This window comes from Diuraphis noxia, unplaced genomic scaffold, assembly GCF_037042655.1.
Source record: "Diuraphis noxia isolate RWA-SAM2 unplaced genomic scaffold, SU_Dnox_SAM2 contig0004, whole genome shotgun sequence".
In the NCBI taxonomy this organism is placed as follows: domain Eukaryota; kingdom Metazoa; phylum Arthropoda; class Insecta; order Hemiptera; family Aphididae; genus Diuraphis; species Diuraphis noxia.
Window position 1 is genome coordinate 27,156,974 of NW_028301714.1, and position 144,179 is coordinate 27,301,152.

Below are 144,179 nucleotides of genomic sequence, written 5' to 3' on the forward strand. Positions count from 1 at the left end.
CAGCAGAACGACATCCATGACTTACCCGCTTTTTAATACTGAAAATAAAAAACTTAAAAATTGATAAAATTTTTTTTTGAAATATTCAATATAGTGCAGTGATATACACATTATGTATATCATGATATTTTATTAGATTATGTTTAGACTATATTTTAGATTTAAGATAATAAATTAAATAATATATTGTAGCATACTAACAATCAGTTTTATTTATAAAAATTATCAACATTGCAATGATAAACACATTATATATATCATCATATTTTATTAGACTATGATGTTTAGACTATACTTTAGATTTAGGACAATAAATTAAATAATATATCATAGCATAGCATACTAACAACCAGTTTTATTTATAAAAAGTATCAACATGTTAATAATATTTATACTTTCAATAGTTTAACCTTATTTTTAACTCGTTACAATAGCCAATTTGTAAATCTGATTTTAAGAAAAATGTATATGGTAAAAACACTTATTTAAGTCAAATGGCTGATTTTTAAAAAAATTTTTAAATATCAATATTTTCGTCAAGTAAATTACGATATAGTTTAAGTTAGAAACATTTTAATTTCAAAAAATATTTTATATGAACATTTTATAAGTTCATGCTAAAATCCAATTAGATTTAATTTAGATTTTAACAATATTAGGTAGTTTATAGGTAGCATAGGTGTAAACATTGGAGGGAAGTGTTTTAGACACTATAGTCAGGGCCTTGGGGCATGCAGTGTATACTTAGCAAGCCAATTATAAATTTAAATAATTAATAAACAATATGGTTTTATTATTTTCAAAAAAAATTAAATATTTTAAACAGTTTTTAAATAATATTAGTTTTGTGCATTTATTGGTTCTTTAAGTGATTTTTAAACTGTATTAGGTATTTTTAGATTTAAAATCCATCTTTTTTTTATAGTTTTATAGTTTCATCGAAAAATTGTAATGACGCAAAAAAAGAAAAGGGAAAAGAGAGAATATTGAATAAATATAAAAGTGACTCCTGTCAATAGAAAATAGCTATATTAAAATCGGATGTTAAGGTTATACACCTGCATTATTTCCTGTTCATATACGTAACTGTTGAAGAAAGATACCAAACGCAAATATCAAGAATTACGCGATTACCTTCTTCCAGGTGTTCGGAGGAATCTAGATATCGTGTGTTCGAGAATTCGATCAAATACACTGTTAATTGCTCGTAAAATATGACTATAATTACCTATATAATTGCAATCAACATAAAATATTATATTAAATGCCTTACTAGACTCACAGCTGCCTATTGGTCTATGTTGTAACAGTATTAGGTGACATAACGTATTATTATTACTCAAAATACTCGAATCTAAATACTTAAATACACTAGCTGATTATTTCTCATCCAGTTGTCGTTCGCAGGATTCAGTATTCAGTTTTTTTCTGAGGTGGCTGGTATTCATGCACTGTTTGAAGGTATGTCAAGGAAATGCTGACCAGAGGGAGGTAGGCGGCCTGATCAAAATGTTTCTTTATACGCATCCAAGAAGTAGATTTCTAATAGTTGGCAAAGGCCTTTTTTGATAATATCTTATCTCTGGTGGCATATAAGAAAGCCACATCACGCCCTACGCTTTATCATTGCAAGCAGAGTATCGTGTCTTATAACAATTATAAAACAGTACAACACATTCAAAAACAATGGTAAGTTAACAATTTGAGTCCTTTTTATTTTTAGAACAATACAATTAATACAAAAACTATTTTCAATAAGCCTGATTGTTAAATCGCACAAAACAAAATAGATTATTTACAACATAATATTAGTATATACGATTGATTTAAAGATTTAATTCTTAAAGTGTAGTAAATCTTAAAATTATGTTTTTAATTTTCTTATAATTATTTTTCTTCAGTTTTATACTTAATTTGTCAAAGCAGCGAGACATGTAAATTAATTTTCGTCGCAAGCAAATTTTAATTATTATTTTTTTACTCCATTTTTAGTTAAAAAGTTGAAAGCTGGTTGCTAAAAGTGAATCGTTGTTAATGTCCGTGGACATTAACATGTGTCACAATTTGAGTAATTATGCCAAAATTAAAAACTTCTATTTTTTTTGCAATAAAGTATATTTATTTGCTCATTAAATAAATTATGTAAAATGCGTGACCGAGTTAAATTACATTTATAATAAAATTGCTTGAATTAATGAAATTGTATGATGTATAATATTTGTATATATTTGTATAATATAAAAATGAATTTAAGTTTATGTATTTAGTCTTATACCAATAATCATTATTATTTGATTTAATGATAAAATAATTAGTTAATACTTCTGTATATGAAAAATATAATAATATAAATATTATTATAATTTGTAATTGCGTATATATTATTAGTGACGGAAAAAAAACTATAAAAAGTATTCAATTGTTTTGTTAACATTATAATCGTATTCGTTTGATAAATAATAGCTGAAAAATAATATTATGATATAATGCTTTTGTAATTCGTAGTATTTTGTACAGTGATATTAATATTAATTTGTTTATTTGCATTTATATCCATATTTTAATCCGTTTCCTCGTTAAATTTAGTGACATTTACATCATTTTCGTCGACCATTCAGAGTTTAATTGTTTTGTTACAGTTTACGACTAATGCGATTATCACCGTTATTTCATTATTCAATAAAATAATTCGATCCGTCGAACGGGCAGGTCAAATTAAACAAATTAAATGTTTAATACCATATTTTATAAATAATTTAATGATAAAAAATCACGGATTATTAAATAATTTACTATATAGTAGTATAATGTCCGTAGCAATAAATGGTTTTCAGATGTTTTTGAACTATATATATATATATATTTTTTTTATTTGAATTAAGCCTCGGCAACTATGGCCATTGGTAACAATGGGTTTAACTCTAAATTATTTACATGTTATATAAGTTACATATTAAATACTATTGATAAGGTTGGACTTATAATATAGGTTATTATTTGTTTTATGTTGTCTGGGTGTAGGGCTTTCTGGCAGGATGTTTGAGATTCTTGCTTACCGTCTATCCGTTTCGTATGAGAGGTATTCAGTTATGATGTGTTTGATTGAGAGATTGAATTATATTATAATATAGATAGATACTGTACTTGGGGCTCAATATAAATTCTAGATTATGTAAAGACCAAATTGGTGAATATCCGTATTCGAACTAATGGAACTAAAATACTGACTCTGAAACTTAATTCCCGTTTGTATACGCCCAGTAATGTTTGGTTAATAGGTTAGGTTAGGTCCTGAACTTACGACAACTCTCCAGTGCCCCGTCGTATTTTTTCAACATATTTCTACTTTGCATATAGATAATGATTTTAATATGAAAACTTTTGATGTAGAAGGACGTACTTTTTTTGTACTCGTTTTCATTAGCAACTTCAAAGTCTTCTCAATTCCGTCATAATAACGATCTTAAAACGATCCCTAACACTGCCAGGATATCCGCAGGGGTTAAAAAGTAAGACATGCTGTCGCGACCTGTTGCAAATATAATTATATTGAATTCTTTAAAATATAAATAGATAAAAAATTTAAATCTGAGAAAAATTTTAAACAAAGCTTTAAAAAAATGGACGAATTCTTAAGAGAGCGCAACACCCGTATTTGTTGTTTTAGTCTTACAAACGCGTAACATAGAAAATTTACGCTCAGCAGTTCACGTTTTGCTCCTTTAGCTTAGAAATTAGAGTGAATAGATCTATTATTAAACTTGATGGTAAGAACATTATCTGTGTTTTGCCGGAAATATTTTTACGATAATTCAGTTTTTAAGTGAGTTTTGAGTATTTTTATTTTACAATTTATTATACGCGCATAACTCATTTAAAAACTGAATTATCGTAAAAATACTTTCAATAAAACACAGATAATGTTCTTTCCAACAAGTTTCATAATAGATCTATATTCACTTTAATTTTTAAGCTAACGGAGTAAAACGTAAACTGCTGAACGTAAATTTGCTATATTATTATGTACGCGTTTGTAAGACTGGGACAACAAATTCGGGTATTGCACCTTCTTAATAAACCCTTTTCATGTCGATATCTACTCATCTTAGTATAGATTTAAACGATAATTGTGCATTTCTTGTATATAGATTATTGTTTATTCTATATAAAATAAATAATGTTATAATACGTAATCTGTATTATAGCAAAGCTCTACGGACCTTTTACCATGTAAATCGAAATTGTTCCAAATTTAATAATATTAATTTTCTTAAGACGTATTGGTCTTTTGTCAGGTCCATGCGTATTAGAATTTGCGTTAATAGTTTGGAATCTTAAACAAAATAACCTAATCAACAAACTTGGAGAAATTCAATAGAGTTTTTAAAGATGAAAGCATACGAATAAGGTTAAGCGGATGTCTTTCTATGTATCTTAACCGTAGAATTTGATTTAGAATCATTACTCATTGACTTATAGAAGGTTATATAACGATATTGATTTTATTCATAAATCAATAGATGGTAAAATATCCTGTCCATAATTCCTAAGGAGGTTATACTTTAAATTTCAACTTTCAATACAAGAAATAATCATCTTTTCTTAGTACCACAAACCACAGTGCTTGATAAATATGATTAGATATAATCCGGAGTCTCACTCTTTAGATGCTTTTAACTGAGTACTACTGAACTTTGATTTTCAGATTCTGAGAAGAGCGTGGAATGCATTGATTTTGCCATGATGTGTATTTTTTTGTGTGTCTGTCCTCATGTTTTGGGGCAGTAAAAGTGCTAAGATTTTCGACTTCAGTACCTCGTTCGATTAGAAAGTGAATCTAGTTATTACTTGGGGGGGGGGGGGGTCAAAAGTAAAATATTCTCAATATATTGCTAAATAATAATTGGGATAAACAAGGAAAAAATGGGAATTTTTACGCACAAATCGATTTTGGTTTTTGATGTAACTTTAAAACAAATGACTATAGATACATCAAATTTTCACCGAATGTTTATATAGGCATATGAAATTTTCGATCATTATTAGTTTTTTTTAAATTAATATCGATAAAAATGTATTTGATGGGTAGAAAATCTTGAAAATTTAATACAAGGCTCCTAAAATATTTTTACAATAGCAGTTGAAAAATAAAATAAATACATACTCACAATTTTTACAAGCATTCAAATTTTAATTTTGACAACATACGTAAAAATCACACAAATTTGCAAATTATTTTAAGGTATCGAAGTTCATACAAGTTTAATTGATACGAATTTTTCTTTTTAAATCCAAGATTTGAAAATTTTTAATAATCTATAATAATTATATCCTAGACAGATAAGCCGACTCCGCTCAGAATCGTTTTTCGTATGCAATGATATATCATTGGATTCAAATTTAATTCCATCCATTACAGTAACCCACTTGTAACCTACTGTACAGCAGAGCGACATCCACGACTTACCCGCTTTTTTTTTATTTACAAGTTAAATTTGTGACTGAGTGAGTTGGATACATAATACATCTGATTTGATTAATTTGGAATTCTTTTATAGGTACTTATGATGTGTGTGTGTTTTTTTTTTTGTGTCTGTGTACAGCATAACTAGTCAAAATAATGCTTCGATTTCAAACTTTGGGGTGGTTTCCGATGTAAAAGTGAATATCTTTGGTGCATTATAGAGGTCAAAAGTAAACATTATCCAACAGTTTTCAAAAAAATCGATTTTTTTATATGTTTGTAATTCAAAAACTAATCACTGTAAATGCTTGAAATTTTCACCAAATGTTAATGTTAGTGTTATATATATACAGTTTAATTTTCAAAAATTGTTGACTTTTTTGAGTTATTTATACTGAAATTTTCAATTTTTTGAGAATTTTTTTTTGAAGTGTCGGTAAAAAAATGTTGGACGACCAAAAAAACTTGAAAATTTAATACACGGTTCCTTATGAGTTGTTCATATAGTAGCTAAAAAAAATTAAAAATCGTAAGTCACAATTTTTTTTAATAAGCGTTTACAGTTCAAAATTTTACGAAATCTGTCGAAAACGCGAAAATTTGCAAGTAATTTTGAAGCTGAAAAATCATAAAAATTTTTGTGTTTATAACTAAGGATTAAGAATACAACACTAAGTTTTCCATAAGTTTTCCTTCAAGTAGCTATAGAGAAATCTCGAAGCGTCATTATAGGAAAAATGTTAAGTGCGTTTGAATTTTAAATTTTTACGAATTAGCGTAACGATAACGATTTATCTTGAAACGATTTTAAATATTTGTTATTATTCGAAAAGTATAAGTCGTAGATACTTGAAAAATTTTACCAGTTACAAGCATTTACAGTTCAAATTTTGACTAAATACATAAAAATTACGGCAATGTTCAAATTATCTTAGATCGAAATTCATAAAAGTTTTTCCTTTTATACCTAAGATTTGAAAATTTAATACAAGGCTCCTAAAATATTTTTATAATAGCAGTTGAAAAATAAAATAAATGTATTGTCACATTTTTTTTTTTACAAGCATTTAAATTTTAATTTTGACAACATACGTAAAAATCACGAAAATTCGCAAATTATTATAAGCTAGAAATTCATAAAAAATTTTCTTTTTAAATCTAAGATTTGAAAATTTAATACAAGATTCATTACAAATTTGTCAATCTTTATCACAAAAAAAATGTCAACTGGTAGTTCAAATTAAATTTTTATTAGCATTTGAATTTCAAATATTGACAGAAATTCGTCAAAACCATGAATATTTGCAAATTATTTTGTAGTTCAAAATTCATAATATTGTTTGTATTTATATCTAAGGTTATACAATTTAAAACCAAGTTTTCCATAAGTTTTGCTTAAAATAGCTACAGAGAAAATTTGAAGCTTCATTATAGGAAAAATGTTTTGAGCGTTTGAGTTTTAAATTTTTATGAAATCGCGTAATGATAACGATTTATCCTCAAACGAGTCAAACGAATTTAAATATTATTTGTTATACTTAAAAAATTATAAGTCGTAGATACTTGAAAATTTCACCAGATATTTAGATCGGAAATTGAAAATTTGTTCAATAATTGTACCACAGATTATAACACATATATATTAGACGAGATGATTATATTGTGATTACGAAATGTTTTCATGGATATTAGAGAAGAATTTGTTTCAAAATTTAATACAAAGTTCCTCATAAGTTATTCTTATAGTGATTAAAAAAATTATAAGAATACATAGGCACAATTTTTTTTATAAGCGTTTATAGTTCAAATTTTTACGAAATCTGTCGAAAATGCGAAAATTTGCAAGTAATTTTGAAGTTGAAAAATCATAAAAATTTTTTCGTTTATAACTAAGGATTAAAAATACAACATTAAGTTTTCCTCTAAGTAGCTATAGAGAAAACTCGAAGCATCATTATAGGAAAAATTTTAAGTGCGTTTGAATTTTAAATTTTTACGAAATAGCGTAACGATAACAATTTATCCTGAAACGATTTTAAATATTTGTTATTATTCAAAAAGTATAAGTCCTAGATACTTGAAAATTTTACCAGTTATTAGGATTGGCATTTTATTTACATGATTTAATTTTAAAAATATTTTGACTTTTTTTGAGATATTAATAGACAACTGAAATTTTCAATGTTTCTGAAAAAATTTTTTGAAGGGTTGATAAAATTTTTTCGGCCCTATCAAAATACTTGAAAATTAAATACAAAGTTCCTCATAAGTTATTCTTATAGTGATTAAAAAATTATAAAAATACGTAGGCACAATTTTTTTTTATTAGCATTTAAAGTTCAAATATTGACTAAATACGTAAAAATTACGAAAATTCGCAAATTATTTTAAGTTAGAAATTTATAGATAATTTTCTTTTTAAATCAAAGATTTGAAAATTTTTAATTATCTATAATATATCCTAGACTGACAAATCATCTCCGTTCTGAATCGTTTTTCGTATACAATGATACCTATCATTGCATTCAAATCTAACCTACCCTAGTCAGAGGTCTACCCCACCACCTAATGTACATCAGAGCGACATCCGCTTACCCGCTTTTTTTCTAAATGATAACGATATAATAAATATAGTATACAATATCCTAGACTGACAAACCGTCTCCCTTCGGAATCGTTTTTTGTATATACAATGATGTTAAACCATTGAACTAAAATTTAATACTATCCATTACAGTAACCTATTGTATAGTAGAGTGACCACTTACCCGCAGTTTCATTTTAAAGTTATCCTGGTAGCAGCGCACTGTGACTGTATTCGTCTAAACTTAGTGTTACAATATTTTGTTTGTTTGTTTTTTTTTTTTAATCAAATATTATACAATTATTAACAAACATTCGCAAAGATATATTATACAAAAGAATAGGTTATATATAATAATAGTATTATAGTAGTAATATTATCAATAAAAAAGGCGGTTTGTATGATAAAATTAATGAGAGATTTAAACGTTTTTCTGAACGGAAGGTTGGCTTGTCACTTAGATTAAAGTTAAATGGGCATATTTCACATCGTTTGCATGTTTTAGTTGGTCGAAAAAGTTGATTAATAGATTTTTTATTTAAGTTTTAACTGTAGAAAGCTTGAAGTCTGTGAAGGTCTCTAATATGTATTAAAATTGACATCACAAAATTATCATATAATTGGTTTGGTGATTAAAAGTGGGCGATTGAGAAAAAACATATCACACTAACATCCTCTTTAGGACAACATCGACTTTTGTGTGTAAAACAGTCGCACACTACTCGTGTATAATATCATTTGACAGTCTCAAAAATTGTATGTGTGGCTGTGCAATATCATTGTCACCTCTGCTGATATAAAAAATAATTGAAACATTTTCACGCATTATTGTTTGTTTGCATTAGATAACTTTCAAATGTTACCATTCACGCAACGTGATTATTGAAGAAGTAACGAGAAATTTAAAAATTTTTGATTCACTGATATTTTTTCGTCTTATCCAAAATATTTTTTTTAAATAAAGGCATTTTTAATCTACAAAGATTACTAAATACCTAGAAAAAAACTGATAACCATCCACTTTATAATTTCACTGATAGTTTATTTATTAGTCATTGCAAAGTTAAGGTATAAATCATTTTTATGATAAATTGCTTTTTATTATGTCTTAAATCTCAGTGATAACTATCATTATGGTATTAAACAGATAATGTAATATTAAAAGGTGTTCGTTGGATACTGTGAAAACCAGTCATCATAAACTATGAACAAAAACCGCAATCTTGGTAGTGCCATTATATTATAATCTTTTGTTCTAAGAAAAAACTTAAACTATTACAATATAGTTGATAAACTTTAAATTTATTTACACTATGTAGTATTGTAATGCCTAAAAGTTGTGGGCAACCTAATTAAAATAATTAACTCAATAGAAGTTAAATTAAGTGAACAGAGCAGTAGCGTTAAGTTTGGAGTTCATAAATTTAACTCATCAAATCTTAAGTTAACATGGTCAGAAATATTAACTTAACTCAGTTTAAAATAAGTTAAACATAATCTACTTTTTATTTAGTACATTATTGGTGCACTGGTCACATAGATAGTATTTTTTGCCTATCTATTATTTAATATTATTTTATCAAGAAACATAACAGAATTTATAATATTATAATGTATCACTATTATAGTAGATATGTATAGTATATGTATGTCTAAGAGATTTTAAATTTTAACTCGATAAAACATAACTATATAATATAGATGGATTATTGGAAACCAGTGAAAAAAGTTAAGTTATTTCAAGTTTCAACAGTAAGTTAGACCAAAGTTTTTAAGTAAATTATTCAGTTATAACTAGTGAAGTTTAAAAGTTAAAAACCCTCACTATAGTACGTTACTCAAAATTTTTCTGCTAAAAGGAAAATCTATAAATTATAAATATGTTTTTATTAATAATTAAACATATAACATCGAAAACTTTACAAAATTTAGTCTCGCAGAACAGGAAAAAAATTTATATCAATACTAAAAACATGTTCATAGTAAAATTTAACTTTAAAAGTTTAAACTATACCTTATTAAGGGTAACCATATTTGCTATATTATGTCGAAAAATTGTACCAACATATTTTTTTAGGTATAAATTGTATTGACAGTAGAATTTTTTGTTTACAATTTATAAAATAATATATTTTTACTTCGTGAAAAAATTGTTATAATTTACAGATCGTATTTTACAGTCATAAATTATTTGATATTTATATCCATTGTTATAAATTATACTTGTAATCGTAATCGTTTTCAAACGTTCGATTTACAGTGTTTAATAACGCGTTATTTGTCAACATAGGTATTAATCTTATTAGGTAATTACACTAATTTTACCATCACTGCAGTTGCACCTATACGTGGTGTGTTATATAATTTTACACATTTTAAAATCCTCACTAAATCGTTTAGATTGCACAAAACCTAAAGTTTTTATGCTGTGCCAGATGTCCTCCGCATTGACGGCTAGTCGGAAAACTTCCGTTTCAGAATTACTGTTGTTTTAAAAGTTGTGTTCTCTTTACGATCACGTTCCAAAGTCTTGACGTATATTTGTCATAAACAGTAAAACAATGCATTTGCTCTTTATAAACGACCGTTTTAAACTATTTTCTCGGACTGTAAAATGTTAAACTATAATATTAACGTATTCTGTGCAAACACCTATATAATACATACATACTTCTACTCTTCTTTAGATGACTCTAATTTTTAAGAAATTTAAATTTTAAAATTTTTCCTTTAGATTGCGTTCATATAAGGACTACCTTTGTTCCAAGTTGCACGTATTTTCCTATATGGAAAGTACCTAATAATTTTGATGATCAGTGGTGAGTGCGTGAATATCAGTCAGTGAGTCAGTATATCAGTAATTTGATTGACAATATGATAGTAAGTATTTTTTAAATGTATAATTCAATATAATTATGCTTTATAGCTGATCGCTAGATTATTAATTTAAGAACAATAAGTACTAACTTTTAAATTGGGTAATTTCATTTTGATGTATAGGTACTAGGTATTAAAATAACAATATATAGTATTATGTAAGCGTAATAACAAATTTAAGCGTCTGCCGAGTACTAGACTTGAATGTTTAACCCATAAATGAGTGAGAGATGGTGTTATCAGTTTTGTTATAGAAAATTAATATTAATATACATAATTATGATAGTAACTCTTGTGGGACTCGAGTGCGATTTTGAGAAAAAGGAGACTTTGAATCGTTTATTTTTATCTCAGGCATTTAGTTTAAGTGGAAAAATCTAATGCTAATTGATAATAGGCTTAGAAGATGTGTGGGGTATGCTAATTTGAAAATATTGTAATAAATACTATTAATTCAATAAAAAATTGTATTATTTAGGTGATTGTAAAACTTGTTCGAGTACCTATAATAAGTAACTGACTAAACTTTATGTCTATTTTATATTTTATGTGAAACTATATTATTAAAGATTATTAATTATTATCCTTAGTATATTATAACCTTTAATAGTTCTGAAACCTGAAGTTTGAATTTTGTTTTAGATTCATAAAAATAATCACCTGTTAGACAATGTATAGTAGAAAAGAGTGCCTTTCGTTTTAAATATTATGTTGTAATATACATATAATTAGTATTTTAAAGGTAAACAAAGACTAAAACAACAAACAACATAAATAAAAAATAAAATTACGTTTTTATTGTACTCCGCAAAATATTAGTCCACTTACCTTTTATTACTTCGATCTACTTGTATCGGTCTATCGGATTAAAAGCAATTGGTTAAATTTTATCAAAAAAAAAAAAAAAAAAAAATGATAGAAATGTAATTCTTGTATATATTTTTATTTAATATTTATAATCATATGGAATGAACTGTATTTCACCAACATTTTGACAGTATTTGGATTTTTAGGTACTTTTCTCTGTTATGATATTTCGTGTTAAATTATATTAATTTATCACAATAATTTATTGTTAATGCATTTACAGTACAAATCGATAATAGAAAGTATAAGACGATGCATTGTCGATGGTATCGAGTTTAAAATAATATAGAAGAAAATAGAAATAGGACCCACGTGTGTCATTATCACATCGTTACTTCGGTGGACGTCCAAAAGTCATTTTCGATGTGTCAGAACATTTTATGTTCAAACCGTCTATGTTTTCCCTAAAATCATCCGTCAAAGAATATTGGCTGTAGTCTATGGAAACATATTGTCATAATAATAATATTCGTAATCGCTTTGTTTTACACACGAAATGGTTTTTTTAAAATGTTAATTGCTTTTTTATCGAATCATAACCCTCTATTGCTTCAAAATCCAAACATTCCAAACCTTACTTAAACTAAAGATAATAATATTAATTTCTCATTCAAAATTCAATTTTTAAAAAATTTATATTATATTCTGCGTTGAAATATATTATATAAAATGAAAAATGGTAGTTAACTTAGAAAAGGTAACACAAACATATATATATATATATATTTTCAAAGGTGGTGAGTGTTGCAATTGCTTCAATAATTATGACATTACAAAAAAATACTTTCGTAAACGTTAAACTTTTTGAAGATAATACGAGGGTGTTCGCCGCCGTCTTTAATAGAATCACCGCCGCTTGTATATATTATATTATTATTTAAATAAAATAAAATATTCGGTGCGCGCAGCCGCCATAAATTACACCACCTACCTACTTGTATGTATATATATTGTTGTTCTTGTACCTGCCAAGAGACAAAAGACGAATTCACGGGTAAATAACGCAGAGCCGAAAACAAAGGCAGAGCATACTATGATAATAATGATGATAATAATAATATAATATCGTACTGCAAGTTTAGATAGCGTCTCGGCGCGAATTGCTGCTGAGATTCGCGGGCTGTTGTTATTTTACGTACCTATAATAGTATAAATATACATATATACATTTTATAAAATACAAATAAGTATTAAGTGTGACTAGTGTGTGCGCGAGCATTAAAATATAACGCGCCAAGCTTAAAAAAAATTATAATAAAGCGAAACGGTCTGAAACACCCATGAATATGCATTTTGTGGTTATTTTTTTCCTGACCTGATGCGCGCCGAAGAAACATAAACAAGATTATAATAATATAATCATAGTATACCTGTGTAATGTCAACTTTATACGTATAGAGATACCTGCCTCGGACTTTGACCACTTTTCCAAGAATTTTCCGTCGCGAAAATCAAATAATGACCGCGCTGCACACATACCATATACGATCGTGTACCGAATTTTCGCAAACTATAATATACTGCAGCACGTAAAGCTCAGCTTTGAACATTCGTTAATTTTAAATGATTGCTGGTTATTTCAAAAATAGTGCACCTATTTAAGTGTAGTAACAAAGTCTTCATCTTATCACATACCATCTTAAATCAATTATCATAGAAAGAAGTCATGTGGTGTAAGGGCTATTGATCCTAAGGATCAGAATTGAGATGTATGTCCTGTTGTATTCCTGCATACCTGCACAATCTATCCAACGTTGTGGATAGTGGTGATATAGGGAGTTGTGAACTTAACGGTGCCTATGAGGAAGAGTAGTTAGATACCACCTCAACAGTGTTCATGGAGGCCAATTCGAACATTTATAGAAATTTAAGGATTCCTAAAATATAATTATTAATTTATTATGTACCATTTTTCAATAAAAATTACTGTCATTCAAAATTGGTTCATTATTTTTGAAACACTCTGTATACTCAATGATATAAAATCAGAAAAAATTAGCAATACCTCTCATAATTAGCTCAATACTTTTATAGTGTGAGAGGCTATCCCCCCACTTCTCCCAGTTAAATATTCGAATACAATTTAAAATAATTTTTAAAAAAGTATTTGAATATATATTCCTGTAATTTTCACATTTTTAATTCATTGAAAAATACTTTTTTTTTAACTCAAAAAAAAGCTTATATTTTTGATAAAACGGGAACATTATAAATCATAATTTTTAGTTTTTCTCAAATTAAATATTTTTGACCAACGTTTATCTCCATTGATCCATTCGAAAACTTATAAAAATTAGCAGGGAAATAATATATATTCTAAAACTATTTGAATATATTTTGTAAAATGTATTTGAAGGCGTAATCGGAAATTGGAATACTTAATTACTGATTTATTCGAACGTGTTCTAAATACAAAATAAAATAACTTATTCTTTACAATTTATATATGCTTTTAATAGTTATAACACTTAAAAAATAATTTTTGATCCATATTTCAGTAATGTTTAGAAATGGTAATAGGTGCAACTTCAATAATACATTAATACAGATAGCTATTGTTCAATTGGTATTCCGTAAGACCGTAAACGAATACACAAAAAAGATGATTTTAAGTATATGTTCTAGGCCAGAAAAAAAAGAGATAGGGCACGCCAAAATGTCTGACTAATTGGTTGGGATTTCTCGCAGTTATGTCACCATGTGTCTGCGTATAATTAATAATATAACATGGACCGCAGTCGCAGGTGTTACTGACTGCTAAATATATGTTATGTAGAGGTGCGTAGCATCATCTTCAATTAACCGTTAGCGCTTATTGATTGGGCATGTTGAATTTTCTCGTAATTTTCTTCGGATTCTTGTTTTACTTCAATTAAAATATTATAATTTGGACACGAAAAAATAGTATAAAAAATGTGGTAAGGTTAATTATAATATAAATATATTATATGTCATAATATATACTAATATACTATATAGGCTATAGGTCGCTCGTTCATTATTTAGTATATGATATTGTACACGAGTAAAAATTAATCAAAATAATATACAACAAATTGCATTACTTTGTCAAGTTTGTTTAATATAATTTAAATTAGTTCAAGTTCAACTAAAATTAAAATAACATACATAAGTTAAATACATGTATTATTTTTGGTAATTATATTAGTGATCGATAATGTCATTACTTTTTTTGGCAAATTGTTATAAATATATACTGAATAAAGTTAAAAATAACTTAAAAAATGTTTAAAGTCAGAGTATTTCGTGAGAAACAATCCATTCGTACCGTTCTATTGTTTGAACAAGGCATATAGCTATAAAAGTTACAAGTCTCTCAAGTGCCTAAAATTATTAAATTTGCATTTTACTGATTTTTTGCCGAATCACACGCGCAAATTATGAAAAGCAAATACATGGTAAATTGTATTCAAGATGAGTCATTTAAAGGTGACAAGGTACCTCATATGTTTTATAAATATACAAAACATGTTACGATTAGGCCGTTTGGAGTGAATAAGCGAATTATATCTTTTATTTCCCCCTAGCAATTTAAACTTTATTTATTATTATCACCATGCAGTTAATTAAAAACATTAAAACCACATCTATAATATATATATTGATATCGGTAATACTTATGTCTATTATGTGGAGTTTCTCATGAGCAAAAAAATTTAACAGAAAATTTCTTCTTATCGTGGATCATATATTTATTTTTAAAATGATTTATTGACAGAATAAATCACCATTATCATTATTAATAAACTCATATAGTACCTATAGTACCCATTGTTTAAAATAATATATTCTATTGGTAATAAAAGATAAATCGATTTAAGCAAAGAAACCTCGAATTTGGTAGACAAACATTTGCAGAGTCCATGTCTAGGAATAATAAAATAAAATAAACATTGTATTGGAATATATTTAAGTGTAATTTAGTTTGAACTCTCGTTGAAAGAATTTGATTCATAAAAAATCTTAAGACAAAGAATTTCTCAAAAGTACAATCTAGCTCCTTTGGGTGACAGTGAAGAATTGTATTGTGCTTGACCTAGATAAGTTTTAATGGTTACAGCCAACACCACAAGGGTTTAAATATAATATATCCTCATTGTTTAGAATCGACTACTATTTAACCAGCCGAATACGAGTTTTAACAAGTCACTGAAAAAGTTTAGCTCTGTACTAAGTAAACTAAATTATACCTAATTAATAAAATTAATTATTACTTATATATACTATAATAAGGTTTTCATGTTTGAAAGTGCCGAACGTATACGAGTACACATAAATTATAAATATATATTAATAAATCAGTAATTCATCAATAATTTTTTTTAGCATATTATACTCGTAATCAAGTATTATTAACACTATACGTTTTATGAAAACTTTTAAGTTACTAGTTTTCATAACAAAGTTTATTTTTTCTCCTGGAAGATCATATTGTTGTTCAGTGGCACACACTGGGGGGTCAGGGGTGTCGACTGACACCTCAGTATTTGTGGATGACTGGGTGAGTGTGACTGGTTCTGGGTGAATTCGGATGTTATTTTGATAAATATTTGTTTAATTTAATATTAATTGTATAAAGAGTATAAATTCAGATTTTACTTGTGGGGTGGGTGGGTACCGCGAGATATATATTTTCGACACCCTTGTGAAAAATCTACTGTGCGCCACTGTTGTTGTTGATCATATTTTGATGCATCAACTACAATTTATATTTATTGTAATTTATTACTTTTTTTTAATTCTTCTCATCTTTAAAATTACTTATTATTATTTTACTGTATATGTTACCTAAATTAATTCATTGAAACTTACCTTTAGCTGAAAACGTAAATAAATATAATTAAAAAATAGTTGTATAAATTATTATTGTATAAAATAGATTGTAGTATATTGTAAGCAAATAATTATATCATTGACATTAGTTTAGGTTAAGAGACAGTACACTTAATATTATAATATAATAAATAGAATTACACGGTTTTTACTTTTTACTTTGTTTTCATTTTAATAATAATTAAAATAATAAACTGATAAAAAAGTAACCTAATAAGGAAAAAAACAAAAAAAAAATACATATGAACTAATAAGGTTTAAGTGAAGTTATAATTAGGTATAATTAAAAAATAATAGGTAGGTACCTAATTTAAAAAGCAAAAAATAAAAATGAAATATATTTAATTAACATCTAGAATAATTTAAACTAATGATGTAAATAGTTATTACATTACGTTTGATTCAAAATTAAACTTATATTATAATTACTATTGTTATGTTGTTATATATTAATATATTATTATATGTAATATTTACAATTTATTTGGAATCGAACGTGTAGATTCGCTTACAGCTATATATTTTATAATATACTCTATTGAAACAAAAAGAGACATATACAGCGTATAATTTCGTATGCAAATTAATAATAATATATAATATTGAAAGTATGAATAATTTATGTGGGGAGAGAGGTTGATATGAAAAATTGGAATAAGTAAGAACTAATAATGAAAACATTTAAACACTCAACGACAAGGATATGTACGAGTAAAATTAGCACCTGGAAAAGGTAGGTACCTACCGGTTTGGAAATTTGGAATATACACACAATATAATAAATATATTTTATTATATTAGTATGAGTAATAAGTATTACTGAGTTGATTTGAAGTTGAAGGGACCATTCAAAAATTTCGGGTTACCCAAAGATAATCCTTATAATAGGAATTCAAGGGACCAGAAAAGAGGTTCAGGGTATCGGCGATTTCGAGTTGACAAAGTTTAACTGTATTATAGTACAATATGATACAAGGTGTGATCCATTTAAATAATAGCTATATTGATTTTAGAAATCAATTTTCGTGTTTTTGAAAAAATATTGCTTTTAAATAGTTTGGTGTATTTCTATAACACTATAAACTTTTCCAAAAATTTTAATTTTAAACTTTATTTTTCAGTACCTAGTAACTTTTATAAAGTTTTTACTTATTTTAAATTCAAAACATTAATAAATATATTTTTTTAAAATTATTTAGCTTCCAATTGTTGATTATAGAGCAAAAATATATTTTGTAAAAAGTGAAGTTCCATATAATATGAATGACACTGTGTATTTTTATAATATACTAATATAGTCATACAGTCGTTAAAATATGTATCTATTATTGTTGTAATATTATTATATTATTATTGTTATAATTATTATGCAGTTTTACTCTTTTCAAGAAAATGTGTATGGTCGGGCTATGTGCACACAGACACACACACGTACATAGTGGTACGAAGACGTGGATCCAAATATGTCGCGGAAGAAGCGGTGTGGGGTAGTCTTGGTGAGGGGTGTGAAGTAGACCGACCACGGGGTGAGTATATATGAAAAAAAAATTAAGGGGTTTCGTTTTATACTTAGATGAGCAGCGGCTGCCGGCTTATACGAACACGAACTGCGCTCCTTTTTTACACATCGGACATGAATGCCCGTCCTGTTGTCCAGCCGACTCGAGACGAACCCATTTTCCGTGACAATGGGGCGCCGATAGTACGGTCCATCTCGTCGCCCGATCCATTGTCCCGTGTCCTGGGCACCGGAAACCCAGTGACTGGCGCATCACCTGTGTGTCACAGCGCACGCACACGCGTTCACCTGTGTGGGAAAACCGGAAACGAATAAAAATACTGGTATAAATAAAAAATAATAGAAAAAGATGGACGATGACGATGATAATGATAACATAACAACTATATCTGCCGCGATATCGGCGCAACAGACTATATATACGCGTTTTTCGATATTGATTATAATTTAGACTTCCTAACTGATGATTGATGATTATAATATATAATACTATGTAGGTACATATTATTATTAAATTATGCCCAGGTCCATTAAATTTTAGTTTATTAAAAATACGGCGAATTTAAACGAATAAACGTGCACATTGATTGGTCCGTAAAAGAGTATAAAACAAAAAATTAATTTAAACTTTTAACATAAATAATTTGTCGAATTTACTCGTTATATTACATAATATATTTACCTACAGAAAAATCAATATAAACAAAATCTACAAAACTTACAAAAACCATAAAATAATCTTGCTACGTAAATTAAAAAAAAAGATAATTATAACATATACCTAAAGATAAGTTTTATCTTACAAAGTTACCACCAGCTTTAACAAATTAATAATTAATATTAATATTTAATTTAAATTATTATTAATATAAGTATTATTACCAATGTTATAATATTAAGCTTAGGTTTATATTAAATAAAATGTGTATCAAATATCATGTAAAATTAAAATTGAATATCGAGGGCTTTTTTTGTTGTAAAAATACGTATACTGACATACCAGTTAAAACGCCGATATTTCTCATATTATTATCTATTTTGTTCAAAATTTTTTTTGTTTCTGACCACACTCATAACAATCACTCATAATATATCGGTACTGATAACTTTGATCATAATGTAATGATTTCCACGAAAAATGATTTATCCCAACAAATCTCCAAAGTCACATTGAAAGTATAGGAAATTGGTTAACCAATATTGGAGATTAAAAGTTAATCAAAATAAAACTGTTTAAAGATATTAAATTACCCTCAAACCCATGTCCTAATATTTATCTATATAGCATTCATATTCCGCATATTTTTTTTCTACAGTAAGTGTCTTTTAACAATTGATCAATGATTATAAAAGTTGGCTCACTATGTCATAACTAAAACAAATAATTTACCCGATACACTAAGTGTTATATATGACCAAACCTGTTTTTTTTTTTTTTTTTATAATAAATAATATATTGGTTGGACAAACTCATGTAGTGAACAGTTGTGAAATATTGTGAAAAGTAGTAAATTAATAAGATTCAAATTTCTCAAACTGAAGATTAACAAATGCATCCCTCCTTACTAGTTAAACTATATCCTATGCACATGCTAATTTAAAAACAAAAACAATAAGCAATGGAGCCAAATGATTTTATAAAAGATTTCACAACCGTTTTGGAACTAATACAAATCATCCCTAATCCAAAATCTACCTTCTGCCACGTAATCATTTACAATGTGGTGTAATGATATTCTATAAGATTTAAATAGGAAAATTAAATTACAATAAATGTAAATAGTTTAATCAATGGTTGACTCCTTTCATAAAAAAATGTTTATTTTATCATGTAATATTAATATTTACTATTATCATTTCAAATAATACAGATTATATATTACATGTGAAACAAAATCCCTATTATTATTATATTATTTACTCATGTCAAGTAATCGTGGGCCTCGTAACCATTAATTGTTATATAGTTTAAGCCTTTAAGGTCTTAAAGGTATACGTTTATACACAAATATGCTTAAAATTCCTCAAAGAAATAGTGTAAACTAATAATTTAAAGTATCAAACTGACGTACATTATATTAAAATGTAATTATATTAATTTGTGCAAGTAATGTATTATGATTATTATTATAATTGTTGCATATTTTAGATTTTTTTTTTAAAATTTCTGTTTAAGCATCAACAGCTATGGTTATTAGTTTACGCCTTACATAGATAAAAATATTAGTTAAATAATAATTAAAACATAGAATTTACTAGAATTTTATATTTAAATTTATGTTTTTGGTAATCTTTACATTTTTATTGTATTCTTCCGTGTCTTATACTTGAATAAGATAAGCTTTGCACAGTTAGTTTTGAAGTGTGTATATCAAGGTGTTTTTGTCAAGTAACAATGAAATATAGATCCTGCAGTATACAAAATATAATGTGAACAATCAGACGGAAAATTATGTCATTAACTTTAATTTCTTTAGTATATGAGACGCTAAAGACGTCTTCGGAAATGTTTGTCAAAGACAATTGAATGGAAAGGCTTAAATGAAAATTGATTTAATTAAGTTTATATAATTTAAACATATACATATTTACATAATACCAATGACTCTGAAGGATTTAAAACGTATAAAAATTGTTTATACGACATTAATAAAATAATAATATGCATAACAAATTGTTAGAATAAAAACTCATTAGAATTTAGTTTTATCATAAGTTTTTGCTTTTTTATTAATAATGTAGAGCATCACTACACTAATTAATAATATTAATGAAGGCAAGGTGAATTAAAAAGACTAATTGCATTTTTAATCGAACCGCTAATGCGAAGTCATTATATAATTTTTCATATTTTAACTGTAAAAGACTATAGTATAGGGAAATAAATTAGTACACGTTGTACATTTTACTAAATTTTTATTACTTACGAAGTCGTAGTATTTTTAATCAACATCCACAGTGGATTTTTTTTGTAATACGATAAAAACTATAATTTTGCCGTTTTTGAAGCTTCTTAATGGGAGTGGCAAATAAGTGTGAGATGTCTTAAAAATAATATTGACCGTAAGTGTCCATATATATATATACTGCGTTTTATTTTGAATTTTTCTTTCCATAGGCAGTTTCGGCGATAGACAGTAATAAAAAACCACTATCATAATGGAAGAAAGACATAAACTATATAATTTATTGCTTAAATGTTAAAGAACAGAAAGTTTTCAAAGGCGGGCATTATAACGTTATTAGTTGATTTTCATTGTATCAGAATTTTTAAACGACTCCAACGATGAAACGTTTTTAAATGCATATATTCAAGTACCTATAATCTATTTTTCTTTTAGACATTAGTATTTTACAGACTTCTTTCTACTTTTAATATTATTACTATATAGGTACTTATCTATTTATATTACGTACCTACATGTTATAATATTATCTATGACTTTATAGTCTATATCATTAAAAACTTAAAAGTCAGATTTCGTATTTATATAGGTATTTGTTTTATAATATTGAAATAGTAAAATCAATAAAACATAAAATTATTTTTTATACAATACATAATATGGTACCTATCATATTATCGAGTTTGATAAGTTTCAATTAAACAAATAACAAATAAGTTTATTCGTAGTTTACATTGCCCCCAATATATACATAAATATGTAATACATATCATATTAATTTTTTATGTATATTATTATGCAGATCATTTTTACCATAAAGTTGCATTTAAAAATATAGCGTACAGAATACATCAGTTATTTATTGTTTGGTGTTATTTATACAGACAATTAATATTACAATATTGTATAGTGCACACGCATATAATATTATGGACGGCTTGATATTATTGATAAATAATTAAATCGATTATTTGTTTGTCAATAAACAGTAGCTGCAAAATTGACTTCCCAGATAGAATTTAAAATAATAATAATAAATTAATAGCAATGACTATGGACGAACGATAATATTTTGGTCATTATCAAATTGGGGAGATGGCTGGTAAGGACCGTCCCGTGGGTGCCTCTGACGTGACACAGGCACTCACGGGCCATGGTTGTTTCCAGTGGTACCTCCATCGTATGGGCAGGGCCACCAGTCCACGTTGCTGGCAGTGTGCAGACGACTCGGACACCGCCGTACACACGTTATTCCAGTGCGTCTACTGGGAAGGATTTCGGGAAGCTCTAACCTCCCGGCTAGGTCGTCGTCCGAGCACCATCGACGTGCCCGACATAATCTGCGGTCCAGTGTTCGAGACTCTGTCGCTGGATCCAATCGAGAAGCAAGCGGTTCTTATAGAAGCCGAGGAAGTTTTTAAACTTTTTTATCGCATGGTGGAAAACATCCTTACTACGAAGGAGGATGAGGAACGGCGTCGTCAGGCCGCAGAAAGACCTCCGAATTCACCGAACTAATTAATAATTACGCATACCAATAGTTAAGTTTCTTAAAAATGTAGCCGAAGGCAAGTTCTCGATATTATTGTATAACATCCTATTGTAATAGCTAGCGAACGGGAGACTGGCCCGTCGCAGCTACTTAAATGTGTAATTGGTTATTTTTATCAATAAACGATGGGGGTTGGAGGAGAAGTATTGGCACCATGGTTCCTCCTCCGGTTCTCGATACTAACGAAAAAAAAAAATTTTCATTATCAAATCAGATCAACCTTGCTGCAGCTTAAATTAAGCGATAAATAGGATCCATTCTTTTTATACGTAAAAAATGTTTAGGTTATAATACGAGTATTATTAACTGGTATACCAATACGTGTGGTAATAATATATGATGGCACCCGCGAGCGCATGCGTAAACAGATTCGAATCCCATAAAATAAACACGGAATCGTTGTATGTGTTCTGTGGGGGGAGGTGTATGAAGGAAATGATCAAATATTTAGTTGCCGCGTATGAAAAACTAATTTTACGTAGTGCCGAGGTTCATATATTATATCATCGTGACAGGTTCTACAATGTATACCATAGTATTAAACGTAGGTACCGGAGATCGGCTGTACGCCTGCAATGTTATACTTGTACATTACATATTTCATATATATATATACTGCAGCAACATCCTACCTCAAGTTCATTTATTTTGTTCCACGAGTTCAGTCGTAAAGTAACAGCAAGAATTCGAGTGTAATTAGTGAGTTTTTATAGTATACTGTAGTGTCGAGCCTTACCTTCTCTAAGCAAAGAGTATTCGGACACTTTTCTGCAGGCCTTGGTCGCTTTCATCACCTCGAAAAGAACACAGTACCTGAAACACGCATATCGCAATGGTCATTATTATGGTTTTGAAATTTTATGGGGTTTATTTTCTTGAAATATTCCATTTTATGTGAAAAACTAAAATTTAAAAAAAAATGTGTATTTTATCCAATAGTTCATAAACTTAAAGCAAGGGAATATTTTTAAAAGTTAGTTTCTTGTATCGAATACCTAGTTACAAACAAATATAGTTAATACATAATAGCCGATTAATGATGGACTCAATTGATAATATTGATAAATTAACCGATGGTAACAATGTTAATTAACCATTAACATAGTAATAATCAGTGTTAAGACTTATCTAGATGAAAATTTCCTTATCTATTATCTTATCTTGATTAAAACCAACTGGTCGTCTATTTTTTTACCTTAGATGAAAACTTCAGTTATGTATACCAATTCAATTATATAATTTTTATGATATATATTTATAGTATAACATACATTTTTAAATTTTGTATTTGAAAACCATGATAATGAAATTTAATAGAAGATATTTAGTACTTTTAAATAGTATCAACAAAGCAACTACAAAATAATTATAAAATATAATAGGTTAATAGGTATCTTGATTTTCAGTATTCCATAACTTATTGTTGGCCACTTTATTATTTTTATTTCCCATTAATTATTTTAATGTAGGTCCGTGCCACGTGGTGATTTCTGAATGCGGTGGCAGAAAAACGATTTATATAATATAATTTTTTGTTAGAAAAATGATAGCGTATTTCTGTGTAAACCGTTTTAGAAGAATTAATTTATATATACGTAATATTAATAGTTTATTTAGTTTACATTAATAAAAACTAGGTACGCATAATTTTTTGTTTATCCCGTAAAATCACCAATGTAAACATTCAGGTCTGTTTCGTATATTGCCTGGCGTGTCACCTGCAGACGACGACATCAGCTATGCATATTGTATATATATATAATACGAGTATATTTATTATTATCCATGTCAATTTTATTAAAAATTTCTATATTATACTTCAGAGTTTATATTTAAGAATTTGATTATCAAAACACTATACAAATAAACTATGTGGCCACTGGCCAGTAACTGTCAATTGTCATAATGTTAAAACTAATCTCAAGATAATATTCAGTTTACATTATGTTGTTTTATTTTGCTAAGAAACATTATCTAAGCACCTACAAAAGTACAAACATACTTTATATATAAATATATATATATATATTTATTGAATTTTAGTAAAATCATTAGATAAAGAATTTATTAATGATGCAAGTAATATGTGTATCACAGTTTTTAATTTTTAAAGGAGAATATTAATTGTGTAGAAAAATATTGATAGATCGTTATTCCCATTGTTCCAATGACGTATTTAGAGACTTAGGGGTCCGAGGGGCATGACCAGCCCCTTAGACTGTGTAGTCAATAGTCATACACACAAGGCTATATATTAATATAATATTTAATCTAGTGCCCATATAGGAGACTTCTGGCTATGTCATTGTATAGTTTAAATCAAGTATAAAAAATACAAACAAATTCTTATCTATTTTTTATCTAGATACTTTTGGAATTTTTATCTATTAGCTTTATCTAATAATATTTTAGTTATCTACTCGCAACACTGGTAATATTATTAAACTTTGATTCATATCGATTATCGATATATTTTTTTTTTTTTTATTACTTTAAAGCCTCAACAACTAAGGTTATTAGCTTACATATTTTAAAATATTACTTATATATACAGGTACAATTTACAATACATTTTACAATATTACAATAAAATTATTCTTGGTAGGTATGTGTAATTAAAGTAGGGGAATATCTAGGAAAACATATGAAATTATATGAGGTTATAAAGTTTGGTTATTTTTAGGAAAGTTGATTATCGATATTATTTGTGTGTTATAATAATTATGTATCATCATCTATAATCAAATATACGTATCAAATAAAAATATTTTTCATAATTCAATTGAAATATTTATAGAAGATTGAAATTTTCAATTTTTAAATATTTGGAATTCAGACCTAAGTATTATTATTTTGTATGTACCTTGTATTCTATTTTATAATACTGTCAAAACATTTATGAAGGTACAGTGTTATTATTAGTTTTATATCATTGGCCCTAGGTGTGTATTTTAAGCGAACTTGATTTCAGATCTTTTCAGTCGTATTATACTGATGGTGTAAATCATTTAATATTATAAAATCACTTAATATTCATACGCGTTGTAGGTACATAAATAATAATAATACATCAGATTTACAAAAAAAATTCTTTTGAATAAAAACATAATATATAGAACTAAGAAAATTACATTTAGCCATTTAGCATGATACCAATTGCCAATTTGAAAAAAAAAAAAAAAAAAATGTGAAATTTAAAAGTTTCAAAATTGTAGAAATATACAAGGCATCAAAAATCCAATTCTATAACTACTGCAAATGACAAAACAAAAATTGAAACCGAAATGTCTGCTTAAGATGTCATTGCAAATAATCATTAGGTAGCGAATGTGATAAAATCATCATCCGTTGCATTGTATACTTATATCACAATTTATGTATAAAACCATATAATTTTGCTTTCCCGGAGTATTATGTCATACAGAATGATACCGGTATATATAATAATATATATGAACCATTATCGTAACTATACTATAATACGGAATATAATATGTCAATAAATTTCACATTCATAGGTTTCCAGCTTGATCCTCGACTTTCAAAAATTATTATGATAATGATATTCATTGGCGGTGGAAGATATATTATTATATGCACACGCACGTGTACACATACCGACATAATATTACAGATACCTAATAATCTAGTGAAGTTGTTGACATTATATGTAAATATTATTACTTATTACGGTATTGACTATCGACGCACTTTGAACCAGTTAATATCATTCAAGTGTGCATATAATAGTATTGAGTATTATTTTACTTTTATGAACAAGTACAATAATAATACCTATAGACTGTATTAATATAATAATGTGCTATATTTTTTTTTTAGAAACAATGTTTCTTTTTATATTATTAACCACCGTAAAAATTACAGCTATTTTGTGTTTATTAACAAAATGTTAACGAATTGTAAAATGATATTAAAGATTTTGAATTATTTTATTATTACATCAATTTATTGATTAAAATCAATTATATTTAGATAATTTTTTGTTTATTGGTGTATTTGTTTTAGTTTCCCTATTAGTGTTGGATTTAAGGGGAAGGGCGAGTGCCATTTAAGTATCTATTATTTTATTAACTACCTAATGTATTCACTACGTACTATTTACTTTCCATTTAATGAAATGAATAATTCTATTATAGTAGGTATATTATAATATTATAATAATAATAGATTATGTACCCTGGAGATAATTATTATAAAATCATGTTTTGCGTATTGATTCGACGTTGCTAATATAACAACTTTCGTTATGTTTATTAAAATTTAAAAATTTAGAAGGAATGCATTTTGTATTATTAACGTTTTTGTATTTATACTTAATTACATTATATTAAATCTTGATTTATCGTGATCATATTATTTCTCTTGAAACAATTAATATCGATAAACATTGTAATAATAACAACATAAAGTACTATATATTTACATTTTTAGTGTGTATATATTGTTATGTATACAACGCCATCTTATATAAAATTAAATTGATGCTAATTTAAATATATACGCTATACAATTTCAAAAATGTTATTTATAAAATTGATAAAATAATAATCTCAAATTGATGGTATGTTATATTACAACAAAATAAATTAATAACCTAACTTTGATAGCAGACATTTTTCTCTTTTCATTTTGAAGTATTTCCCATCCAGCGTCCGCTATTATTATTATTAATCTTAATAAGTTCTAATATTTATTAAAACAGATAGATATTTTTAATTTTCAGTGTCTTAAAAAGCTGGTTAAAGCTGTCCAAAAAAATAGTTATTTATTTATTAATAACTCCCGAAGGATTCTGTAAGTTTGCTATCAAAACTGTAAATAAAGAATTCTATAGTTTTTAATTTCAAAGTTCCAAAGAGTATCTGCAATAATGTGATATCTAACACAATATACAATATACTATTTAGTATTTTAGTATGTGAATTGTGAGTTATATATTCATATGTATATATTTTTTAAATTTTTCCAAAGTAAAGAGCTGATACCCTTCCATTCATTAAGTAGGTAATATTGTGCATTCCTTCTTATGTATAGTCTTACATGTGGTGCATAGGTACTCAAAAATTCATTAAAACAAAAACTTTTTTACTTTTGCTTATAATTATCATGCTATATCTAATTTTTTCGTTTTAATTTTTAATGTTGTTTTAAATTTTTTTCTAAAATATATTTTATGCGTTTTGTTTTTAAATTTAACATAACTTTTTTTTAAAATTTACTTACTTATTATAATGTACTGTAATTTAAATAAATACATTAATATTTACAGTAACTTAAATTATTTTATAACAAACTATAAGTCAGAGTTTTTTTTTTTTTTTTTTTAAATACGCCTTAACTGCCAGGGTTATTGGCATTTCAAAATACATATTATACCTAGTTTACTTAATTTTTACAAAATAATAAATTGTAAATAGGTGAAAAATTTATACAATAAGTTTTAAGAGAAATATGTTTACAATTTGTGTGATATTCTAAGTTTTGCTATTGCTAATTAGAGTTGTTATTTTGACTTAAAATGCTTTAAAAAAAATGATAAAAAAGTTTGTTTTTTTTTATTAGCTTTTATTTTAACTATTACAGCTCGACAATTATTAGAATGACATATAAGATAAGAGTTCTATAAAATACAATATTAAAATATGTATAAAGATTTAATCATATGAGGAAAAAAAATAAATAATAACAAAGAAAAAAGTATTAAAAAGTAAAGTAAGTAAAGAAATCATATTATGAAACCAGCCTCCAAAATAAAATTAATAATTATATTTGTTACTATTTCCGAATTGGAGTTGAGGATAGAGGAAAGATTGAGTGGAACATTGATGGAATTAAGAGAATTATAAAAAGTTATAATAAAATTAAAGAGTTGTTAACTTTTATTTGCAATCTCTATATGTAGGTATACCTACCTTACATCTTTTTGTCTATAAACTATTATTTGTTTGTTTTATTGTTTATCATTTTATATTTATTTTTAATTATTCATTTAAATATTAATCCTTTAAAATTTCAGCAGTACAAATTTAATTTTATCAAGTATTAACCATCGTTAGATATTAGATATTGTGAAAATTTATGTCCGTAAAATATTAAATTCAAAGTATTATACGCTGTCAATATTCTTAGTATCTATATTAATTATGTAATTAAAAAAAATATATTCCATAAAAGTTTTTTATATTTTTTATTTTTAAGTACATATAATAGTTTTATCACCAAATTATAATTGTATGGTTTAGTTAAGAAAATTTAAAATATACTATAGTGCGTATTAAATATTAATACAATTAACGATCAAAATATTTTTAAAATGATGTTTAAACACTATAATAAAGTATAGTTGTTTGATATGCCTATAGTTGAGCGAGTACTCGACTCGAATCAATTAATTTATTTTTGTACTTGACTTTTGAACTCAACTTGACTGGAAAAATAATAGCTTGACTTGGCATAAAAAAAAACAATACTTATCCAACTTTAGTAATGTTTAAGTGTTAAGACGTGCAAACGACGCGTTTAATAGTTTCACTTGCTTCTTGCTAGTTACCGGCAATATAAAAATCATAAATCCAACAATGTACTCCTCAAACATGAAATGTATGCTTATATTTTTAACTGTCTAATGTATATGGTGTACAATATAACAGAAATCTGCTGAATGTATTTAATATATTTTAAAAACCGAATTTCACAACAATCGAACACTACGTATATAAACAGCACACATGACTAAATAGGATATATAATTGACCCAATCGTTTTATGAATGAGATGCAGCAAAAATTATAATTTATCACTATCTTGCAGTCTGCAGCACTGAAATAAGAGAATACCCAATTTACAGAATTTTTTCTTCATAATATTTATTCACGTAAGGATTTAGTTTAGATAGTATATAGTTACACTTATTTTATATCCTATAATTTATTCAAGTATTTTTCTAAGTATAATTATTATGTTTGAGCTCAGAATTTGTATAGGTATATTTTTATGTATAACAGTTTATTACAAGAAATGCAGCTATTACAGTCTAAGTGATAATTACAATAATAATCTAAAATGAAAAAAATCTATTAATAAATCATGACTTAAATGTACATTTATTATACACTTTTCTATCGTAAAAATACGGTATTATTATAAAATATGATGTGCAGACGCACATACTTAATATAATATTTTTTTAAATAGGAATATCTATCTTAGAGTACACCTTTACGAAAATATAATACGATTTATGTGAGTTTAGTACGGAAAAAATTACAGTAAGTAGCTACTTTATGAAACTGGATTTTTACAGCCGACAATTTTATAGTTATCTATAGCTTAGATATACATATAATATTATATGGTTTATGTGGTGCTGAGCTCCTGAATTTAAAAAAAATGTAGCTCGATGTTTACAATTTGAATAAATTTAAGTATTTTTTCCGAGGTGTCAACTTATATTATTCTGTTTAAATATATTATTTTCCACTGAGAATTTTATTATATGTCAACAAATTAATCATACGCTTTTTAAGACTTAAAATAAAAATAATTTTAAGCTTTGTGAATAATAATAAAATATTAATAATAGTTATATAATATGTATTTCTATTTGTATTACGTGGTAGTGGAATACAACGATTAACTTTAGCAAGGGCTGTGATACAGTATACCATATCAAATACTATGCCATTGAGTCCCTTATCTTATGTTTATTGAGAAATCAATTTAAGATCTAATCATCAAAAAATAAAAATTATAAGAAATTAAATACGTGTGAAAATTAACTGTTAAAATAGTATGAAATATAAACAATAATCACTAAAAATTATGTAATGCATTTATATTTTACATAATACAATTATTCTGATTTTCATTATTTATTTGTTCACTTGCGCAGTTAAAATATCTCGTTAAATTTTTTGAAAATTTCACTTTGAACTAAGTATATAGGTACCTTTTATGAATGTAGCTCAGTACATCCAAATATTTTATGCTATAAAGCTGAAGATACTCGTATATAAGTTTCATATAAGAGAGTCGCGTATACCACAAATTCCAATTTGTCGTTTCTTTTATGAATTTTTTTTCTATTTCATAAGAAACCTTTGCAGAACTTTCTATATATTATGTGAAGCTTATATAGAACATGTTTTACTCTGTGTTCCGTACATACAAAACCACATGTTTTGAACAAGAAATCTTTGCACATAATGTTGACATTACGTCAGAGTACTTTTTGTTAAGCTCGGTTTAAAAGAGGCCAGCTCAAAAAACACCCACATACATCTATGTCATATAATATGTATATATATGTACATTATATACATATTTTATTTTTTATCGCCTACTTAGCTTTAATACACATCACTCACTGTAACTGTATACTAAATTATATATAGGTATAAGTACCCATATTAATTCTATGCATTGACTTGGACACAAAAGCCCAGATATGAAAACAGCTTTTACCAACTGTCGGCCTTTATAACAAGTATCTATTGAAAAGGTCATTGACGCTTGTAATTTTCATGTGCACACATCAGATATTGCACAACACACATAATACAACATAATAATAATATGTATACCGACATACAAAGGTTGGCGCTTCAATTGCCGATGAGTACTTATATTAATTAAAGGCGTCGGAAACACATCATCTTCTTCCGAGGTTTTAATGAATTCTTTGCATTGAAAAATCGTAAATATAATATATAAAGTATATAGATTATAGGTATATAATATGAGAATTATGAGATACATGGGTAGGTACTGCAGATGATATTGCTTTAGAGTGACGCTATATATTATATGAAACGATACTCAGAGATTTGTAGCATATACGAGTATACCTATATACTATATAATATATTATCATGATGTTGTGTTGCTCCACAAGTTTTAATTGAAAACACGATTTTTCAAACACGAAGAAATGATGTTTCAAAAGGGCACAACAAAGTGCAAACATCACAAAGTTTTAAAAATTATAATGATGATAATAGTATTCCAAAAATACGATTGAGTAAAAATGTATAAAACAAACGTATACTGTAATGTAACTACGTTTATTAAATTTGTTTCCGAATAATTTTAGAGACCGAGAGGTAATAGGTACCACTAAAAAAAACTGCTGACAAGGGCTCACAAGGAAAATACAGGCCGCAGCGAGTGTACACTGTTGTAAAGCTACTCGTATGTGTACGTGCAGATTTGAAAACAGACAATTTTAGATTACTGTTTTAATCATGTATATATTAAATTTGTAGTGATGTATATACATATAATCATGATATTGCGTTTGTGATTATGTTTGCGAGGTTGAATCTAAAACACGAATTTTCAGATATGGAAAAATAATATTTCGAAAACTCATCACAAAATGCAAATAATGAAAAATATCATATTGTTCAAGCAGAGAGAAGTGTCTGCTCTATTTTATTTATTCTTCAAGAAGATAATAGCCCCACTGAACATATTCGAATGGGGGCCCATGAGCTTATATTTTATACACAGGTATAATATGTCAAGATAGGTTTCACTGTAGTAATAATAATGATTATATTACAAAAAAAGGTGGTGGAATCGTAGGAAAAAAAATATTATCTTGTTATACAGCCATAATATTTACTACAATTTTATCCGAATATATTTAGACAAGCTTCTAAAACCCAAATTGCATACGAGGGCCCACGAAAAAACACAGGTCTCAGACTGCACCAGAACATAGTAGATGCACTGGCAGATTTTAACATAGACGCGTTTAACAGCAAACAGTTAACGGTTTATCGTTTACATAATATAATTAGCATAATATAGGTATTGTGTTCTAGTATTAACACCTAGGTATAGGTATATTGTTGTACGTAGTCGATATAATATTAATTTATAATATAATATATATTAATATGTATCATATCATAACGCACTGTGTTTACGAAGTCCGATATTACATTGTCGACATGGTCAACAAGGGTAACAATCATATCAAAAACACATAGTTACGACACTCGGGTGGCGGAGGAGAGAAGTAGTTAATTTGCATACAGACAATTAATTAGACGTATATACTATTATGATGTAATCAATCAAATGGTTTCTGGGCCTAATATACATAATATATATACACCCTATTCCAATATATTGATTATAGATTTAGACGGATATGCGTGGTCATTTACAATGTCACACCAACTGACTGTCTAATTTATTTCACGAGTATCATTATATATTGTACGCCGTTTGAGATACATTTTCCTTTAAGCTAAAATCATTTTAATCACTCTCGCGGCGAATCATTGTTACATTGATTATATTTACAATTTAAATTCATAATTCTAATACTTAAACTTGAACAACTAGTAATACGAGTAGCGACCTACAACATACGAGTAGATAATCATTAATAACTGAATAATTTTGTGTATAAATAATAGTTTAAAATATTTATAAGACTGAAAATATTAGCCAGTATAGGTCGTAATCACAATACAAATAAAAGGGAAAAAAAGCGGGTAAGTCGTGGATGTCGCTCTGTTGTACAGTAGGTTACAAGTGGGTTACTGTAATGGATGGAATTAAATTTGAATCCAATGATATTATATCATTGTAAACGAAAAACGATTTTGAGCGGAGACGATTTATCTGCCTAGGATATATTATAGATTATTAAAAATTTTCTAATCTTAGATTTAAGAAGAAAAATTTTTATGAATTTCTAGCTTATAATAATTTGTAAATTTGTGTGATTTTTACATATGTTGTCAAAATTAAAATTTGAATGCTTGTAAAAAAAAATTGTGACTATGTATTTCTTTTATTTTTCAGCTGCTATTGTAAAAATATGTTAGGAGCTTTGTATTAAATTTTCAAGATTTTCTACCCAACAAATACATTTTTATGGATATTAATTTAAAAAAAACTAATAATGATCGAAAATTGCATATTATGCCTATAAATAATTCAATTTAAGTCGATTTTTTTTTGAAAATTTCACTATGGATAGAATATACTCATATAAACATTCGGTAAAGTACATCAAAAACCAAAATAGATTTTGTCGAAAACTGATTGTGCGTAAAATTTCCAGTTTTTCTCTTAATTTTTTATTTGTTTATCCCAATTATTAAGGAAATTGGGAATTTTTTATTTTTGACCTCCCAAAGTACTAACTAGATTCACTTTCTGATCGAACGAGGTACTGAAGTCAAAAACTGAAGCACTTTTACTGCCCCCAAACGTGATGACAGATACAAAAAAAAACACATCATGGTAAAATCAATACATTTCTCGCTCCGCTCAGAATCTAAGATAATATAGATGATCAATAATAAGTCAAAAATACTTATTACGGGTTAGTCTACGCGGTGATGTAGTGTAAATTATATAATATGCAAACTATATTTTATTATATTCTACAAGCATATTAAACATCTTCTACTATTTTTTTTAGCTGATACGTATGTAAACCAATCAGCCATTTTTTAAATACTAATGAATTTGACCTAATTTTAGGAAACAAACATATCTGAGAACAAAATAATACGTGATTTGAGTATACCTAGGTGGCTGGATTCATAATTTCATACCAAATTTATGAATTCCAATTATAATTTGTTAAAATCACTGGAAAAATGTTATTACTTTATTTAAGATTTAATTTACAAATATTCTCTATCATTTACTTATGTAAAATTAATTTAACGTAATAACAACAATATATTTTGAGCAATTGTTTTGAGCCTCTCATTTGCATCGATACAATTTAAACAAAATAATAATAAACAATTTATATTAATCAAATTATTCAAATATTAATAATTAGATTATAAGTCCATGACGCATTACATGAGATATTTACAGTAAATTAGTTGTATCGACTTGTCTACCATATTTATTGACTTACGATATTTTATTTAAATAATTAAATTTTTTCCAAGTTAAATTTGTGTAATTTACGTATATTTATCATAATTTACACAATAAATAAATATACGAAGTTGCAGATATAGTTCTTATATTTTTCATTTGTTATGTACGTGATCCTATATAACCCTTAATTCCAATATTTAAATATAATAACTATGATTTCCAGTAAAAGCTTATGTAAAAAGTAATAATAATAATAATAATAATAAGATAATCTATAAAGACAATGTCAACTTTTATATTGTATAACTATCATTTTGTAATTATAGGCTAATAATCCTAGTAATTGAAGCCTTTATGTTAATAAAAAAAAAAAAAAAAAAAAGTAATAATATATTTCTATTCAATAGACATAATTCTTCATAAATGATCAATGATCATATATAGTTTATGTTCACGAACCTTTTTTCATAAAGTTCTATGCTAAATGAATTGAAATTATTATACAAAAATAAAGGTAGATACCTGTATAAAACGTACTAATAATAAATAATTAATAAACTATATATATTGAATCAACTATACCATTAGATTTGCAGATGCTAAATTTATTAGGTAAGACAAGACAAAGATTTTTTTGTGTTTAACGAAAAGTAGCTGGTGTACACTCTTGTAGATCTAATTATTTTTATGTCAGAAACTCCAATGTTCTAAGACGTCTACTATTCGTAGTCTTCTTTCAGCAGTTCAAGGATCTGATATTTTTAGTTGTATCATGCATAACAATAATTAACAGATCATGAGTATATGTATGAATAGTGTTAGAGTATAGGGATGTCTTACGCCTTTGATTAGCAATTTCACGACAAAGGTATGCTCGAAATTTGAATATTAATTACCCCAGGTTTTGTTACAATTATCCCACTTGACTGGCCACACTATCTATATTATTAAGTAGCTTTACACACCCTCGTATCTCTTTAATTATGCATTCATTGAGCTTATACACACACACACACACAAAAATATGGCTACCTATAAATGTGTAATGTGTATACAACGCATATACATAGACATTTTGCAGACTTAACAGAATCGTCCTCAGTAAGGCCCTCGCTTATGGCCTGAACCACCAAAATTAAATATCTTTCCCTCCGCTCACGTTTGTGTTTCGGTTATCTTTTTAATTTATGTCAACTGATAACGTTAAAAATAATTGAACACTTACTCCTTTGAATCTAAATCGACTGGTTCTTTTGACAAGCGGTACTTTAAATTGTGACGTATATCTTGGGACTCATTACTCAAACGGTTGGATGCCAAAGATGCAGGCAGCAACATGGCGGTTTCTGAAAAAAAAAAGTAAATTGCTATAACGTTCATGATTGTATTATGCTGCATATATTTCTATTACTCAATTATACTCCAGCGACTTGAGTTTAGAGGATATGAATTAAATATGTAATATTTTAAAAATAACAAATAATATAATTTTAAATTTATATTATTAAGACGTATTATATGTCATTAAAATGATATAAAATAAATATTAAACATAAAATAACTCATAATATTAAACTAAGTATAATATATATAATTAATATTAAATTCAATACATACCTTAAATTTTATAGTTTTAACAAAATGATTAACTTGATTAACGATGATTATTTACAAAAGTTAAATTAAATTAAATTAATTCCAGCTAACTTGTAATAATTAATATGTTCCTACATAAGACATAAATTACATGGGTATAATTTATTAAATTTAATTATTTATAGAATTCCGGAGATTCGATTATGTTAATTTACATAATAAATAACCATACAATAACATGTATTATTAGTTACCTATTGCTTAAACATCTACGTTTGATGGTTATAATTTTAATTATATAGTTAGGTATGTTCATAAAGTAAAATAATTTAATATAATAAATAATTATATAAGGTATTTGGTTCTTATATAATATATGTATATATTAATATACAGTAATTAAGAGTATCTTTGAAAATGTGTAATTTTTCTAATTTTTTTTTTATATAATATGTATTAATTTAGTATCAAAGTTTCGACAAAAGCTTTTTTGTATCACGAAAAGAAAAATAAATATGAAAAATCTAACTGGTGATGTGACATATTAGAAAATTAATAAAATTAATAATTGAAACCTTTTGAATTTGAATTATATAATAAAAAATGGGACGTGTCTTTCAAGACATCAAATGTAATACAATAGCAATAAGTTGGTTATTAAATTATTATAATATTTAGGACTTAGGTCATATTATACGATTATATAAAATTGACATTGCATGATATTTGGAGATTAAGAAAAATCATATGAATCCTCAAATTATAATAATTTTGATAACAAATGTAAGAAATACACATTGTCTCACGTCACCCTTTATTCACATTGCTATTACTTTTTATCATAGCATTAGATATTTATATATAATATATACGTATGATTGGAAAATTTAATTTTGCATGAAATACGAGTTTTGCGTTAGATTTACTTAATTTTTTTAGTTTAAAATGTTTATTAATATCAATCCATTTTTTATACATAGAAACATACACGTAAAATGTATAATTCACAGTATATTCACAACTACCATTCATGTAGCTGTTAAAACTATTTAATTTTTCAGCTATGAGTATGTAAATGACTATATTTTTTGCTTAGAAACGCGATAAAAACAAACATAGTAAAATATTGTAATTCAGAGACAATAATTCAAATTTTTTTTAATTTCTTAACCACTGCAAGTTGTTATATCCTTTCAAAACATATAGTATTATATTACTTATACTCTGTAACCAATCATTACTATACTCATGACTAAATAAATAGGTATGACACAACTTTGTGATATGCATATCAACTTTGCCTCGTTTATCACGAGGTTCTCCGCTTCTATTATATTCTATTAACATTGCCGACCAATGAAATGTGGAGAACTACGAGCAATTGTTTTGTATATAGAATAGTGGGGATATGCGCAAACCGGACGAAAACAGTTTTTTTGTAATCATCCCTGTATAATATATTAGTAATTACTATACCGTTGCACAGAAATATACTATTAATTATTTATTATAGTCATTTATAATGTAACAGTATAATAAAGTACATTATATTATTTTCCATAGTCACCTATTTCACAGATTATCACTGAATCGCAGTTTTTCGTTACTTAGGCAAAGTTAACGTTTAATTAATGGACATTGACCGTTCGATTTTCGCTGATCTCTAGGATCTCAACGGTTCATAGTTTCTAAATTATCTAAATCTCTTTCATCTTATTATTTACAGCGAAATAGTTTACTAGAGTCAAATCTATGGGCTTTCATCACAAGTTTTAGTGAAGTAGATATGATGCAGTGTAATGTCTTTGAGAAAGGTGTAAGTAAGGAAATTCTGGATGTTATACTGATGATCTTATTGGCCAATGTATTTCCTTGTGATAAAAAAAAAGTTGTTATACAAATATGAGTATGGTTTTTTCTTTAATAAGACTCCCATTTTAAATTTAATTCAATTATATTTTACAAAGTTGCCAGTCAGTCAATGTAAAGTTAAAGCGAATTGCGAACAATGCACTGTACGTATAACATATAATATATACATATGTAAAATGATACTCAAAATAATGACAACAATAAATTATAACAATAGAACACGTGCATTAAATAAGTAAATGTAGGATATTAAATATATAATGTGTACCTACAGTGTACATAATACACAACAAAACCAACCTGAAAAACAATCGATGCACTGATGTCTACAATTTTTAACAATGAGTAATTGCAATATTTTTTCGCAATTGTTTCTTTTTTATCTTTTGTTTGTATTTAAAGTGCTTGTAAATAATGAGTCTCGAATGTTTGCTGGATTAAAATATTTTCATGCCAACAGTCAGACAACAATAAATTAAACCGTTGCTGGCCACGGACCGTTATCTCCAAAAATGAACAACACTAAGGAAATATTACTAGGGGATGCATTTTATTTTTCATTTGATATGGTACATAAATATTTGTTGTGGTTAAAATATAGTACACCAAGACAGTGCTAGAAAATTGTATTTATTATTATGGAACTCAGTTAGGGTACGGTTGCAGCTTGTTAAGATGTGACATTTTGGAATTATGCAAAACACAATGGATGTGAATTTTTGTTAGTATGAAAATGTATTAAAAATTATGGCCACAATAGTGTAAAGATTTATGTTTTTATCAAATTATTATTTAAAAGGCACATCAGAAGCATGAAATAAGTCATACCAAATAGAGCGTGTAACTACGTTCTAACATGATTTAGAATTGGTGTTTAATCTGATTTTGTTTCATTTAAAGCTAATTTTGAAAATGTATCATATTATATGATTATGATTGACAATTTTTATCGTATAATATTCATTGAAAAAAGCCTTAAAGTATAGGTATACATTTTTTATAATTGTATTATTTTTTTGTTGTGTTATACAAAATATATTGCGAAGGATTTTATACGTATATAAATATGCAATAAATTGCTATTTTTTCAAATATGTATAGTTATCATAGAAATAAAATTGTAGATTAGTTTTCAATTATATGATATTATTCAATAACAATAGCTATGTGCGATACTTTTTTGTAATTTTATGTACGTTTACTAAAAAAAACATATTTAATCCATATTTTTTTAATCTTTAATTTTTATTCATAAATTGATAGGACGTATTGTATAAAATAGTTGCTACAGCCCATTATTCAAAATCGTTAATTAAAATGTATTTTAAATGCCAATCTTTCAGTTTTAAAAAATAAACTTTTATGGTTATGAACTAGTATTTTTAAATAGCTATTTATGAAAGATATTAAGTGTAAAAATAATCACTATATATAACGCTGACGGTCATACATTAATTTATTTTATTAACATCACAATGAAACTCTCATTGTTAGCTTATTGTATTATATTGCATTATATTTTTGTTTGTAACAAACAATGCACTTTAAATACTTTATATATTTTTTTATCAATCGTTCAAAAAAGGTTAGCACATTTAATTAACAGAACTATTTGGAATTTATAATGTTTGGATTAAAAGTAAAGACCATTTTATTTACACCTAATAATAAATAATTTCAACTCTAAAATTAGAAACAAAAATAAATGGTTACTTGAGTCTTGTGATATTTTTGAAACAACATCTCAAGAAGATTAAAGCGTCATTTTGAACATTAACAATGTTGACCATTATCATTGGATCAATTTTTGTCAAAAACAATTTTCGTAATAAAATATGAAAGGAAATGTATATATTAACAGTATCCTGTTAAAATTTACTTATAAATGTAATTTAATATATTTGGATAAAACCTAAGGTTTAATGTTTACATGTAGGTCATACACACGATACTCATTACTCATATTATAATGTTAAGGTATAACACGGCAACGAAAGTATGCAATTTTATAGCATCGAAAGCTGCTTGACGTCGACGAGTATAATCGAGAAACAGCCGGGGGCTCGTAGTCAATACATTTTAAATAATAAAAACAGTAATATTCTTAAAATAAAGAAATATTCAATGGCTAACGCTAACTCCATATCATTACTATCCAATCATTTAAACTAATTAAAAGACAGTTTTATTATAACCAGCATTATCTTTTGAGATTCTTAAACACGAATATGTACGATATTAATTTAAATAAATTGCTATTGCATGAATATTTTTTTATAGATAATTTAGATGTTTCAAATTTAAAAAAAAAAAAAAAATAGTTGTTTAGTCACCTTTTAGTGCGCTTCCAGGATAATTGGGGCATCTGGTTCCCATGCACGCCCTTTTCTGCACCATCGAAGGACAATGTTTGCCACCATTTTCTGGTGTTTTCATCACTTGTCTTTTTCTTGTCATCATGCCACTTCCACATTCCGTGTCACATTCACTCCATGGTTCCCACTCTGACATCACACAATCAACCACTGGAAAATACAAAAAAAATTTATTACATTTTTAAAATTATAATCGTATACAAGCATTTTTCGTTTTACTTTAAATATTATGTGTTATACAATATACATAATTATTATACATAGTATCATTAGTATAATTTGTCATTTAAATAACTTTGTTGTATGTTAACCGTTCAAGTAATAAAATACATAAATCGGAGATAGAGTTGGCCATTAAAAGTATATTTAATTTGTGTGTCGAAATCTTTAAAAATAATGAACATTGTTGGGTTGTATAGCGCGTGTTACTAATAAGATTTAGGATATATCCTGAAGAAGAACTAAAAGAGCTTGTTAAAAAAAAATAATATTGTTATTTAGTATTTACGCATCGTTAAGCATCAAAGCTTTCAAGTTAAATAAATAAAGTATAAATAAAATAAATAAACTTTAAATTGGATGTGTTTAGTGATAAGTAAATAATTTAACATAAAGTTTGCCTAAAAATACATTGCCAAATTAATAGAATGTGACAGAACATATAGGGTACTAAAAATTAATTATAAAGTATACAGAACTAAATACTAGCAATGTTCATATGAATGCCATTATATTTAAAAGTAATACATATTTTGTAGTAATTTAATAAAGTATAAAATATTGCATTTTTAATTATTGTAACTTAAAAGTAAATAATATAATGTGTAATGGTGCAGGTTATTTACAATAATATAAATATATACAGAGTGTCCCGCGAGGATTTACCCATTGCGATATCTCATGAAATAATGGAGATATCAAAATTATGGTTTTATAATAAGATTCATAGGGATAAGAACTACAATTATTTCATTTTTAATTTATTTTAATGTTGTTGTAAACAATTTTAAAAATATATTTTTTTATTTAATTATTTCCAAAAAAATTAATGATAGCCATTTTATAGAGTTTATTTTTCTGAAAATATTGACGTTTCAAAATTATATTTTCATTAATTTCCTGATTTTTGATACTTTTTCTAGTTTTGAAGACATAAAATATGATTATAAATTTATAACTGTTAGGAAGTAGGAACACGGAAAGTATTAGGCCGGCATGTTTGATAACATTATGGTGTTAAATAATTTGCAATTTTTCTCAAAACTAAAATAAATATTAAAAATCAGAATGTTAATGAAAATAAAATATTGAAACGTCAATATTTTCAGAAAAATAAACTCTACAAAATGGCTATCTTTAACTTTTTTGGAAGTAATTAAATATAAAAATATTTTTTTATTTTTTTACCAAAACATTAAAATAAATTAAAATATGAATTAATTGTAGTTCTTATCCCTGTGAGTCTTATTATAAAACCAGAATTTCGATATCACCATTATTTCGGGAGATATCGCAATGGGTAAATCCTCACAGGACACCTGTATACCTATAATGGAATTTTTAAAGCAAATTAATAGTTTAATATAAACTATTATAAATATTTAAATTAATTTTTAAATTATTTATTAAATTATTAATTTCCTGTTTAATATTTTTGTTATGATATGATAATGTATTCAATTAAATTTCAGGATCTCCCATTGAGACATTGAGTAATTTATTAATTATTATTTATAACTTACCGATGCCAATGATAATATAAAAGCAATATAGTTTTTGGAAATATAATAAGTAATAATGGATTCTTAACAATATGAATTTATATTATTAAAAAATTAAATTAATTTAATTTTTTTTTTCTAACTGTAGTACGTACTTATTTTTTTTTTTTAAACACCATGTAACGAACAATCAAAATTATTATTATTAAATTAATTAACTATTTACTATTTATGAATTATTATCTTATTTTATTATTACACATTATGAAATTGCATATGGTCTTAATTGGCCGAGACCAAAAAAGAAGAAGTTTATTTTTGTTCCCATCAGAATTAGGTACCTATAATTAAGTATCTATTAAAATAATAATGAGCATTGGTATTTCTATTTTTGTTATTTACCTACCTATACCTATTAAAATGTGGAACTTATTATAAATTTAATTTTTTAAATTCTCCATAGCTCTAGTTTAGTCAATTTTGGGTTTAGGACACAAATTGATACATCAAAATGGCTTGAAAAAAATCGATAAACCCGAATATGATATTCAAATTACAGGTTGCCATTAAAAAAAATGTAAGTTTTATTGCGCATGCGCAAGATACATGAGTTAAAAAAATTGTAAGTCATAGAAATTTATGATCCATTAGTCTAGATCAATTGTCCCGCAAACAGAATTGAAAAATATTTTCATGGTAATGAGTGGTAAAGTGGCCCCTGTTTTTTGGGACACACAGTATAGTATAGTTATCTACTACCGATTGAAACAAACGATTTGTCGTAAGGCTTTAGGACTAAATAATGTATTCTATTGAGTATAACCATATTAATATTTAAGTACTCGTACCTGACTACATATATATATACACACTGGAGTTCGAGCTCAGCACCTAATACTTACATAATCGTAACACAAGTTGGAAATGGAATGAAAATCTGATATATATAGACTTAAACTTATAGTATAATCAATTCAACACGGTATCGCATATTTATATACATTATATATAGCATAGAAATTATCATATCAAATTAATTCATAACGACCGGCTGCATGGGTAGGTGTAAGTACTTATATAAAACCGTCAGCGCAGATGATGAAAACTTTTTCCTTTTTTACTTTTCTGTCTTCGTTTTCCCTATTTTTTATTCTCGTTATTTCACTGCATTATGCTTATTCTACCATCTAACACTCAAACACTCCAGAACTTTATTTTAATTTTTTTCTATGAGAAAATAATAAATAATGAAAATAAATAATCTCTTAACGTACCATAATATGCCACTATGGTGGCTTTAGGATCCGTTAATCAATCCAACATTTTTAAAATATTCCAAATAACATTAAACTATACACTAAAATATTGCTCATTTGAATTTCTTGTTTCACAACTTTAAAAGTATATCAGTAAAAATCGATACAAATATCCATATTTTTTTCCTCAATTTGTTTCAAAAGTAAAAAGCAAAGTTTTTGTGTTATTACACGCTTTGTAATAATATTCTATGGCAGTGGATGTGCTGCTGTGTATTTGCTTTATGTTAAATTCTTATTTCTTATTATTTGATATGATATGATATGATTGAAACTTGTCTAATGCTTTAAAGCAAAGTTATACTCAAGTTATATGATTATAAGTTGAGTTATAAAATATTAAACTCTCTTAAAATAAATAAAACCGATGAAATTTATTGAAAACTTTTTGGAAACAAGGTTCAAAATTATGCAATGAGGTTAAAAATCGAACCTCATATTATACTCTTGTTTGTTAAGTGATTGTTTTACAAATCAGATATCGATTATTTCAAGTAAAAATATTAAAATTTGATTGATTTATACATTCGTAAATAAAAATATTGGTAAAAATAAATACAAAACTCATAAGACTAGTCTCATGACGTATTGTTATATAAATGTATGTTAGATTCTGAGCGAAACGATAAAATATATTGGTTGTATAATGATGTGTATTTATTTTATTTTTTTTGTGCCAGTTTACACAATAATAGTAGTCGAAATAATGTTTCAATCATTTTCAACTTGAGTATCTTTTCTGTTAAGAAACTGAATCTAGTTGATACATTCGGTAAGTCCAAATTTAATGTTTCTAGTAGTTTTCAAAAGTACCGAGGTAAAAAATTTCTAAAGAAAAATAGAAATTTTCGATAAAATTGATTTTAGTTTTAGTGTGACTCTTAAACGAATAACTATAGATATTTAAAATGTATATAAAATGTTTTTTTTATAATTTCCTATGGAAGACAAAATTTGTCTTGTTTTGAGTTATTTACTGACATTTTTTCTGTAATGAATGTAAATTCAATTTTTTTCATTTTATAGGCACTCAAGATTCAAATATTGTCAACATTTATCAAACTGGAAAAATGTAAAATTTTGTAGTTAAAATTTATAAACCCCAGCACCAGAACATTTTAGGTTTTCCAGTCTATATGTCTATGGTTATCATCGGGTGCTTCCTGGTACATCACCAATAATTCAGTTCATAAAGGAATTTGTATTCCAACCTTAAATTATCTTGCTACGTTTACCTATAAAAAAAACACAAACAATTTCAGTTCTCACACAATTCCAATTATCACTCACCTCTCATCCAATAAAATTCTAGGTAACCCACCCAGGTATCTTTAAAAAAAATGGTGTAGGAACCCACTGATTCTTTAAAAACTTTGTCACGGGGATATCGTCAATGGGTGACATCCTCTTTACGCCAATCCCCTTTCAATGAACTCATTGTATAACTATGTAAATACAGATTGTAAATATAAATAATAAGACAATTAAATGTACAAAAAAATATGATAAAGGAATATAATATCTAAGTTGATTGATCAATATATGTTCAAGTAAAAACGGATTAACTACAATTAAATTGCTTTACTTTAATAAGAAATATAAAAATATTTAATAAGATTTAAAATTTATTTCTTCTTTAATAATATCACTGATTTACATACAATAATTTAAAATAAATAACTTTATTGTTATAAATGTATGTCGTTTAATAAGAAGCGCCTTTTATAAAAACTCGAGTTCAATTATAAAGAAATAGTTGTTTTTTAATTCAGATTTGTTATGTTTTAAATATAACATCATAAAACAAAACAGTTGTTAGTTACTCTACATCTCCATCTATACGATTAGATCAGAACAATACACGTTGATACATAAATTTGTCATGGAAAATAATTCATGTTAGGAATCAAAATTTGAACTAGTAATTTTTTTTCAAAAGACCCCCTCTTTCTGCACGAATGTCAGAAATATATTGTCTTTTAGAAGTTTCCATCCAAACTGTAACTTTTAAATTGCGTAAATCAAGTGAGGTTAGAACCAATATAATGTCAAAAATAAAGTTCTGCAATATTTCCAGTTGGAAATAATTGTAGTTATACGTTGATTAACAATAAAACTCAATTTTTATGAAAATGAAAATAACATGACTTATTGGCGGTTTCCTTTCGTATACGATTCTATTTTTATTGCCAGTCTTAAATTTCAGTTTCCATTACAACTGCTGTATCAAATTTTAAAATAACATTTGTATGTTTGCACATTTGTCTATAATATAGAACACGAATACGAATGATATCCAAAGACACGCTGACACCGAAATGAGTTCGAATAAAAACATCTCAAATAAATGTATTGTCAGCCTAAAATTTCAACTATAAAGTCGTTCTCAGGGTTTTGAAAAATGAGGCACTTAAGAATGTAAAAATGCAATATTTTTACTAGAATATTTCAATATTATTTTTGTCACGTGAAAAATATATTGTGTAACTTTGCAAACAAGGGAAAATAACAAATAACCAAACTATAAGGACTCAAAACTCAAAATCGTAAATTTTTATATATGTGTATAAATGTATTATATATATTTGCACAGACATACACTCATTAGTAATAAATTATAATGTATAAATTAAAAACTATAATTTTTGAAAGTTTGAATTTACAACTTATATGGGTATTGTTATTTGGTTAATCGTTATGTTATATACTTTAGGCATTTAAATAATTTGCGTATGCCACCTATTAGTAAATAATACCTACTAAATATCTAAATCGAATGATTTCATAGTTTTTAAGATGTAAGTTATTTTTATAAAATAATTAAATTCATTTAAATATTAAGTACGAACTATTCAATTTTTATCAATAACTTGAATAACCATATGTAATTTACAAATATTATCGTATAGTTTTAATAATATTCATGTGTAATTTGTTGAATAAGTCTCGTATTGATTATTCACAATCGTTAAAATAGTCGAAGTGTTTATGATTCACTAATTAGTAATAAAATTACTTTAATTATAACCTACGTGACGTTATGAATGTTAATACAAAGACTACGTATGTTGTAGGCAACATCTAATAAATAAAACAATGGGAGAATAAATGATTTTCAAAGGATAGGACTTTACCTTTTATTAAAAATGAACGTTGAGCTAAATATTATATAAGTTTTTTTTTTTATTGATCTGAAATATACATCGACAACTAGGCCAGTAGTACACGAATTGTTTTTTGATTACATTGTTAGTATTTTAGTATTTACATGATTACATTAAATTATATAAGTTTATTAAGTATACGAAGTATAATATTAGGGTACCTGAATTATATACTGAACTAACTATTTACTAGGGTCAATAAAGAAACTAAATGACAATAATACTTGTTGGAACTTGGTAAATATTGAAATAAATGTAAAACACGTTTAGTTCAATACCCTCATATTACAAAATATATAAAATATATTTTTACACACTGTTAGTGTATCTATACACTCATATACACAGGTTAATCCAATGTGCAGAAGTGTAGTATTATTTTTACAACAGTAGTAATTTATTGAGGATAACTATACATTGAAAAGTTAAACATTTTCCTCAGAATTTAATTCTATAAATTGTTAAGACCACAGTTAAGGTAGGTATTTCAAAATAGAATAAAAAAAGGCAAATAAAAATATTTTTAAATATTTATAAAAATAATCAATCTAAAAATGTACTCGTAATACCTAATTCTGTAAAGTAGGCACTTGCAACTGTGTAAAATGTACCATATTTAATCAGGAACGCGTTTTAAATATTTCGTACATTACATCAGGACTAAATAAATAGACATGATCACAACTTTGTGATACGATACGTATGACCAAACCATCCTTGCCTCGTCTATTGCGTAGTTTTCCCATTGAAATGTAGAAAACTATCTACCTGTGTGTAGAATAGTGAGAGAATGCACCAAATAGGTGAAAACTGTTTTTTTTTTTTTAATAATAACTATTTATTTGACCATGCATTAATTATGGTTTATAAATAGTGATCCTAGGTATCTACAAACATTTTCGATGTTTTACTTCTAACATATTAAATAAAAGCTTTTCTACTTGGGTACCTATAATTTAATGACAACTTAATGTACAATTACGATAACATATCGATGAAGATACACACACAAAAGTCCTCTATTAATGGCATGATATTTTATACAAAAGAAAATTAATATTATTTTGATAGAAAATCTAGTTTAAAGCATAATATGTTATTAAGTTATAAAAGTCAAACATATAGATTTAGCAGTTGCACAGTGAATGTTTCTTTACAGAATTGTAGGCCGCACACGTACAATAATCATTTCAAGATAATAGCATCTAACGATTATAGGATTATACTGAACCAACTTAAAATTTTTTTTATTCGGGACAAAATTAACTGAAAAGCAACAATTCACCTTACGAAACAAGCGCAGGATAAAGTTTTAATATATTTCGTACGAGTTGTAATCCCGAGGCCCAGAATCAAAAGTTTGCCTTAAAAAATACACTTTAAACCTTTTTGTTATAGCCGATATCGCCTGTTGCATTTATATTACGCGTTTAGAGTCGGATGTTGTAAATCTGAAACAAAAAGACTCATAAAAACTACTCTTTTGTCTTTTAAATAAATGTTTATTTTTAATTTGTAAGGAGTGTATACAATTTTTAAAAACTACGCATTAATGTATTGGATGTGATTCTGTTATGTATATTATAAATATATTTTCTTTTGAAGATCGCCTTACATTAAAAAAAGACTATTGTGACTTATCTACATTCTACTTAGTGGATTATGAATTCTAACAAAGAGATGAACTTCTTTGAAATTGTCCGCGATCTACCGGTCGATCGTATTCGATCAGTTGACCACTCCTGAAATAAATTAATGTAAATAATCAAAAGTACTAAGTACTATTGTTATTATTATAATTAATTACTTTTATTTCAAAAACTATAGTGGTTATAATTAATTATCTATATTATATTATTATACAGATGCTTCGATGTATAACCGTCAATAAATATAATCCGTTTTATATGACAATAATCTCAGATGAAGTTTATTTGTGTAAATTATTTTTTAAGAAGAGTTAATTAATCAAACAACATGAAAAAAAGTTTAACGTGATTCTGTGGCCATTAATTAGACCTTTAAGAGTGCTGGGAAAAGCTCGTTCATCCATAGAAAAAAAAGGCCACTGCAGGATAATTTATTTATTTTTTAATCCCTCGAACTTTAATTAGTCTGTTAATGTATCGATATATTTTCACGGTCCACGAAACAAAATAATACTCAGTATAATGATAGTTAATATAATTATTTACTTAGTTATATTAAGTTTAATCTAATTATCATTTTACTGTTAACGTCTACTAAAAATACTTGTAACATAATGATAATAATATAATATAGTAATGTACCTATATATATACGTTAAAGCTTTTTAATTACTTATTATACATTATTTACAGAAAATTGTATTAGTAAATACAATGTGAAAAATTATATGATCATGATATTAAAATATTCAATACTCAATTGTTTATATAAAATATTTTATTGCTGGGTTATATTATGTGACCGTTTTATTAAGCAAGCTGCCCACTAAGAGGGTTGCCAAGAGGCACAGTAGGTATATGGAATAAAAATATTAATATACATGGGTATTTGAAAGTAATTTTTTTTTACCAATAAAAAATTACCCTTAGCGTCATTGGATTACAAGGGTTATTACTTACATCAACAAATTTATACCTAAAGTGTTTATATTTTATTTTGAACATAACTTCCAGAACCTAACCTTTGTAATGAACTTGAATGTGGTTGAGAGCATAGATCTGTTGTGGCCGATTTGAAAATAATATATTTTTTGTAAAAACTATTATAAATAATAGAACTTTCTGTATGATAAAGAGATAATAATTATCATTCAGAATAGTATGTAAATACTATTTAAATAATAACAAAATAAAACCAACAAATATGTATATATTACACAAATATATATAAATTTAAACAAAACACGTAAACTGGTTTCAATCCTAAGGGTACACAAAAAAAGTTTTAAACAAAAAGTATAATATGGTTTAAACGTGGTATGCATTTCTAAATAAAATAATGTTTATTTATTGCAATAGTTCAAAGGTATTCTTCAGTATTGTATTGTACTTAAAAAAAACGTCCTACTAAAGTTGGAAGTTGGAACATTACCAAAAATAAAATAAAAAACCGTTGTAAGAAATCGTATCAGCCAATAAAAAATACAAGTATAACAGTGGCACTAACCTTAACGTTGGTTAACGTTATATTTTATACTTTTTAAACACGTTTTATTTGATGTATTTTCCTTTTGGAAAATGTTCAAAATTGGATTTCTAAAACGAAAATACGTCACAATATGAATAAAAAATTAAACTTTAAGCTATTTTCAATTGAAAATTGTATTTTTTATAAAAAAATATATTTAAAATGCACATCTACATGATGGGACTTTCTATAAGAAAATATTCGTGTTTATTTTGAAATTTTACATAGTTAATCAGTAGAGATTTTTAAAAGTATTTATTATTATTTAATTTTATTACAAATTACAAATCACAGTACAGTTTTTAATGATTGTAGTTGTTCACAAACATACAGTAACATAGGCAATTAATCAATTTATTTGAATATTTGATCCTATATAAAAAACTTTAAAATTAGTGTCATTTAAACTTTGTTATTTATTTTATATTGCAAAATAATGATAATAACAAAAAAAATTCTATCTAATCTATTTAATCTTATTTTGCATTGTGTTAAATCTATATCGTATTATGTAACAACTTCTTAATACTTAATTTGATTTTTTTTTTAATAATTTGATATTACTCTGAAGATTCAAAAATAAGTTCGTTGGTCTCGTATTTATTTTTAAAAAATCAATCAATAATTTTTTTTTTTATTATTATGTTTAATTCAATCTGTTTCAAAGGAGAACAATAAGAATAATTGATGATAGAAGCTAAGATAAAAATAAAAATAATAATATATACAATAGCAGATTTGGTGGATTGCAGAGGCCTCCCAATGGAGGTACTACGACAATAATAAAAAAAATAAAAAATAAATTTTTTTTAAATTGTCTGAGTATAAAAACTGTTGGACTTTTGTAGGTATTTCATATCATATTTTATTTGCTACCTATATAAATTATCATCATTATTGTTAAGGACTATTATAATACAATGACACAATAAGTTTTAGTGCAAGAGTTAAATAAATAACTTATAAGTTATTAGGTAGGTACTTTTTATTCAGTTTTAGAAGCATAAACATCTAAAAAATAAACATGTGTAAAATATATAGAAATTAAATCATTAAAACAATATTGCAAGCACTCATACATTTACATTTTACTTATAAAATACAACATTTTATAAATTACAAATGTAAGTTTTTCAAATAATACTGGAAAATCATGTTATCTAATCGTATTTTTGTACATTGATGTATACATATGTATTTATGAATTTAATGTTAATTCATGAAATAGTTTTCTGAAAATTGAATAATATCCAATTATACGTCATATTATATGTAAAATATAACAAATAAATAACAACTAAACTAAACTTTAAATGAATAAAATTATACTGTACGAAATCTACGTGGGGATAAAGAATCTTGTTTTCATTTTTAACTCGTTCATTTAAACTTTTAATTTATATAATACCAAGTACTATGTACATTGTACAGTCTGTTGAGTTGAGTATTAATAATTTATGAATTTTAAGGTATTGTGTTAATTATTATTTATTTTAGTTTTAAATAATAAATTACATTTTCTATTTAACAACTTTAAGTTGAAGACTTTAAGTGAATCTAGTAAAAATAGAAGAATATTTAAAAAATTATGTTATGGAAAGATGAAGTAAAAAAATAGGAACAAACATTTTCAACAAATATGTGTACGTAATTGTAGGCACTTATAATGTAACTATTAATATGCAGTTATAATTACACACCTACATGGTAGAAAAAAAGGATAGTGTAATCAAGTCGGTCAAGTAGTAGGCAGACAGGTAGGAAATGTTTAAATGTATGAAAAAATTAAATAATAACAATGAAACAATTTTGACAATAATATTAGCTACAAATTTCATAAGTTTGTTTTAAAATTACACATGGTATAAATAAATAAATAAATACATGTTGTGCCTATGTTTGAAATTTATCAATAAAAGATAGTACGAAATTAGAAAAATAATTTATTTTTTATTAATTAATTAATTTAAAAAAAAAAAAATTGGTTTCGTTATTATGTTTGAACTCAATAAATTTTATTTTAGAAAAATGGAGATTAAGAATAAAATAAAATAATATTACTTAACTAGTTTATGGCATTTAAAAAATTAATAACACTCAATGTCTAGAAAGAGTAATTACTCAATCACTAATTAAGTTGAGCTGCAAAATTCTATAATATCACAACATCAAATATATCTAAATTAATTATAAAACTATAGGTTTTTATAGTCTATAATATTTATCATTTATCTGTTATAAATAATTTTTCATTTGCTGTCTATGCCACGTTTTACATATTTTACATCTGATAAATGTGATTGTGTAAATATCTCAGCTCTTTAAATTTATCATTGAGATCGCTGAAATATGCAAAATGTTTTTTCATGTGGAAAGAGCTTATAACTCATAAAGTATAAAAATGAGGACGTTCGTTTGTTTTTGTTTCTTACATTTATAAAAATAATTAATATATTTTTGACTATCACACAAATGATAATGCAAACACTTAGCTCTTCAAATACTTGTATAATATCATTGTACTTAAAAGAATTAAAATAACGATATACTCCAGTCATAGATTTTTAAGAAAAAATTTTAAGCTTGGATGCTATTATATTTAAACGAATCGCTGACAGAAAAAGCCATATTATTACTTATTGTGATTTGTGATATATTTTCAGAACATTCCTAACCTCTACTTTACGTGTCTCTCGTATTATTGTTTTAAATCGAGTTCGTTCTATTCAAATACTTATAACAGAAGTATGTAATTTATTAAACGTACACGCCTATAATATAAATCATTTATACTTTCAATATTATTTTTTCCACTTTTAACGCAAATACCAACATTCTAAGTATAGCCTATAATCTAATCTATACCTATATAGAATGATTTCAGCATAGTTTTTAACTAAACGGAAAACTAAAATACGATAGAAAGATTTCTATAATTTGTCAAGCGAATGATTAAGTTGAAAATATAATGTATATAAAAAACATATTATTGCAATATGAATTTTATTTTTTATTTTATATCCCCGACTTATCGTATTTTTTCAACGATTGATATTTTTACTTGCCAAATGTTATTTGTTTTTAGAAAAATCGGTGAAATCCCATAGTGAATCGAATGTATAGTATCTATGGCTCTTGACTCTCGAATCTTGGAAACTGGTATATATTATTACCTAACCTAACCTATCGTTTAGCCAGTCATAATAGATTACTTTTAAATTATTTTGATATATAAATGACCATAAGCTAAAATAACCTCTGAGCAATTGTAGGTATAGCATACAAAATTGAAGTTTTTAAGGGTTTTACTTATTATTTTAAATGGGTAATAAATTAGAATTGTTTTATTGGTTTTGAGATCGTTAAAAATATAATTTAATTTTTAATAAACACAAATTCATGTTAATCCAATATTTTTAAATTGATATTAGGATATATAAAATAAACGGTTTAAACTAGTTGTGTTTAGTTAAAATATGGTTTGGGTTTAACCAAAGCCTACCAAGTCATTGTTCAAGATTCGGTGAGAATTGTAAAGTGATCATAATGTAGGAGGTATACCTACCTAATTTGTGTTTTTATTGCTGTTTAATAATGTATATAATATATTAATACTGTTGATTTCGCAGTTAGTAACGGATGATTAATTAAATCAGTTAAATAGCAATACAACTATGAAAATGACATAGTTGAAATGAATTCAATACGCTTTATATTTTATTGGAGAATTAAAATCCATTAGGTAGGTTTAATTTGTTTATGAAAAATGTATGTGTAGAATCGATGTTTCAATAACGACAAATTTTAGATGATTTTCCGTGGACTGCATCTATAGAGTTCTTCCTAATGACCAATTATTTTTGAACAAATCATTAATTATTATTTAATACTAGTTTTGTCACTTTATAGTTTATAGTCATAAAATCATCAATTTAAATCTATACATTTATAACATACGATATCAATGTAATAATGTACGATATTGATCATTTTATATATAGATATTTTACTATTTAGGATAATGAAAATAACATATACATATAACTTATATTTAAATTTTTGAAGTGTGTCTTTAATCAGCTAACCTTTACAGCTGAACTCTCGATGGTAAGCAAAAATAATATGTAATACCTAGTAAAACATGTGCTAACTATTTGTTGATAAGTTTAAAAAAATGTGATCATTATAGCACTAGTGATAGTATAATAAAAAAAATAAGTAAAGGAAGTTGTTTCATTAAAAAAAAAAACTTTAAATAACACGTGAAAAAATATTGACATGTGTTTTTAAAATCCATTAAATAGAAGTCATATATTTTTTTATAAATAACCCTGTCAGAATGACGTTAAATAATTTTTATAACTTTAGGCAAAATTTAAATAAAATGTTTTCGAGTAAATAGTAGGTACGCCAGTATTTCCAACAGTTTTTTAACCTCTCATTTTATCACTAAATAATATTTTCATAATTTATGCTGTAAAACTTTGTGTTGATTTAAAGAAACGAAAAGAAAATGTTTAATCAAGTTAAACGCTGAATGTCTACTTAAAAAGTGAATCATTAAGATATAATTTTCATTTCGATGGTCCCGGTAAATATTCCATAGTAATAAATGTATAATTATATACATGCAATATGTTCTAAACATGCACAAAGCATTTCAGAAATAAGAGAGGGGAAAGTTATTTCTAATTATAATATCGTGTGAACTACGTGCTAACAGTGAAAACTTTTACATGTGACTTATTGAAACGTTGAAGGAGATAATGATTTAAACACGTATAAATTTAGCTATTTGTGGTTATATTGAAAGAATATTTTGTAAACTAAAGTTATTAATTGCTAAATATTTGAAATTTGAAAGATTACAATTTAAAAAAAAATAATACATTGGTTTTGCCTCAATATTTCAGTTTGTTGTACAGTAGAACGTCACCATCAGTCTCGGGACCAGAGCTTTGACGGGTAATCAAAAAGATGGTTAAGCGAGCAACAAGTATTTTTTTAAACATACATACATATACATATTATTATTTATTATTATTTTAATATTTATGACGTACATATTAATATAATTAAGTACTGTAACTTATTACTATTTTTTAATTTATTACACATTTTTATCATTTACAATAAATACATATATTTAAAAAAAATTATATATATATATATATATATATATATATATATGTACCTATCGCTTATCTAGTAGATATTGCCGGAAAGTTTCGGATAAACCTACTCATCCACAAGACGATAAGATTTGACTGCAACGCACAAGTAGTTCGTGCAAGTGTGATGCCTGACGGTTAACTGAGAAAGACAGTTAATCGGTGTACGGATAATCGAGGTTTTACCGTAATTATAATATTTTTTAACACGATAATTTTGAATATCAGTAAGAAAAATTTTACTTATTTAACCGACAAAAGTACAAACTAGATCAAATTATCTGCCAGATATATCCATTAAATGTATCATAGAAGCATTTTTATAATATAATAGTGTCTTCAGTTAAAAAAAAATCCAATACATTGCCAAAAAATTTAAAGTAAAATGTTTAATCATAAATAGTTTACTTGTAATTTTTGTAATTTAAATATTGGCTTGAGAAAAAAATATGAACCTTAAAAAATACGCCAATATTTATACACATCATGTAAACTAATTTTATTTCATGAGTCAACTTTAACTTAGAAGTATACAACAAAGTAATACATGTGTAAAATACGAATAAAATATAACACACTTTTTTGTTTTTGTTATTAATGAGGTATTTTTATAATTTTAACTTACATAATTTGCAGTATAACTAAGCATAATTTAAGGTATTCACCGTACAGCGTACACGCTTATATAATATAATTATTTATTTTGTATAAGTAAGTATATTCATTATGTGTCAATAAGTGAGGTTGTGATTAATACCATTCCATAGGGGTCTAGTAGGAGATTTTGCCGGTTACAAGTGTAAGAACTGTTTCATTCTAATTTTTTTTTTTTTGAATGAAACTAACATCTCTGTAAAAAAGATTCGTGAGTGTTTAACGAAAGAAGCCAACAGTATATATCCATTGTACATTTTGTGGCCTGGAACAAGATAATATTATTCCCGGTTTTCGTGTCACCCAGGATCATTAGGCTCGGGGATAAATTGTAGACGCTGCTGACATTCAGTTTTGTTATAAGAGATTTTTTACATTTCCTTCTTTTTAACCTATCCAACGGGCACGGGTAAACGCGTATCCGGTTGTTTAATACCGAAGGGTTGAAAATAACTAGCCGACAGTCATGCTTATTTTTTGTTCTTCGAATAACATTACCTTATTATTATTTTATTTATATTGCGAGATAACATAGTCGTACAACAGTTATATATTTTATAATATTATCATTGTCCAATTTACATGCACATTTATGTACCTATATAGATGGATAAATAGATAGCATGCATGTATAATATACGTTATATGGCAATATATATATATATATAGTATATTATAATGGAATATAAAACGCATAAAATAATAATGTATATATATAGAGAGAGATATTTATACACGTGAGGTAGGATAGAAGTTGTCGTGACACGTCGAGGGGAGGACGGTAGTGTTATTCGGGTCGTGAGTCGTGACTGATTACGACCTTGTTGTTGGAGAGACAGAGATGGTCGGTGGTGTTGGAAAGAGAAAAAAAACAAAAACTCGATAGAATTCCTTTACCTTTTCAGAAGCTCTGTCTCTAAAGCCGGTTCAAAGAACTCCATCGGAGGTATCCTATTTCGTCACACTCGTTCATACATATGATACATACACACAACATGTTGTACCAACGTGGAGCGATACTGCCCAGTAAGAAATAGGTAATTGTAACAAATAATTTAAGTAAAATTCAATATTTTTATTTCAATTTAACGTATGAAATTTTATGTTCCTGTAATATACCTAATATAATTATAAAAAGTATTGGCATTAAATTCATATTTCAAGACTATAATCCAATTTATACGAAATCTTATTCTATATAATTTATAAAACGAGGTGTATGAATATATAGCTGGTAGGTATGTACTTAATTTGTATGTTTCTATAACATTCTCTATTATATGATATTTTTTGCCATTGAAAACAATTGTCAATTAATAGATTAATAACATAATATAATACAAGTTGTAACATTTATTCGAACATATTATTATATTGATTTTAATATTAATAAATATTATGTATCTATTACGTAAGGATATTAAAGAATAATGACATTGTAATAGTTTATAGTTAGGTAGTTACACAACTTATGGTTAAACCATATTCAGTTTTAAATTGATTCATTTATGTATACACAAGTTAGTTTTTAAAAAAATACAAAAATAAACTTTAAAATTTTTAATTTAAAATAAATCTTTCTTAGTAAAAATTTATATTTCCTCCATATTTTGAGTACAAATAAAGTTTTGAATAGCATGTCAAAGTTTTAACGTTAGTAAAAGTTTTCAGTTAATTTATACCTACCATTTTAAAATTTGACAAATTTGTTGTTTTTCGTATCTCAACGAATACTGAACAAATATTATTACAATAAATAATAAATGTTATTATATTATTAACTTAAAGTATAATTAACTACAATTATGTCATACTTACACAATTATACCTACCATATTCGTAAATGTACTTATTTTACCTATGAACTCGTTTAATGCATATTATTATACTTACAATATAACATATAAGTATTACATTTTCATTAAGGATTAGCAAGGATTTTTAGCAACATATCCATGCCACACATACACAAACACGTGTTACAACCCTACCCACTTAAAAACCTACATACAAATATACAAAAATAACCCCTACCGTACCACCCCACACCCAATGACCTATGTTGCCGCAGGTTCTCCTTACAAAAAAAAAAAAAATAATAATAATTAAGGATTAGAACTTCGGTTAAAATAAAAAAAAATTTTCATTTAATTATTAAATTTAAAATATCTCAGCATATTACATGCTATTACTAGTTTTCTTAAATTTAACAATACAATTAATAATAACAAATCGTTTATAAAATATACATTTATTAACGTATTATATAAAGTTTTTAATCTTGTTTTAATTTAAGTATGATTCATAAGTTTGTTTTTTTCTTTTTCTTAACAGCTTCCAATGTCTTCATTGAAGTCTTATAAAATTAACAACTTATTGATTACCCACCTGATATTATCTAAAATCTTAAATTACAAAACAAAAACTTTTATTGTTTAATATATTGCATTTTTGTTTGCTTGCTCGCCTAACCCAACTTTCAAACTTTATAAAATATGTACATATACATAGATTATACTTTATCATCAAATTGATATATAATATTTAACATCTGAATAAACTTCATAATAATACTCTATTACTGTTTTTGGGGTTAATTTTGACCAAAGAAAGACATTTTTGAAACACTTGATAAACTGAAGATAAACATTGAAAACAATACAATTTACCTGTGCATAGCAGTTGTTCGTGCATGGTGAGTATATTGCACAATATTATTATAAAAAAAAAATTACATAAAACATCATCGAGTAGACAGTGTGTTTCTTTATTAACAATAAATTAGTATTAGTTATCTAAGCGTGAAAACGGTACAATGGTACAATTTTACAATATATTATGCTGTGTTTTAAAAATATAAGTTGCTTAAAAATTCAGCTTTTTACAAAAATTGTAATTTTAGATTCTGAGCGGAGCAATGAATGTATTGATTTTACCATGATGTGTGTGTTTTTTTTTTGTGTCTGTCATCACGTTTTGGAGTAGTAAAAGTGCTTCGATTTTTGACTTCAGTACCTCGTTCAATCAGAAAGTGAATCTAGTTAGTACTTTGGGAGGTCAAAAGTAAAAAATTCCAAATTTTCTTATGACTGGGATAAACAAATAAAAAATTAAGAGAAAAAGCTGGAAATTCACAAAATCTTTTCTTTTTAAATCTAAAATTTGATTAATAATCTATAATATATCCTAGACAAATCGTCTCCGCTCAGAATCGTTTTTCGTATACAATGATATAATATCATTGGGTTCAAATTTAATTCCATCCATTACAGTAACCCACTTGTAACCTATACTGTACAGCAGAGCGACATCCACGACTTACCCGCTTTTTTTCATATTATAAAGAAATAAATCTACAAAATAGATATTTTTGAATTTTTAAGAAGTTATTTTATAAAAGTATTTTCGGAAATTTTACTTACATCATAGTTAAGGGATGGCAATTAGTCATGTATTATAAAAATAAAAAATAAATTGTATTAAAAGATCTGTTTTATATTTTAAACTAGAGCTGCTAAATTTTCAATCAATTAACATACCTACTTTATAATATTTTATATACTGCATATTATACTGTATGACAGTATTTATTTTTTTTTTTTTTTATCAAAAATTCATTAATTGAATGTCATTTGTCATTTCCGTCAAATTCTACAATTACTATTATGTATGCGGATATATAAATGAGGACTACTAAAGATAATATATTATAGGTATATAATATGAATTGGGTACGTCAGTGTTGTGCTATTATACTAGATATGTTATTAAAATATATAAAGTATTATACATACCAGAATAACTTGCGGAGAATTTAATTTACAACTCTTCAGGCCCAGGTTATATAAATATAAACCAGAAAGGTAGTTAATATAATATCTCAACGAAACTAAATGTCATAGCTATAGGTATCAAAAACATTAAATTAAATTAAAAATGTAATAAAATGCCCTTTCCAATACCTGTAACATATCATTAAAAAAATGTTGGCAATCAAAATTTAGTTTTTCAACTATTATGACCGGAAGCTTAAATTGTATTAAAATAAAAATCTAATACAAAAATATAAATTCTATTCACAAAACTTTTTGACATTAGTCTATACGATTTACTTCCTAAACTAAATGTTGATTACACTTTTATTGATAATATAATATTTTATTGGGAATGTCATTTAACTTGGTTTTTATTTGATATCAATTATTTTATGGTTATAGTATTTATTTTCATCAGCTGTTTTTTCTACATGGCGCTATGGTTAAGTGTACAAGTAAAGATACACGAGTGGCTGTTGAAAAAACATCTAAACTGAACATTATGAGAGTATCAAATATTGCATTACACACAAACATATTAAGTCGACGTAGGTACATTCCAAATTTCCAAGTAAACATTAAGTTAGCAGAGGGAGGTATGTGTAAATGTACTCATAAATTATTATATACCTATTTTTATATTATACGCCTACTCACTAATAAAATAAGATAAAATAATATAAATATACGTATTCTACCAATCCCGTAGTAGTAATGCATAATTAATTTAAAATTACTAACGAACGAGAATATTTTTTTATGTATATCGACAATACTATTTGATATGTTTTTTACCTAATTCACATTATGTAGCCATTTGGTATACGAGTATCGCGTATAAATAGTTCGATTAACGAAAAAAACGCAATTCAGTTTTTATTTTCTAATTAATTAAAATAAGAAATTTGCCAGGAAGGTTGAGATTTACCGATGTTTAAGATAACCTAAACTGAACTAGCTAAAATAATAGTATACTATACCTCGTTTACGAACGAGAAACTACCACCTATATCGTAAATGTCGATTCGTCTCGGGTGGCGTTCGTATTTAATTGAGTGGAGAGGAATGAGGATGGAAAATAAAACAGCCACCCGTGTGTATATATATATATATATAATATTATGTGTGTGTGCAGCCCGAAGGTACCTTATATATATACACACGAGTGGGTGGGTGGGTCGTAGGTGTCCGAGGAAGAACCATTCTGCTGGATGGGGTGCGTGTCGGTGGTTGTGGGAGCGACGCGATTTACGATAGGGGTACACCGTGATGAATGGAAAGACGATGAGGGGGGGGAGGATATACGAGAGACCGGGGGAACCTTTAAATTGCCACCGATCTGTCTAAAGTGCCAAACCCTTATTAAGTTTCCGCTACTCGTATATACACGATCGTCCACTGCAGCTGCCGCTACCACCACGCACAGCAGTAGTATATATGTATATATATATATATTGTGTAATACATTAGGACCATGCGCGCACGCTTTTTTCTCCATAACACTACCGTGGTCATCCTCTTTTTCGGTCATTCTGCTTCATTAACGCGTGAACAATCGATCTGTCACCAAACATTCCAATTTTTTTCTCTTCTCTCACACACTCTTGCCACCCCCGTCGTTCCTCCTTCTCGTCGCCATCATCATCAGCACCATCGTCATCGCCGGGTAGCTGAAAAACTACTACCACACTGTCATCGTCGTAATCTTCTTCGTATTTCTGCGTTCATTTCTTTCCTCTTGATCGCCTCCACAAATCGCAATGCATTAGTCGTGAAATCCGACAAAATTGAATATTGATGTTTAAAAGAAAAAAAACGTGGGTATAATATAAAGGTACAACCTGTGTGTGATAATCATCAATCGTTCGGTGCTTCCAAACGACGTGAAAAACATCAGGAGATAGAAAAAAAATGATGCTGCAGCCAAATAGGACTTTATAATATTATTTCTTTCGACTATAGTGTGTGCAAATTAAATTCCAATATAGGATTTTTATACACAGATCTACCTATGTATCCGTCATTTTACGTTAAGGATTTTTTTTTTTTACAGCTTAATGAATTTTATCTACAATAAATATTTCAAAAATCAAGAACTCTGGTAGACATTATAGGTATACTACGATTTTGTTAACATAAGCATCGTGCATAACGCAATCGTCATTCAATAATTAAACTAATACTGTTATAATTTTTAATGTAAATGAAAAATATTTTAATAAAATATATATAGAAATACAGTAATGATACTGTTATAATCGAGTTAATATAATAATTCTTCCTAAATAATGAAGACTGTCAACCAATGACCTTCACTGCCGAGGCTTATTTCTAATAATAACAAAAAAAAAAATCGTGTTAATAAGTAATCTTAACAAATTAGAAGTTTTTATACAATTTAAAAGTTTAATAAAGATATGTTATTGGGCTGGGTACAATTATTTTTAAATTTTCACAAGGCCGATTTTCTTAATGCTTTGTTTATTGCCAAACAAATGCAAATCAACAATAAACACAAAAAATTAAATTAAATTTGTAACAAAATGTAACATGCTACTACTCTACTAGAATTTTTTCCATTGTGCACTATACCTAAAAACATATTTATGATTCTTTAATTTTTCTCGCAGAGAAAAAAGTACCAATTAGAATACTAAATTTGATATACCCTGGTATATTTTTAAATTTATATATTGCTAAAATTTAAAATCGTTATAAAATATTAACAGAAATGTTTATCAGGGGCGTCATTTCAGGTTTTTTTCGGGTGTGCGAAATTTCAAGCAGGCCATTTTGAAATTTCACCAGGCCATATAAAAATAGATATACATACGTATATGTATATTATCCTGCATTCAATTATTTCCATATAGACCGGTTATTACAATTTGATTTTAATCATATAAATAATTGTGCATTCGTGGCTCGTGCATTATTTTAGACTTCAGCAAGGCGCAGGCCAATTATTGTAACATTCTAAATGTAAGGAGTGCAACCGCACACCCTGCCGCCACCCCCCCCCCCCTCCCATCCTAAATGACGCCCCTGATGTTTATACATACTATGCAGCTATTATTTTTAAACGTTTTGCATATTTTTCAATAATTTATATCAATATAAAAAATTTTTTGCATTTCATTAAAGTTATTAATTTTTAACGAAATTACATTATTCAAATTTAAACAAAAAATACAAAAGTAATTAGTATAGTTTTCTTTTGAACATTTTTAAACTGGCATCAAAATTGCAACTCGTATAAATTGTAAATCCATTGTTATTATTTCTCTAAAGAATAATTCAAACCGCTTTAAATTATTTCTGTCAATTTTGTGAAAATAAAAAAGATGCGATTCCCGTTTCCACCAAAAATAACGCAATATATATAATAGCAATGACATTTGTAAATAAATATGAAGACCCTTAGTACAACTATAATATATATATATAGCGAGTTGATGTTGATAATCTTCGATTATGGAAGGAAGCATTAACTGTAACATAGTTTATTTATGATTCGCACACAATAATTAACTGGCATATGTTAAATTCATAAATTTCGGTACACCAACTGTTTTGTTTGTTAAACAGTTAATAATGTTTTTAAAATAAAATTTATCGTAAGCAATAGATTGTTTTAAATATGTTTTTGATCATACGTCAAAAAATATGTATCTCGGTTGAGATGTTTCATAAAAAATTGTACGGCCAATATTTTGGAAAAAGAAAAGGTAATACTTGAAACGAAAGGTATGATTTCTAATTTCTATATACGAGTAGAATAACTATATTTATTTAATTATATATGAAAAATTACATACATTTATTCTGTATTATAGGTGAGTTATAGGTGATTAGTAGACTGTAGAGAATTTTTCAGTCAAAAATATAGATCAGCAAAAATAGCAATGACATGTAAGCGGAAAGTTGTCGAAGATGCTTATCAAAGACATAGAAAAATAATACTAGATGAGATTTAATTATTAAACTTTTGTAAAATTGGTCCAAATCATTGGAACAACCGTTTTTCTGGGAAAATTAATGTTTTTGGAGTTTCATCAACAACGACAACAAATTATATACTCGTATCTCAGCATTACAAAAATGTGTATACTCGTAAAATTTGCAGTGCTGTAAGTTTAGTTGATATTTTTACTTCTAATAATATAGCATTTGTATTAGTGAATGATGCGATTTATAATATAATAATATTTTCCAACAATACCAAATTAAAAAGGTTATGTAAATCCGAAATAATTTATGTTGACTGCACATTTTCATATTGTACTTCATTATTTACCCAATTATTCATAATACATGGGTTAGTTAATGTATATTATATACCCTTGTTTTTCGTTTATTAAAAAAAAAAGATTGAATCATAAATAAGGAAGCCTTATTTCAAGTAGGTATACCTTAACAATAGTTAAAAAATGTTTGAAGCTAAATTTAATATTCAAACCATAGTCAATTTATTTTGAAATAGCTATTCACCAAGCATTATGATTAAATATGGCCATCCGTAATAATAGTGGGTTACTGATTTCATTTGATTCATAGTTGGTATCGAAAAATATAAGATTTAGACTTAACCTTAGAGTATAAAGAAATTACTAGTTAAAAGAGAATGTTGGTTTAAAATTGTTGGACCCTTCGGAAGTATCGGATTGTTTTTCATTTGATTTTAAGTCAGAAATCCCTGATGATAGCAAATATGGTAAGTTCGTCGATTATATCCTGTAACATTTTTCACAAAATATTAAGATTTCATATACAATGATATTAAAAAGAACAACCAACAATAATTGTGAATCACTCTACTTTCATTTCAATGAACAATTTTATAAGAAGTACCCATCATATTTTCATTTAAAAAAAAAAAAGAGATAATACAGACGGGTAGTTAAACAAATATTATCAGTGCTAATAATAATATAAAATAAACTCTAAAAAGCAAAAAAAAAAAAAATTAAATAACTTAAAAACTACCGAAGACGCAATTATAAAAAAAAATTAAATGAAATTAGTAGGTAGGTACACTTTTATTAAAACTGTATCTTTAATAATATTATATATTATATCACATTTAACATTATAATATTATAATTTATATTTATTGTGATATTTTAAAAACTATATAAACTATGAAGTCTATATTTAGATACATATGATGAATGATGATATTACGCTATTATATAATATTTATAAACTCTAACTTAAAGGTGCCTATATTCGACTAAGGTATTATTATTATTTATCATATAGGTACTTGTAATATAATTTATATTATACAGTATAGTTATTATTTATATTATGATTTGAAGTATCGAAATATTTAAATATAATGGATATGTGATATGCAATTATATAATGATAAGAGTATTTTTAATTTATAAATGATTCCCAAATAATAATTGGCGGAAACGTCTTTTCACATATGTAAATAAATTTTGGTAGAATCGTGCCTTTTCCGATTTTGGCGGAAAATGGCTATGCGTAAATCGTGGAATTGTATTTTTAGCGAAAACAAGCCATAAAGATACCTACTTTTCAAATCCCAATAATTTCTATCTAGAAAATTCACAACAGAAACCATTCAATGTAAAATTAATTTCCAAATCTGTACTTCATCAGCAGGATAATATTTATAATCCAATAAATTAATGCTGGAATATATAAATTTAAAAGGGAATTTTCATCAACCAATTACTTTTGTTTTGTTTAAAATCTCGCATTTACCGGATGGCGATGGCTTTCGTGGTCAAAGAGATTTAGGTCTAATGAACACATAGGCATCTGGCATAAACGCATTTTCTCTTTAGTTGTTTTTAATGTTTTAACCCTATTTGGAATCAATTAAACCGTTCCGGTTATCCGAGATACCATTACAGATTTAATATCGAAAATTTCTAACTACAGATTTTTTTTTTGATCACAGGAATTATAATGTGTAATAGAAGATATAGCTTAAAAATGATTCATAAATGTTTCTATATAGGTACCTAAATAATTTGTTGGGTGTTTATAAGTACTCTCAATGAATGTCGTGTATCATTAAGAAGTAAAATATACATAGTACTGAATAAACAGTAGATATAGGTATAGGTACTAATATTTTCTATACTATTATACCATGCAACCCGTGAACACAGAAAAGTACCTTAGTAGTTCGAGGTTAATTAGCTAAGTAACAGACTGCGTAGGGATTATTTTATCCGACAAAGAAAAGAAAACCAAGATTTAATTTATTTTTTTTAAGATCTGATTTTGTTTAATGTGCCTGTATCTTTTTTCCAGTATTAACTCTAGTTTATATTTTTCTACAATAGTAACATATTATTATATTTATTAAGCCATCTAAATCAATGAGATATGTTCATAAATAGTGATAGAGGCGATCGCATATCTATTATCTAGGTGTATAATATGGCTGCTCATATATTTTTGTATCTACTTGCTTCACTGGCGCACTAATCACTACAGGCCCTGTCGTATTGAAATACTACATTTCATTATTAAAAACTATTCTATAATTAATATTTGATCAATCTGTTATTAGTCATTATCATTTCATATAAGATTAATAAATAAAATAAAATATTATGATAAATTGTTTTGTGATATTGTGTAGATGTATTTCAGTCTTAAAATATAATAAGGTTTAAAATATGTTTTATTCATTTTATAAACAGTCAAAGTAAATTTATTTTATAATATGAAAGTTATGATATATAAATTGTTGAAATTATTAGTTAAAAGCATTCGAAACTTTTTATTCAAATGTTATAGGAAATTTTGTTTGGACACTCTCATCTAAAATCTTATCAGTTAGTGATGGTTAAATAAATAAAAAATAGTTTTAGGATTATTTTAAAATAAATAAAATTATTGTGAATAAATTTACTTTAGTCGATTGTTTGTTATTGCATGCAACTATAAAACAAAAAAGATGAATTCTCACTAAAAGAGTCTCATAAAATAATAAGTTTATGTATTTACTAAGGTGGAAATAAAGTGGTCAATTATTTATGCACTTATGTAAAATTTACATCCTGTAACAAAATTTTTTTCCAGTAAAGTTAACTTTACCTACCCTTAGACACTTTCAGATTGTATTAAACTATATGCATTTTGAAGTTAAACATAAAAACTTTTAACAAATATTTTTTTTTCCATTACCAAAGTAGTGCAATTTAAGTTTGATTAAGAGAGTATGAGTACAGTTATGTAATTTATATTATACTTCACATTTAAATAATTGGAATAGCTTATCTAACATTCTCGATGAATTTATTAATTTAAAATTTTTTACTTAGATCTATTATAGTATTATATTACGGCTACTATAAATGCAACAAAACTGTATGAACAAGTAGAGATATGACCACCAGACCGCTGTGGCACCATTGATATACTTAGAATAATCTCTATGAGGGGTTTTTTTAACTCAATAAATATCCAACCATCCGATTTGCACGTGGCAACAGCTAGCTTTTTGGCTGCAAATTTCTAAGCTCGAACGGATCTGTGTGTGAAGTCCATTGAATTAGAAATTGTTGTACTGCACGTTACGTGAATATTTTACCAATGTTTTCTTGGATTTTATGTACACTACCTTACAGTATGAGCAAATTCAATAAATTCTAAATAATGGTCCTGGAGAATCGAATATATATGAATAGCCGTCTATTTCTATATAACATGTAAATATCTGTTGTAATTGACTATGTTCGTCTTACCTTGACACGCCAGTTCACCGCCCTCGGTAAAATGAAGGGGGACGCGTTTCGACGGACCCGATGTAATGAAGCTCTAATACGCATAAAAATATCGTCGCACTATACACATTACACAAACAGTCTTGTAAGAGATTCTTTTTGAAAATATTCTAGTGCAAATGCTATATTATTTCAAAAAGTATTTTAAAGTGTTTTAAATTTGAATAAGTATACCTACTCAGGAAAAAAAGTGTTTGAGTAAAAATACAAATTCTTTAAAAAGTATTAATAGATATTTTCAAATACTTTCAAATTGATTATAAAATGTTTTTTTACTTTGTAACTGGACCGATTTGAATGCCTAATGTTAATTTTAATGTGCATTTTACATCGTATGATATGACGAAACTTTAAAATACCTACTCAACGGTTTTCTCTGTCAAAGTATTCGATTTTCGGTTGAGAATGGTTCATAGTAGAAAAAAAATAAATATTATATTCATTAAGTTCATCTAGGACCTTGGCTGACGCTACGGGTAATGGGTTGCCAAAATAAACTTAAAAATCAGTGTAGACACTAGCAATAATGTAATATAAAAATAAGTAATAACCAATTTTTAGTCATTTAATACTAATTAATAACTAATAGTAGGTATAAATAATAAATATCATGATGAAATCAATAAATTTTATGTTAATTTGTTATAATAAATATATTTTAAGTTGCTTATAAAATTTAAAAATCATTATTCATGTTAACATTGAAGTTGATGTTACTTTACATATTAGGATCGTTTATTAAATACGATAGAATTAGTAATAATAACTAATAAGTAGCTGTTGAACCACTAATTTTGTGAAATCGTACCAATGACCAATGGCCAAGATTAAGTGGAAAAGTTATATTATAACAAAATTAATAATTAATAATATAAAATTCTTAATTTTTATTTTATGTAATTAAAATAGAAAATATATAAACTAAAAATAATTATTAAAGTATTTGATTTTTAATACAGGTGCCTGTCTATTGGTACCTACTTAAAATTTTTTTTTTATACATTTACTTAAATACTTTTACTTAAGTATACTTTACAACACTTGTGCACAACACATAATATAAGTATGCACTCACTCGTGAGTTAAACGGTATGACGGACGTGAATAAATCAAGAAAATGATTTTTAACGACTAAAAGTTAATATTTTCAAAAACTCTAGTGTCTTCAGAAATAATGAATGTTCTTACGTTAAGCGGTTCACATGTCAGAATAAAACCTAGTCGGGATATTATATAAAGATATTCCAAAACATTAGTACATATTTATAGGTAAATTATTAATATATTATAAATTTCAGTATTGGATATTTTTTAAATTTATTAGATCTGATCTCAAAAAAAATTGTAAAAATTTAAACAATTATAATATTTATATAGGTACATATTATATGTTATATAAAACAATAAACATTAATATAAAAAAGGTGGAAAAATAGGTACCGGGCGTAGTGCTCTACTATACATGAATAGAATTGAATTCAATGATAAACCATCACATACAAAAAAAAGATTACATTGTCTTCTCCCTCACAAAATCCATTTATAAATTATCAGATTGAATGATTCGAAAAAATTTTTATAAAACTTAAAAATATTGTATGGCTATAAAGTATAAATAGCGTAACTTTATAGCTAACATTTTTTTTGTCAAATGAAGAATCTTCTAATAAATTGTTTAATGTAAGCTTTGAGAAAAGAAAATTTTTTATGAATAACTTACTGAAAAAAATTCAAAATTCGAAAAATATTTCATGAGTCATGGCTTTAAATAGTTCAAAAATAGACAAAATCGTTTAATAAATATTTGTTGAAAATTTCAAATGTCTATTGTTATTACTTTTTGAGTTGTGCCAAAAAAACAAAATCGATTTCCTCCATTTTTAGTTTTTGTTTTTTCCCGATGTTTTCGAAAGCTACTGGGAATTTTCAATTTTGCGTACGTATGAACGTGACAATTATTAGATTCACTTTCTATCAGAAAAGATGCTGATGTCAAAAATCGTTGAATTTTTATTATCCCAAATGTTGATGATAGAAAGAAAAACACTGCAGAAAAAACAATACATTTATTGCTCTCCGAATCTAAAAATTAAACGTCTTAGTTCATTTTATCAAATTATTAAATACCTAGGGTGGTATAATAAGGACATTGGAGAGAAAAATAAATCCAGCTAATACATAGTTGGAGAATCTTGTCATTCGGTAGTTATATAAATATCATTGTTGTCAATATGTTCATGTACATGGTTTATAATAGGTTACGGGTGGGGTTGGATTAAATTAAATGTAAACAATTTTTCAATGAGAACTTAGAGCTTTTCTATACACATAATATAATTGTATACTAATTTTATCAAGATAAAGAGTTGTGATATCTGAAACTACAGTACTGATTTCGTTTATAGTTATATCAGTAGATACCATGAATTGGAGGATGTTTTTAGCTCTTTTTTCAACGCTTATAGGTTGCCACGATTATAAGAAGGCACACACATTCAATTAATGTTGGCTCTCAAATAATTGTTTGCTTATATTATTAAGAGCTGCCATTGCGGGTTACAGAAATAACGTTTAAAAAATAAATGGTATAGACTAGCAGACTCAAAGATAATGCCAAGCGTTGCTAAGAAAAAACATTTAAATGTACGACAAAAGTCGATGTCCTTATATTTATGCACTCAAAATCCGATTTCAATTAAAGTTTCAGAGATTTTTATAAAGATATTAGGAATGTTTAAAGAGTAGTTTGAACCATGTTTGAAAATATACCAAGTGCTATCCATAGGCCAATTTTGCTCATCTTAGTTGAATAAGTTCACTAGGCAGTAGGCAAGGTTCTACATTGATACTGGAAGCTGATTGGTACTTTGGTACTTACTATAAAACCAAGATATACCGACATTATAGCGCCATATTTTATGTTTGTTCGTTTTTTTCCTGACCAAGTCGTGTGTCCAATTAGTGTATTATAAAATATAAAATACGAATACTTTTCTCGAGATCTCTCTCTATCTCTCTGTCTCTGTCTCTGTCTCTCTCTCTCAGTTTCTTATAATATAACAATATTATCGTATTGTATATGAATTCTTAAGTCCGTCACTTCTATAATGCGTTTCAAAAAAACACAAGTCAACCTAACCCATTCAAACTATAACACTTTATAGCAAATGAAACTACGATGTAATAAATTGGGTACCAACTAAATATAAATATAGTATTCAGTACCATTTTAGTACACATAAAGAACTCGATTTTACGCGGTATATACGTTTACGCGTGAGTTTAATAATATACACACGTTTACTATCGTAATGACATTATATAGAGTTAAGAACCAGTCGCACATGTGCGCATTTCCCGGTATGGCAGAAGTATACCGAACGACAGGAGGAAAAACATCGTCAAGACGGCTGCAGTATAGAATATCGCCGGAGTCGTGTGAACTTTCGGGTGGAGGCAGCGGCGGTGGCGTTCCGATGACGACCATCGCCACCGACGACGACACCAGCCCACCAAATACGCAAAACCATAAAAACGTTTGACTACATTGCGAAGAATTTTACGGTTCGAATTACTATTTACCGCTCGTATAATAATATGCAGCGGATACGCGGTGCAGGGCGCTTGTGACGTCGTTGATTCGGACGCATAAGCACTTTTCAACCGCACGTGCGGTGGGTATAATATTGAGGAGATTTTACGACACAGCAATAACGTGCGAAAAAAAATGTTTAAAGAGAATACTGCGTGAAAAGACGGATAGGTATATTGCCGCCGCAGCCGTATTTATTCCCACTATAATATTATACGAACCCCTACAGTTGGTACCAATGGTTATAGTCTTACTAAACATATTCTCGAGCTTTGTACATATATTATATATTATCATGTTATAATAAACATATGATATATTTTATTTTTTTATAGGTCTTGAGTCCGGCAACGAAGGCCATTAGTCATTGAAGAGATTACAGTAGGGGTTGATACGGTTCGTACGGTAGGTTGGCATCACAATTGTCATGTGTGTATGTTTGGCAATAGGTTATTGCCACTAAGAACCCGGGTCACCCATCGGGAACTAGTGACAGCGAGTGGAGCGTACTCTCAATCACATAGCACAACATAGGTAGCCCGAGGTACTTATTACATAAGTTATAGCCGGGTAGGTCTGCGCATCTTCAAGTATAATATATAATGTCATTTTTTTTTTAGATAAGATGAGATGTTCCTAGCCTTGTTCTATTGATATTTACAATGGTACATTTTTAACAATTTGAACACGATTATTAATTTATATAGAAATTTAAATAGTAAGATGAATTTGCTATCTACCATGTACATTAGTGATCACTAAATAATGTCATTTAAAATTATTATGTGTTTTATTATTTCGTTTCATAGACAGTATAATATGTATCTATTTTATAATATTTAACGAATTAACAAACTGTCATGTGTCTTAACCGAACCTAATACCTATACTCTATAGTCTAATAACGTGAATTCCGTTTTTGAATTTTTAAATATAAAATCAATTATACGTTTATACCTAGTACACTAGTAACAACTATATCTATTCATTAATCATTACGTATTGAGTAAACAGTAGGTTTAAGTAAAGGTGTACTGTTTTTAATCAGTTTAATAAGGATTTTTATTAGGATTGATAAAATCAGCTACATAACTACTTTTACTCAGTTTAACCAAACCAAGGAAACTTTATTTTTACAAATGTTTCAACTGTTTCATGTTTGAAAATTAATTCGTTTCATTTCATTCCATTTCCATCAATTCGCAAGTATATTACACTTTTGAAAAACTTTTGACACCACAAACTCCTTAATTATATTAACTATTATTATTTAAAGTTTACCATTGTTAACAGAACAAATATTAGGAATTGTCGTCAAACATGCTTAAATACAGTCTCTAGAGAGAGCATTTTCGCAACAATGGATTCGAATACGATCACCTTTACTGATACATTTGACTGAACTTGAACAATATGAAAAAAATAATATTTTTACCAAAGTTGAGATAAAAACCATTTTGTGACAAACTACATTTTATTATTTTTTTAGCTCGGCTTATTTTCACTAAGTTATCGATACGTCACGCATTACAATTTACAACGTATCACGTATCGAAATATTTTTTTATAATTTGATTAATTATGTAAACAAACAATTTTTATTACACTGCTACAAATAAAATATTATATAAAATATTATAAAACTATGGAAATTTTAGTTTTAATTTTTTACTTCTTAGACTCTTACATATCATATAAATATAGATAAAAATATTATTATATTAGATAATAAAAGAAAGAAATATATTTTAAGCGATGTTTGAGCTGTTTTCTTGGAATTGTATATTTTGTGATAGACGTAGTTTTAATTTAAGTTTGGAGGTTTTTCAACCGATTTTAAAATGAAGAGCGTTTAACATAATGTATTAGATAAGATTAGCTCGATTAAAGTTCACGATTAATATAATTGTCATTCGTAATCGTTTTGCCTGTACACAAAAAGAGGTGAGTCTAACGCTGTGGCTCAGCCGGACCGGGTTCGATCCTCGACATTCAGGCGGCATTTTTCTCCGGGCAAGTCACGGTGTCCGGAGAACAAGTGCCGCCATCCCCCACTGTGGGGCATGGCAGAAACCTACGGGTGCACCAATAAAAATTCTGCCAAAACTCACACACGTGTAACACACCTTACCGTTCCATAAACCTACAGTACTACCCCCTTCCCAATGGCCTAAGTTGCCGCGGGATAATTGATTAAAAAAAAAAAAAAAAAGAGGTGATATTATTGTAAATTATATTTATATTTTATATTTCTGATCACATTAACCGAAAACCTGAACACTGTATATGCGACGAAAAATGCACTTATAACGGCTGTTTGTGTTCCGTTCCTGGCATTTTTGATCACTTTAAGCGGCCGATTCTTATAACCAGTGAACACTATAAGCCGCCGACCACTGTATTATAGTCTTTACTCTGACACGTTTTTCGTATACAATGATTTTGTATAATTGAATTCAAATTGAACACTTTCATTACAGTGACTCTCTAAATACCTTAAGTATCTCTACCTACAGCAGAGAGTTATCCACTTATCCGATTTTTATACATAAAATGTAAATATTATGCATGTCAGTCATCCCGCATATATATGCAGTTTGAATTAATAATTTTATGGTTTTCTATAAACAAATTATTGTATGACATTTCTATTGCATGTTTTCATAACTATACTACGTCGAATTAACAATCGGTATAGTTTAAATTTACATATTATTGATTGCAGAGGGTGGTTGACAATAGCTTGTATAGGTACGTATTTTTTTATCCATCAATAACAATAATTTGAACCCAAAATACAATATTTTGTATTGTTTCCAGATTCAAACTTATTTTTATACTGATCAAAATTAAATAAATTCATTCGATGTAAAATTATAACACAATTTTACTGTGGCAGATTCTTATTGTTTTACTATTCATATTTCATAACATAATAAAATATATCTGATAGAAATACGTGTAATATCTATATTATTACTAAAATAATATCATTTTAACCTTAAAATAAAAAAAACAGAGAATTCACTCTGTTGTATAGGCTAGCTGTAGTGAAGTATCTAAGAGGTTGTTTGAGGGTTATGAAACTTCCTTTGAATTGTGACATATCAAATTAATACAACATGAATTAAACTTTAAAGAAATATTTATTTAATTTAATAATTTATTATTATCATTATCTATTGATTATAACAGTCATAATGTATACATATTTTCATAAATTAAAATCAAAGTTATAGTTGGTATGTATATATTTTATAATATTTATAATTGACATCCTTTTCACATACTTCAAGCTACATCACTGATAAGCTGTATTGTAGGTTTTGAGCGTCATTTGTTCATTATTGGGTAGGTAACACTAATAACTATATTAGTGATAATGAAATAGGTACTTAATCAATTATTATAACTTTATAACTATAAAAATAAAAATTAAGCTAATTTATTAATAAAACAATATTTGGTTAAAATATTCTGTGAATATATTTTATTTTTAATAAATAAAAGTATGTAGGTATAGGATAGGAGGTAATCGTCGTACATTGTGGTAATTTAATGAAAACGTATAATATGGTACGTATATAATATTTATTTTGTTTAATTTTCTTCAACAAATAATATTTAAAAAATATTAATATTTGGTCATTATTCAAAAATTATAATGTTGTTGTACCGAGTTCTTTAGTAATATTATTCATGCATTTCAAGGTTATTGAAAATCATTTTTTTTTTTTATATATTAGTTGAATCTTTTTAAAAAACCATACTGTATTATACAGGTAAATCATATTTTACTAAATTTAATACCTTAATGTGTTCCTCGTTGTATTATGTTCATATTGCTGTTTTACAATATACATTTTTATACTTAAGTAAGTATTTGTTTAAAATATTCTTGTATTTTCTGTAGTGATAATTTATTAAATGAATGATGTGTATACAATTAAAATAAGTTTAAGTAAATATTATTTCTTACTAATATTGGTAGGTATCCTACGCATCAAAATTTAAAATTTAAGTAGGTATATAATTAATATTAAGGAAAATATATATGATATTTTTAATAAATATAAAAATATAATATAATTCTTAAGTTATAATGTGAATGTTTACTTTTATTCTTAAACGATTAATTTTTTTTTTTTTTGAAAGGTGTTACATAATAATAAAGGAAAGGTTTAATAACTATAACAATAAATGCCTAAATTATATGAGTATAATAATAATAATAATAAGGTTGTGTTTTTTTTTAAATGATTAAATAAGTTTGTCCAGTCCTGCCTCCTGGAGAAACACGAATATGTAAACGATTAAATTCTAATTAGGTTTGATTTAACTCAGTGGCATATTTAAAACGTAATCGCACCACCAACACTTTTTAGAGGCTAAACATTTTAATATTTTTTTCAATATTAAATTATTTATTATTATAAAATAATAATAATAAATTTATAATTATATACACTAAATAGTATAGGGATTTAGCTTTAAGTACCCAAAATTAATGGATTAATGTGATAAAAAATTGTCCGAAATCCTTTATGGCAGTATTTGAATGTAAATTTAAATCTAAAAAAATAAAACCACTAAGACACAAAATAGATGAAACAATTGAATTTCAAAATTATCTCATTTATTCTATAAAACAATCATAAACACTACACTATAAATTATTATATAAATAGGTAATATTTAAATTTGTTATGGCATATTAAAATTACATTTAATAGGTTTATGTATTGTGGTAAAAACATGTAGGTCATATAGGTAATATAGGTATATCTATAATATAACTATTTTATGAGGTTGATAGTAAATTTTTTTTTTGCTAGAATATTTCATAGTATTACCTACATTTTTTAATTAATCCCGATGTCATGCACCCAATTCATTTTTTAAATTTAAAAAAAGTAATACGTGATGATGTTTTGGAATTTGTGGTTTATATGCTGTACAATTAACATTTAAATATTTATACATTTATAAAATAAAAATGTTACTTATGTAATTATCTAATATATCATTGTTCAATACGAGAATAGTGTGCTTATCAATAATAATTTGGAAGTCGGAAGTTGTCCACAGTTCGTGATAAGTACCTATATAAGAAAATACTCGTATATTTTTTTACCTATTAAAATTATGTATTATACTATATAAATTAACAAACACACAAATTAAAAGATACCTATAATAAATATATTTTATTTAGTATTCTGTTCATTATTTTTGTCAAGTATCGTAGTCAACTATATTTCTTAAATACTTCGAAATCAATTGTGTCAGAATATATACAAATTTTAATCTACATAAGCGAAAAAAAGTATTAAGACAAAAATATTTACTCGTTTTTAAACACTACAACTGAACAAATGTTGGTGGTCTCTAGGGCTGATCCATCGTTTAAAAGTACCTATGTGCTGACGACCGTAAGTAAAATCATAAGTAATATTATGCATGATGTCTATTAAAGCAGTGTCTACCCTTGTACACCCGACATGCGACACGATGTGGGCTCATTTCCCAGTCACTCGCTTTACTCAGATTACACTCTCTGATACAGAATTATGTCAAGTCTTGGGTGTACACAGTTCATATTTAATGCATTATCATCGTGTAAGAATTTTAAGATACCATTGTTGGATCGGTTTAAATAACCGTAAAAAGACACCATATTTTACCACGTTACTATTCGGTATATAAGTAGGTAGATATACCGAACTAGATACCAGGTTTAAATGCTTGTTTGTTTATATTATACATTTAATATTCAGTATTTATTTATTGTAATACAACTACTAAACTTCAGTTAGAACGTTGAAGTAAAGTAGTATGATACAGTTGTAGATAAATATACATAAGCTTAAAGGTTACGTATTATGATATAAAAATTCAAAAATACTTGTTCTCCGAGAAGTACCTACAGGTTTCGAGCATGCAACTGGCTTGTATGTTATGACTCATGAGTGTGAGAGTAGGGAAACTGAAATGAAGCTGGTTATAAATAAAGTTAGTGGTAACTCTAAAATATAGACTTTTTAAGAAGATTTAGAAGATCCAAAGACAAATATGTTTAAAAGAAAATTATCAAACTAACAGAGAGTTTGAATTTGTTTGACATATTATAAAAAATATTAAACATGAACACACACTGTGTGTAATACTGGAGATTCGCCAAAAATAACCTAACCTATGTGCATTCATACCAATTCTGTTTTTTTTAAACTTTTAACTACATATTCTTAAAGTTTACGAATTATAGTATTTGATAAATATACTTTTATGTTGCAATTTCAAGGAACGTCCTCAAGTTTTTGGTACAAAATTTATATTTTTAAAATTAAAGCTTACATTTTTAGCCTAAATTGTTAAGCAGATTTTTTACGTCGATTAATGTAAATTGGAATTTGAACAAGTAATTAAACTAACTTTGTTTACAAAGGAAAATAGTTCATTATAAGTTTAGAAGATATTATAGTGGTTAAGATGATTTTTTAAGTTTGTTAAGATGACTATATTAATCAATACTGATCTATTAAAAATTTTATAATTTACATAAAATGTTTTAGTTTAATAGAGTATAATAACCAAAGAACTTGACTAAATATTACCTACCAATAACAGTTTTTATATTTTATGTAATGACTAATATTCTTAACGAAAACATTTTAATGAATCTATACACGTTTAGGTTTTAATTAACATAACTACATATTCAAATATAAGAATTAATTGAATAAACACATTATCAAAGGGATGAACATGATTTACTATTGCCATATATATAAATATATATATAATGAACCTAACATATACATATTATAGGCTGGCATAAGGGCCGCAGCGTGTTAATAGCTGAACACGAAATCCCTATGGTCAACTCAAAATATTATGATTTATATCGGACCAATGTGACCTTTTTTGGTAAAAAATGATTTACTGAGTGTGATTCCGTAGAGAAACAAGCTGGGATTACCAATATATTATGTACCTATATGCGTATTATAATCGGGTAATAATATTTCTATTTTTGACTTGTTTTTACCTCAAAAGGCATATACTCGAAGAAGAACGACAGAGCCTCATTATTTATAAGCGATGTAGGTAATAAAATAATATTCGTGTATGTTATATATGTATTATATATACTAACCTAGACATTTCGTTACGTTGTGATTGTTTAATCTATTTAACAAAAAATAAATCTAAGGTAAAATAATGTGATGAATAAATAGTATTTTATACATTGTACGTGATATTTAAATAATATATAAAAATAAATATTTAAAAAAAATTTACCTCATCACATTCACATAATTCATAAATCATATTATGATTATTCTATACATATAACCTCCACAGTTAAATTTATAGACAATTATATATCTATGATGTATCATAGAGTTATGGTTTATAAATTAAATACTTCTACCAAAGCAATTCAAAATATGACAATGGTAGGTATTTACAATTTTAAAAGTGAACATACAAGGTTAAGAAAATAAATGGAAATAAATCAGGTATTAACTTTTTAGTTTTATATAGAATGTTTTTTTTTTTTATTGTTCTTATAAACATCGGCGACAAAGGCCATTAATTACAGTTATTTATAAATACATTATTTTTTTTAGATTTAAATTTTATTATACAGGTTTGTTTTGCTTAGGAATTTTATAGAATGTTTGTAGCATTTGAAAGATACTGCTTATTTTTCTAAAATGTAGTTTTTGGCAAGGTGGACCTTTGTTTTAAATACGATAAACACGGTTACATAAGTCAAGTTGGAGATAATACAGAGGTTATTTTAAATCCGCTTCGGTCAATGTTTACACCACTATTACGCCATTGGTAAAACATATTCAAGTATATAAATTGGTGGTTGAAATATCAAAACGAAATCCAAAGGTTTATTTTGTTAGTTTTCAAATCCTTTACAGAATGTGAATTCGTTAACAACGTTTCTAAACTTTTTTGACGCATCATCACAGTATTCTAGGTTTTCGGCAAGACGACAATTTTTTACAATGAAAAGACTCACTTTACATCATTTCACATAGTTTAAAAGTTAAATCTATCATTTAATAATATACACTTTTTTTTATTAAAAAAGATTTAATAAAATTGGCGTGAAAAAAAATAGGTTTTTTGGTAAACTAGAGAGCACTAAATTAATACTGTATACATTGCGAGTTTTATGTTGTCTTAAATTAATTATGTAAAGTAGGTACTCAATACGCGTTTATACAAAATAACAATGTCATTAAATAATGAGACTATATAAGTTTTGGACTGTCGTTCAACGTAAACAAATAAAGGATCAATGAAGGTGAACAAATATATACAGAAAAATAATGAGAATTAAAATAGAAATTTATAAATATTTATAAAACCATATATAATATTATACCAACAAATCACACATATAGCTTTTGGAGTTTTTGGAAAAAAACTTTGAACTTTAGCTATACAAATTAAAAAGTTTAAAGTATAAATCTACTTATTATTATACTTTTTTTTTAAGTTTATTAATGTTTCAACAACACAGATATTTAGCCTACTTTAATCAAAAGTTAAACAAGAAAAAGAATATTATATACAATATACATTACATTTTAGTATGAATTTTACTACATTATTATTATTATTGTTTACAATGGATAGTTTGAGAAGAATATACTGATTGCAGCTGTGTTCTTTTCTTTGAAGGCTTGATAGAGTGAAATAGGATTTTTAAGAATAATATTATTATACTATATATAGTATATACAATATACTTTGATAAATATAAAATAATTTTCGTAGTTTGGAAAAGAAAATCTATTTTTAATATTTTTCTGAGAGCAACTTACAAAGTTATATGGACTCTTATGTTATATTTTTAATTTTTTGACCAAGCATACATTTATGATTAACACTTAAATAAATAAAAATTCTAAAATTTAAAATGTCTTAATATAGTCCAAAAAAGTTAAAATATGTTAAAACCATAATGTGTTTTAAAATGGTAATATAATATTTGAAATATTTGAAGTTATTTGATTTGGAATTATAGAATAATAACAAAATCAATTTGGTCAAAACTGAATTTTCGAAAAAATTATCATTTACCCTATTATCTAGAATTTTGTTTGACCTAGGTTTTATATTAACTATAAATAATGATATAAATAGAGAAGACTGAAGCATTTCAATGCACCAAAAGACGATATTATAAAGAAGAAGGTACAAAAAAAATACTCATTGTATAAAATTAAAAATATACATACTGTTACATTCTAATTCATTGTAATAAAAATTTTTACTTCTTTCCATATTTTCTTAGATCTTAGTGGATTTATAATAAATCTAAAAAAACCTTAAATTACTTAGTGAATTTAGTACTTTATTAATATAGGAGAAATGTTAGTAATTCATTTATTCAAGAGTGAAAAATTATATCATCTTCCACTAAAAATTATATAATCACATATTTTACATACCTACCTACTTTTAATATTCGTTAATTAATTAAATATTGCAGCGAAAATAAATAATTTTTACTAAATCAATAATTTGCGGTGATACAATAAAAAGTACTATATATTTACCTATACATTATACAAATAATGAAAAACGCGTATACATTTTTGCATCATTCTATATTATATTTTATTATATTTTTGAGATCAGCCGTTACTTATCGCATTTATATATCAATTTAATTCCGTTTTTTCTTTCGGGAAACTTCTTCTATAGAAGATGCGATCTACCTATCTATACAATGTGTACAGTTATCTAAAGGTATACTTTTTCTATGCGTAAGCACAAATATTTGTGTACGAATTTACTTAAATACATGTAGGTACTAATATGCCAATATTGTTTTCTGCAGTCAGCAATATTACGTAACGTTTATATAATATTTCATCCCTAACGGTGGTGAAATTATTATTTTCCGACAGAATCAAAAAACGTGTGTCTAAAGCATTCAACGTGACTCGTTGTTTAATTTTTAAATTTTTTTATTGAACCCTCTATATGCTTGTCACGTTCACGAATCACCATGTCCGAGAATGTAAATATAATAATGCATACACCTCCCATCATTTTTTGAAAGGTCTCCACCACATATGAATGCATTATATATTACATTATATAGTATAGGTATATACAATGTGTATACATATTTCGGGGTGGAAAAATTAGTGTTTCATTCTGTCAAAAAAAAAAAAAAAGTATAATGATAAAGAAAAAATCCCGAAAACAATAGGAAAGTACCATTACTATTAAAACCCACCAAGTTGGTACAATGGTTGGAACAATACTATATACATGATACGGGTGGGTGGAAAATAATGGTACAAAGTGTTTGGGCATTGTGCAGAAACAATGATGACTGATGTCGATTAGAGTATAGTGTGGTCGTCTCGTCTGCACCGCAATGATTTCAGTTGTAAAGAGAGTGATCGAAGACCACAAATAATAATTATTGTGTGTGTACAATTATTGAACCGTATGGAGTTTGCGTATTCATTGCAGAGAGTGCAGCAGACAGTTCCAGTGAACATATTGTATGGGTAATATAAGGAAATTTGAGATGAAAGTACCCCGATAGAGATGTTGAATATTGGTCCATTGAAAACCAATAGAAATAATTCTACTAATGAAAAATTCACCGTTTGGACCATCGACAACTACTATACAGAGGAAACAATATTTTTGGTTTGTGGATTTACACACGTCCAACGAAGTACAACTTTTGACAAAAACATTTTTTTTCTCTTTTAAGTCATTGTAGATTATCGAGACATCGCATTGATATGAACTTTATATAGTACATCATGTAGCTATCCCGTCACAACCAATAATTATCCGAAACCATTATTGAAACAGACGTTTTAAAAATATACGAATTATAATAATATTATATTATGTTGTATGTACTTACCTATAATCGTAAGCGTGAGAACAGACTTTTTAAGAGGGGAAGCTGGTATTTTTAAAAACACCTAGCTAACTCATTATAAAAAATTACTTCCCGTAAACTCTTAATATTAATAACTCGTCTCAGTATGAATCATTATGCAAATATGAATCTCAATTTTAAAAATAATTAACTACTTTTAGGTACTATAATACTTTTTTTGGGATATTTTTTTTTAGATATTATATATTTTAATTTGAAAATTCATATTATGATTTCATTTTAACTATTAACATCATAGAAACCTATAACAATAATATAACCATATATAAAATAATAAATGATTACAAGAAATGCCAATCCAATTAATCTAATTTTTTTTTTTTTTATTACAGTACCTATTATGAAAGAATATAATAAATAGAATATAATGCTCTGTGGTTAAACCCATAATTCCCACAAAAATGATAGACTTTGTCTTCAACAATTATTTATATCTGTGTATTGGTCCATGATAATATTATTATAAAATATAATTAATATTTGATATTATCTTAATTCCCAATATTTTTATAAGAAAGAATAAAAATGTTTTTGTGACAATCACTAAGATGATCTTAAAAAGATCATGGTCAAAACAATTACAGATAAAAACTATGATCGAGCTCACTTTGCCACACCCCCCAGAATTATTCCTATGCCTATGCCTTTTATAATAATATGTGTATTATATAATTCTGTGATCGTGTGTGATTGTAAATCAAGTAGGTATATGATGTGATAAATGATGTAAATATTTATGTTATTCAAATCAGTATCTCAGTATATTTATTAAATCAATCATCGTTTGATCTCTCAGAGATATTTTATTTTTAAATTTTAATAAATAGGTACCTTTTTTGTTTTATTTTTGTTTAAATCTCAAGTCATAACTTCATAATTATTTTTGAAATTTTGGTATTGACACACCATATCGTAATTCATTCCACATTTAACATTATACATTCTGTTATTTTTTTTATAAATATTTGATATTATATAAGTGACTGTTTAACCGTTATTATTTATAAGCACTATATAGTTTATTATATAACTAACATTTCTAAATACCATATCCTCTGTGTTCTTATTTTTAAAAGGTGTATGTATATCATTAAGTTTTTATTTAAAAAAATAATAATTTATACAATTCTAATTAATAAACATTAAACATTAAACCATAATAATATAGTATTTAGTATTTACCAAAGTTATTAATTAATATTATGATAAAATACATTGTTGAATAATGCTTGAAAAACTGAAAATATATTGTCATAAAACAATCTGTATAATTATTGTTAACTGCTTACATATTTATATTTTTTAATTAGTTATATATTGTCTACGTGAGCAAATACAACAAGTTGTAATATTACACTGATATTATTAAAACAAATAGTTATGAAACTTTTTATAAAAACAAGATGTGATTATATTTTATTTAACATTAAGTATATTTTAGCAAACAAAAATGCTTAGATTAAAACAGGATCAAGACAATAATTGTAATGTAGTTATCTTGTGGTTTGCTTCAAAACTTTTACAACTCAAATTTTATTTTGAAATCAAATTAAGCGTTTATCATCCATGGAAAGTGGCAATTTTTATTTGTGGATACAAATCAAGACTTTTTAATTCTTTGCACTGGATAGTGGTTATATTCATTGAACGATATAATTTTATCTTTAGCAAAATAATAATAATCACGAGAGCTACGAGTAATTATCGTAATTCTTAAGTTACTGTTAACATAATGAAATGGTAACTTTTGGTAATATTTTATTTCACCCGTATGCTTAGGTATTAGGTATCAAAACATAAATATTTCTCGCTAATAATATAAATATGAAATAAATTGCTAAATTAAAATGGCGTCTTCGTCATTGTTTTTAACAGATATCATATAATAATGTACGAAATTCCCTGTCAGCACACATACAAACGTAAGTATAAACCCAAAAAACTAATAATTATTACTCAATATTTATTGATATTTAATCGTTGATGACTGGAAAACTGCATTTATAATTTTGGAGAAAATAATATACTTCATAGTATCGTTTATTGTTTTTCAAATGAAATTAATTAATTATGTATTAAAACGTGATTTGTCTTTATATTATGTTTATAAATAACCCCCTCCCTCCTTAATTATCTTCAACCTAGTAAGAGTATAAATAAAAAAATTGAATTATGTTTCAAATTTTAATATAATAGAATTATTTGTGAATTAGAATCACCAAAACAGAAATAAAAAAAAATCTGAAAATAAAAAAAACTTGATAGATCATCAATTTAAGTGCTTCTGAACCCTCGACGATTAATTATCAATAAATCCACACCTACTTGAATTTGACATGATAAATTACGGGGTTCTATTTGCTACTGTTTGGAGATATGATAGTATAAAATATAAATATAATATAACTAATATATTTGGGTTATTAAAACAAATAAGTAATCGATATGACGATAATGATAACATTAAATATATACCTATACAATAAGTAATAGGGAAAATCTACCTCTCACCAACAAATTGAGAAATGTGAAATTATTCATTAAGAAATTAAAAAGCACAAAAAAAGAAAGGAAGTAACCGTCACTCTAGCCGAAATATGCCATTCTTGCCTAACTCATACTTATTTCATTAAAAAAGAACCTTCACCAATGTGTGATATTTGCAACGAAATATTAACAATTGAACACATTTTCATCACCTGCCCCAAATATACCGAAGCATGCAAGATACTTAAAAATCCTGTTTCAAATGAAAACACAGCTGCAATCAGTACATTTTTTTAAATATTAACTCAAACTATCCATGGAATAATGTTGTGAAATTCATATCAAAATGTAATGTATATATATATATTCTTTTTCTTATTTAACTTTTGATCAAATATAGGCTAAACACTTTTGTTGTTGAAGCCCTAATAATTTTTTTTTTTAAATGAGTAATTAAAAAAAATTGTGGCAATTAATAGTTTGATGTGTGAAAAACAATATTTTTGTGTAATTTTTATTATTTAGTTCATAAAAAAAAATATATGGGGCAAAATATTATAACAATTTATTAGTCGTGTGCTATATAGCTTAAGATCTCTGATTAATCTTATGAGTAGGTACCCATAAATTACAATACTCACGTATCGTAAGCGCCCCGCGTGTACATTGCATGCGATTCACTTCCGGAAAGTCGATCAGCAAATATATACCATTCACGACCTATGTGCCGTATGGTTTGTATATTCATTTGTATTATCTATTATATGCTTTAATGCATTGTACGTCGTTTATTCTAGTTGTATGCTGTGCATATTGTGCTAGAATTGTTTAAATTTCCAAACAAAATAATTTGTTCACCATTCTCACTTCTCGCAGTAAAAATCTTATCTCGTGTAATGATAGTTAATTCGGAAGATTTCTGTAGCAGGTACCGGAGCGGATAACTTAAATTTTAAACATAGCTATCCGCACACGCATCATAATATATAGAACACATGCGCGTTTCCGTCGTAACGCATATTTATATATGTACCCACCTAAATTTATTTGTTAATTTATGCCGAATGCAATGCGAGGGTGAGAGAATATAACGTAAAATATGAATTGGAAATTGCAATAAAATGAGACGGGTAGACAACTAAAGTTAATCCACAAGTTTACACACAACAGTTCATAAACAGAACCTAAATATAATTTATGTACAGCCGAGAAATGGCCATGAGGGTCGTGGTAACATTGCAGGCAAAGACGTGCATGCGGCCAATCAGGGGTTCATTAGAATTATAATTTGGGATGCGTGGAAGGTGGAATATAATAATGTAGAAAAGGCGGAAGTCAAGGTTCGGAAATGGATTCAATTGTCTTACCATAGAATGTATACAATATGTACATATTGAAGTACAGGCGGTACTGTATAGTTTGGACGAACGGACGGACAGACATTGCTGCGCAATATATGATTGGTATGACGACCGATGAAATTCGCGCAAAAATGGTGAATCTTTTATACGATATTAAGGGAGAAATCAACCGTAATTTAAAGTTAACGCGTTGAAGGCGGTTGTACTGTGTATATATGATATTATATAAGTACACAATACCCATCCCCGTCCCGCTCGACCGCGTTGTTCTGTACTAATGAATAGGCCGCGGCGCCGATCCAAAGCGCCGTTCAACGAAAACTAATGTCCCACAGTGACAGTGGTGGCGAAGGCGGTGGGGTGAGAGTGTACGTATATATATATATATATATATAATACCTCCGTCGTCCGGCCACCGAGCCAAAAGCTTTTGCCACCCCTCAAAACGCCATTACTGCAACTCAAAATGGTATTACTATATTGGCGTACACAAACGTTGCGGCGTCTGAACCTTCTAATCTAATTTTGAACGATTTTTAAAGACGAAACGTTCGAGTGTAGGTAGCTGAAATGTATATAAAATATATATTATATATAAATAAATAATATATAAGCGATCGTTTACGATTTCGAACTTTTCAATGAAAACATTTATAATTTTTGTATGTACAATTTAAACAATATAATAATATACCTAATAATATGTTGTTATATGCATTCAAAATTATAATTAAACAGATTATTTAAAACTTGCACATCTTTACATTATTGATTTTTAAATGATATTTTTACTATAAATATTTTATGTAACTATATTATAAATTTAAATATTTATACTCGTAAATACACATGTTTTAATTACGATTACTCATCGATGTTTACTGAGAATGAAAAATATATACAAGATAACTACAGTAAAACACACGTAATAAATATACAAAAAATATCTAAAAGATCATGTTAACATAAATATAAAATATTTAGGTATTTTTTTATTTTTATATAACTTTTTATTTATTTTTTCCCCTCTGTTTGATTTATTTATATTTGTAATTATATAAATACTATTCTATAATGTTTTGTTAAAGGGCTTATATGTGTCCGTTGATGATTATTATAAATAAATAGACTCACTGAAATACCGAAGAAATATTTTCAATTACCTAAAAAAATAAAATTGAAAATCATGTCATGAGAAACTAAACGATTAATCCCAGATAACCGTTTTATTTAATAACATATATTATATTATTTTTATCAAGATAAGATTTTTATTTACAACACTGGCAGCATTGGCTATAATTTGAACATGGAAGTGCAGCAATATGTAATAATAATAATAATGATATTGACATATTTTTACCCGATTATTATCTTTACATTTTGAAATTACATGAAATATATCTTACAGTTGGGTGCACCTGCAGGTTTATTTAATTTTAAATAATATTATGTTATATATATATATATATAATATAAATCATTGGTAACCTTCCTTATTCTTATACGCCGTATAATATACGGTATTGGAACATTTTTTCATTGTTATAATCACCCCTCGCAGTTGGAATTTAACAAATGGGTGGTATTCATTGCAATTAAATATAAGGGTGGGTAGCATGCACATCATTTCCATGAGCTCCGCAGTAGCCGAAAATTAGAAATCGGCGCCACAAGTTTTGCGTTACATATTTTCGTTACGTTTAAGGTTAAATGATAAAATGCACAATAATAATGGTGCGCGTTTTCAATATCGTATACGTACAGAAGTCGGTACAATAATATAATACGAAGAGGTTATAATGGTATTGTGTTGATGCGGTTTTTTACACGAATTACAGATGTCATGCGGTAGATAATAACGGACGAGTAGAATATGAATCTCTGACATCACGATATAAATATATTTTATTTATACGTTGCACACCAGCGGTGTAGCCACGGGAGGTAAAGGTTCCATATCCCCGTGAGCTTATTTTATAATTGAACCAATTATAAATGAAAAAAAAAGCCACCCGACTATATCATTCATCCTGCAGTATTATGCGTCATATTAGTACATTACATAATATTATAGTACCAAATATTAATTATACTGCGAGAGGTAGGATTTATACGATTATTATTCATATCTTTCAAGATGTATACATAACATATAATATAAATTTGTTAAAAAAAAACTACAAAACATTATCAAAGAACATTTTATTTTATAGACGATGCCAAGACGTGATGGAGAGTGAATACTTTCGGTTTTAAATCTGATGAGTTTAACTGAAGCGACCTCTTTTGTATGCGCATATATCCTGTTATATTATTACATAATTATTATGTATATATATTTTTTATAAATACTATTATATATAACCATTACACTCGTATTATAGCGGTTACAATAATACCCATACACACATATTCAGGGTACCACGGAGACAATAAAATCCCGGGATAACCATATTATATTTGATTAAATACATTCCAACAAGTATATTTAACTGTGCCGTCGAGACAATGAAGTCTGAGAATGTACCAACACGTAAGCTAGTCCATTATAATATATAAGCATGATATTGTAATAATATAATAATATATTTTGTATGCGGACAATACGATACGGTTTCTTAGACAAAATACAAATATATAGTACAATAATATTTACTAATGAGTAATATGTGTTCGTATGTGTGTAATAACTAGGTATTAGGTAATAATACTCTTCATATTAATTTAAATAATATTATAATGTATTTCTAATATGTATTGTAGTCTTGACGTTTAGGAAATTAAAGTTTTCACACGCAAATGTCTCGTGTCTGTTATGATATGAGTGAACTAGTGAAGAATATTATAAATTTATAATATGTATAGGTAAGTATATAACATAGTATCTTTAAACATATTATATACAGTATATATTAAATGATATTATATAGCCAGTGAGTCACACAGATAAGTGCAATACAAGTAAAGAAAAAAGTAATAAATAGTCCATAATATCGTATAAGGATGTCAATACGTCATTGGACATTACACACTACATATTTATTTAATATATATGATATAGTAATACTGAATATAGAATTATACGAGTCAAGACGTATTTATTTTTTTTGAATTAAATATTATAAATTTTTTTATTTTTTTTTAAATATATTTTTAATCGCCACGGCCCACAGGAATAAGTAACGTTAAAACAGTCCGTTTTGTAAAATACCAAATCATGGAACTTGAGATCGAAAAAATAATAGGTATCGAGTATTGAACAACTGCATGAGTTGTAGACATCCCCATTTTCTGATTTATAGCACAATTTTATACATACATTCGAATACGATGTGTATATATAGTCATCCGGTAGGAGTTGTGACGTCCACACTCAAAGACGATTTATATCAACCTACGAAAATAATACGAAAACTTTTCACTATGCATAGTCGATAAGTTTTCAACACGAATATAACATAACATAATTATTTTATGCACACACTTCATAATAATATACACACATGATACATGCATAAAGGTAATATATTACGATGTATTATATATATCACGACATGGTGTTATACTGTCATCGTCTGTAAATAGATGTTTCTCGAGGCAAACGACCTGATTTAAATGGAATGGGTAGAACCAATTCCAATCTATAGTGAACAGTTAAGATAGGTGCAGTTATATACGGAGTGATTCACCAAGCATTAACAACCTCCTTTTCTTCTTCAGTCATGTAGCAATTCAAAATCTGATTCTTGAAAATTTAAAATATATTTAAAGACCATATTTTAAGAATCTTAATATTTTGTTGGAGGTACTACTCCAGGAATATCCTGTAAAGTTACAAAACGAAAACCCCCTGTTTATAATACTGTATACAGTCAATTACTTAGCGGATAATTCTTTTAAAAATTTCAATATATCAAAATCTAAATTCAAACAAGCAGTATCTGTGTTATTAAATATTGTGCCCTATAAAGCTATAAGATATAGTAGCTCCATTGAGTGGGTTTGGAAGATATGTGGAGACATTTTAGATATGTGGTAATTTATCAATATTTGTAATTTATAAAAATGAGTATAATATAGATACTAGATCCGATATTATGTACATAAATTTTATGTTTTCGTAGAAAACCATTTTAATAACCGAACAACTATTTAATATTAAACTATCCATAAAATAATTAAAATAAACAGAAGTTTATACCACCACAGGATACGCCTTGTCGTAGTATTTGAGTTTATACATTATTTTATAATTTTATATAGGATACCGTAAATGGTATAAGCCACTATAAGGTGAATTTTTGGTTGACCATAAAACTGTTGTGGAAACCCAAGACCTATGGAGATTTTGGCAGCATTTAAATACCAATTATAATAGTATCAAAAGCCACGGAGAAAAATGTATAGATACGCTTCAAAAGAAGAACGACAATCAGTAAATCCAAACGAGCTTTTATCGCTTATCTGCGGAATACAAAGGATGCCAATCATACATATCGTAAGCACATTAATATATATATATATATTTAACCTAATAAATATAAATATTATCTCGTGTACTTGATACTTTTTTTCCGAAAACATATCTATGTTTACAACAAAAAAGTTATTGTGTTGGTGCGATGTTATATCATCAAGAAAGACAAAATTCTGCATTTAAGTTAAATCCATAACACATGCATATTAAGAAAAAAAAATGTTTAAGCATAAATAATATTCTGTGTTAAAAATATATCTTTGGACTTCCTATATACGTTTCATATTGTTAACACTGTATTGCCTGTATTGGTTGTTTTTAATAAATATAATCGAAAAATTATAGTTTCAATTAATTGTCATTTAATTCAAGTGGGTTTTATTTATTTATAATATAATACATACAGTTATGACTAGTAACCGAACACTCGAGCTCTCCGAAGAGCTATATATATATATATATATATATATATAATATAAATATGTAGCCAGTGCGTCTGGGAAGTTTGAAAACACTTGATTTGAAGTGTGGAACATGATAATAAGGGTGATGAGTGATGAGTGATGACATGTACTAACCTATAACGATTTAAGATTAATTAACGATTCATTTCAAACATATATACATCTTATATAGGTACTTCTTTAAGAGTCACCTTCTCAACATATAACTTATAAGTGTAAAAGGTTTCCAGACAATATATTTCTTTAAAAACACTGTGGCTGTATAAAATAAAATAAATTATACTATGAGTTTACGTTCAGTACTTTTATAATAATATCGTAGGCGAGACGATAGAATATTTCTATATGTGTATATTATAATATAATGTATACCTCGATGACGTATACGTACATACGATGCGCTGTTTTTCAGAATAGCGAATGTAAACTTTTTAAATATTGAAAGTGTGTTGACAGCACACAATCGCAGAGCAACGGTAAACTATTAGAAAAATAGTCACTGCGGTTTTGAGTGGGCAAGGATTTGCCATGTTTGCACGCGCAAAGTCCTCGCCAACTGGAAAATTTGCGCGTTTCGGCAGAAAACAATTATTAAACGTCACAGTCGCTGCCATGGCCCTGGAATTTGTGCGTTCCTAAATAACAAATATAAACTAAACTAAAATGTCACTACGAGTTTTCCAAAACTAGAAATGGGTTAGCACCGCGTGTATGTAATTAATGGATGGCTGCTCTCATCAATGTTTATATAATATATTATGAAAATATTATGTATTTATTATTATCACAGTTGACTGACGTGATTAATGTCTACATATGTAGGCATATGTATTTTACTCAGAACACGTATTATACTAACTACTTAGATGTAGATAGTATAACGCAAATAACGAAAGAAAAAATAGTAATCAACTGCAGTGACCCTCCAAAGATGAGAGCTCCTAATTATTTTTTCTATACAAGGGAAATCGAGGAATCCTATTTATATATTTTTGGATTAAAATATCTGGTGGCATGTTATTAAAGATTGATTTTTAGTAGCGACGTAAAATTTCAGAAATTCGATAATCAAGACATTTCTTTGAGAATGTAATTAAAAACTACAATTTATTTTTTAATAAAGCTTACCGTTTTACTCAAGATATTTACAAATTAGAAATATTAATTTAATTCTTAATTATATTTCATAACATTAAATATACTATGCTGTACATATTTGATTAATTTAAATATTTTGCTTTTAAACATCATTAATAAGTATAGAGGTAATGATAATAAATTATAATGTTGGCGCGAGGTGTAGTAAATAATTTGAGTTTCTTTGGTGGTACATACAAAGCGTTACGCAACGTCGGTTTGAAAAAAAAGTCGTATTCGGCCCAAAAAGATAAATGTTAAATAATAAATATATCGGTTAGGAAAAATATCGAAAAAATCAATTAAATTAGATTATGTTTAAAGTAAACAAAATTATTATGCAATCATATTACAACATAGCCGAAAATGTACTTAAAATATTAAAATATGCGTTATAAATTGTACCTACGTATGATAAATCGTGTATTATTTGATTCTATAGTATTGTGCTGTACAATATTATTATTATAACGAGTGAGCGTTGGCGGCAGCGGCTTAGGGTGTCGGCGAATGGTTTTAATACAATTTACCCCGAGCAACATGTGTCGCGGGCGCCCACCCGCCTACCCACCTATCATTCGCCAACCCACCCACGACGCAGCAGTGACTATGTGTGTATATATTATATACGTAATACAACGGCCGAAATAACACGACATGGAAGCTCCAAAGTTCGAACGGCGTGAACGAATGACGGACGCGCAACGGTCTCTCTCGCATCATATTATTATTGTGATACGATTTCTGAAATAATAACAATAACGATAATTGTTATTAAATTTTACGGTTGAAAAATTAATTACGATAATAATAATTTATTTAGAGTTTACGCTGCAAACAATATTCGAACAGTAGTAGTAATAATAATAATAATTGTTGCGTACGGACGAGGGGCGGAGGGTGAGTGTGCGCTTTAAAGTCCGTCGAACAGTTTTCCGTGGCGCGTTATTAATAGCCACCCGAGGCGGATCTCACGTTATTAATTCGTCGTCTCGTTCTCTCGTCATCGGCGTGGCGCGTTCAATTTATCGCATCGCCCTCACCAGGTCGGTCGGGTGTGTTTACGCGCGTCACTCGAAACCTCAGAAATTTATCTGCTGAAAAATATTATGCTTATAAATACTTACAATTTTACAAACAATTAAATACTTGGAACCAAATATAGTATCTTAAAGATTTAAAAACGTCCAAATGTTCTGATAAAAAAAAGTAGGATAATAATATTATGCTGGACTTAAAATTATGTAAAATAAATATTTTCAAAAACGTTAATAGTTTTTGAAATGATGATTAAGTTCACGACAAGAAAAAATCATCCTATATAAACCTATATAATCTATATATTATATTCTGCAACCGCCGACGGAAACGTTTCGTATCACCACTCTCCCTCGCCCCTCCCAACATAATATAAAGATCGCATCCGACAGAGCTCGATCGGCACGTGCGGTATATTATAATATTATTATACGCGAGCTGATACAGCTTATGTACCTATATTATAAAGTATTAGACCGGCCAAGTATACCGCGTTTCTCGTAATGTATACAAAACCGCGTTATTATAATAAATGGTTTTTTTTTTTATAATGTATTATATTACATAACGTCAATCGCGAGTCGTGAGATTCCATTTTGTTATTACTCAGTCATTTTACATTTATTTTTTGGTTAGGTATATCACGTGTACCAATTTTCTTTTTTTTCTTTATCGACAACCTCAATTATATTAAACTAAATTAATAAAATTTAATTTCGATTTTCTAGTCATTTTTATAAATAAATCAATTGCAGCTTACGTCTCATAATTCATTGGTTTTTCATAAGCCAATATTTTAATTTTCTGATCGAAATATAAAATAAAATAATTACATAATATTGCTCTATAAAAAATCGTCGGCCGAGGGCTTACCCTAAGCTGACGACGGTATCACCACCAATTTATGCTTCTGAATCAGAGTTGTACATGAAAGCGTCTAACAAAAATGGTAAAGGCAACTTTCCTACGAATTTGCGCTATATAATATATTATAAGCTACTAATCCTCTTGTAAAAACTATACTGGTCAATATTATTATAATAATAGATTAAAAACTGTTACAATATTTATGCATAGTTATTCATAAATTATTATATTTGGATTCAGAGTATGAAATTCAAAATACATATGAATTGCAAAAAAAAAAAATACGAATCCTGATAATAAATCGATCTGATCTTAAAGTAAATCGTTTCTTCGTATTAAATTTTGAATTTTCTAAACATATATAAAAAAAACAAAATGCACTGATAAAATAATTGTATTCTGCAGAGTGTCATGTGTAAAGAAATACAATCGCATCTATTGTATATATTACATTATTATTATATTTACTAACTCGTAAGTCGTAATACTCGACGTATTTCCCTGCGGTATATTGCGCATAAATAGGTATATACGCATAGTGAGTACTTTTATACGTTTATGTACCTAGTCACATAGATATATAATAATAATAATATATAAACACACGCAAAATAGTGTATTACTTAGGTATATAATATATATATTTAGTTACAGCGGCCGTCCAGCGCAGTAAAAATTGTCAAACTCTCCCGATACGGATGCGAAATCTGTCACATTTTTAATGCACGTTTTTTATACGTTTCTGGCGGCGTACCCTGCGGAAATTTCCAATTTATTTTATCTCTCGTCGTCGTCTCCCCTTCTTTAAACTCGAAAATCCGTACGCCTCCGTAGCTTTCGACTACCTATATAATATATTGTATATGTTTAGTACATGTATATAGACAATATATGTATATACAAAAGCGCGCACGCCTCGCTATACCACCGAATCCATTTATATATTTATTACTACAGTGGTCGCCTATAGTGAGATCACTTATAGTGATCACATTCGTTCAAGAGTTCTTTGATCACTATAAGCGGACAGCACTATAATAGCGGCGACTCGAAAAACAGGTAGAAAATAACGTAAAAATATTCAAATATTTAAATTATATTTATCTATTATTATTTATTTTTATTTTTTATACTATACAATATACAGAACACTGAACGACGGACGAAAACAAACTGCGAATAAAGTGTAAAATATCGGAGCTTGTGAGAACAAAAACGGTTTCAAACATGTATGAATATACGATATTATGAAGTATCGCTCATTACGTGGGTTACATTAGATAAGATTAGCTCGATTAAAGTTCACGATTAAAATAATTGTCATTCGTAATCGTTTTGCCTGTACTTGTCTTTATATTTCTGATCACAATAACCGAAAACCTGAACACTGTATGCGACGAAAAATGCACTTATAACGGCTGTTTGTTCCGTTCCTGGCATTTTTTTATCACTATAAGCGGCGACCACTGTATATAAATATAGTATATTTCCTTCTGAACCTACTTATTTTTCACCACACGATGTACAGGTATTTCGCGAAATTATGTAAATTTTAATCATAATACAAAAACAAACCTATTTTTAGACCTGTACCGTAAACAGTTCCTTAAATCACAAGCGTATCGTTTACCAAACACACCGCCCATAAAATATTATAATCATGTTAAAACAATATTATATACCATCCAATGATGGAAGAAATAATAATAAGGGATTATCTTTAGGTTTTATATAAAACATAATTTATTAAGCTTTTGTTGTACAGCTGGCTAGGCGCGATAACAACAAAATATATTACAATGACACGTGAGCTTAAGGTAGTTGTAAAAAAACAATAATTATTACCATAATATTAATATTTACTTAAATATTATAAAACATTATATTAATTACTATTATATTAAGCCTATTATACTATATTATAACAAATTATTTTAATTCTAAAATACCTGAGGAGAAATTGAGGACAGCACCACACAGGTGGTTATAATAGATTTAATATATTATATATATAATATTATTTCATTAAAAATAAGAATGATCTAATTTGTAGTTATGATGATTTTACCGCAAAAACTTATCTCATAAGAATATTTGTCTGTATCCAATATATTATAATATCTAATTTATATTTAAAGATTAAATCAATATATACTCTAAACACTAGAAGATTTGAGACCAAGAAATAGGCAGGTATGAATTTGTAATTTTTGAAACTTTATTAAGAATAAAAAAGCCCGTAAAAACATTTAGTATAGAAGCCTCCAATATTTGATATGACAGTCTGACTATATAGGCAATAATTTATGTACAAGAGGAGTTACCGCAAACATCATGCTCATCACAGTTATTTAAAATTTGGTTTTTGAAACCATTAAATATACTTAAAGGCTATATTTTCAATTTTTTTAAATATTTTTTGTACTGTTTACAGAAGTGTCTTATGGTGATATAAACTTTTATTTTTCAAATGACTATCCCCTTTGTTTATTAATATTTACGCAATAAAATTAAAATTTACACGAGAAGTATATCTCGAGTTCTTTAACTTTATGTACTTATTAAGGATAATATGTCTTAGATTCTAGGATAATGGGTGTGGAAAATATGTGATCTATGGTAATTTTGATGATTTTAATAATTTAATCCATCAATATTTATGATTTATAAAAATGGTCCAATTATAATAAACACTATTTCCAATATTAAGAACATCTATTTTATATTTTTTAAATATATACTTGGTGAATTACCCTAATATATACTGTATTCGAGATTTGCAAATCTATCGTTGGGTGAAAATGACTTGGTTGTTATTAATTACAATTTTCTTCCATAGATAGTATCGATATTTGATGAACTTTGTGGTTTAAAAAAATCTTAGTGATTTTTACCTATATTCTGTTCAGCGAGCAAACACTATGATTTTGTGCGTCCACTGTGTCACGCTGGCTGCTGCTATTGAAATTGATTCTCCTGTGGCGCGATGTAACGTGGAGGAACCAGTTTTGGTCAATGAGCGACGTTCTCTTGCTGAACACAGTATAGATGGCTGGGTTAATGCGGTCATTCATAGACAAATTTAAAAATGTTTATTGGTAATTGAAATTCAATTTTAAACGTTTAAAAAACAATAAATATTGTTTGACAAGATTATTGAAACAATATAATTTAATTTAAGTATTCTAAATGATCATATTTTCGCTAATTATTTTTATGGGTTCCACTTATCATACTTGTATCACGAAATGTTTTTATTTTTATGATTTCTAACAGCTCGTAATTTTACAAAGTCCCTTTTTTAATGTCTTAATCTTAAAGTCTAGACACTGCACATTATTGTCGCTAATTTAGTCTGTAAATAAAAACACATTACGCTTTTGTCACATTTGTTTCGGCTCTGCATACGGCTAATTAAATAGTTCATACATCATCCATAATATGTACCAATGTCATTCATACAATATATTATAATCAAATAGTTTATACGTAGGTATTATACGTTATAGAAAATATCACATTCTACGTGTTCGAATATAAATACCAAAAAAAAAAAAAATCGTTATATATCTGTAATAATGTTTTTGGTCGTTTAATATTGTTCGAATAATCCATCTATTTATATAATTACTAATTATTACTATTATTACTATGGTTATTATACCCTCTACTCTACAAATTTCACAGACTATTTTTAGTTACACAAAAAACAGTAGCGCTAATATTTCACATGAAATAATTGGTGATTATAAATGATTCATGATACGCGTCTCGTTCTTTCCATAATGCGAAGCAAACGATTTGACGGCTACGATGTATCACAATTTCGCGTCAATAATAAAGAACCATTAGCAATTATAACTATAAAATGTATTTCAATCGTAAGTTATTATTACATTTCAACTTTTGAACTTGATTTTGATTCACGACGCACTTTGTCGTGTGTTTTATCGTTGTAAGTACCTACCTACCTTATTTTAATAATTTAAATACGTCAATACATCATGCAGCTGGTATACCGACCGAACGATTCAAATTATAAAAACTATATTAATTATTTCAATGAACATTTTTTTCGGAATAATAATAAATAATAATGATTAATACACACACACGCGCGCGCGCGTGCGCGTTTTATTCATTAAAATATATTGTGTTTATGAGGTTTACATAAAATGTGATTAATTTGTTTTGTTAATACACGGTCACCTGTTTGTAACTGACAAATTGTGGCATTCAGACATCATTATTTATTAATCATGTTTATCATGTTTAAGTTTTAAATTAATAATATATTTGCATTCGTTTTGTTAACTTTTAATAATATGGGTTCTTCCCTTTGCGTACTTATAGCCTATAATATAGCAGTGCGCATGAGTGTATGAGACCTTGCATGACTGATCAAATAGGTATTTCTGAGTTCCAAACTCAAGAGAATACATTTATATTCATTCATTATGACTTAAAAGAGAAACGATGAGATCTGAAAATGGCTATGTATAGAATATGTGTTTTTAATGTAATGGATATATTATTGATATAGTATCGAGTCTACTTTAATTTATACTGATATACACAACACACATCAATGGGAAGATACTTCATAAAAAGTAATAATTATAAAAAAAGATAAATACCAAAACATTTTGCAGTAACTCTAATCGTAATATGTAATTAAAAACCACCTATAGCAAATACTTATGCAACTGCTAACTACTATATTAATATTTCGATACTATACAGACTTATTAATTTATAATTAAATAATAATATTTTTATTATTTGATGATTTAGGTTTTAATGAATTATTGTCTGTGCGCCAATACGTACAAAAAACAACTATACAACAATAGTATGATATTATATTAGTGCTTTTCAACATTTTTACGACACTCTAATTATAATTCATAAAAATCACAAAAAAATATAATACGATCAACAGATTTTTTATAAAGCATTTATCATAATAAACCTATTATTGAGAATGAGACTATCTTCACAATATCGTATTTATTATCTGCGGTTCTAAATATTATGTCATAACGCCATAATAATAGCAAATATATTTATAATTCGAACACATACGAAAATAATAAAAAATATTTTTGTTGACACACATCATGGTAATTCACTGCACACTGGTGTTTAAGATACATTGCAGGTTGTAACTCGTTGAGAGTATAGTTAAGTACCTATATGTATTATATAATAGTTACAGGGTATAACAGAAAGTCCTGCAGACAAAAAAAAAAAATTATAGTAGTTAAACATAGGTATATGACAAAAATTATATAGATGATGAAAAATTTAAAATAATAAATACTATTTCAGGATATTCCCAAAAGTATTATTAAGAAAAAAGTTACTATACCTACATTTCAAACAATTTCACCAAAAAATTTATATTATTCAAAATTGTAAAAATAAAACACTTGATTCAAATAAAGGTTTTTGCCATACAATTTTGTCTAGAAATTTGTTTTAAATATCGGTTATTTTAAATTTACTATATATCGCACTATAGCGCAAACGTACTAGACGTCTATCAACTATAATATATATGTTGTATACATGTGAACAAAAAACAATATATATTAATATATCGATTATTAGAATAAAAGCCATTTCATTTGTCAAGTCATTTTACAGTTACCTACACACAGTATATCCGTTTATTGTAATAGTCGCATTCGTATCTTATATTTTTATATATATTTTATTTTATGTAATAAACGATGACGACGCTCTCGACATAATGCGCAAGCAGTTCCGGCAGCGTCGTCGATAACACGAAAAAAAAAAGTATATAAAATATAAATTTAATGAATAATTATTAACCGATATGGTGATACATATAAGTTCGGTAACTATCTTGTTACGTATAACAACATGTATAGGTAGGTATAGAGTATAGTGCAAAATATTCCGATACTACGAGCGGACAAAACTATTGTTGTAGTGTTTAATCGTAAATTATTATTGTTAACGCTGCTCCAGACGTTGCTGCAGACTCTTGCAAGGAGGTGGGTGAGCCAGACCGATAGTAGAAATATATATATTAGTGTAAGATAGTGTTGTGACAAGTGAAAAAAATGAATGAGTTTTAAAAAACCCATCTTAAATAAAAGTATAGTAAGTCTAATATATATATAGGTATATGCATAGGAAAAAAAGCGGTCCGACTGACGATGTTCGGTAAATCAAAAACGTGTTTGTTTAGGGTGCAGAGATATCCAATCAAGGGCGTAACGTAACAATTGGACAGATAAACGAATGCAGGAATGTGTCTATATTATACAGTATTTATTCTAGAGATACAGTGTACAGTGTATACAAAGAACAATGTATTTGAAAAATATTATGTTGTGTGTGTGTGTTGGAAAATTAAGAGAGGAAATAAAATAGAATGTGACCTAAGAAACGAGTCGTCGTCGATGTAGATGTAAACGAAATAAAAAATCGATAAGATAAAATCAGAGACTGTAGACTATAATACCAATATTGTCTAATATCAATAATAAGAGTGGTTGTGTAGCTAGGTACACATAGGTAAGCAGAGAGCTTAAAAAAGATTGTTTTATTAATAACACACATCGACATGTTTAAATGGTCATGGTTGTTAGTGATTTATTTTTGAACCAAAAAATCACACTATACAATAAAATATTAATATGAGTATAGAAAACTATACCTATACGTCATTATTAGATGAATACTAAACATTTATAGCCATCAACAATATTATTATGTAAGTTTGTATTTTGAGTTCGTGAGGCATATGTGTACTTACCATATTGTACAGTACGATTCACCAAGCATGCTCATTACTCGCCCCCTCATTTTTCAATAAAGCTGTTATACTCAAAAAATGATTTTTAAATGTTTAAACATATTTGAAAGATTATATTATTTTTAAATTCTTGAGATTTTCGTCCTACTTTTAAGGAGATACAGAGTTCTGCACTTCAAAATATTCCTGAACATTTTGACATGGATACCTATTAAAATCGAAATTCAAACGAATACATTTTACTTATTTATCTTTGTGCATAATTAAGGATAGTAATAGAACCATGGTTATGAGATGAAAATTAATATTAGAGCTATATGGGTTTTTACTTTTTTAGTTATTTGTCAGTATTTAAGTATATAATTTTATAAAATGGGTTAAGTACAATCCGATATTAGGCATCTATAATTTTTTAAGGACTATATTAAACATTAACTTAACTAACTGATAAACTGCTCGTTCAAATTTTGAATTTGTATGTACAATTTTTCAAAAAAATTACTCTAAATAATATTACCATGTGACAAAAATAAGTTTATCTATATTCGCCAATATTTAAGACTTAGGTAGTATGCAACAACAAATTGAGAATTTATACTTATGAATATGGCGTTAGGGTAAATCTTAAAATTCTAAAAATCAGAAATTGTATGAATTTATCATTAAATTAAACGGAAAATGTGATAAACAGTAAAGTTTGCAGGTGAACATCATTATCTGTGTATATGCGCGGTTCATATACAATGGGCGTATATTATGTTGTAACTTATACAGTTATACCAAATATATATATAGAGGTACAAGAAAGGGTACAAATACCGCGACAAAGCTACTGAAATAATCTTTCGAAACGATGTTGCGTATGACACGGATACAATACGATTAACCATAATCCCATTACTCGATAATATGCATCATCAGATGAAGACGAACTCTCTGAGAGAGCGCGTGCCCGCGTTATATTGTATATAATGTATACATATATGTGCAGTGTGTAAACTACTAAAACACGTATATAATATGCGTGTGTGTGTGTGTTGAAACTGAATAACCAAGATGTATACATCAGGCGTACGTGTGAGAGCACCGAATTTATTATGTTAATTCGTCCGACCTAACTAAATATAGGAAATCGAGATATATATTATATTATTATCCTGCAAAGCTCCCGTTTGACAAAAAAAAATTAGTTTTACGTTACCTGCCGTGTGTATTATGTTATTGAATTAAAAATCTATACGAATTTTTCGTTTGTCTTTATCCATGCTTAAAGCAAAAAGGTTTAGGTAGATTGTTTACGTTCAAATTATTTTTAAAAAGAATTAATATTTTCATAACGCACTTTATACCAGCACGTATTGTTTCCGATTTATAATATGCGTCTATATTGTAACATTGCACACCTGACGAGGAAACGAATTTATTTTTAGTATAACAGTGAATAATAGAATTAAAATATGCACAGGTAAAAAATATTATCCAGGACACCTCGAAAGGTTAGGTTTATTTTTGTTGATGTTTTGACGCGAGCTTTGAGTATTTTAAAATTGTAATTTTTTTTCAAGTTTTTTTATTCGTTCATAATTTGTTTTAAAATAAAAATATCAAGTGTACAAGGTATCCTGTTCAAAAGTCTACTGCGCAATTAAGCGTCATCTCATGACTAGGGGATATACCATAAGGTCCAGGATTTAATGTTAAATTTCTGTTTACTATAAATAAAATTACGGACAATGTGAACAATTTAATAATAATAATTGGCTGGTAATTCCGTAATACCAGGATACGGTAAGGATAATATAATACTTGGATTTTTTCCGAGATAAAAATTAATTGAAAAAGATTTCCACGAAACCTTCAGTATAAATGAAAAAAATACATTCCTTTGTTACAGAGATATAAAATGGTTTTAATTATTTCATTTTGCGTTGTAATTTGTTTAATTATGTTTTATGTATCGTTTTGTTAACCGATATTGGTACCTATCAAATGTTTTGTTTTACAGTGTTTAATTCTTCTTTTAGTTTTTCGTTTTCCGTTCAAATTAACTACGTTTAAAATTTCAATCGTTTTTTGTAACTCATAATCATCACGTTATTGTTATTATAAACATTATGTTTGCAAGATCTGAATTTATATTTCTGTTAGTATAATAGACGTATACCTGGCCACCTTAAAAAAAAACCCTCCACTTCTTGACATATTTCTTTTATATAAATATTTTTTATTTTTACATCATATTACTTATATAATCATCTAAATCTTCATCTCCGTGAATCAACTCTATTTGGTTACGTCTAGATGTTGCGATTATCTGAATAAAGTTATCTAGATACAAATATTTATCTTTTTATCTTATCTAGATAAATAAAACTATTATCTGATTACCTGCAGATAATTAGATATAATTTTTATCGATTTTAATTGATTTTTTCGTTTTTATATCATTTTAAATTTTTAAATTTAAAACAACGCAGTATTTGTTATATTATGTAGATAATTTTAATGTTATCTGCGCACAATATTGGACTTACGTCTACCACGCATATATATACTTTAAGCCTCATTATCATTATAATTATAATGATTTTTTTTACCAATATGTATTACGTTTGTAAATACAATTATTAACATCATATACATAATACATATACGCGATATTTTCGTCATATATGTATTTAGTTACGGGATAGCGAAGGGTAGCAATTATTTCTACCCTATATATATATATTCTACCAATTTTATTATTTTATCCACGATTTCAGGATATTTGCTTCTCAATGATTTTACTCTAAATGACGCATTTGGGTCTATAGACTTGATGAATTTATTTGGAGCCTGTAGCCTATAATGTTTCGGATACATAACACATTACAATGTGAACATGTTACTAATAAAAAGTTTACGGGAGGCTATAGTCCATTTATAGATACTCCCTCATTCTACGTCTATGCTCTAAAGAGTATAAACTATGGTCTCCACCAGTGCAGCCTTAAGGAACGGGCCAAGGCTAGGGGCCAACATTTTTTAAGTTTCTTCATTTAATCTTATATTTTTCTTTACATAAATTTTGAAAAAAGAATTCCTTGCCTCGAATTGATCACGTTGTTGGACGTGTTATTATATTCGAATTTGAGGTTATATCTTGAAGGATAAAAAAAAAACTCAAACAAATTAGAAACTCAAATACTTATCGTGGAATTGTATTTAAGAGTATACCCACATGTATCCATTGTATGTTCGTATAAAATGTCAATCAAACGAATGAGGTACGTGTCAGTCTATTAAATTGACACGTTAAAATGTAGTGGATAGGTACATGATTTATTATTATTATTATTTTTTTTTTTTTATTAACTCAAGGTATTAACAAATAAGGTTATTGGTTTAAGATATTTACGATATTAATATTACACTATGATATAATATGAAGTTCTGAAATATTACAATATGATTAATTCAAATATTATGCTAAAAAAGGGCAGAAAAAAGAACACGTCTTAAGAAAAAAAGAAAATTGGATAAAGTTATACACTTTGGTTGTTTTTAGGGAAGTTATGAAATTGCTGGAGTTTCCATGAAGTCTAAGTGCTTCAAATAGGTGATTTGATGTGATTAAGGATGTTCTGTTATATGTATATGAAAAATTACGGCAGAATAGAAGAACGTGTTTAACGGTTAGAGGTTCCCCACAGGATATACATTGGTCAGGTTCATTGTGTGTCTCATGAGGAAACAATTTGTAAACCAAGTATGTCCAATTCTTAGTCTGCTAATTACAACTTCGTGACGTCTTTTGGTTAGGAGTGTTGGCCAAGGGTCGAAGGCTTATAGAAATTTTATTTCGTTGAGATTTCTTTATATGACGACGCCCAACGGAGATGCCACTGTTACAGGGTCAGGGACTATATTGTATTGTATTATATTACATTATATTATAGCAAGATTCTTGTAGTAAAGAGATATATAGGTCATGAAGAGCTTCTCCATTATTCTTTCCGTATTTGAAAAATTTTAAATCTTTTATCTTATTATTTCTATCATCACATTATATAATAATAATATCATAAATACCGTTGCAAGTTCTCGGTCTAAAATATTAAAATTTATTGCAATTAAATGCAATTAGACGGGAAAAGTTTTTTTTGGCGGCAAACTATTCATTAAAACTTGTATTAATAGCCTATTTTCTGCGAACCTTTTCAAGTCCCGGCACTGTTTACGCAGAAAACCGAGATGTTTTCATACCGCCACGGTGCTATTCAAAACTATCCAAGTTCCGCGAATACACTCACACGTATTACATTAAATATATTTATAGGTTATGTGCAAGCATCTTCAAGCCTGTTTTTAAATTCCAATTTTTGAATATTTTAAGTATATATCTACCTAATAATAATCATATTTTAAATTATTTATATTATTTTTTATACCATTTAAGGGAGCCTTATGTATAGTTGTTTTTTTAAAATGTGTGTCTGCTTTAAATGGATCACTATACTCAGTAATCAATATAATATAAAAATATGTGTTGGTATTTGTTAATTAAAAAAATAAATATTTTTAATACTTTATAGTCTCAATAATATTATATAACTGCTGTTCTAGTCTATACCTATACAATATTCTATAAGTATCTTTATGTGGTTTATAATTTTTTTTTAAACTATGATGCGATAGTAGGTACTTGAATAATTTATTATAACAATATGACGTGAAAATTCATATATTTTCCTCGTCTAATCTAGCCACATCCGTGGTTTTTATTGTTCCTAGACCTACGCACATATACAACTGCTTGTATAAATGCAGCGATAAAGGATACGATCGTGGTTACTATTTATATTATCATATACGCATTATACGGTTTTTATTTTTTACGATCTTGTAGCTAAATTATAATATCCATCCGCTGGTATTATATATATGACTTGAGCTTCGAATGCACCATTTATATAGGTGCTATATATTATAACACTATTTTACTATCTATATGCGGTATAGTTTGAAAATCAAGATTATACTAAATTGTAATTATGTGTGTGTGTGTGTGTGTGTTCGCGCGCTCGCACGCGTGCAAGCAGTGCGATTATACAAAAGTTTACCAGACCCGTGTCAAAAAGTTAATTACTTTAAAGCTTTTTTTCTTCTCTTCTATACATATCATAATACATACATGAAGTATATTTAATATAAGCTCGAGCGAGGATCGAACTTTACACGCAGCATGATGGCAGAATGACTAACATAGACCTTATAAGGTCTATGCGAGGACTATACGAGTACATGCAGCTACTATATACTTATGTTATCAGCGCCTAAACACTCGTTTCATCTTGTACCTTATCCATATCAAAAATAATTTTTTGTGTATGCTTACCCTATTTTTATGCTTAAATATTAAATAATGCATATATCATGAAAAATTTGAATTTTGATTTTTTAAATGCCTAAACTTGTAAACCATATTTTTGAATACTTTTTTATTGTTTGTTCTCATATACAAATTAAAGATGAAGATTCAAGATTATTTAAATAATTTTCACTACCGCATTGATTTGTTTGGCAAATTGATGTATCTATACATGTATATTAGACACATGATGGCAATTACCACGGTACTTATATAGGTATATAATATATTAATATTATAATATCTACAATAACGCATAGCATTTAATAATATCACATGTGCGTAGTTATAATTTTATAGCGTTAAAATATAATTTCGAACGCATACGATGACAGCGAGAAAACGAAATTTCCAAAAACTCGAATGTTGGTTGTTCAATTAAAAACACATCCAATCGCATTTTATCGTCACAATAATTGTTTTTAATTCCTATTTAAACACCATTCATCCGTGTAAAGTAATAATAATAATGATAACGTTTGAATTCGATCGGAGTTCCCGTATGTACCAACCCCTGTATTACAAATATGCATTCACTGCAGAATCCCGTGCATGCGATGGTAACAGGTATACAAATGCATCTATTCAATTTATTCGATTGATTTTACATTCGAAGGTATGTTGAAACGAGTGAACTAACAAAAATTACAAAATCAAATGAAAAAATTTCCAATTACGTAATTTAATTCGTTTCGATTTACCTTCGCTATTCTGTTGTATAATATATTATATATAAAACAAAAACGAAGCATCCGCGAACATGGATGTATTGTAGACCCATTAAGTATGTGTATGCAAAATAAAAATCAGTCCGATATAAGACCGCAAATGAAGCTATTTTTTTTCAATTCATTTTTAATAATAATATATATTATATAGCTATTATACTACACTACACGTGCGTGCGGTACTACAACAAATTTTTGGAAACACAAGATTTAATGGGCGTAGGTAATACGTTTCCACCAAAAGTAGACCTCTCCCTTTTCCACCAAAGTTGTATCTTTTCCACCAATATCCGTTACGACCACGGTTAATTTACCAAAATAATTTGTATACTACGATTATATTAAAATCTTTAATACAGTAATAAGTTTATTTAAAATACTAATGCTGAATTGAAAAAATTATATCTTAGTGTATTTAGTTATATATTATATATATTGTATCTACTTATATATATAATTGGTTGATATTTTTTTTCAATCGTAGAATATAGTAGTATACAATTGTTTTTGTAAAAACGTGGTAAATAATTTTATTTGGTGGAAACGGATATTGGTGGAAAAGGGAAAAATACATTTTTGGTGGCAAAGGGAAAGGTACACTTTTGGTGGAAACGGGCATCGTCCGATTTAATGTGTAATACAAATAATAAACTATTTATACAAGGTGTAACAGCAATACTTTACAAATAAAAAAATCTATATAAATTAAACGCATGACAGAAGTTAGATGAATAATAAATAATTTAAGAAATATTCTTAAGTTAGGAAATTTCTCGAAAAGAATATTTCGTTGAACGCAATTTCTTTATTAGGTACCGTTCAAAACTAATTTACTCCAAATACTCAATATAATGAATAAAAATAAATATACTAGTTGATTTGAATAAAAGTTTTTACCAACTACATTAATCCAAAAATTAGATTTACAAGTTGACAATTTCAAAGAGGTAAAACAAAACAAAAAGAAAATGAATTTAATTTTTTATTATATATTTTGGCATAAAAAAAATGTTATGTCGTAGGTGGTAGGTATTTACACAAAAAGCGTCGATACATATTATCATCATCATCATCAAAATAAAAATTTTAATTAATATTGATTAGAACAAAAGTTATTTTATTCGCCAAGTCTATCTTTCTATTACATATAGTAGGTATACGCGTATAGAATACATTATTACTTAGAATTCCTTCTATGTATTATTTTATTAATAACTATATATTTTGAATTCAATGAGAATATTATTATACTTACGTACGTTTTTTCCATACATTTAACGATCGAAAACTTTTTCATCTTCAATAAATCAAATTAATAGGAGAAAATCCACTTTTCCAATTAAAAACGTATAAATGAGAGACCTTACAAGATAGTATATTATCCTACGTTACATAATTTTATAATATATGGCTAAAACAAAAACCTGTGCGGTTTTGTACCTATTATGATGAAAAATAAAAACGATTATAAACATTTTGTGAGCAATTAAAGATCTTCTTCGAAAATATATTATGTTTCTAAGTTTCTAACTAATGTGGATTGTGCGGCAAATTCATCAGTGAAACCTACCTTAATCCAACGAAATGAATGATGGTTTCTTTTTTATACCATTTTTTGTCTTAAATGTGGTTCATTATGACTCTTTTAGTCGTTTATATTCGCCCATCGAATACTGCAACAACAGACGTCATTGGAAGGTTATTTTTTTTTAATCATGAAAACCTATAATTATTATTGTTGTCCCGCATGCCACGACATTTTCGAACGGGTTTTTAAACGATGAGGTGCATCATATCTAAGATCAAGAATTTGTCACCGTTTGGCTATCCGTTTGGGTTCCGAATATTTAAATTTCATATTGTTATTGATTATGAAATAATTAAACTAAAATATTTTTTTTTTAAAGAAGGGGGATACCTATCCCTCTCAAAAAAAAAAAAAAAAAATACTGCGTTTATGTATATTTTAAAATATATAATATACAATACCGTTTCGAACGTATATCATTATATTATACCAGTTCAAAGCCATTTATCAAAATGCTAATGCTTGTCGATCGCGTTTAAAACTAAAAATAAATAATAATAATAAAAAGTATAGCAGCGTAACGCGTGCATGTGCGTATCTAATACTTCTCCGTCTCTCGTGTATATATCTTTATATAGTATATATATATATATATATATATATATATATACATACATATACACGAGAGATGGTGAAAATAACCGTCCAAAAACTCATACTATTATATTATACGATAATACAATATGTATACTGATATGCATAATAATATATTATACTAGGTATGCGATATATTATATTTTAAAATATTATAATATTATACGCGTTGATCGAAACTGCGATGACTACGACGTGAGACCAAGATGTAGAGAAACTTGTAGGTTTGCGCGTAAATCATGAATCATAATATTATAATATGCAGTATGCACAATGCACATAACACAATTTTCAAATTTATGCAAAAAAAACATTCAATACAAGTATACACTATACATTATTTTATTTTAGGTTAGGTTTATCAAATTATGACATGCGACCGAATAAACTTTGTGAGCCCGTAAATTATATATTTTATATTATATAAATTCGCGCGTCGGGTGACAAAGTCAGTGTAGGTACACCTACCAATCGACCAGCGTCATATATAATATCTATACATGCGTGCCACGTGTGTAGAAGTTTTAAACGGTTGAAAATCGTTTGGGGGCGTATGTGTATGGGTACCAGCTAACTATTTTATCGTAAGGAATATATAATAATAATAATAATAAAAGCTAGAGCCATATATATAGGTATAACACGGGGTCGTCCGGCTGTCGCGTTTCGAATGCGACGGGGGAATCGGGGCTGTTGGAATTGTATATTATTAGGTATGTATATAAACTTAGGTACGCGTTCGCGTTATTATTGCGCGAAAGACCTTTGCATCGATTTCCATCCCTACTAAAAGTGATTATAACAAGCGAAATAATTATTTAGTTTTACTGAATCCAGCTATAGCTACGAGCTCCCTCCACATGAGCATAAGTTAAAAGCTGGAACTATGGTTATTTGAATACGCAATTTGAATGCATCAAAGTTGTGTTGCTCCAAGATTGCAGGTAAAGTCTTTGAAAAAGTACCCAATAAAGCTAAAATTTGAAGTAACTTTGTAAAAGGTGATATTATTGCTTATGGCCATTCAAATTCAAACGTCTTCAATTTCCCGTAAGACTTTGGTTGCGATGACCATCAATAAAGTACACAATGTCACAGTTAAACATTAAACATTTTGAACTGGTAAGCTTCGACAATTCAGATCCCTGATTCACTGTTATGGTCAATTTTACACCGAATGCTCTCGAGTCAGCTCGAAAAATAATATTTATATGCACCTAATCAAAAATCAAAAATACATATATAGTATATCGGTGAGCATTGTATATTTGTAAAATACATTTATACTTATGTATCAAATAGTGTAAATTAGGGTTGGGCTATATAAAAACATTCGGTCGAAGCCGAGTGAATATGCTAGTGAATATCTTGAACTCTTTTCCAAACCCTCCACTAAAAACACAGCTTATCGGAGTGTTACAAATTAATATTAATTAATCCTGCATTCATATCTTTATTTATTTTGTTTTATTCGTCTTCGTGTTAAATATATAATACCTATGTAACTATGTAAGATATTATATGTATATATTATATATTATATAGTATTTATATGTATTCATTACAGTACTATTATGTATTTATTTCAAAATACATTATATACCTACTATTATACTATAATAAATTATAGTATGGATATACCAGCTACGGGACCGGATTACGTCTGATCGTAGCTTTAAGTAGTAAGCTCATATTTTTAAATAGCCTATTGTTTAGCAATATCTAACTGGTAAATGTTTAATGGTTTTTCTGCAAGTACTATTATTGTTATACAAGTTTTTGTGATTACTTATGAATATAGACAAACTTAAGTATTAATTAGTATTTTATTAGTTATAAACCTTCCATTAAAAAGACATCACGTAATAAAAAAATCTATATAGTGTTAAAATATTTTTAATTTCAAAACATTATTAAATTTTGAATAGGCACTATGACGAGTATTTTGTGAAACTAGACTGTCTAATGCTATAGTCACGTGCTTATGTGGCTATACCTTGTCTATAATATATTCAGGTCTGACTACTAACCAACTTCTTTTATGAAACATAGTAAGGAATAAATATACCAAATAATAATAATATTATACAATGTATGTCGTCCGATTGTCGCATTTCGAATCGTATAACTTTATACACGATATACTTTGCATTGGTCTCTGCCCCGAGAAGAAACGAGGCAATAATTATAAGACCAGAAAAATATTCATACCTACTTAATAAAACCACGAGGATCGACGTATATGGCATGTACAATGTACATATGAAATAAGTTAAGTATAATATATCTAAGATGGATGATGGAATATAAATTTTATATAAATGTATAATATGTTATACGTTTTAAGCGTAATATATAAGCGTTTTATATATTTATGTATTATATATAAACATTTTTCCAAAATCATTTTCCCTTACCTTGGCAGTGTCACAAGATATTCAGGCGATTATTCGATAACGCAAACAGGAGTGGGACCAAACCTACTTTGAGAACCCCCATCAACAATATTTCAAAATTAAAATTTATGGGAAATATGGTTTTAAGCTTTTCAAATCAATTACGCTAGCGATAAAACGTTTTCACCTAAATTATCTGTTACAAAAATTATAGAAAATAATATTTTTGCGGGTATAATGTATCAGTTTTGTATTTTATTATTATTTAATTTTGTGTTCGACTTTCAAAAAAAAGAAAAAGAAATTCTCAACTAAAATGACATTTAAATTGTTTTGAGATAATATTTAGACAAATTGATACATATCAGTAGGTTAGGTTAGGTTAGGTTATACCTCAAAAACATTATTTACAATCGATTATAAAATTAATTATTTTACTCTAAAATTATTCAGAAACTGAAAAAAATAATTCTCTGTAGATGTGTTTTTTCTATCTTAGTATGTTACACTTGCAGAGCCGGAGAGAGAAAACAAACAGTGCGCTGTGTTGTCCTCTTAAATAAAAATTGAAACAAATTTGTTATTTTCAACAAGTAACAAGTTAACAAGTTCTTTTTATAAATATAAATTATATAGACTTGTTTCTATATTTTCAATGTTTTTGAACTTGTGTTATTAATGGCCATGTATTTTGACACTGATTATATAATATTTTGCCTTATATTGAAAATTATGCTTGTCGTAAACCGTCGATAATAATAATGACCTGTCGTTATTATAGATAAAATATTTTTTTAAATTCATCAAAAATAAATGTCATTACATCCGTATGGTCATTATATAAAAACGTCATAATAACCGATGAACATTAGTACAATCAAAAATATTGGAATTTTGACAAGAACCTCTAATTTTAGGTCGTTAAACCTACGCAATGCCAACGCTACTACCTGTAATATTATAAACGATTTCTACTACATTTTATGTGGTGGATATTATTATTATTTTCTACTTATAACACTGGATATATTATATTTGCGATAATATTAAGCTTTATTAGCCAATTGGCGATGACTTAATTTATCCAACCCATCAGCCGTATATTATTTTTGCATAAATATTTATAATATTATTATAGTTTCTTAAATTTAACTTTTATATTGTAATGTAGTAGAACTCTTTCTACATTTTGGTAAAAAATATAGGTACGTGCTCCTAATTAATTTTTCACCCTGGACCAAAAATAACCAGGCTACCATTTAGGGCTAGAGATATTATAAAATATAGTGATCCTAATCCTAGTGTGGGCGAAACTGCGAGAACAATTTTAACAAAGATAAGTTGGCATGTTTTTATACAAGGCTGAGTACAACTTTTTTTTTCTAAGCGATTTTCGTAACACATTGTTTATTGTCATACAGACGCAAATCAACAATGAACATTTAAATTTAATTTAATTTTTAACAAAATTTAGCATCATGCTGCTACAAGAATACAAGATATTTTTCCACTGCACTATATAATGCCCAAAAACACATCAATGATATGATAATATTGTATCGAATTGAAATCAGACTACCCCTTTTACTTATTTTATCATTTATTTGAACTGCTTTTCGCGTCCAAATATAAAATAAATAGCCGTCTGCTACGACGATAATATACACTTATTGTTTAGTTTTGTGAATAGCCCGGACCTTTCAGATTCTGGTCAGATCCTATAAGTACTTACTTACGTCCTACATCGATTTTACAACAATGCGAGCTTTTTTCTTTCTTCCTTTTCGTTAAAAATCGAGTTTCGAGCCTGTAAAAACGGTCAGAACATTTCGGACATCACACCACGACAGTACCTATACATGTATTTGTGTTGAACATTGTACGTCGTAATGAGGTATATTATGTACTATTGTGCTATTGCAGCTGTAGTTTATATAAAAAAGCCATTTTCTCGACATTCTCAGGGCAGCGCCTGATCTTATATACAGGATGATCAACTTAAGTGTCTATACATTAATTATATTGAAGTTTCAACTTTTTGAAAATATATTTTTTTGCAGAGTTATAATTTATTAATGATGTCATTCTTGATAAAAATTAAGTTTTTTATGCTGAATTTTTATTTTTTATTCAATCAATAATAAATATTGAATTTCAGACAATATGTAGTTAACATTGACGCGTAGTTCAAGTTAGTTATAAACATTTGAAATTTTGAAGAACGGAATAGAGTTGTACAACACTACAACAGGGGTATTCTGCAAAATGCTGTTTAATCAAAATTAATTAAATACTCATAACTAATGAACTAGGTACTTTTATAAGCTGAAATACTTTGAATAATGTTGTGCTTCGGAATGAAGTATTAATAATGTATGGTGTTCTTCAAAAAAGTAAAAACTTATTACAAAAAAACGATGATAATAAAAATAATATTTTGAAAAAAGTTGTTCAAAACAAGTGCAGATACTTACATGGATCACCTTGTAATTGGTATGTAAGTAGGTAGTCACGGCGCATACGGTTTTCTAAAAAGTCGCTCCCCTAAAAAACATTGGCTGACGAATAATTTCAGTTATTGCAGTATAAGAAAACGGGTTTTTTTTTTCAACACGCGCCGGATAAACCTAACCCTATTCGCAAAACCTTTTTCCGGACGCGATCTCAAACATAAAGCTCACGATATTATGGTTATATATCTATATATATATTATACCCGTGGAGCTATTATTATAAAAGTCGTTCAATTTCGTTTAATCGCGTATTTGCTGCGCGCGCGTTTTGTAACGAATCGCGCGTGTCGAAAACAAAAATACAAATACAAATAAGGCATCATATTATACGATGCACTTACAACAATATTATTGTACACGAGCATAAATCGTACAAAAGTCGTGCCGCATGCAAAGTTCCCGGTTTCCATATAAGTACGCGCGTCATCTAATTTACGAGCCCAAAATGAAATATCGCCGAATATTATAGTTGCATTATAATATGATATTATAATTTATAACATTGTCTAAATTAATTTTCGTAGGTTTAAGTACCAGTTTATTCAGACTGACATCATTATAAAACAGGATAACAATACGCGCATTTATATAATACAAGGTGTAACAGAAAGATAGTTAAACGTATTATGACAAAATTATAAAAATTATATGGTCGATAAATAATTTAAGAAACATATATTAGCTTATGTCATTGTGTTAAGAAATTCCCCAAATAAATATTTTGAAAAAAGTTATACGTACGTACATTTTACTCTTGAAAATATTGAATTTTAAAAATTTGTAAGAAAACTACTTGACTTAAATATGAATAAATGTTTTTATATTTTTACCATTAAAATTTGTCCAAAAATTAGATTTAAGATTTGGCTATATGTATATTTTGAATTTTTCTAAAAAAATTGATGCAATTTGAAATTATTTATTTTCATTTGAATACTATAGGTACTTGATATTTTTCCTCAGCAATGAAAATTGAAGAATCATATTTATAATATTTTTTTTTTATTGTTGATTTACGTTTCTAAGGCGATAAACATAATGTTACCCAAAATTGGTTAAAAACAAAATGTTTTATTCAACCGAAAGACATATGTATGTTAAAAATTTAAAATAATAAATATTTAACTGTACTCAAAACGCAATAAATGTTAAAAAATAATTTTTTTAAATTTATATTGATTAGAATAAAAGTTATTACATTTTTCATTTCTTTCTGTTACACTTGTACACTCAATATCGTGTGTATTGGATATGATTATGAAGTATAAAGTATAAAAATATAATGAGAATGTTCTTAATCGAAAATTGTATATGCGTATTAAAACTGTTGTTCCAACATTCGTTTAATGTAGCTACATATTAAACTTAACATAATATTATTATTTGTAATTTGTAGGTATTTTTTTTTTTTGACACTTGCCATTTAAATTTTAATAATAATTTTACGTCTATTAAACATTATATATAATTATATTTTCGATTATAGTAGTTGAGCAATTAAACCGTAACGCCTATAATTTTTGTTTAAATAAGAAAGAAATGAAAAAATGTATAAGAAATAAGTTGTTTACACGACTGATCTACATTTCAAGTAAATTGTAGTGTAGATGAAACAAATTTTTTTATACTTCAAAACAATTATATTTTTAACGCAAAATAATAATCTTATACTTTAATACAAAATCATTGACTTAATTGTATAGCATGGTTTCTAGATTTTCAAATTAATATTTGAATGAAATAAAATAATATGGAACGAAATTTGTGATCCCCTATATTATGTATACGTACTCCTTTCATCTAAACTTTAAAATTTAAATTCTTATCGTAACAACACAAATATTATTGATATTATAGGAATGTGTTCTGCTGTTGTTTTTTTGATTAAGAAATTAAAAATATAGTAAACCTCTAGGTATATTTTCATAAAAAATAAAACGGTATAATCAAATTTGATGATAAATTAGATGAAACTGTGTAAAAAAAACCAAAAATAATTTTTTCCCTTTTAAAAATGGACCAAGAAAATAAGCAAGTGGTAATAATATGTAGGTAGTGTATGTGTAAGTATCTAAAAGCAGAGGATGACGCTTCGATATGGTATAATATGCAGGACTAAATTTTATTTTTAAAGGTCATAAAAGATTTTAAAGTTAAAATTGCAAACTTATCCTATTGGCTGATTATTGCGAAATTTCGAATGGTTAAAAATCGTAATAGGTGATTAAAAATGCATAAATTTCGAACTGCTCAGAGTTAGATAGATCAAGTCCATATAGAAAGTTGTGATAGCGGGATTAGACGTAGCCCGTAACAGTATAACCTGCAAACTTAAACAACCACAATTTTGTAATTTTTTTTTAAATCACCATTTTTATATTGAAACACACCAATTTGTTTCTCTCCTAAAACAAAGGAGGTGTAGGGCCTAAATTACAACTTAATCATATTTTTATAGGCCGGTATGGACCGCGAAAATCGAGTGGCTCGGGTCAGGTATACTCTCTTTTAATAATACGTATTTTTCCGTAGTATGTCTGACCCCACGAATCGGAAGCAAAAAAAAAAAAAAAAAAAACAATAAGCGTAATAATAAATTGTAATAATGCGCGCAAGTTGCGCGGGCACTGACCTCCGCAAGCGGGTTTGAAATCGGTGCAACAGTCGCCGAGCTTGAGGCACGCGTGGTCGCAGTAGCACGGCTTGTCCGTGGGATCCTCGATGATGGCGTTGATGGGTGTCTTCTGGACGACGCACGCCGAGTCGCGGCCGGGACAGCATAGCTTAGCTTCCAAGCAGCTGCCCGCGTCAACGGCGCCGATCAGCGCGAAGAACACGGCCGCCGCGGCACAGACGACGGCTTCTGCTGCTGCGGTACGACGCCGCATGATATCGAGTTCGGCTCGGCTGGAATTGCGTTTATCCCGCGGGACGCGATACGTGTATTCTGGGACTGTGATATATTATTTTACTGTGATATTATTATTGTTATCGTTTAGATTTAATTGCAATAATATAAATATTATAAATGTTGTCGATTTATGGGACCGAGATAAAAATCGCCTCTCGAGGTGCAGCCTGTCCACCGTATCTCGGTTGTAATTATTTATACTATTGCAATATTAAGGATATTCAACCGGACGGTTAACGGTATAATAACAATAATGATAAATAATTCAAGTACGACGAGTGTCAGGTGTGTGCGTGCGCAGTCGACCACGTGCGATCGTGCGGGTTTCGTGCTGCGACGACGTTATCGGTGCACCGGCGTTTGTCGTGGCCGACAGGTGGACAGGAACTGCCGTCGTCGTCGGGCACTTGTAGTTATGTTGTGTAGTCGTCCGCTGCGCCGCCACCGTTGTCGCTGGAGAAGAGCGCGAGGAAAAAGGGATGCGAGCGCGCGGCGCAGTGCTGCCAGTCTTGTCGGACGGACCACCGCAACCGCTTGATAAAAAATATTATTACACGATTCGACTACAGGAGTTCGATGTATTATGTAAAATTGTTATTATGATTTTGATTGGTTTGCTAAACAAACTTTGTTTATTCAAGAAAATAAAATCTTTGGAACCGAGGCCATCAGGAGTTACAGTTTCTTTTTTAATGTAAAGTACAATAATGGAATCATACAATAATAATAATAATAATAATAATCGCTAATTTAAACGATTCAGGACTTAGGAAGTGTAAACTCTGCGAGCGTGCTGGATTTCCGGTTTCCAAACGTATTTCAATACAAAGCAATAAACTATTATAAATTCCAAATTCCAAATTCGATTTTTTTTTCCTTTTAATGGTGGCCTTAATATTTTGGTGGTATTTTTCGGACAGCAAGAGTCTGTAATCTTTTAGTTTCTAAACATCCAAACGTAAGTTTAGAATATTTTATTTCCCGTATAACCTTATATCACCTTTTCCAGCTTGTTAGTTAGTTACGGTTGTTTGTATTAAGATTTTGTAGCCGTGGTTTAATTCAATGTAAATTTATACTATCCAGTATTGAAAAATTCAAATTATAAATATATGAGTATGTATTTAATAAAGATAACTATTAAATAATAAACATACCAAATATTAAATAGTTATTTTTAAAATGTATAGTATGGAATTATATAGTTTATTTGCATTATAATAATGCATGCTCATAGCGAGTTTTCTTAACAATTTATTATAATAAGAAAAGTACCAACAACAAATGTATAAGCCTATAACCCAAAACTATTTAAATTATACTTTATCTGAAGACCTAACATCAAATCCTTAATATTCTGTTGCTCTAAATGTTTTTAATAATTTTTTTAATAGATAATAAATATAATATAGGTAATATAATATAATTCAAAAAATAATTAATAAATAAAAGTTGAATGATTTTCAAAATATGAAAAAACTAAAAAACAACATTTTTGAGAAACTTGTCAGCTAACTTCATCGTGGTGTTTCTTGGGTTATGCTAATAGATTAAATATTTTACTAAATATTGAAAAATATATATAATGACCCGGGAATCGACTCGTACATACTTCTTGATGACCCGGGAATCAATTCGTACGTACCTCTTTAATCACCCGGGAATCAACTCAACGGTATTGATGGAGGTAAACAGGTACCAAGGAATCAACTCGTACATAGCCACCAATTACATGCGAATAGCGTTTTTAATGTTTTGAAATGTGTTCATTGAATAGTCTTTACCAAGTCTAGAACGTGTCAAAGTGTTCAATTTATAATCTTTTGTTTCGTGTTTACTGCAGTATTTTTCAATAATGCCTTTTTTCTTTAAAGTCGTTCTGAATTCTAGGTCAATCCATAAACAGGTCCGGATCAAGTTGGGGGGGGGGGGAGGGAAAGTGGCCAAGCCTTAAGTGATCATACTACACACACGTACACGATTTTACATTTTTTAAATAAATATTTAATAGTTCCGTTACCCTGGTAGAATTGTCATATACGAATTTTAACCCTAAAATTATTGAATATTATGTACATATTATTTTGTTTCACCAAAAAAAATTGTGTAAACCCTCACAAGCTCGTCATGGAAAAACAATATTCCCATGTCCGTTCCATGGTAACGTTACTCCAGCAGCTAACACTTCCAATATAACCATTAAATTATTCAAATCCAGATTTAACTTGTAAGTACGGTATTATGTACTTAATTTTGTTCAATAAAAAAATAAAAATAAAAATATCGTACACCCTAACAAACATGTGGAAAATACATTTCCAGTGGTCATGTTATTCTATACCAAACTCTTCAGGGGTAAGACAAATTAACTATACATAAAAAATGCTATTAGGTACGTACTAGGTATATTATATTTTTTTAGTACAAATAGATTATGAAATATTTTATATATTTATTTTCGAGCTCAATATATAGTATATACACAGTAAATATTATAACAATCTTCACTTAATTTACAAAGATCAGAGTATAATAAATTATAGGTAAATATTAAAAAGTGATTATTATGACAGTCTTTTAATATTCGCAAGATAGTTACATTTATGTAAGTAAGTTAGTATAGTATTATTTAGAATTTTCTTTTGCACAAGCTATTATTACTGTTTAACATCAATGAAAAAATAATAAATAATTATATTAAAACTTTAGATAAGTAACGATATAGCGTAACGATAGTCGATGACTCTCCAACTATGTCTGTTTTATTCATACTATTGCAATTTAAATATTATATGAAATTATGTACTTACATATTTTGATACTAATTAGCATATTGTAATAATACGTCATTTTAATACTCAATTGATCAATACATACATATTAGTGTCAACTAAAATGAATATTATAAGTTTTATGAAACAGTCCGATTGAGTGCAATCGAGCGTTAAGCACCTACTTTTTTTTTAAACCCAGTTCTTCAATGGAATTCGAACATTTTAGTTTAATCGTAGGAGTGCAGTTAAGAAATGTAGTTCGACAATCCTCTTTTAAAAATCGATTTAAAAATGTTAATAGCTTAGGCTTGAAAGTTTAATACAAAGTTCCACGTAGTAGTAATTTTTATTGAAACGGAAAAATCTAAATATTATGTACAATTTTTTTTTTATATAGACATTTGAAGTTCAATTTTTAATTTAATATTTGAATGAAAAATAACGATATATCGTAGTGATTCTGTTGTCATTCATCAAAGAGTATATTATGAAAGGAACTTGAAACGTTTACGTATTATAATTTTTATTATATTCATAAGTATTTAATAAATTGTACAAAATCATACCAAATTTTACGAAGTATAAAATACGCGTTATACTGTATAATTTCGGAATTCAAATTTTTAAATCTTAATACTAGAATAACGAGCCTATAGGTATTTTATCTAATAATTTAATTAATAATATGCTCCTATAAAAAATTTAAAAAATTTATATTTACGAAATTATTGCACTTAGATCCTTTAAGCTTTAATTGATTAAGTATATGATATTATATTATAAGATTTATTTGAAATTTATTTTGGTATTACTATAATTTTTATTTTTATTTTTGTAAATTATATATAAATATAGGTAATATGTATGTTAAATGAATGACCTCCTTTAAAATCTTTATACATATAAGCCTAGCCAGAAATGTTCATATTGTTTTTACAGTTATTTTGTACATTTTTTCAGCTGACTTAGAAGTTGGTTCAAGAGGTGATTTTCTCACTAGTTGCAGGGCCTTGAGTAACACCAATTTTTTACCTATATTTGTTATATTATTAGACTAATATTGTACCTAACGACGAAGATTATCGCGAACTGCTATTACCTTCATAGGCTTTATACTTACATACAAAATAATTCATGAAAAATGAAAAAATAATTATCTGGTATAATATTATTAACACAATTTAAAATCGAAATTTACCAATTTTCACATCATACCTGGACACATTTTTAAATATTCTCATAAAATTACCTTAGTTTTTATTTACATATTATTGGCCGTCCTCAGTCATACGCATTGTATACCATCAATAATAACATCGTCGGACTGACATTTATTATATATTATAGCTAGGAACGACATACAATGGCGTCAATGCCCTAACGTGAAAAATGATTACACAATATAATAACCCTATATCGCGAGCACACAACGTATGACGACGTTGACGTATTTTTTTCCTTCAAATTTTCTATATTCGAACTTTATTCTCTGTGGAGGGGTCAATGGTTCCGAGAAGTAAACATAATATTATATTATACTTATAATATACATATAGGTAATACTTATATACTATATATAAGCACCCATATCATAATATAGTATAGTATACACTTATTTCTTCTTCTATTTGTTCGCATAAAAATATGTTTTTCGCGATTGTCCGGCAATTCAATACAACACATAATAAAATATAATATAATACTATATTCGCTAGTGCGTGTACACGTCAAATGACGTGAATTTTGTACACACACACACTAATGCACGAAACGTCGTCTGATCCGAAGAAAATACGATATTGATAGGTATATACAATGTATATTGTATATACTACCTATAATACGACACAAAGATAGAGTATAGACCTCTTGTCGAACCGAAGAATTTAATATTATATTATATTATATATATATATATATATATATAACATTAAATATATACAAAAAGAGCTATATTACGGTCTAGGTTTATATGCATTATTATAAAGTACATCTATATATACAACTGCATTTGCAGGTTGCAGTAACCAGTAGTTATAGGTATATAACATAGATTTATCTCTTGTTCGGCGGGCAAAATTGGAAAAACTCATGTTTAGTTTGGTACTATTACGTATATTATATTATATTTTTGTTATTATATCGGTCTGCAGAGATGTTTTTAAAATGAAATGTTTTTTGAAAACGCGATTTATTTTACACGTTGTAGACGGGGGGGGGGGGGCTGGTTATTTTTTTCAAGCTTCAACAATTTATCCTCCTCCAGAAAGCCGCTTACATTTTATATATTTTTACAATATTATAGTCCATAGGAATAAGATAGATTTCGTTCTGCAAAGAAATGGTTTAAAACATAAACTAAACTGTAAGCTATACGATATTAAATAAATTATACTGCTTCTGTTATAGTTATATTAGGGGCGTAATTTCAGGTTTTTTTTCGGGTGTGTGAAGTTTCAAGCAGGCCATTTTGAAATTTCACCAGGCCATATAAAAATAGATATACATACGGATTATGTATATTATCCTGCATTCAATTATTTCCATACATTATAGACCGGTTATTACAATTTGATTTTAATCATATAAATAATTGTACATTTGTGGCTCGTGCATTATTTTAGCCTTCAGCAAGGCGCAGGCCAATTGTAACATTCTAAAAGTAAGGGGTGCAACCGCACACCCTGCTACCCCCCAAATGACGCCCCTGCAGGTTATATATTATATATGTATGAACATCCATATAGAGTGATCCGTTGTTTAATTGATTGCAATAACTTTTGGCATAAGTCCATTTCGTTGCTTTTATATTGCAACATTTATACCAGTTTAAAAGTAAGTTCCCTTCAAATTATTAACGAGGCAAAGATTCGCGGTTGAATCTGAATACTATTTTTCAAGTTGCGTTTGATGTATAATAACTAATATTTTATTAAAATAATTATCTAAAAAGTATACACTTTAGTGGTTTAGCTTCATCATTAGAATAGATAATGTGTCGTGAAAAGTCCATAATATACAAGAATGCGATACATGCAATAGTGTCAAATAAATTAAAAAATAATTTTAGTATTGTGTCAAGTGTTAGTATTATAAATTATAATATTTCATTTTATATATAGGCCCAGAGTCTCGACGTTGTACAATAATAATATTATAACAATATGGTGCCAAATGGTAAACATACGTTTGGGTCACACGTTGTCTAGGTAGGGGTGGGGGAGTGGAGAGTGGTAGCTAAAAATCGATTTAGAAGTTGATCCCACGAGTATGATTTATTAGATCTGTATGCATTTATGTTTACCATATATATATATATATATATATGTATGTATGTATATATAACACGTGATTATAATATAATATGTAAGTAATTGTTACGACAGACTTTATCATTCATCGTTCATAGTTTTGCTTAAGCTGACTATAATGTTATAATGGCAGCGGTTAGTATTTTGAAATATTTAAATTATACCTCAAATCGATCGTCTATAATGCGATGATGAAAATATAATAATATTGAACATCGACCTTCGTCTGAAATAAAAATATGGCAACCCCCGATATGTATATTATTGCACACCTGCTGTTTGATTGAGACGTCGATAAATCATAGTACCTACGTTTTACTCAATACTATGTAAATTCGTTAACTGACAAAGTCGGCTACAAATGTTAGCATAATATATTAATTTCATATACCAGATACCTATAATAGTACTAAGGATGGATGCACGAATCCAAACCAATGCCATCTGGCACGTGTAAGCAATTTGAAGCGCGTGAGTCAAGTATCTCCGTCAGAAACTAGTCGCTTATATTATGTGCTTCAAGTTACTAAAAGATTGGTGTGAAGGGTCCATCCTTTGTAAATGATACAGAATCGAAGATTATATAACTTTGCAATTATTCTATATCTTTACTAGGTACTTCAAATTTTACATTCGGAAGAACCGAATTTTACTCGGCTGTTATTTTATGTCATAGTGAATTGAAGTTATCAAATTTAAAGATGAGAATATCCTCCAAAGCTCCACATAGGCTTTTTTAATATTTTAGATATGTAGTAAGTTTTGAGAATTTTAAATTGTACATTTTTAAATGTTTCAAAATGCTCATAAGCTGCTTCAAAATTGAAATATTGTTGAAATATAATTAATAGATTTTATAAGATTATAACATTTTGAATAAAATTGTTTGTTTTCATCATATTGTTATTGTAAACGTTAATCACATGATTATGTATTTCTTTAGCGGAGACACTACAGTAAAAATTTTGCTCTCCACCGATATATTTATTATTGGTGCACACCGAATGTTTTATTGAGATATGGATTACTCATACATATATATGGATTACTGAATGATATGCAAATTCGTTAGGTAACACAAATATATGTATAAACAAGATGATTAGGTGATTCACCAATCATACTTAACCCTATTTTTTCTTTTAGGCTTTAATAATGAATTCAATTTGGGGTGATAGTCTCCGATTATTTCATAACTCATATAATATTGTTTGAATTTGTTATTGTTGTTTGTCTCGTTCATTTTTCATTTAAAATAATTTATATAATATTGAATTAATCCTTACATAAATATTATTATATTTTGTTTTTATGCATACAAAAATACTATATCTAATATTAAACGTACGATGCTTATTAAATTATCTAATTACATGAAACTGACTAATCGGCTGTTAGTATATGTTTCTAATTACATTTATTTGAATGACTAAACTTAAATATTACAATAAAGTTACTGATCCAACTATTTTTCAACTGAATATTGTTTATATTTTTGATTATTATTAAAATTGTATAGTTACTTAATTAATAATAACAAGCAAATACTTAATATAATATTATTATTATTATTTTTATTACTTGGAGAATATGTGGTAGAGATGGTTCCATACCTAATGAGCTATACGATAATAATTGCTATTAATAATCAATAGATTATGTTTTGATGAATACTGAAGTTTTTGAATGTTTCAAAATTTACACAACTAAAAAAATGGGTCCATCCGCTCCATCGTTACCACCACTGATATGTGAAACTGATAAACCACGGATAAAACGAATATAGCACAAATATATGATTAATTTAAAAAAATTATTTGCACTGTGCATTTTTGAGCGATTTCATAAAAATTAAATAATCATATTTATGATGATAATACATTTTATATCTAAAAATTAAATTAAAATAGAATAATGTTAAATCAACTATGATGTGCTGGATGTCAAAACATATACCCTGTGGCCTGTAATTGCAATGCACATACTTGTGGTAGGTATTCATTTTAATTATTTAAATTGTTGTATAGGTGGAATCAAAAACCACTTTAGTCTTAAAATCAAAACATTTGTGATAGTTGAGTTCTATAAAAATGCAGATTTATTAAATATTTGGTTGTTTTTATAATATTTATGTGGCTAAGTGACTGATGCATACCTTATGTTATAATACAATTGCCCACATTGTATTTTCTGTAGAAAACAATTCAAAGTTAATTGATAAATGTATGTAAAATTTAACATATATTATGTTATACCACATTACCAATTATACCTCATAGTCATAGTAAATTAGTAATAGTTATTTTGTGATAGTATGGTGTTGTAGCTATATCGTATTAAACAAATTAAATTGGTAGGTTAATAATAAGACCCAATACGTATATTATAAACAATTTCTTAGCAATCATACACATCATTGATTATAACACAATCTGGTTTAATATTGATTATTAAAATAATAAAAAATACTGGAACGATTCACATTTTGACACCTAAATACTAGATTCACTGACTAAGATATTTTATTACCGGTTGGATACCATGTTACTTAATAGAATTATTATTATAAATACCGTTTTAACTTGAAAATATAAAGAACACGCGCTTACATTATGTAATTGGAAACAACAACAAATAAGACAAAAACATTTTGTATTCCGTGGAATTTCAGGGAATGGCAAGCTATACTACTCGGGATGACCACACACCGTTTACTTGGATGCAAGTAAGAGTATCATCTACATACTACCTTACCTAGGTATACGCAGTTAATATGACAGACCTGATAACATCTGTAACGTCTAAACGCCATGTTTTTTTTTTCGTATGACGCTATGTCCAGGAGTAGGCATGAAGGCTTATAGTTTGAACGCCTATTTGGCAGAATTTTTAGTGGGCACCCGTAGGTTTCTGCCATGCCTTGGTGGGGGGGGGGGTTCTTTTCCCAGACGGCGTGAACTGCCCGGAAAGCGATGCCGCCCGTGATGGGGATTCGAACTGGCGACGGTGCGCGTCTCAACCGATGCCTTAATCCGCACGGCCACTACACCCCATGTTACAACGCCATGTTAAACCCAAATAATGAAACCAGTATTTTTTAAAACCATTTATTCAAAGATGAGATAATAAACATTTTTCCAGTTAAGAAAGTGGCAAAATAGCTTTTTTATAAGTTGGCTTGGTCAATATATAGGGAGTGGTTTGAAACACAGTATATATGTAGGGGAAGTTAGTGATGAGATGGAGTATTTTTGATTGGAGGATTTGGATCTTTGAAGTATTAGATATTTGATATCATGAATGGACCTCATATCAGAATCCCATCATAGGTCTGGTTTGTTTTGAGGAGTAAACTATATATGAATATTTTTGAATTAAGATGATTTTTCATCTTATATTATACGCTAGGTACTTTGATGTAAGAGAGTCACGCAATATAATGCAAAATATGTAAGAACCAAGATTAGGAATAAAAAAGGATTTCAATTATCACAAATAAAATAAGATATCAAATATTAAAATTTAATGAATTGTGTAGAATGCAAAACTATATAATATCGTAAAATATCGATAATTTTGCCTTCGTCTATTAATTATTATTATATTATGTTAGTAAAAAGGTTTTTCGTTTTAAGATAAGACGTGAGGTGGTTTGGACAGCCCTGCTATAGACTCATTAGCATAATATGGTCTTTAACATGTAGTCCTCAAGAAATATAAATAATTAAATAACATGTATAAATAAATAATTATTTAACAGAAAATTGGTATGTTTATAATATTATTGTAATACCTATATTGTTAAATACAGTCATACAATTGAGTCATGGCTCGCGATCACTCAAACTTCGATAAATCGAAAATTTGTTAATTCGAATTTTTTTATTTCCCTATTAATTAGTTAGATATATCGAATAAATAAATAAAAATAAATTGTTATTCCACTTCAACTTCAAGTTATCGTGACTCGGGTATAATATTATTATAATAATCATAATCAATAGAAGAAATAAAATATATTGTCTTAATTTATTTTGTTAGAATGAACTATATGCTGGTACATTTTAATAAATAAAAAAAATGTATTTTGTTTATTTTAGATTTAGTATTAAGATAGGTAAAAACAATAAATGATCTGCCCACGAACCTTAAGGGCCATTCTTACAATGTTCAGTTAAAGTTAACAAACTCTTAACCGGACATTATAAGAATCGGCCTTAACGTTTAAATTTATGGCCCGTTGATAATATTTGACAATGAGAAGTACTGCAGTCAATAGAATATAGCGAAATAGAGCGATTCATAGGTTAAGAGGTAGTCTGGTTATGACGCTTGGTATCTATATGTTATGCAGCTTAGAATAATGATTAGTTAAAATAAAATGATCGTTAACTTTCAGACGTGAGCGATTGCCATGTAATATTATTCAAAATTAAATAAACGTGCTTACACGTACACGCACGCACGTTCTAAGCTTCTAACTTATACATGATAACATTTATATATTATAATATTATACATTCGACCCTTATTATACTTTTGCACCCAAAAGTTATACTTGACATTTTGTTCTGTGGATAATTGAAAATTATGTGTAATTCGATAATAACTACAACGTAATTATAATATAATACCTAATACGCATAATATTATATTCTATATAGGAAGAGACATGTTATATATATACGTGTAAACGTGTATACATATAAGCATATTATTGATACACCCCCGTGTAGTATTGTACCCCATCAATCATAATTTAAAAAGTTGTTGTCCACGAGCCGAACCAACATATTATAATAACCATAATGGTCTCTTTGCAACTATATACTTTACGCATCGTCCTATCATATATAGTAATATTAGTAATAATTGCTCCACTCCCAAACGCATTACATATGTTCCTATATTTATCATTTTTTGCTATATAGAAATATGACGTAGGTTATATTATTATTGTTGTTGTTGTTCTTTTTTTTTTTTTTTTAAACGATTTTTTGACGCTCAAACATATACATGAAATATCCTCGGTAAAAACTTATATAATATTATCATTATGAACGATAAAAAAAATTACAAAAATTAAATATTTGTGTGATAAACAACGCCAAATTAAATTATGTGTGGACATGTTATTGGCTTTAAATGGAAATCCTTTCTAATCTCCTCAAAAATTATAATTTTCTTTTCTTGAGCTTCCTAAATTCCCAGTTTCAAAACTACAAATTAAAATTAATTTGGTAACCTTAATATTTTGATACAACCAATACTTTTAATATTGGCTAGTAATTAATATGGACCTACTTCAGAGTTCCGATGGTTAAATCCTACATACAGTATCTCTCAATAAATTTTTTTAGCCAACTAAACAACGCCAAAAGTGCAAAATATTTCAAACTCAGCGATAAGCCTACCCTCCGGCGTCTCAAGCGCGGACGTCCTCACGATGCCCTTTCTCAACACCAATAAGATTTACAAAAAAAATACACTTAGATTAACTAATATTATGATGTCATATTTTATTATTTATTTATTCATCTTTGTAATTTACTGTAATTTACTTTACTATATATATTATAATTAATTTACGCTTAACAACTTAATGATGTTAAAAATTCTTTATTATATCAATAAGTTATAGATGACCTTGTATGTCAGAAACACTTTAATTTAATAATAAAAAGAGAAAAAAAAAGTATGAACCTAAAATATTAAAATTTATTTTTAATTTACGATTTTCTGATAGGTATCTAAAACAAAATAAATAGATAGTATAATATATTATAGTACGATGTTATGATAAATAAATTTAAAAAAATTAAATATTTGTGATAATGAACCATATCAAGTTAAATTTCAAATATATAATTGTATGAAATGTGCATATTTTATTTTTGTGGATCATGTTGTATCACGGCAGTATTCCATTAATAGGTACACTGAATTAAGTACGATAGAAAAGTTATGGTTTATATTAAATCTTCCTTATTGTTATTTTATTTACGTAACTTATAACTAACGATATGAAATAAGTATAGATATCACGATCAAAATACATCAATCTGAGGTATAGTTGAATTTTAGTACTTACTCGGTGTTTAACTATTAAAATAAGTTCTATTGCAATAAAATACATATTTTTATTAATATATACCTATTAATAGTTATTAATAATCATACTAACTTTTTAGTATATTTTAATACTTTAATATTATCTTCGATCATATACGTTTTTTGAAATAATAGTCTGTAAAATGAGAAACAACATTTTTTTGGACTCATTTAAGTTTTATTTATCTGACTCGATTATTTTACAGACATAACTAAGTGTCATTTGGGTGTTGGGTCCACAAGAATTAACTAAAATACATTATAATTTTATGACCTAATTTTAATTTTGCCATTTTTACCTGATAAATATTGATCAATGTACCTACATAACTATTTAATCTAATTGTAAGCTAATAACCATGATGTTGATGCTGTAACAATAAAAAAAAAGAATTTGATTAATTTTTCGTCCAATTTGTTCTTATTTATTTATATGATGTATTTGAAATTTGAATTAATTATATACCTAATTGATTAAAAATACTGATTAAAATAAAATATGCGCTGTAATACATAATAGCCAGAATAAATATTTGAATCGTTTCTACCTTAAACTAATAATATATTTATTTTGTATCCTGGTAATATGTATTTTTTTTATATTATATTATTATGTTGAAAAAAAAAAAAAAAATTCCCCATGCCGCTAAATAATAGGAATGTGAAGTTACTTCTGATGGATTTCTAGTATTATTTCATTTTTAAATAACCAATCCATCTCGATAAGTATTTTCTTATAAAACATCTTAAGCCCAGAAAAATCAATATTTCTCAATTTAATATTATTGGTATATTTTGTGGTTTTGAAAAATAAGGGTTGTATATCCGAGATGAATTTCAATTAGAACGCGCTCCGGTGCCTTGGACGTAGCTATACACATACACACGCACGTCTATTCGAAATAAAAGTAACTCCAGATCAAGCCTGGGCAAGTTAGTGATGAATTTATAATCAGGTTAAGTTAGAATATTAAAGAAAAAACCTGATAGTGATGTGTTTAAGTTAGCGATACCCACTTAAGAATTATAATAACATAATCAGATTATACTAAGTTTGCCAATTAAAATTTAAAACACCAATTGAGTTATCATAAAGATGTTATGTAGATACTCAAAAAATAGTTATAGTTTATATATTTAAAAAACCAAAATTAAATTATAATAAATATTATGATCCAATGATAAAATATGTTAAATTGCATGTCATTAAATTAATTTATATCAAATATTTGAATTTTCAAGATTTGGCAAAGTTTGTAAATTATTTATATACGAGTTGGTAAACAACTTTTTTAAAATAACACAAAATGAACTACAAACACTTTTGAATAACTTGGCGATTTTTTTTTAACAACTATTTAAGTTCTCAATATTTGCAAATTATTTTTGAGCGATTTTGAGCTTCAATAAATAACTTACATTTTTAATAAGTTGATACACATTCTATATTTTATCATTGTGATAGAAAATATAATTACTAAATATCTATCCGTAAAATATCAGATATGTACTTATTAAATTTTAATAAATTAAGTATGTATACATTCTACATCTTCTGTAGTTTCACATTTTATCATTGTATTGATATCTAATAATTATCAATATAGTGCCATCTAAAAAACAATAGATTCTAAGTGGAACCTGGTTAAAATCTGCACGTTTGATTGAATGTTGTAATATCTTCAACACTTCTCTGGAAGTCCTTCTCTAGCTTCGAAAAACCACCCAAGAAAATTAAAAAGTTACCTCTTCAGTGTACTAAACAATTATAAACTTCGTTAGACTTTACAAAACACAACATGTTCACAGAAACATAAAATCATATACTGGAAAAAAACATTATTGCTGTAATACCAATAAATTAATATTAGCTTTGTTAAGAATCTAATATCATAATTATATTTAGTTTATGAGATTAAAAACAATAACATGCAAACAGCTATTCTCAAAAATAAAATTAATGTAATATTTATAAGTACACATTTAAGAAATAATTTAACAAATATCAGTTTTCGGATAAATAATATAGGAGGTAAAGATTTAGAGAGTTTAATTTAATTAGCCCTTGAAGGATTTGTAAATCATTTTCGAAGAGAAATGTAAAGTTATTTTATGAATTATTTCATCACTAATGATTTGAAATAATTTTACAATAATATATTTAGCAAATTTGCATTCATTTAAATAATTATTGAATTAAATACCATGATAAAATGAATAAATTTTAAATTTTATTGTTTTTATTATAATTATATTTAATTTTGAACACGATTGCATTATATTATTTGTGCGTTTACATTACCAATCACCATCAAACTATTTCAGGCACTACTTTTATATTTAATTGTACATAGATGAAATCAAATAAAGAGCATAATGTAATAAATTATTGTATTTTATTAAGTAGACCACACAAATTATAAAAGAATAGTTTTATGCTACGAAGTGATTCACCTGCAAGCTGCAAGAATACCCATTTTTTCCATCAATGATGGATTTATAGAAATATTCTTATTTTTGAAAATGTTATAAAAGACAATCGAGGTTCTCAAATTATTTAGATTTTTTATGGTCTACTTGAAAATTGTCCTATTTAGTACTCTCTTTTTTACTATAAATAGTATAAACTATTTAGTGAATTATTTTTATAAAATTTTGATGTATCTATTTCAAAATTCAAACTAGTATTTTTTCAGTCATTCAAATTTCATACTAAGGATACTTAGTCTTTAAAACTGGCAAACCCAATACCATGGAATTATAATAGGTGGAGTTCTTATTTGAAAAAAAAAAGAAGTCTGTGTTTCCACAAGACACTCCTTAAGGAGTAAAATATCTCAAAAATTAAAAAATAATATATTTTTAGGTATATTTAAAAAATCCAAAATTAGTTTTCAAAAACTGCATTATTAAAGAAAAAAAAGCGGATGAACATAAGATCCTGTATTTATTAAGTAGGTAGTCTATAGGAGTAATACATTGAATTATGCGTTTATAATTGGTTATTGGGTTATATATATTTTTCTTTTATTAGTATATAGGTAAAAGTGTCATAATTTATATTTTTATTAAAATTTAAGATTAAAAATTAATATAAGACAAGTATTATTTGATCTTTTTAGTTACATAACAAATATGTGCTTATTTATTAATATCTGGTCATAAGTATTTTTTATGTATTAAAATTGTTAGGATATAGTAATAAGACATACTTAATAATGTCCAGAGATGTTCTGTGCATTTTATAATGAATATTCACGATATCCTTTTTTTAGTTATCTGGTACATACTTATTGTACCATGGTAATCATTTATATTCATGGTATCTATTATGAAATATTTAAGAGTATTTTCATTAAATATGATAAAATTATTACTGGAGCTAGGATTTTGGTGACTTTTGCATATTTTTTCTTTAAGTGCTATACAATTCTAACCAAAAACTAAATTTGTTTCGTGATATTTAGAATATGTAATTTTTATTTTGCATTTTTTGCATTTTTTGTTTTAAATGCATTTTATTGCATTTTTAAGGTCATTATTACGTAATATTACAAATATTACGTTCATATTGTGTATTTTAACTAATTTTTGTATTTCTTTAAGCTTTTTTAATATGTGTTGTGAGTAAAGTTACCTAATCCCAATTAGTACCTATAGGCCAGCGTTTCTTAAACTGTGTTCCGCGAAACCTTGGGGTTCCGCGTAGATCACTTCAGGGTTCCGCGAAGCTTAAGTCATTTTTTTTAAATGTTCAAGAAAATTACTTTAAAATATCCATTATGGAAAATAATACTTGTATAAGCAATATGGAATAATCTATCAGCTAACTTTATATATTCAATAATCTATACTTCTACTTAATATTATAATTTATTTGCAAATAATCCTAAAAAAAACTAAAAAGGTAAAAAGAAGTAGGGGTTCCACGATAAAAGTGGACATCAAAAAGGGTTCCACGGATAAAGAAGTTTAAGAAATGCTGCTATAAGCAATTACCTACTCCAGTCCATTGATATTGAAAAATACATATAAGAGTAAGTAAGATAAGATTACATATCGAACGAACCCAAAACTATACAGGTAGGTATACAATAGTAGCTTTAGTAGTGAATACGATTATTGATTTTTCAGTATAATTATACCGGGAAGCGATTAAATTCACAAGTCAAATGTATACCTATTTTATTCATAAATCATAATTATTAATTAATATTTTAAAAATAAATTATTTTCATTCATCTAAGTAAATTTTTTAGAATTTTTAGGTTATTTTTGTATTTTTATTAGTGCATTTTTGTGTATTTTTTAGGTCATTAAAATCTTAGCTCTAATTATTACTAAGCAGTAAGCACAAACATTGAGGAAAAGTGAGAAACTTGTTATATAATTTGAGTAAAGAAAAACAACGGTTGAATAATCTCGAATAAAATATCATATTATATGAATATTCAAAACAAGCTGTTTTATTCTATTCGGTATCACTACATTTATTATAATAAAAATGAACCCAATCTCTTTGTAAGTATATATTTGTTCTTGCTGCGCAAAAATGTAAAAATATCAAACTACCTTGGATAGTTGGATATAACAGTATTTTTTGTACATTTACATGTTTTTCTATTCATATAATTATTTTTACTTGCAGATTACATAATAACATTACTGACAGAGTAATAAGTCATAACATATATTGACAAGTGACAACTTGAAAAATATATTTTAATTATATCACCACGTACATTGGTGATTTAAAATGTATCGTAAGGCAAGCATAACTATAAAATAATATATTGAAAACCTTCATCAAAACTGCACGTAAAATTAGATCTAGCTGTTTAACCACCAGTCACAGGACGGAAACTAATTGCAATTTTACAATAGACAGACCAAGAAGTTGTTTAAATACTAGTTTTAAATAGTTTATATAGCTAAGAAGCTATTTAAAAAAGTGATTAAGTAACTTAATTTAATCATAAAAGTAACCTACACAAACATATTTTCTAACAACTAATACGATTAAATAGATATTTAGAAAATATTTTTCTATGAATCTCTAAGTATAAATTAACTAGTTCTTACTTAATTATTCTTGTAAAAATTATAAAAAAATAATGATTATAATAAATATAATTAATATTTATTCCAATGAATTTTTGTTCAAAACATCGAACAAAAGACAATTCCATCTAAACAAATATTTTAAAAATAACATATTTTTTTTATTGAATAAAACAAAAACTTTCTTATTTGTGAACATATTATATACAAACAAATAATAATCAATTAAATTTCAGAAAATTTGGATAATTAGGGTGATCTATTTTCTAGTTAAGTTCCTAAGCTGACTCGATTTCAAAAAAGTTAGTTTTAATTTTAAAAAAAAGATAGGTAGTGGATGTCGCTCTGCTTTACAGTAGGTTAACCATATTGTCCATACTTTAATAAATGGTATTAAATTTAATTCAATGATGCAATATTATTGTATGTGTAAAACGATTTTGAGCGGGGATGGTTTGTCAGTCTAGGATACTTTATACTATATATATTAATTATATTGTTATTATTCCGCAAAAAATGCGAATTGTGACTATGTATTTTTAATATTTTTTGATTACCATTGTAAATATTTGTTAGGAGCGTTGTAGAAATTACATTTTTAAGTTTTTTTTCTTAAATAATACAATTTTATTGACATTTATAGAAAAAAAATCAAAATTTCAAATGTCTATAAATAACTTTAAAATATATGAAATATTTTGAAAACTATCAAGTATAGGAAATACCAATATAAAAATTCTGATGAAATGTCGTATATCTACGGTAATTTGTTTTAGAGTTACACCAATATCCAAAATTTATTTATTTAAAAATCTTTAATTCCTTATTCCCCCCCCCCCCCGACGCTTTTGAAAAATACTTGAGATTTTAAATTTTGACTGCCTCAATGCACCAACTAGATTCACTTTGCTAACAAAAAGCTACTAAAGTTGAAAATCGAAGCTTAATTTCGACAACTTATCGTGTACACTATACACAATGTATACACACACAAAAAAAACCTCACACCATCGTAAAATTAATATGAAATGACTATTGCGGATTACTACCAGTTCTGTAAACACTTCGACGACGTGATCGAGCGTTTAAACTTGAACAGAGAGGGTAACTGCACAGTAGTCATCGGATAAAGTTCATCTAAAAACGTATCATGATGAGAGACATGGGCTATTTAAAATATATTAATGCAACTATAACTCTAAAATGTGATGAAAACTTGTCGCAAGAGTGCAGTATAGAGTAGACCTACTTAACTAGTAGCTGTATTGAGCACTGGATGAAATCGAAATTACATTTCACAATTATTTTTGACATTTCGAAGACGAGATTGAGCGTTTTGACTTGAGCGGGGAGGGCCACTACGCAACTGCAATCATCGGATCGAGTTCATTAATTGTAATGTTTGAAATGTCAGTTCAAACAAATTCTTCTGTTACCACTATCGGCTATGGTGCCGGTCAACTTATCACATTATACTTCGATTATAATATATACGTGAGCTCGACCGGAATCTCGCAAATAATACCTTGGCTGACTGAGCTTAACAAATGTCAAATGATTTCCGCCTCCGTAACTGCCGTCGTTACCTATTCGCCGTTCGACATAAAACGTCAAACAACATATTATTATAATAATATGGCCTAATGCGTGTGCGCTTATACCATGTTTGATATATATAAGTAAGTTCATATGTTTATTTATTTTATTCATAATAACTCTATTTAACATGATGAATGTATAGATAAATTTTAATTGAATTACATTATAATACCATTACATTATAATAATAGACATTGGTGTATTATACTAAGAGATATTGTAAGAAAAGTGTATATTTAGAAACAGAAAGAGGAGTCCGGCAGGGGTGGATCGTGAAAATATTTCGTTGCGAGAAAATACTGTAAATAAATCGATCCACAGTCGTCGACCGTCGTTAACCCTCGATGGACACATTTTTGTACATAAACTGATTAAATGTCTTTGAATTTTATTATCATCTTAAAAAAATATTTTTTAAAAACAATACCTATCATTAAAATCAATAATGAATATCCTCCACAATTTTAGAAATGTTCTAAATCTAAAATAATATGTATAACTATTATAGTTTGAATACTTTGAAATATAGCCATATAGGTACTTAATTTTATTTAGTTTTTACTCTACAAATAACACGTTTATAAGTATTAGTGTGCTTAGATGTTATCGGCAGGGTAATCATAGATATTACAAGTATTTAACTCAATATTTTTTTTCAACGATTTGGGGTCGATATAATTTTTTTTTTTTATTCACTATTCACAATTGAGTGTAGATTAGTTGAACTATAAACGCAGAAACAAGGAATGATAAATTACAACACTAGAACGTGATTTCGATCCAGACCCATTTTACAAACTCGTATACCGGATATACGTTCTAGTGTTGTAATTTATCATTCCTTGTTTCTGCGTTTATAGTTCAACTAATCTACGCTCAATTGTGAATAGTGAATAAAAAAAAAAATTATATCGACCCCAAATCGTTGAAAAAAAATATTGAGCTAAATACTTGTAATATCTATGATTACCCTGCCGATGGGTCTGGATCGAAATCCCGACATGTAAAATTTCGACATACTAAATATTTTTACTTTATTTTTCTTGTCTTTTTGCCTGATAAAATTGTCCGTGGGACACCATCATTTGGTCATCTCTAGTATACACTATACTGTGCATACTATAATATTGATACACTCCACCCAACATTTTAATTAGTTGGTAAGTTGCGTCCAACGATTAAAATATACGCTCAAGATGTCAACTTTTTATTTTCTCTTTCTTTATCAAAAGTCTCATTTATGAGGGATTAAATACATTTATCGATAATTAGAAAAAATAATTTAAAATAACTCATTGCATATTTGCATACGGCGCACTCCATCGGGAAAAATCCCGAATTCTCGGTGGGTCAATCTTAACCTGGAAGGGTCTTCATTTACTTACTAACTATTCATTATTATACGACCGAGTAGTGGTTCGTTTAGGTATTAGACAATTCGTTAGTGGGATGGTTTAGAATCAAAAAATGTGAGTTTTTACGAAAGAGATGTGTGTGTGTGTGTGTGTGTGTGTGTGTGTGTGTGTGTGTGCACTTTTTTGGATTTGCAAATAAGTGAGAGAAGGTAAGGCGAGACTCAATATTCTTAGAGGACAATGAGGTTTTTAATAAAGTAACGATATAAGAGTGGTGGCAGTCACTTAGCGAGGCTAGGTTCAATATATTTTTAAATACCTATATACTGGTGTATATATTTGTTATATTATACCAACGATACGAGTCACAAATAATAATGGCATGCAGCCTTTCTCTCTCCGGGATATTTACATGTATGATTATATTTATGCCTATACAGTTCGTCGATAAAAAAACTGGACTCCAGCCAAACGGCAATAACTAACTATATCTGGACGTTAAGTTGATATACGTACTTAGGATGTCTCTGCTCGTATACAGGGTGATTCTTTTAAGTGGGTACACTCAAAAAAGTGAAAAACTTAGAAAAAAAGATAAGGATAAAAAATATTTAAAAATATAATTTTTTAATAAAAACTTTGGTTTTTTAACAACTTGAAACCATGTAAAAAAGTAAATACTTTTCGAGATAATTAGTGTACCCACTTAAAAGAATCACCCTGTATATTATATACTACAGTATATTTAGAACCAAGCTGGTTAATTGGTAAGACTCATGATGGTCAAAAATTTATTGCGCAACATTAGTGTTATTTTTACTAATTTTCTCGAGTGAATTTTCACTCTATTGTTTTATGATGCCTATTATTTATCACAGCTGCTGTTGTACAGGGTGACTCATTGAAAGATGAATACGGTGCGTCGTTTGCAAAACTACTTCATTTTTCTTTAAACTCTAAAAACGTATAAATAATATTGTTCATATAGGCATTGTGCCTATATTCGTTAGAAATTCGAATTTTTTATACTGAAATTGTCAAAGAAAAATGTTTTGCTTTAGAATATAAAATAAAAAATGTAGATGGTATGCAAAATACTGATTTCTTCAAAAAGCAAAAAAAGAATGTATAAATTTGTGTAAACAAATGTTAATAAATGTAATAATTGTTTTCGAAACAACGAGTGCAACTTAATATTTTGATATTCAATTATATTTAAAAGAAATATTTACAAAAACATTAGTGTTTTCTGAAATTGAAAATGAGCATCCGACGTTAAATTTCCCATCCCAATATACTCCGTATAGGTACGTAATAATCTATGTATATAATATTATCGTCAACTAATTCACCATTCATTCTATATACCTATATTATTATCGTATATATTATTTGATATTATTATAAAAAACATGTGCGTGTATTGCAGACTGATGATCTATGAGCTATTACTTTTTCGTGTTACCGTGACTTATACGAGATGATGGTTTATGGTTCTATGAAGCACTGCGCTGCACACTGGGTATACACACGACACATTATTTGACATCGTGTTTTAACCGTTCTTTTGACGTCTCGTAATCACTGCTCCGGCGCAGTAAATTATAGTATGGAAATAAAACATAAAATATAATAATAATATTGTATGATGCATTGCTCCGCGGTAAGTATATAATAGAATATGTTTATATATTAAACAAAAATGCGCACGTGTTTGGTGATTATAGAGACGAACAGTGCGTCATTTATTACAAGTCGGCCAGGATTAACTGCAACACTAATGCAGTCGATCGTTTTAATTCATCATCGTTTATTTAGTATATAAATACTGTATATAATATTATAATGATATTATATTCTGTAGCGAGCTGGTATAAAAAAGCACGCCTCATGGCTCACGCATTCACACACGATATGTATAATGTAACTAGTACACGTTTTATTATATGAGTAGTAGTTCTTATATAATCTTATACGTATAGGTACGCGTATAGGTATTTCATGAGACAGAACGCAGAATCAAAACATTATACACTATATGTTAATTAATTGAAAAGTCAGTAGTTTTAATTCAAAATAATTTATATTTCAGATATTCTGGGACAGTTTTTTAACGTAATTTATGACTATATCTTCCATTTTATCAAGGCTTAAAAAAAAAAATTCGATAATAGCTATTTTGTAAAGTCGTTTATTTATAATATGGAAAAAATTATAATTTTGAAATCGATTGAGTTTTTAATTTATGGAAGCTACTTAGGTATATTTTCGAAAATGTAGCATAATTTTGTTAAGTTGTATGTTTAGATAAGTAGATGACAAAATTTTGGAAAAATTGTTCAATGAATAATTTACAAAAATCCTCTTGTTTCGTTTGAAAAACAAAAATTTAGATACCATCACAACAATGATACTTATTTTATATCAACGGGACACTTCCTCCTTTAAAAAAAAAACACACACACACACATCAAGGTAAAATCAATACATTTGAAAATATTATGGTCTTTGTGTGTATTTAAAACTGTCGAAATCATATTTTGAACAACTGCATTATTAAATAAAAATAGGATTAGCATGCTTGGTGGACCACTCTGTATATTAGTTATTCTATCTTACATTATATTACCATGCCGACTATTAATAACACGATATCATAATATGATGTAGGTATGCCCGATAAAGTATAAATTACATAATACCTACCTAGGGAATATGTCTTTAGTAAGTACTTAGATGCGTAACAATATCGGTCTAATATTTTGCGCCTTATGTAGTGAGTACAAAAAATGTCAAGAATTTTAAAATATCAAGGCTTAAAAAGTATTTAAAAATATTGAAAATCAAATGTTGAACAATATTTTTCATTATATTGATGAAAAACAGGCGGTTAGAATTATTGTTGAATCACTCTGTATACTGCATAATAGTTATTCAGTATCCAATCTTACGTATATTATTATTCCCGTGCCGATCATTAACCATATAATACAGGTAATATACGCCCGATAAACATAAATTTCATAGGTTATATATTTATTGTTATTTAGATGCACACGATGAAAACTTGATAGTTATTTGCCTAATGGATTTGATCGTATCTCGTAAATAATTCCTACGTATAGAATAGTAATTAAAACAACGGTCGGTTTATGTAAAATAATAATAATAAATAAATCCAGATTTAAACTAAACAGACTTCTAGGTAATCCATATACACGTTTTTTTTTTTTTTTTTTTTTTTTTTTTTTTTAATCAATAACTATCTACGCGTTTCGTTAATAATATAACGTATAATATGACCCGTTATTATAATAATAAAAATAACATTATTAGATTTTTAACCCACTATGGGTAGGTTATACAAACACTAAAATTTTAAGAATTTGAAAAAATATCATTATTTTAGTGTACTTAAAATTTCTTAGGTCATATTATTTTGAAAAATTGCATTACACTGAAGAAAAAATGGGGGTAAGCAATAAGCAAGCATACTTGGCGAATCGCTATGTATACTCGGTGTAACATAAAGACTTGACAAATAAAATAACTTTTGGTCTAATCAATATTTGAGATTATATATATAATTTAAATTTATATTACAAGTACGGTATAAAATGCTTAATTTTTTTTTTTTTAAACAGAAAAATGTTTTAGAAAAATTTAAAATAGATTTGTAAATCTAATTTTAAGACACATTTTAATAGTAAAAACGTTTATTTGAGTCAAACGCTTGAATTTTTACAATTTATAAAACATCAATATTTTTTGTAGTGAATTAATTTGAAACGAAGGTATAATAACTTTTTTCGAAATATTCTGTTTGGAAATTAGCGGAGATAAATACCTATATTTTTTAAATAAATTATTATTCATATAATATTGTATCACTAAAATTTGCATTGTATTTAAATCCACACGATAATATTATTGTCTTAATGGTTATTTGACTAATGGTTTAGATTTATCTTGTCAATAATACGATACTAAAGCGAATCAAAATGAACAGTTGGATGTTGTAAAAATAAAAAGTAAAAAAAAATAATAATAAATCGAGATTTAAACAAAACAGACTTCACGATATCTGACAACACGTTTTTTTAATAATTAACTATCTACGTTTCGACGGTATTATAACGCATAATAGGACCCGTTATAATAATAATGATAATAACAACATTATTCGATTCCTGAGAGCGTTGACAAAATACAATATTATAATACAAAACGAGTCGGATTTCCTCTGATTACGATTATGATAAAATAAACGCGGAAAGATGTCGCAATAACAATAATTTAATTACGTCTCTCATAGTTAATATTAATTTTTTATAGTTAAACTTTTCAAAGTACTCGATACAATTTTCGTACGGTTTTAATTAATTAACAATCACGATGTATAATATATATATTATACATGTATACAAAAAGTGGAAGATGTATAAATAATAAAAGCAAACACTCTTGAGCACTCCTTTATTATTAATAAACAATATAAAGATGACTGCAAACATTCATTTTTTACTTTTTATTATTGTTTTTTCAAACTTTTTACAGTCGTTGTGCAAATCAACATCAAAGCGATGAAGTCCGTATTAAACTATGACGGAAGTCTCCGCGCTATAACGCGCTTTTTTCCTTTCGTCAGCAGTTCTTTTATTATTACATTTTATTTTTAAGCAATCAAGTTTTCTCTACAATGTAAAAACTAACTTCACATTTCACAAATCGGTCAAACGAAACAAATCATATTATTTAATTGAATCACGTTTTCACGTCAAAAACTATGTTATTAGAATAATATAATATCAACTAACTATAATTATTTAGGTACACATCTAACGGATCTAAAGTAGCAGTGGATTATCCACTGTGGATAGTCAATTAAGCAATTGCCTAGAGCTAAATACTTTTATAATTGGCCATTTCGGATCGATATTATGCAATGTCTTTTTTGAATTTTTGATAGTTAAAAATTAATTTTTATAAATAAAAAAAAAACATCAATAAGTTTTAGTCATACATTTTAAATTCTGAGCGGAGCGATGAATGTATTGATTTTACCATGATGTGTGTTTTTTTTTTTTTTTGTGTCTGTCATCACGTTTTGGGGCAGTACAAATGCTTCGATTTTTGACTTCAGTACCTCGTTCTATCAGAAAGTGAATCTAGTTGGTACTTGGGGGGGGGGGGGGGGGGGTGGCAAATAAAAAATTCTTAATACTTTTCTAAATAATCGAGAAAAACAAACTAAAAATTAAGGGAAAAACGGGAAATTTTACGCACACTCATTTTTCGACAAAATCAATTTTGCTTGTTGATGTAATTTTAAAACAAATGACCATAGATACATGGAATTTTCACCCAATGTTTATATAAGTATATTCTATCCACCATGCAATTTTCAAAAATGTTCGACTTAAATTGAACTATTCGTAGGCATTTGAAATTTTCGATTATTATTAGTTTTTTTAAATTAATATTGATTAAAATTTATTTGTTTGGCAGAAAAGCTTGAAAATTTAATACAAGGCTTCTAATACATTGTAACAATAGCAGTTAAAAAATATTGAAAATACATGGGCACGATTTTTTTTTTATAAGCATTTAAAGTTCAAATTTTGATTAAATACTTAAAAATTACAGCAATGTTCAAATTATCTTAGATAGAAATTCATAAAAGTTTTTCTTTTTAATTCTAAGATTTGAAAATTTAATACAAGACTCCTAACATAGTTTTACAATAGCAGTTAAAAGATAAAAGAAATATATTGTCACCATTTTTTTTTTTTATAAGCATTCAAATTTTGAATTTTGACAACATATGTAAAAATCACGAAAATTGGGTAAATTATTTTATGCTAGAAATTCATAAAAAATTTTCCTTTTATATCTAATATTTGAAAATTTAATACAAGGCTTCTAACACATTGTTACAATAGCAGTTGAAAAATATTAAAAATACATGGGCATGAATTTTTTTATAAGGATTTAAAGTTCAAATTTAGACTAAATACGTAAAAATTACGGCAATGTTCAAATAATCTTAGATAGAAATTCATAAAAATTTTTCTTTTTAATTCTAAGATTGAAAATTTTTAATAAACTATAATATATTCTAGACAGATAAACCTTCTTCGCTCAGAATCGTTTTTCGTATACAATGATATAATATTATTGGATTCAAATTTAATTCCATCCATTACAGTAACCCACTTGTAACCTTCTGTACAGCAGAGTGACATCTACGACTTACCCGCCTTTTTATAATCTAGTACAGTGGTTCTTAAGTGTTCCGCGGAACTACTACTAGATTCTAGTATATAATATCATTTATAAATACTTGCAAAATTTTGATTATTTTTAATTCAATATTTAGTAATAACTATATTTATCATTGTTTTTATTTATATGACATGAAACATGTTATTTTTATTCGTTTAAAAAGAAAAAATATTAAAACCTAATGATCAAAGCCACATATTATAGCCACTACGAATATTTTAATTTCAAGAGTTTTTCAAGGCGTTTTTTCATATCAAGGGCCCATAATTAAATAAATATCCATTTTTCACGAGCTCCAATATGAATATAGATACCTACCTAATACCTATCTTATTCTAAACAACAATGTATAGCTTATTAGCTTATATATCAATTGTAGTTTATTTAAGTTCGTAACTGTTAGATTTATTATTTTAATAATAATAAACTAATAAAGTATCTATAAAGTTGCAACGTTTTAATCCGCAGTTTCTAGTCCATACTATCTTAGTTCTTGATTTTTACTCGTGGGCCATATAAAACTACTAATGGTGATGTGAGCCGACCCCTGATGAGTATACTAAATAGGTACATCAAAATTCAGCGGTTTAAGTATTTCGATTAAGTAATTAAGTATGTATTATACTTATGTATAAATCCACAGGAGTGGAAAAATAGCCTAGAGGAGACAAATTTATATATCCGTTTCTGAACTTATAAGTATATTATTATGTTTGTACTAAACAATATTTTCAACATTCGACGAAGAGCGGCAATTGCATTGAAAATGTGTAGATGCTTCTCACCCGCTGCATGTGTGATTGCGAATGCTTGAGATTTTAAACAGATTGTTAGCTAATAGCCATTGTAGATTTGAGCAAAACTATTTGAAAATAATAATAATAAACAATAGCGTATAACTAGCCCAGGTTGCAGGAGATGATCTAATAAATATAAGTTTTTATCCATTTACAGTTGATTAAACTGTTACATAGCGATTAGACCGAATTCAAAAGGTTTTTAACTAACTAAGCTACTTTAAGTATACCGTATAAATAGTATCCTTAAAAATTAGGTAAGTATAATTATATAATATATATATATATATATATTATAATATTACAAAAATCGGGAAAAAAGTCTTGATTTATTAATTGTATAAATAATAAGCTATGTTTATAATAATTTTTAATTAAAAATTTTAATATTATTGTTTCGTTTTCAAATACGA

General features: G+C 27.2%; 1 protein-coding gene and 1 long non-coding RNA gene across 2 annotated transcripts; one reads left to right on the plus strand and one right to left on the minus strand.

Annotated features, from left to right (window-relative positions):
* Window positions 1-16,673: 16,673 nt before the first annotated feature.
* LOC107163830 (somatomedin-B and thrombospondin type-1 domain-containing protein-like) lies at window positions 16,674-116,870 on the minus strand. The gene is made up of 5 exons (XM_089226543.1): window positions 116,195-116,870; window positions 40,311-40,502; window positions 35,735-35,855; window positions 23,360-23,436; window positions 16,674-18,453 (listed from the first exon to the last, which is right to left on the minus strand). Exons 1-5 carry the CDS (start codon window positions 116,448-116,450, stop codon window positions 18,239-18,241), a joined length of 861 nt encoding a protein of 286 aa, XP_089082669.1. The 5' UTR covers window positions 116,451-116,870; the 3' UTR covers window positions 16,674-18,238.
* LOC149055901 (uncharacterized) lies at window positions 58,173-71,458 on the plus strand. Its single transcript, XR_016191323.1, has 3 exons — window positions 58,173-58,250; window positions 71,073-71,281; window positions 71,358-71,458. It is a non-coding gene; the product is annotated as an uncharacterized LOC149055901 (long non-coding RNA).
* Window positions 116,871-144,179: the final 27,309 nt, after the last annotated feature.

What these genes read in the sequence shown, in the direction of transcription:
- LOC107163830 (XM_089226543.1), bottom strand. Translation starts at nt 116,450, where the DNA reads ATGCGGCGTCGTACCGCAGCAGCAGAAGCCGTCGTCTGTGCCGCGGCG. An exon ending in TTTCAAACCCGCTTGCGGAG is followed by an intron (nt 40,503 to 116,194) that starts GTCAGTGCCCGC and finishes TGTATTTTCCAG; the next exon opens with TGGTTGATTGTGTGATGTCA. An exon ending in TCCTGGAAGCGCACTAAAAG is followed by an intron (nt 35,856 to 40,310) that starts GTGACTAAACAA and finishes TTTTTTTTTCAG; the next exon opens with AAACCGCCATGTTGCTGCCT.